Source organism: Plecotus auritus (assembly GCF_963455305.1).
Source record: "Plecotus auritus genome assembly, chromosome: X".
Classification (NCBI taxonomy): domain Eukaryota; kingdom Metazoa; phylum Chordata; class Mammalia; order Chiroptera; family Vespertilionidae; genus Plecotus; species Plecotus auritus.
Genome location: NC_137784.1, coordinates 139,875,878 through 139,977,841, shown reverse-complemented (window position 1 = coordinate 139,977,841; position 101,964 = coordinate 139,875,878). Strand labels below are relative to the sequence as shown.

General features: G+C 49.0%; 4 protein-coding genes and 2 pseudogenes across 11 annotated transcripts; 3 read left to right on the top strand and 3 right to left on the bottom strand.

Annotated features, from left to right (window-relative positions):
• Positions 1 to 14,473: 14,473 nt before the first annotated feature.
• On the bottom strand, positions 14,474 to 26,967 carry LOC308240557 (F-box/WD repeat-containing protein 12-like). The gene is made up of 10 exons (XM_080653735.1): positions 26,310 to 26,967; positions 25,672 to 25,709; positions 24,528 to 24,679; positions 23,333 to 23,448; positions 21,767 to 21,976; positions 19,407 to 19,565; positions 17,672 to 17,882; positions 16,318 to 16,496; positions 16,107 to 16,240; positions 14,474 to 14,644 (listed from the first exon to the last, which is right to left on the bottom strand). Exons 1-10 carry the CDS (start codon positions 26,397 to 26,399, stop codon positions 14,545 to 14,547), a joined length of 1,389 nt encoding a protein of 462 aa, XP_080509861.1. The 5' UTR covers positions 26,400 to 26,967; the 3' UTR covers positions 14,474 to 14,544.
• An 882-nt stretch (positions 26,968 to 27,849) lies between these two features.
• On the top strand, positions 27,850 to 43,057 carry RGN (regucalcin). Of its 2 annotated transcripts, XM_080653736.1 has the most exons (7): positions 27,850 to 28,254; positions 30,932 to 31,107; positions 32,697 to 32,879; positions 37,428 to 37,643; positions 40,574 to 40,705; positions 41,458 to 41,612; positions 42,589 to 43,057. In XM_080653736.1, exons 2-7 carry the CDS (start codon positions 30,939 to 30,941, stop codon positions 42,637 to 42,639), a joined length of 906 nt encoding a protein of 301 aa, XP_080509862.1. In that variant the 5' UTR covers positions 27,850 to 28,254; positions 30,932 to 30,938; the 3' UTR covers positions 42,640 to 43,057. The 2 variants fall into 2 exon arrangements, with proteins under 2 accessions (XP_080509862.1, XP_080509863.1); XM_080653737.1 differs by lacking the exon at positions 41,458 to 41,612 and having other exon boundaries at positions 27,854 to 28,254; positions 42,589 to 43,007.
• Positions 43,058 to 57,562: 14,505 nt separating this feature from the next.
• LOC308240342 lies at positions 57,563 to 58,288 on the bottom strand (annotated as a pseudogene). Its single transcript has 2 exons — positions 58,261 to 58,288; positions 57,563 to 57,920 (listed from the first exon to the last, which is right to left on the bottom strand). The product of its transcript is annotated as an uncharacterized misc_RNA (transcript).
• A 671-nt stretch (positions 58,289 to 58,959) lies between these two features.
• On the top strand, positions 58,960 to 59,445 carry LOC308239613 (transcription initiation factor IIA subunit 2-like; annotated as a pseudogene). The gene has a single exon. The product of its transcript is annotated as a transcription initiation factor IIA subunit 2-like (transcript).
• A 252-nt stretch (positions 59,446 to 59,697) lies between these two features.
• Positions 59,698 to 62,922, bottom strand: NDUFB11 (NADH:ubiquinone oxidoreductase subunit B11; the record flags this gene model as incomplete). The annotated part of the gene is made up of 3 exons (XM_080653546.1): positions 59,698 to 60,672; positions 60,847 to 60,977; positions 62,716 to 62,922. 3 exons carry the CDS (start codon positions 62,920 to 62,922, stop codon positions 60,549 to 60,551), a joined length of 462 nt encoding a protein of 153 aa, XP_080509672.1. The 3' UTR covers positions 59,698 to 60,548.
• Positions 62,921 to 97,762, top strand: RBM10 (RNA binding motif protein 10). 5 transcript variants are annotated; one of them, XM_080653540.1, is made up of 25 exons: positions 62,921 to 63,060; positions 65,607 to 65,748; positions 81,965 to 82,148; positions 83,595 to 83,825; positions 85,909 to 85,978; positions 87,838 to 87,911; positions 89,335 to 89,421; positions 90,945 to 91,076; positions 91,825 to 91,885; positions 91,997 to 92,173; positions 92,558 to 92,715; positions 92,888 to 92,985; positions 93,071 to 93,158; positions 93,769 to 93,955; positions 94,059 to 94,201; positions 94,293 to 94,410; positions 94,491 to 94,582; positions 94,672 to 94,836; positions 95,909 to 96,058; positions 96,152 to 96,217; positions 96,311 to 96,499; positions 96,599 to 96,673; positions 96,969 to 97,075; positions 97,151 to 97,280; positions 97,431 to 97,762. In XM_080653540.1, exons 1-25 carry the CDS (start codon positions 63,048 to 63,050, stop codon positions 97,554 to 97,556), a joined length of 3,063 nt encoding a protein of 1,020 aa, XP_080509666.1. In that variant the 5' UTR covers positions 62,921 to 63,047; the 3' UTR covers positions 97,557 to 97,762. The 5 variants fall into 5 exon arrangements, with proteins under 5 accessions (XP_080509666.1, XP_080509665.1, XP_080509667.1 ...); XM_080653539.1 differs by having other exon boundaries at positions 92,558 to 92,718; XM_080653541.1 differs by lacking the exon at positions 90,945 to 91,076 and adding an exon at positions 89,798 to 89,893 and having other exon boundaries at positions 92,558 to 92,718.
• Positions 97,763 to 101,964: the final 4,202 nt, after the last annotated feature.

The following is a 101,964-nucleotide window of genomic DNA, read 5'->3' as shown; positions in this document are numbered from 1 at the left end:
AACTTAATATTCTCTTTCTTCTAGTTTGGGGAAGTATAGTGGGAATTTTCAGACAAAAGAGGCCGCTTTAGAGTTTCAACAGTCAAGGAGTCCAGCTGTAGTAGGTGCCGGTCAGTAAGGCAGGTCCCCTCAATGTGGGAAATTTGTCAGTTTCCTCTCCCCACCCTTGTTCTTGTAGCCTTGTTAATGGATTTCTTTGCATTTGTTTTTGCCTCATTTTCTGAAAACTTCTGTATTTTGCCCAATCTTTGGTCATACCTTCAGCATGTTTCTTTTATGCCTGTGTACATGTACGAACATGCCCTAGCATGTATGGGAGGTGTCCTGTATTTTGTTTGAATGGAAAGAGCTACGAATTATCCAAAGGAGGAATAGAATTTCTCCTATTTATGCACTCGGTTTCTGCGCGCCTTTTTTCTTCAGTCCTCCTGGATAGATAATAATTTGACCCTTTCAGGGCAATGACATGACAATGGAGCTGTGTCATAAACTCCTTCTGTTAGAGGCCAGTACAGCAGCCTGTATCTCATCATACCTCTTAATTATGAGAGAGTGGAAGGAAAGCAAACATTGAAAAAGTGCTTCAGCCAAAATTCCATACATAATGCCATTGGGAGAGTATTAACTAAAATCATTTCAGTCAGGGAAATATAGTTGTAATATTTTTACAGGATTTTCCTAAACAAATGAAGGAGCCTTCAGTTGTATAAATTTCAATTGCCCCAAAATGTATTTGCTACATTTTGCTGTTGTTTGAAGTATTACCTCTTAACCTTCTTTGTTAATTTTTTTCATTTTGTCTTATATAGTCCAGCTTCCCAAGATAAACTCAGTCTTTTTTCAAGTGTCACCTTTTTACCAATACTTTTTCATTAAATTATGAAAACTGCTAACTGCTGTCAGTGTGGTAATTTTTTATGTTCGTTGTATGCGTTCTAGAAAATCTTACATATGTGCTTGTTACATTTAAAGAATCTTATTAAATAAAACAGATGGTGGGGGGAAGGAAGGAGGAGGGATTTAATGTTTAGAAGTACAAATTCATGATTCGTGTCAATACCAGGGGCCAATGAGAATTCTGAGGACTTAGCCAGCCGTGGGCAAACTACGGCCTGCGGGCCGGATCCGGCTGTTCTATCCGGTTCTCTTGCTCTCCCCTCCGCTCCTTTACTTTGAATTTATATCAGTTCACACAAACACTCCATCCATGCTTTTGTTCCGGCCCTCCGGTCCAGTTTAAGAACCCATTGTGGCCCTCGAGTCAAAAAGTTTGCCCACCCCTGCCTTAGACTCTACCAGAAATCATGGGTTCATTAGACTGATAAGACAAAACCTTAGGATTATCATTTAAAAATCACCAGGGAGTGGGTGGAGATGGAAGAGGGCATAGAAGGGATAAATGGTGATGGAAAAAATAAAATAAATTTTTTAAAAATAAAATTAAAATAAAAAGCACCAGGGAAATGGATCCTGTCTACAGTCACAAAGTTCAGAAGGCTTAGATCAGGCATCACTTGAATATGCACCTTTACAATATTCATTCTATTTGGAGTCATGTGAGTATATTAATGTTACAGGGGTTGTGTAATACCATGGGACTTCAAGGCCATCAAACATTTTCATTATGTTTAAAAACTGTACTTGCTAAAGATCATTTGATAAATCACTAATGAGAATAAAAAAAGTGTTTCTCTCCCCCTTTCTCCCTCACTCCCTCGTCCTTCCATTAATAGATAGCTTTTGATTCAATAAATCATTAGGTAAAATGTTGGACAACTGAATCTACGAATACACCCTGTCATAGCCAACAAGAGCTTTGGGTTTATACTGATGTCTATTTTTCCAGTGGGAGGTTGAAGTTGTGCTAAGAGGGGCATGAGTCAAAGAATGCACATGGCTTCTAGAAACTAAACAAGTCAAGAAAACGAATTCTCTAAAGTATCCAGAAGGAACCCAGCCCTGCCTACACCATGATTTTACACTTCTGACTTCTAGGATTATAAGGGAATATATTTGTGTTGTTTTAAGCCACTAAATTTGCAGTGATTTGTTATAGCAGAAATAGGAAACTTATGTAACTAGGCATAGAGCAAATTACCAATATTAAAAATGAGAGAAATGACATTGCTACAGATTCTACAAATATTAAAAAGATATGAGAGCCCTAGTCGGTTTGGCTCGGTGGACGGAGCTTCAGCCTGTGGACTGAGGGGTCCCTGGTTTGTTTCTGGTCCAGGGCTCGATCCCCAGTGGGGGGCGTGCAGGAGGCAGCCAATCAATGATTCTCATCACTGATGTTTCTATCTCTCCTCCCTCTCTGAAATCAATAAAATATGTTTAAAATATATATATGGGAATAGGAATATTATGAACAAACTAGAGGCTTCATGCACAGGTGGGGGTCCCTTGGCCTGGCCAGCAATCGGGGCCGATCAGGGCAGCGGGCTCGGGATAGGGACCGCAGGAGGTTGGCCAGCCGGCCGGCAGGGAGGGTCCGCGGGAGGTTGGCCAGCCACGGGAGGTTGGCTGTGGGAGCGCACTGACCACCAGGGGGCAGCTCCTGCATTGAGCATCTGCCCCCTGGTGGTCAGTGAGTGACAGCAACTGGTCGTTCGGTCGACTGGTCATAACACTTAGGCTTTTATATACATAGACTATGCCAGTGAATTTGACAATAAAGATGAAATGGGTAAGTTTCTCAGAGACACAAACTACCAAAGCACATTCAGGAAGAAATAGATAGCCCGGCCAATGTGGCTCAGTGATTGTCAACCCATGAACCAGGAGGTCATGGTTCTATTCCAGGTCAGGACATATGCTCGGGTTTTGGGCTTGGTCCCCAGTGTGGGACATGCAGAAGGCAACTGATCAATGAATATCATCCATGTTCCTATCTCTCCCTCTCCCTTCCTCTCTGAAATCAATACAAATATTATTTTAAAAAAGCATTTGACACAATTCAATATCCATTCCTGGTAACAATGCTCAGCAAACTTAGAAGAGAACTTCCTGAACTCAATAAAGGACGTCTATGGAAAACCTGCAGCTAACATTATATTTAAGGGTCAAAGACAATACTTTCCCCCTAAGGTCAGGAATAAGGCAAGAATGTCTGCACTCACTACTCTTCGACGTTGTACTGGCATTTCTAGCCAGTCTAATAGGCAAAAAAAAAAGCATCCTGATTAGAAAAGAATAAAACTTACTTTATTATCAGATGACATGGTTGTCAATGTAGAAAATCAAATGGAGTCCACAAGAAAAGCTACCAGAACTAATAAATGAGTCTAGCAAGGCTCAGGATAAAAGGTCAATTTACAACAGTCTGTTGTATTTTTATACTGGAAAGTAGCAATCAAACTGAAATTTTAAAAATAATACCATTTATTAAAGTACCAAAACATGTGAGATTCTTAGGAGAGATGTGAAAGACCTGTACAGTGACATCTTTAAAACATTGCTGAGAGAAATGGAAGACCTAAATAAGTGGGGGAATATACCATGTCCATGGATCATAAGACTCAGTATTATTAAGAAGTCAATTATCCCCAGATTGGTCTATAGCAGCCTTGGGCAAACTACGGCCCGCGGGCCGGATCCGACTGTTCTGTCCGGTTCTCTTGCTCTCCCCTCATCTCCTTTACTTTGAATTTATATTAGTTCACACAAACACTCCATCCATGCTTTTGTTCCGGCCCTCTGGTCCAGTTTAAGAACCCATTGTGGCCCTCGAGTCAAAAAGTTTGCCCACCCCTGGTAGATTCAATGCAATTCCAATCATACCAGATTTATGGAGGGTTTGGGGGGAGGAGGTTGATTGGCAAACATTTTAAAATTCATGACCTAATGTAGGCAAAGGACTTAAGGTAGGCAAACGTGTTTAGAATGAGGAGAATGAATCCAAGACTTACTATAGAGCTATAATCAGTAATCAAAACTGTTGAATTGTAGTGATAGACATACAGATCAATGGAACAGAATGAATTCAGTAGATTCATACATACATGGGCAACTGATTTTCAACAAAAGTGCACAGCAATTTAGTGAAAAGAGGGTTGTCTTCCAAAAACGTGGAACAATTGGATACCCATGTATAAAAAATAACTTCAATTCATACCTCACACCATATATAAAATTAAAATGGATCAAAGATTTAAATTTAAAACCTAAAACTATATAAAAATTCTAGACAGAAGAAAACCTTTAGGACCTTGGTTAGGCAAACATTTCTTACATATGACACCAAAAGCACTTTCCATAACAGCACATATTGGTAAATGGAACTTCATCAAAATTAAAAACTGCTACTTTTTAAAAGACATTGCAAATGGGATGAAAGAGGAGTCACAGAATGGGGGAAAAGATTTGCGAGTCATTTATCTGATAAAGGACTGGTATCCAGGATATGTCAAGACTCACAATTTAAGAAAATAACTTTTAAAATGAGCAATTTCAATAGGCACGTTGGTGAAGACATACAAATGGCAAATACATGAAAAGATGCTTGCCCTAACCGGTTTGGCTCAGTAAATAGAGCATCGGCCTGTGGACTGAAAGGTCCCAGGTTCGATTCCGGTCAATGGCATGTACCTTGGTTGTGGGCACATTCCCAGTAGGAGGTGTGCAGGAGGCAGCTGATCATTGTTTCTCTCTCATTGGTATTTCTAACTCTCTATCCCTCTCCCTTCCTCTCTGTAAAAAATCAATAAAATATATTTTAAAAAAGAAAAAAAAAGATGCTCAATAACATTAATCATTAGGGAAATGCAAATTAAAACCACAGTGAGACACCACTAGACACCTATTAGAATAGCTGAAATTAAAAGACCATACCATAACTTGTTTATCACATCTAAGTGTTAGGCATTTGAGCTGTTTTCAGTTTCAGCTATCACAAACAAAGCTATTATGAATATTCATGTGCTACTCTTTATATAAGCATTTGCTTCCAAGATGTGGTATTTACATACCACAAGTGGAATACCTCTTAGTAATAAAAAGGAATGAGCCCTAACCGGTTTGGCTCAGTGGATAGAGCGTCGGCCTGCGGACTGAAGGGTCCCAGGTTCGATTCCGGTCAAGGGCATGTACCTTGGTTGCGTGCACATCCCCAGTAGGGAGTGTGCAGGAGGCAGCTGATTGATGTTTCTCTCTCATCGATGTTTCTAACTCTCTGTCCCTCTCCCTTCCTCTCTGTAAAAAATTAATAAAATATATTTTTAAAAAAAGGAATGAACTACACACAGCAACATAAATGAATCTCAAAATAATTATGCTGAGTGAAAGGCAGACAAAACAGCATACTGTATAATTCCATGTGTATAAAAATCTAGGAAATGAAAATCTAGAGTGACAGATCAGTGGCTGCCTCAAAGTTAGCATGGAAGAGCTGAAAAAAGGGATAAAAAAAGGTCAAGAATGCCCGGCCTGTGTGACTCGGTGGTTGAGCGCCGACCTATGAACCAGGAGGTCATGGTAAATTCCTGGTCAAGGCACATGCCTGGGTTGCAGGCTTGATCCCCAGTAGGGGGTATGCAGGAGGCAGCCAACCAATGATTCTTTCTCATCGTTGTTGTTTTTCTCTCCCCCTTTCCCTTCCTCTCTGAAATCAATAAAAATTTTTTTTAAAAAAAAGTCAGAAGAAAACTTTGGGATACATTCATTATCTTGATGGTGGTAATGGTTTCAGGAATGTGTGCATATGTCAAAACTATTATTACTCTATGTATGTCAGTTTATTGTATGTCTATTATGAATCAAAGCTATTAAAATAAAACCTTAAAATGACTTCTTCAGTTATGTCTTTGTGTCCTTAAGAACTTTGTTCATGCCGAAACCGGTTTGGCTCAGTGGATAGAGTGTCGGCCTGCGGACTGAAAGGTCCCGGGTTCAATTCCGGTCAAGGGCATGTACCTTGGTTGCGGGCACATCCCCAGTGGGAGGTGTGCAGGAGGCAGCTGATCGATGTTTCTCTCTCATCGTTGTTTCTAGCTCTCTATCTCTCTCCCTTCCTCTCTGTGAAATATCAATAAAATATGTTTAAAAAAAAAAAAAAGAACTTTGTTCATACCGAACACCTGCTTCCTTCACATTTTCCCGTTCTCATGTTCTCCACCTGGCATAATTTCTCTAGGGTCACTTTGAAGTTACCATGAACACACTGGAGAATGTTGGACATGAATGAGATTGTTACTTTAAGAGGTACCTTAGAATGGAAAGGGAAGAAACCCACATGAAGATATTGGTTTTGTCTAAAACAGAAGTCCTGCCCTAGGTGCTTTGGCTCAGTGGATAGACTGAAGGGTCTCAGGTTTGATTCCTGGTCAAGGGCTGGTACCTGGGTTGCAGGCTCGGCTCGATCCCCATTTAAAAATACTGTCAGCACAATATTTTGGTTTGTACAAAACCAGGGTTAAATTATTTAAACTGAATTTCCCACACTGGTTTTATGAGGTTAAGTTACCATTGTTTCCATAATTTCATGTGTGTGTATGAATATATATGACTACATATACATATGAACAGCTAAATGGAATGATAACATCTTTTTTTAAGTGTTTAATTTTATGAAATTTTTAAATTGCTACAAATCACACGGATTCACATGTTAGCTAAAATTGAAATTTCAAGGTCCTAATGGTAAACTAATTTTTTTAAATATATTTTATTGATTTTTTACAGAGAGGAAAGGAGAAAGAGAGGGATAGAGTTAGAAACATCAATCGTTTGCCTCCTTTGCCTTCTGCACACTCCCTACTGGGGATGTGCCCACAACCAAGGTACATGCCCTTGACCGGCATCGAACCTGGGACCCTTGAGTCCACAGGCCGACGCTCTATCCACTGAACCAAACTGGTTAGGGCAATTTTTAAAGATTCTCAGTCATAGCAAAAGTTCTTTATCTTGGAATTAAGCTCTTTTCTTCTTTTCTCATAACAAGAATAACTTTAAGACCTTACATAAATGATTAGGTTAGTTAATAAGTAATCTTTGGATGCCTGGACAGTTTCTAAATAAGAAAGAGCCCAGCTCAGTGGTTGAGCATTGACCTATGAACCAGGAAGTCACGGTTCGATACCCGATCAGGGCACATGCGCAGTTTCGGGCTCAGTCCCCAGTGTGGGGTATACAGGAGGCAGCTTATCAATGATTCCCTCTCATCATTGATGTTTCTCTCTCTCTCCTTCTCCTTTCCTCTCTGAAATCAATAAAATATATTTTTAAAATAAATAAGAGAGAAGATACAAAACACCATCACAACATAATTTTTAATTCTTATCTCTTAGAATGGCGCCATCCTTGTCATCCATAAATTTAGGAAAGTACAGATAACTAATAGAATTCTAAAACCAAAATTGTCAAAGCTCTCAGAAACCCCTTCAACATCCGTGGCCTAAAGTATTTTCCTTGATGGCAATAAGATCTGTCCCATCTAGAATCCACAAGTTACCTCCTTCTGAGTTGATAATGAGTTACCTGACACATTTGGAAAGTACTTCCAATGCTAGACTCTACCCTATTACAAGCTAATACGACTAATTACCACAGGGAACTCATACAATGCCTCCAGCCTTATCACCAACAGGTATAAGCTGCATTTTTCAAACACTGACCCAAGCTGCCTCTGTATTATCTCAAACCATGGAAAAGACATCAGGTACTGCTAACAGCTGACACAGCAATTAAAACTCCAAGGTACTGATACACGTGGTCATGTTTCCCAGCTCAAAAGATACACACTGAACCCTAACCGGTTTGGCTCAGTGGCTAGAGCGTTGGCCTGCGGACTGAAGGGTCCCAGGTTCGATTCCGGTCAAGGGCATGTACCTTGGTTGCGGACACATCCCCAGTAGGAGGTGTGCAGGAGGCAGCTGATCAATGTCTCTCTCTCATCGATGTTTCTAACTCTCTATCCCTCTCCCTTCCTCTCTGTAAAAAAATCAATAAAATATATTTTTTTAAAAAAAGATACACACTGAGTGGCCAGATGATGATGATCTCTGAACGCATAATAATCTGACCACTCAGTGTATATCCTATATAATAAAAGGCTAATATGCAAATGGTCCCCTCTACCAGGAGTTCGACCAGCAGGCAGGCCGGCCAACCGCCCATGTCCCCTCCCCCTGGCCAGGCTGGCCGGACCCCACCCATGCACGAATTCATGCACTGGGCCTCTAATATATTTATTTATTTATTTATTTACTTACTTACTTACTTATTTACTTATTGAGTGGCCAGATTATTATTATGCATTCAGAGATCATAATAAATAATAATCTGGCCACTTAGTGTACATCACTTTACCCTGATTCCTGCACAGCCATCCTATTGGGACACTAAACAGGATTCGTAGGAACCCTCCGGAAACTGCTGACTGCCTAAAGAAAGCCTTGTGCCTTTGTATACTGGTTTCTGGCCCTCCCTCTTTGGGAAATTAAAGGGGAATTAGGATGCCATAATGACTGTGATTTGCATGTGCTAAGGTGTACTAAGGGGTTTTAGGAGAGTGCGGATGGCAAGGAATGGGACACTAGATTGAGAGGTATAAAGAATGAGGAACACTGACCTTGGATTCAATACATTCAATAAAATGCACAAATCTTGCCCAGCTCGTGTGGCTCAGGAGTTGAGCTTTGACCTATGAACCAGGAGGTCACAGTTGGATTCCCGGTCAGGGCACATGCCTAGGTTGCAGGCTCGATCCCCAGTAGGGGGTGTGCAGGAGGCAGCCAATCCATGACTCTCTCTCATCACTGATGTTTCTATCTCTCTCCCCCTCTCCCTTCCGCTCTGAAATCAATAAACATATATTCTTTTAAAAGAAGAAGAAAGAAAATGGCTCAACTGGCTCTCTTCAGTCACTATGGATACTTTTATTTTTTTATTTTTTAAAATATGTTTTCATTGATTTTTTGTTAATATATTTTATTGATATGTTACAGAGAGGAAGGGAGAGGGATAGAGAGCTAGAAACATCGATGAGAGTGAAACATCGATAAGCTGCCTCCTGCACACCTCCCACTGGGGATGTGCCCGCAACCAAGGTACATGCCCTTGACCGGAATCGAACCTGGGACCCTTCAGTCCGCAGGCCGACGCTCTATCCACTGAGCCAAACCGGTTTCGGCTGTTTTCATTGATTTTAGAGAGAGGAAGGAAGAGGGAGAGAGAAACATCCATCGGCTGCCTACCACACACACCCTGACCAACAACGGAGCCCACAACGCAGGCATGCGCCCTGACTGGGAATTGCACCGGCGACCTTTCAGTGCGTGGGACAACACTCAACAAACCCAGCCACACAGGCCAGGGCTCTGGACTCCTCTTAAATCCGTTTTCTAAATAGCAATGAAAAGAACTTCTTCAAAAAGCAGGTCTAAAAAATATAGGTCTTTTTTCTCCGTTGCTACAAAACAAAACAAAAAATCTTACCTTGGCGTCTTGGTGTGGGCGCTGGGCTGGTCGGGAAGGGTGTCTGGGGCCCGCGGAGAGGACTGTGTGGCGGGAGGCCCCGGGCGCCGCGGGCCGGGAGAAGGGAGGCGGCGGGATGGTGAAGCTGACGGCGCAGTACACCCACGCCCCGAGCGGACGGAGAGCTGGACCTGCCGGGATATAAAATCCCTGTCATCGCCCTGGCCGGTGTGGCTCAGTGGATAGAGCGTCGGCCTGCGGACTGAAGGGTCCCGGGTTCGATTCCGGTCAAGGGCATGTACCCTGGTTGCGGGCACATCCCCAGTAGGGGGTGTGCAGGAGGCGGCTGACTGATGTTTCTCTCTCATCGATGTTTCTAACTCTCTATCCCTCTCCCTTCCTCTCTGTAAAATATCAATAAAATATAAAAATAAAATAAAATAAAATCCCTGTCATCGCCCTGACCGGTTTGGCTCAGTGGATAGAGCGTCGGCCTGCGGACTGAAAGGTCCCTGGTTCGATTCCGGTCAAGGGCACGTACCTTGGTTGCGGGCACATCCCCAGTAGGGAGTGTGCAGGAGGCAGCTGATCGATGTTTCTCTCTCATCGATGTTTCTAACTCTATCCCTCTCCCTTCCTTTCTGTAAAAAAATAAAATATATTTTAAAATAAAATAAAATAAAATAAAATCCCTGTCATCGAGAATCTGGGGGCCTTAGACCAGTTCGATGCGATTGGTTTTTCTGACAATGAAATCCGGGAACTGGACGGCTTCCCTCTGCTGAGCAGCCTGACGGCCCTCCTGGTGAACAACAGGGTGTGGGTGACCTGGAGCCGCTGGCGTCGCTCAGGTCGCTGAGGTAGGAGATGACGCGGTGACAGTGAGTCCCTTACAGCAGCGCCCTGCCGGCCAGCGGGCACAAAGGAACGCTGGGTGGGAAGCGGCCGGGAAAAGCCTGGCGCGAGGCCGCTGCACCCCCGGCGGTGAGCCGGCACCTGCTTCCACCCGGAGCCGAGCCGATGCGGCGGTGCCACCGCACCTGCAAGACCTGCGTGGGCCCCCGCACGGAGGAATGCAGCCACTGCGCCCGCAACCTGCGCTTCGGGGACTGGACGTGTGTGTGTGTGTGTGTGTGTGTGTGTGTGTGTGTGTGTGTGTGTGTGTGTGTGTGTGTGTGCGCCCGCCTGTGGCGAGGGCTGCCACCCCGAGGCGATGCCCGGCCTGCCCCACAGAGTCTGCGGGGGCTCCAGCCGGGACTGCGGCCGCCGCGAGGCGGGCCTCACGCAGCTGGGGGCCAGGGGCGTCGCCATCCGCACCCGCAGCGACGCGGCCGAGACCTTCTGCGAGCTGGTGCCGTCCGACCGGCTGTGTGAGCGCAAGCTGTTCATCCAGTTCTCCGGCCGCACGGGCCTCCGGGCCGGGGAGGGGCGAGGCCAGGCCGCTCCTGTCCGTCCCTTCGTCCGTCCGTCCGTCCGTCCGTCCATCTATCCGCCCGTCTCCAGACTGAGGGCCAGAGCCCGTTTCCGGGGCAGCACCCCGCCTCTGACAGCTGTACCTCCCGCGGGGCCAGGGCCTGTGGCCGCAGCCGCTGTGGGCACCCGGCCCGATGGGTGGCGGCCCCAGGGGTGTCCCTACGGCGACGTCCCCTCGAACTCCGCCCCGCCAGCCGCATCCCTCCAGCGGACCCCAATGGGCACCCCCACGTTTACCGAATCTTCAGACCAAAGCAAACGGCAAGCAGGTGGCCTCGCCCCTCACTTCTCGCTGGGCTTTGAGCACCTCCAAGGGCAACCTTGAGCACCTCCAAGGTCAACCTCGAGCACCTCCAAGGTCAACCTCGAGCACCTCCAAGGGCAACCTTGAGCACCTCCAAGGGCAACCTCGAGCACCTCCAAGGTCAACCTCGAGCACCTCCAAGGGCAACCTTGAGCACCTCCAAGGGCAACCTTGAGCACCTCCAAGGTCAACCTCGAGCACCTCCAAGGTCAACCTCGAGCACCTCCAAGGGCAACCTCGAGCACCTCCAAGGGCAACCTCGAGCACCTCCAAGGTCAACCTCGAGCACCTCCAAGGTCAACCTCGAGCACCTCCAAGGGCAACCTCGAGCACCTCCAAGGGCAACCTCGAGCACCTCCAAGGTCAACCTCGAGCACCTCAAAGGTCAACCTTGAGCACCTCCAAGGTCAACCTCGAGCACCTCCAAGGTCAACCTCGAGCACCTCCAAGGGCAACCTTGAGCACCTCCAAGGGCAACCTTGAGCACCTCCAAGGGCAACCTTGAGCATCTCCAAGGTCAACCTTGAGCATCTCTAAGGTCAACCTTGAGCACCTCCAAGGTCAACCTTGAGCACCTCCAAGGTCAACCTTGAGCATCTCCAAGGTCAACCTTGAGCATCTCTAAGGTCAACCTTGAGCATATCCAAGGTCAACCTCAGCCGCCACCTGTCCGACCGGCGGGCCGGGTCGTCCCCACGCGTGACGCAGGGCCCAGCCGCGCAGCTGCTCCTCCGTTGGGGCGCAGACAACTCGGTCCGGTTTGGGGGCGTGAACTGTGTGACCTGGGCCAGGCAGGGGGGTGTCTGTGTCTGCATTGTCTGTGGCGTTTGAAATGGCCGCGACGCCCGAGAAAGTTAGAGCCTACGGCCCCGAGGGGAAGGGGCTGCCGGTCCCGGACCCCCCCCCCCTCTAAGGAGTGCGCCGCCAGCGGCACCACGTTCGTCCTTGTCTCGGGGTGTCCCCGCCCCAATGCCCGCCGCCGAGCAGGGTCCCCGGGGCGTCCCCGCAGCCAGCCAGCAGGTGCCTGTCCCAGGGACCCGGCCATCCCCCGCCGCGCGTGAGCCCGGCCCGTGGACGGTGCGTCCCACCGCGTGGAATGGCCTCGGGGACAGGTCCTCCGGCCGGACTGTGCGCCAGACGGCACGCGGGACCTCCTGCTGCCAACCTGCGTGGGGCGTGTCGGTCAGCTGCCTGCTCCGGTTCTCACCGAGGGGGGTCCTGTGGACAGAGCCCCGATATTTCCCCGGAAATGCACCGATCGGCTCCCGGGACCGGGAGCGGCCTTTGCCTTAAACTTCCTCTCCAGCTTGTACGTCTCCGTGTGTCCCGACGTGTCCCTGGAAGTTGGGGGCCCCCCCACAGGGGTGGATGGAACCCATGACACCCTCAGAGCAAATGCAGTGTTAACCCTAAGTTAATAAAAGCGTTAACAGCCCACAGCCAAGGAGTCTTCCTTTCCTGGGCACAGCAATTACACGTGGGTGCTGGCCGGCTGGTGTGGCTCAGTGGTTGAGCTTCGACCTATGAACCAGGAGGTCACAGTCCGATTCCTGGTCAGGGCACATGCCCAGGTTGGGGGACTTGCAGGAGGCAGCCGATCCATGATTCTCTCTCATCATGGATGTTTCTCTCTCTCTCCCTCTCCCTTCCTCTCTGAAATCAATCAATATATATATATATATATAAAATCTTACATTGAACTTAATATGTATTAAATATTTGAGTTACATCCTGCAAATTTCTGAGTTGACACTTTGACTTTCCACCTTGTCTTTTTTTAAAAATATATTTTATTGATTTTTTACAGCGAGGAAGGGAGAGGGATAGAGAGTTAGAAACATCGATGAGAGAGAGACATCGATCAGCTGCCTCCTGCACACCTCCTACTGGGGATGTGCCTGCAACCAAGGTACATGCCCTTGACCGGAATCGAACCCGGGACCCCTCAGTCCGCAGGCCGACGCTCTAACCACTGAGCCAAACCGGTTAGGGCTCCACCTTGTCTCAGTGTCTATTCCCCATCACTGACTCCAGCCACATAGACTTCCTTTGATTCTGAATCAATCAGACAGGGGACTGATTATAATGCATCTCAGGTCTTCTCCGCCCAGCCTGGCCCTTCTGCGTAGACCAGGGGTGGGCAAACTTTGTGACTCGAGGGCCACAATGGGTTCTTAAACTGGACCGGAGGGCCGGAACAAAAGCATGGATGGAGTGTTTGTGTGAACTAATATAAATTCAAAGTAAAGGAGCGGAGGGGAGAGCAAGAGAACCGGATAGAACAGCCGGATCCGGCCCGCAGGCCGTAGTTTGCCCAAGGCTGGCGTAGACCCTTCAGTGGGCTTTCCGTCCCCTACCCTCCTGGTCACAGCTTCAAATTTGTTTCTACAGAGAGGGGACGGTAGGCACTTAACTTAGACACCCACACGGCTCTTTGGAGCAATCTCCCGTGGAGATTACATTTCCATTCGACTACTGTCTAGAACCCCTCAGATCATCTTTCTCCCAACCCTCCCCTCCCCACAAAGTCAGGAGAGTAGGCCCTTGTGTTTTAGGCTTGATTTGTTAGGACTTGCTCTCAGAACTCGGGATCCCGAACTAGCGATACAAGGATGGGGGCAGTTCTTCACCATACCCGTTACAAGGGCTCTGGGGATATGCACATTCGTGTGATTGAGCCTTTGATGTATTTTCCATTTCTCAGTCCTTTTGAGCATTTTTATTACCGGGTATATCCTGAGTCTCTTCTAGCTATGTTTCAATAGGAACCTCTATATTTTTCTAATACATCTCCTTTGGCTTAAGTTTTACAGGATTTAGTTTAATCCATTTACATTTATTTATTTTTTAAAATATATTTTATTGATTTTTTTTACAGAAAGGAAGGGAGAGGGATAGAGAGCTAGAAACATCGATGAGAGAGAAACATCGATCAGCTGCCTCCTGCACACCTCCTACTGGGGATGTGCCCGCAACCAAGGTACATGCCCCTGATCGGAATCGAACCTGGGACCTGCAGAACCTTTTCAGTCTGCAGGCCAACGCTCCAAACTGGTTAGGGCATGCCTTCCCCTTTAAACCAGCCTCAACCTAAACCCACGCTTTCCCCTATAAGATGCTTCTGTGGAATTGTCTGGAATTGTATATGTGTGTGACCATTCACATTCTGCTACCTTAGTATTTTACTCTCTCCCTGATTGCACGAGCAAAGGATGTTTCTCCACCCCCTGATTCGTTATAAATTACTGCTGGGTTTTTTAATATCACTAAAAGAATCATTCTGGGTTTGCAAATAGAATTCTCTTTATTATAACGAGGAAGTTGATGCCAGGTGAACTGCATTTGTTTCCGTATCACACGTTCAAAGAATACATCACCAGGATGCTGGCTTCGCCGGTCTTGGACATCACACACACTATGCTTGTGTTGTCGCAGATCGCCATGGGGTGATAGCTGCCGAAGACAAAACAACACCCTCAAGTGGACAACAGGGAAAGGAGGTCTGTTGTTGATGATACTAAATCTGAATCTGATAAAGACATAAATATTCTCTTCAAATCAACTGCCCCTTAGATCAGAGAAATTACTTTTCGATTTGGTTTTGAGTAACTGTAGACCTGGCAAACTTATGCCGATTATTGCCCAGATGGTGGTTAGAGTGTCAGCCCACACACTAAAGGGTCATGGGTTTGATTCCCAGTCAAGGGTATGTACTGGGGTTGCAGGTTCCATCCCTGGCCTGGATCGGAGCACCTCCAAGTGGCTACCAAAGAAGACCTAATAAATTGAGAGACATATAGACATGATGTGTGTCTTTCATATTGATATTTCTTTCTCTTTTTCTTTCTCTCTCTCTCTCCCATCCCACCTCCCTCCATCCCTTACACTCTCTCTAAAAAGGAAAAAAGAAAAACAATGTAGATGAAGGCAAGCAATCTAGAAAAAATAAGTAAAATAAAGATAAAGGCAGTTCATGAAAGAAGCAACTCAAATGACTAATGAACTAATACACATAAGAACTTTACAAGTAAAGATGGGACATCAAGGCTGAGTCTTCACACAGCACTTGCAGGAACATAAACTGAGAGCCATTTTGGAAAGCCCTTCGAAATCTATTGCAAAAGCTGTGGACTCCAAGAAGAAGCAATTCTCTTTGGGGGCTTAAGTCTAGTCATATACACTGAGTGGCCAGATTATTATGATCTCTGAATGCATAATAATCTGGCCACTCAGTGTATATCCTATATAATAAAAGGTTAATATGCAAATTGTCCCCTCGACCAGGAGTTCGACCAGCAGGCTGGCCAGCCAACTACCCATATCCCCTCTCCCTGGCCAGGCTGGCCGGACCCCACCCATGCACAAATTCATGCACTGGGCCTCTAATATCTATATCTATATCTATATCTATATATCTATATCTATATCTATATCTATATCTATATCTATGTGTATGTGTATGTATGTGTGCGTGTGTGTGTGTATGTGTGTGTGTGTGTGTGTGTGTGTATATATATATACTGACTGGCCAGATTATTATGTGTTCAGAGATCATAATAATTTGGCCACTGAGTGTGTATCCCCAAAGAATCTTTTTTAAAAATATATATTTTTATTGACTTCAGAGAGGAAGGGAGAGGGAGAGAGAGATAGAAACATCCATGATGAGAGAGAATCACTGATCGGCTGCCTCCTGCACACCGCACATTGGGATCGAGCCTGCAACCTGGCCTTGTGCCCTTGACCAGAAATCAAATCCGGGACCCTTCAGTCCCCAGGCTGATGCTCTATCCACTGAGCCAACTGGTCAGGGCAAAGCATCTTTTTTTTTCAATCCTAGTAACCCTTTATTGATCTGTTTCATGTAGACATTTAAAATTGTTAGGAAGAGTTTAAGTTACAAAGCAGGGCTTACCAGCTTGGCCTCTGGTCATCCTTTCTGTGCTCCAGGTGACAGCAGCTCTGAAGGCGCGGATGCCAGTCTCCCTCGTCCCACATGTACAGGTGCAGGTAGTTATCCTTGGATGTGGTGAGGACGTGGAGAGAGTCCTGCAAAGGAGACCCAGGGTGAGTGGCCCAGCATCCACATTGGACTCTCAGTACTGGGAGGAGAAGGCCATACGTACCATCCATAAGTAGCAGATGACATCCTGGTGGTGGGCAAATTGTTGCAGCAGGAGGCCATGGATGGTGAAGAGAAACAGGTGTGACCCGCTTTCAAAGACAATTGTGGTTCCGTCACGGACTCCCATCCAAATAGGAACATCCATATTATCTGGCAGCATGAAGCTTGCAATCTGATGGGCTGTTTTCATGTAAAACATACGCACACACGACCAGCCAGATTTGGGGTCATGTAGTCAGAACCACGTCCTTACCCTGAACGAAAAATTAGACTCTCGTCCGGCCTACGTGGCTCAGGGTTGAGTGTCAGCCTATGAACCAGGAGGTCATGGTTTGATTCCCAATCAGGGCACACGCCCAGGTTGTAGGCTCCATCCCCAGTAGGGGGTGTGCAGGAGGCAGCCGATCCATGATTCTCTCTCATCATTGATGTTTCTCTCTCTCCCTCTCCCTTCCTCTCTGAAATCAATAAAAAAAATTTAAAAAGAAAAAATATACTCCCTACTTCCAGGGGACTTCAGTCCAGGGAGGAAAGTGAAGGGTTGGCCAGTGGCCCAAAAATATGTGCCACTGACTGAGGTAGATTCAATCACACGGGAAGGGAGGGCTGTGCACAATAAATGATAGTTCAGGCCTGGAGAGAAGGGGCAGTGGAATTTAGGTCCTAAAGCATGATGGGAATCAAAGCATGTTTGTCCAAGAGGGCACGGGGGGAGGATAGAGGTCAGAAGCATGGGCATTAAGAGTCAAACAGGCGCCAGCCGGCCTGGCTCAGGGATTGAGCATCAACCTATGAACCAGGAGGTCACGGTTCAATTCCCAGTCATGGCACATGCCCAGGTTGGATCGCCAGTAGGGGGCGTGCAGGAGGCAGCCGATCCATGATTCTCTCTCATCATTGCTGTTTCTATCTCTCCCTTCCTCTCTAAAATCACTAAAAATGTGGGTTGTTGTGTTTTGTTTTTTTGTTTGTTTGTTTGTTTGGTTTTAAATATATTTTTATTGATTTTATATAGAGAGGAAGGGAAAGGGATAGAGAGTTAGAAACATCGATGAGAGAGAAACATCGATCAGCTGCCTCCTGCACACCCCCTACTGGGGTTGTGCCCGCAACCAAGGTACGTGCCCTTGACCGGAATCGAACCTGGGACCTTTCAGTCCGCAAGCCGACGCTCTATCCACTGAGCCACACCGGTTTTGGCTGTTGTGTTTTTTTTTAACAGTCAGACAGGTACGGGGTAGTCTCCGGTTAAGAAAGCCCCTGCCCCTGCACAGAGACTGGCCTATTCACAGATGTCGATAGCTTAACAGGAGTGTGCGTGTGATTGGCAGGAGAGACAAGGCAGCTTAGCCTACCTGCGATGGCTGTGCTGCCCCCAAGGCTCTCGGCTGTCAGATCAAAGGTGGTGAACCCTGTCCTTCGGAAAAAGGCTCTTCGGAACATGATTGTCAGCCTGTTTGCGCACTTCAGGGCCCAGCAGGCTTGGCTGCAAAACGTAAACAGGAGAGAGACGAACAGAGGGTCCCTGTCTACGGATGGTCTCAGTAAGCACTCCGCGAAAAACACCTGTGGAGAGACCAGTGCACGTGTATTCAGGAGAAGGGGGAGGTTACAGCTTCTCAGTACAGGAGCAACACCAGGAAATCCTCCTTAAAGATCCTCCACTGGGGCCCTAGCAGGTTTGGCTCAGTGGATAGAGCATCAGCCTGCAGACTGAAGGGTCCCTGGTTTGATTCTGATCAAGGACACATACTAGGGCTGCGGGCTCGATCCCCACTAGGGGGCGTGCAGGAGGCAGCTGATCCATGATTCTCTCTCATCAGTGATGTTTCTCTCTCTCTCCCCCTCTCCCTTCCTCTCTGAAATCAATTTTTTTTTAAATCCTCCACTGTGGCCAAAGCTTTATTCTGAATCTCAGGAAGCCTTGCATAGTCACTGCTTGTCACTCACTGTCTTCCTATCCTGCCCGTCATGGTCACACACAGAGCAGAGTCCCCAAAGCTTCCCTTGAGTTCCAAAAGCATGCGGCCACACTGGACCCCGAACCCCCAATCAGGTTGCAGTTGGCCAAGTAGGATCTCCCTTCTTGGAGGACTTGCCAAGGGCTGATCCGCCTCTGCTGCTGCCTCCCCGAGTTCCTTGCCCTCTGGTGCCCATGCACATGCGCCATGTAAAAGGGCCTGCTCGCCCTGGTTGGTTTGGCTCAGTGGATAGAGCATTGGCCTGCGCACTGAAGGGTCCCGGGTTCGATTCTTGTCAAGAGCCCGTACCTCGGTTGTGGGCTCCTCCCTGGCCCGGGCCCTGGTGGGGGCTCATGCAGGAGGCAACCAATCGATGTGTTTCTCTCACATCGATATTTCTCTCTGTCTCTCCCTCTCTCTAAAAATCAATGGAAAAATATCCTCGGGTGAGGATTAAAACATAAAATAAAAACAAGGCCTGCTCACATACCACTTTCTTTCTTTTTTTTTTTTTATAAAATATATTTTATTGATTTTATACAGAGAGGAAGGGAAAGGGATAGAGAGTTAGAAACATCGATGAGAGAGAAACATCGATCAGCCGCCTCCTGCACACCCCACACTGGGGTTGTGCCCGCAACCAAGGTACGTGCCCCTGACCGGAATGGAACCTGGGACCCTTCAGTCCGCAGGCCGACGCTCTATCCACTGAGCCGAACCGGTCTTGGCACATACCACTTTCTAACAGTGACATTCAGAGGCTGGTGCACTTCTCTTTCCTCCTGGGCTGTCCAGCCAAGGCAGCTAACCGTCATGTGAGGAGAGCCAAAGCGAACCGGATCCTACTTCTTGGTCTCTCTCTCACCCTCTTCCATCTCCTTGGCTGGCCCGGGCCCCATGCGCAAATTTCCACCCACAATCATATGCCTCTGTGAATGGACGTTGTTGCCCCCAAGGACAGTGTGTCTTGGCTCCAGGAATGGATGCCGCATGTTCTGTGGCCTTGAGAGGAGGGGGTGGTCCGACCGGTCCCCGCTGAGCCCTGCCTGGTGGCCAATGCTTCCTGCCTGCAGCCTCCTAACCCTGGCCCCCTCCCTCCTGAGGCTGAGGCACACCGGGCAGCCCCTACCTTTGGCAATATGAATTGGTGGGTCCCGGAGGCAAAGATCCACTTTCTGTTGGGAGAGCAGTGCAGATGGTCCACTCGGTACTGAAGCGCATTCACGTGAGAAACGCTCTTTAACTCGGGCACCGTCAGTGTGTGGATGTCCCCTTCAGAGTCACCGATCTGAAACCAAAGCACCGCCCACCACCATGTCAATGGAAGGAGACGTGAAACCCTAGGGCAAACGGGCGGCAGCCCTGGCAGCTACGGGAGGTGCCACAATTTCTTTCTTTCTGTTTTTAAATGTATTTTTATTGATTTCAGAGAGGAAGGGAGAGTGAGAGAGAGAGAGAAACATCAATGATGAGAGAGAATCATGGATCGGCTGCCTCCTGCATGCCCTACACTGGGGATCGAGCCAGCAACCAGGCATGTGCCCTTGACCAGAATCGAACCTGGGACCCTTTAGTTCACAGGCCCATGCTCTATCCACTGAGCCAAACCGGCTAGGGCAGTGCCACCATTTCTTCAATTACAGAGTGGAGATGAACTCCTCTGACCAGCCTGCCCCACAAGGTCACTGGGGTCACAAATGTTCTAAGCCCTGAAGCACCCCAGGCTAGTGACTCATTTGCACATCAACACTCTTACTTTTTCCCTATGTCTCCCCAAACCCACGTCTCTCCCTACATGACGTTCATGTCCTCTACAATAAGACACACTTGAAAGAAGAAACTAGATATAAAATAATTCAAGAAGGTTGGTGTTTTTCTTTTAGAAGAATCACTGAGGGAATGCACCTGAGGTATAACAAAGGCCAAGATACTCTAAAGATTTCTATGGCCAATATTCACTGGTGTATTGTGACTCTCAGAGGATGTGATAATAGAGAGGCTTCAAGAAGACAGGTTGAGCCCTAGCTGGTTTGGCTCAGTGGATAGAGCATCAGCCTGAGGACTGAAAGCTCCTGGGTTCAATTCTGGTCAAAGGCATGCACTTCAGTTGCAGGTTCCCTGGCCCTGGTTGGGGTGCATGCAGGCAGCAACCAATCGATGTGTCTCTCTCACATCGATGTTTCCCTCTCACTCTCTCTAAAAATCAATGGAAACATATCCTCAGGTGAGGATTAACAACACAAACAAACAACAACAAAAAAGGCCCGACCAGTGTGGCTCAGCAGTTGAGCATCGACCTATGAACCAGGAGGTCACGGTTTGATTCCCAGTCAGGGCACATGCCCAGGTTGTGGGCTCGATCCCTAGTGTGGGGCATGCAGGAGGCAGCCAATCCATGATTCGCTCTCATCATTGACGTTTCTACCTTTCTCCCTCTCCCTTCTTCTCTGAAATCAATAAAAATATTTTTTTTAAAAAAGAAGAGGGCAGTCATACAACTTAACAAAAGGAAGATAAACAACCCAATAAAAAAATGGGCAAAGGACCTAAATAGACACTTTTCGAAAGAGGACATAAGGAAGGCCAAGAGACATATGAAAACATGCTCAAAGTCACTAATCATCCGAGAGATGCAAATCAAAACGACAACGAGGTACCATCTCACACCTGTCAGAATGGTGATCATCAACAAATCAACAAATGACAAGTGCTGGCGAGGATGCGGAGAAAAAGGAACCCTCGTGCACTGCTGGTGGGAATGCAGACTGGTGCAGCCACTGTGGAGAACAGTATGGCGTTTCCTCAAAAAACTGAAAATGGAACTCCCATTTGACCCAGTGATCCCACTTCTAGGAATACATCCCGAGAAACTAGAAACACGAATCAGAAATGATATATGCACCTCTATGTTCATAGCAGCACAATTCACCATAGCTAAGATTTGGAAACAGCCTAAGTGCCCATCAGCATATGAGTGGATTAAAAAACTGTGGTACTTCTACACAATGGAATACTAAGCTGCGGTAAAAAAGAAGGAATTACTACCATTTGCAGCAGCACGGATGGACCTGGAGAGCATTATGCTAAGTGAAATAAGCCAGTCGGAGAAAGATAAATATCACATGATCTCACTCATATGTGGGATATAATGCTCAACATAATTTGATGAACAAGAATAGATCGATCCAGAGACAAATGGTAGGGGAGAGGGTCAGAGAGCAACCAAAGGACTTGCATGCATGCATATTAGCATAACCAATGGACACAGACACTGGGGCGGTGGGGGCTTGCCCGGGCTGGGAATGGCAGGGGGGGATGGGTCAATGGGGGAAAAAGGAGACATATGTCAAACTTTAGATAATAAATAAAGAAAAAAAAAGAAGAGGGCAGGTTGAGAGGTGACCATCATGGGGCCCAATACCTGCCAAGGGAGTGGGCGCTGTGGGCACTGTGGGCACTGTGGCCCCTCCAGACGCAGGGCTCACTCACCATCAGGACAGGGCCGTCATCCGTGAGGAAGACTTCCATTGAAATGCAGCATGTGCGCATGGTGAGCGTCGCCAGAGGGTTCGCATCCCGACAGTTCCACACGTTGATGGTTTCCCGTGCATCCACGGTGAATGCAAGAGATCTCTGCGGCAGGGTCGCCAGACACTTGATGTTGGATGGCTGGACGGGGCTGGACCAGATCATAATGCCCTGGAAACGAGAGTAATGTTGTCTGTGTTCAGGGGACTCTCCACACGTGTGGGGCATGCATCCTGCCAGTGCTTATTTGGAAGCTTCCTCCAAACCAGGTGTATTTTTTTCTGGGAATAGAATTAAGAAAATTCTGCTACAGCCGAAACCGGTTTGGCTCAGTGGATAGAGCGTCGGCCTGCGGACTGAAAGGTCCCGGGTTCGATTCCAGTCAAGGGCATGTACCTTGGTTGCGGGCACATCCCCAGTGGGAGGTGTGCAGGAGGCAGCTGATCGATGTTTCTCTCTCATCGATGTTTCTAGCTCTCTATCCCTCTCCCTTCCTCTCTGTGAAATATCAATAAAATATATTTAAAAAAAAAAAAAAGAAAATTCTGCTACACATCTCAGCTCTTTGAGGGATGGTGAACATAAAAAAGGAATTATGAATCCCTAGCCAGTTTGGCTCAATGGATAGAGTGTCGGCCTGCAGACTGAAGGGTCCCAGGTTCGATTCTGGTTGAGGGCACGTACCTCGGTTGCAGGCTCCTTCCCGCCCAGGCCCTGGTCAGGGCCCTTGCATGGGACAAACAACTGATGTGTCTCTCTCACATCGATATTTTTCTCTCTCTCTCCTCTTCTCTTCCCTCCCTTCCATGCTCTCTTAAAAAAAAATCAATGGAAAAAATATCTTTGGGTGAGGATAAAAAATTTAAAAAGTGAATTCTCTACATGCTATAGACTAAATCAGGGGTCCTCAAACTTTTTAAACAGGGGGCCAGTTCACTGTCCCTCAGACTGTTGGAGGGCCGGACTATAGTTTAAAAAAAAAAAAAACAACTATGAACAAATTCCTATGCGCACTGCGGGCCCAGGACGAGTCGGCTGCTAAGCAGGACAGGCAGTGGAACCCGGCGGGCCGGATAAATGTCCTCGGCGGGCCGCATGTGGCCCGCGGGCAGTAGTTTGAGGATGCCTGGTCTAAATGAAAAGGTAGCAGGTGCCCTGACCGGTTTGGCTCAGTGGATAGAGCGTCAGCTTGTGAACTGAAGGGTCCCAGGTTCGATTCCGGTCAAGGGCATGTAGCTTGGTTGCAGACACATCCCCAGTGGGGGGTGTGCAGGAGGCAGCTGATCGATGTTTCTCTCTCATCGATGTTTCTGACTCTCTATCTCTCTACCTTCCTCTCTGTAAAAAATCAATAAAATATATTTTTTAAAAAAAGAAAAGAAAAGGTAGCAGGTTACCAGTTAGAAGACCTAATTGGAAACTGTTGCTGTTACCAATTGAGTAGCATCTTCCTCCCAGCACTTGCTTCGCCTGTGGGACAGGGTGGCCATAGGTAGGCTTTACCTGTGTGCTCAAAGCCAGACTCACCTCCTGCACATCCCAGGCATAGAGCATGCGCCTTGAAGACACCGTGCAAACGATTGACTTCTGTCCACCCATGGAGGGGTCACTTCCTGAGAAATAAGCCAAAGGCCCCAAGATTCCTGGAAGGCAACGCAGACAATACTTGGTCACCAGATGCTTGAGGAAGGATCCAATTGCATAAAGAGAATTCTGGAACAATAATTTTAAGTTTTTTGCAACCTTAATGGAGGATAGGATGGAAATTAGGCTTCAGATTCATTCAAACCGGGCCACTGGGGAGATGTTGGCTGATTTGTTTCTCCTGGTTAATCTCAGTTTCCACAGATATAAAATGGGGATAAAAATCACTCCATCAGATGCCCGGCTGGCGTGGCTCAGTGTTTGGGCATTGACCTATGAACCAGGAGATTACAGTTTAATTCCCAGTCAAGGGCACATGCCCAGGGTGGGGGCTCGATCCCCATTGTGGGGAGCAGGAAGCAGCTGATCAATGATTCTCATCATTGATGTTTTTATTTTCTCTCTCCCTCTCCCTTCCACTCTGAGATTAATTTTAAAATATTTTTTAAAAAAACGACTCCATCAGAGAACTGTTCTGAATTTTAAAAGAGGTACCAAAAATAAAGTGAGCATTTGAACTATTATTTAAATGTTTCCTTTTCCTTTAGCCCTGGCTGGTTTGGCTCAGTGGATAGAGCATTGGCCTGCAGACTGAAGGGTCCTGGGTTCAATTCTGGTCAAGGGTACATGCCCAGGTTGTGGGCTCCATCCCCAGTAGGGGACATGCAGGAGGCAGCTGACCAATGATTCCCTCATCATTGATGTTTCTATCTCTTTCTCCCTCTCCCTTCCTTTCTGAAATCAATGAAAAATAAATAAATGTTTCCTTTTCCTTTAAACTGTGTATTCTAGGAGGGCTGGGAAGCCTTTGGGAAAAGGGAGTCACGGGCTCAGTTTTATGTTGTGCAAAGATCACCCTGGCTTCTCCAAGCAGCATAGGTCACAGGGGACACGGCTGGAAGCAGGGACTAGTGCTTGTCATCACAGCAGCCCAGTCCTATTACATCTTCATTCCCTTTCTCTTCACTGAATGAGTGCGCGCGCGCACACACACACACACACACACACACACACACACACACACAACCAAACCAGTGCATTTCCTCCAACAAGTGCCCTGTGTTGCCCATGCTCGTACCAAGGCTGCCCGTGGCCTCCTTGTAGGCAAAGTCCTGCGGCTGGGCCCGCATCATGCAGCGCTCGCGCCTGGCCTGGGTGAGGAAGAGCTGCTTCCATGAGGGCACCTGCAGGCCCTCCCAGGAGATGCTCCATCTCCTCCGACACAGGTTTCTGGAAAGAGTCACCCACCAGTGCCACCTTGACCCGCTGCAGCCTCCTCTCAGGCCTCTCATCGCCCACCCACCCGCCCCCAGGCCTCCGCTCAGACCCCAGGGACACCTGTCCGCCCCCCCTCCCCTGCCTGCCCTCCATCCTTCCCTGCCTGCCCTCCATCCTCCCCCGCCTGCCCGCACCTCCATCCTCCCCTGCCTGCCCTCCATCCTCCCCTGCCTGCCCTCCATCCTCCCCTGCCCGCCCTCCATCCTCCCCCGCCCGCACCTCCATCCTCCCCCGCCTGCCCTCCATCCTCCCCCGCCTGCCCTCCACCCTCCCCTGCCTGCCCTCCACCCTCCCCTGCCTGCCCTCCATCCTCCCCTGCCCGCACCTCCATCCTCCCCTGCCCGCACCTCCATCCTCCCCCGCCTGCCCTCCATCCTCCCCTGCCTGCCCTCCACCCTCCCCTGCCTTCCCTCCACCCTCCCCTGCCTGCCCTCCACCCTCCCCTGCCCGCACCTCCATCCTCCCCTGCCCGCCCTCCATCCTCCCCTGCCCGCCCTCCATCCTCCCCTGCCCGCCCTCCATCCTCCCCTGTCCGCACCTCCATCCTCCCCTGCCCGCCCTCCATCCTCCCCTGCCCGCCCTCCATCCTCCCCTGCCCGCCCTCCACCCTCCCCTGCCTGCCCTCCACCCTCCCCTGCCTGCCCTCCATCCTCCCCTGCCTGCCCTCCATCCTCCCCTGCCCGCACCTCCATCCTCCCCTGCCCGCACCTCCATCCTCCCCTGCCTGCCCTCCATCCTCCCCTGCCTGCCCTCCACCCTCCCCTGCCTGCCCTCCACCCTCCCCTGCCTGCCCTCCATCCTCCCCCGCCCGCACCTCCATCCTCTCCTGCTTGCCCTCCATCCTCCCCCGCCCGCACCTCCATCCTCCCCTGCTTGCCCTCCATCCTCCCCCGCCCGCACCTCCATCCTCCCCTGCCCGCACCTCCACCCTCCCCTGCCCGCACCTCCACAGGTGCTCCTCATCTGCTATCTTCTTCCAGTACTTGAGAGAGAGAAGGGGGAGAGAAGCAGTCAGTTGGTACCCAAATGTTGGCCCCTCCTTCGCTATCATTTGTCCCGGGAGCAAGGCCCATGGGGGGAGGGGGAGTAATGAGCCACCATCCAGGCTCTCAAAGCTTCCCAGGCAGGGCCCATGGGACATGGTGGCAGCAGAGGCTGTCAGTACCGGGACAGGGCCCTCCTGGGAGGTTCAGAGGGAATTCCTGGGCTGGACATGGGGCTTCGAGAACCATCCGTCAGCACAAGGATTCCCGTGCATCCCGTTGTCGTTTTCATTGAACAAAATAGGAGGCTGTCAGAGTGAAGGATGCTAACCCTCCCCCCCCCCAACACTCCATGTGCCGCTCTGTTCTTTTGCTAATTGGCACTCAAAGTGGCCAAGAGACTCAACTGGCTCCCAAGGCCACGGACGGGCATGCCAGGCCTGAATGAGGTCAAGTTAAGAAATGAAGGAAGGCCTTTTGTGTGATGCTGGGGGAGCCAAGATCCCGAGGCCCGGGGAGCGAGGGGAGGGGGTCTTAGTGTGGTCATTTCAGACAGAGCCACGGAGGGGGCAGGGGGAGGGGAGATGGGGAGCACTCACCTTGCTCACCTGGCCCGCCTGCAGCAAGCTGGCAGCATCCAGGAAGGAGAAGATGTGCCGCATCGGCACTTCAGGCAACTGCATCTCCATCTCCTGGGGCCGAGCCCACGGCCAGGCTCCTTTCTCCTCTGCAGGCTGCTCTGCATTTAACGGCGTGGCCACCTGCCGCCCTGGGAGGATTCCTACCCACAGCCCATGGGGCTTGGAGAGGAACAGGCTGCAGGTGCGCCGGCCTGCAGCGGCCTGCAGCGGCCTCCACTTCCACCTTCTGATGAGCAGACGCTCTTACTTCAAGGAAGTCCAACTTACCCGTTTGTTCTTTAGTGGCCGCGACTTTCCCAGCTATGTTGGCCTACCACAAAGTCACTTTTTTGCCTGACTCGTTCTTTTTGACCTTTCCTGTTTAAAGCTGTGAATTACCTTTTCGGGATGGATTTCCAGCTGACATAGCAGCACATATTGAAAAGGTTGTTAGGGACTGAGAAGTACAGACGGGTAGTTACAAAACAGTCATTGGGATGTACAGCACAGCAGAGGGAATACAGTCAATGATATTGTAGTAACTGTATGGTGCCAGGTGGGTACTGGGAATATCAGGGGGAACACTCTGTAGGGTCCTCAAACTTTTTAAACAGGGGGCCAGTTCACTGTCCCTCAGACCGTTGGAGGGCCGGACTATAGTTTAAAAAAAAAAACTATGAACAAATTCCTATGCGCACTGCGGGCCCGGGACGAGTCGGCTGCTAAGCAGGACAGGCAGTGGCACCCGGCGGGCCGGATCAATGTCCTCGGCGGGCCGTGTGTGGCCCGCGGGCCGTAGTTTGAGGACCCCTGCAAGTATATGATTGTCTAACCACTATGTTGTATACCTGAAACCAATATAAAATAATACTGAATGTAGATTTAATTGAAAAAAATTAAAATAAATACAAGCTAGTTATTTCTTTACTGGATTTCACTGATACCTTTGTCAAAAATCAGGTAATGGCCCTAGCCAGCTTGCTCAGTGGATAGAGCCTTGGCCTGCGGACTGAAGGGTCCCAAGTTGATTCCCATCAGGGGCACCAGCGGGGTTGCGGGCTTGATGCCCAGTAGGGGGCGTGTAGGATCCGTGATTCTCTCTCATCTTTGATGTTTCTCTTTCTCTCCCTTCCTCTCTGAAATCAATAAAAATATATTTTAAAATATATTTTAAAAAAAGAGTTGGCCTTAGCATGGCTCAGTGGTTGAGTGTTAACCTATGAACCAGGAGGTCACGGTTTGACTTCTGGTCAGGGCACATGCCCAGGTTGCAGCTCAATCCCTAGTTGGGGTGAGCAGGAGGCAGCCAATCAGTGATTCTCTCTCATCATTGATGTTTCTATCTCTCCTTCTCCTTTCCTCTCTGAAATCAATAAAAACATATTTTAAAAATATTTTTTAAAAAAAGAGTTGGCCTTCAGCCATCATTCTCCATTAGGAAGAGAGGATTTAACTGCTTCGTTCTTTCCTTACTAACCTGTTCGTTGGACCTGACCGTCCACCCAGTCTCCGTCAGGCATTTTAACAACGTTTTGTCTACGAGAGAAACGAGCTTTCCTCCAAACTCCAAAGCTTCGGTTCCCTGGGCTCCACGCCTCTGCCCACCTCCCTGCCCCCGGCGGCTCCGTAGGACTCTCTTCTTCCCCCTCCCCTCACCCCCCACACCCCCTCCCACCCCCGCGATGGCGCAGGAGGACAGCTCTGGGTCCTGCAGGTCCCATCTCCTCCCCTCCACCCTCTGAGTCGCAGCTCCCCACCCCTCCACGGCCTGACCTTTGAGCCACCCAGAAGTCACCCGCCCGCCTCCCCACCCCCTCGCTGCAGAAGAAAGGTTGCGCGACAGCCGAGCTGGTCTCCCACCAGGGCGGCAGGAAGGGCACCGACTGGATCGTTCCGACCACAGGGGCCTGCACGGAGACACCAGGTGGGCTCGACCTTCAGCTCCCAGGCCTCGCTGCCACCTGCGGCCGCAGGGCGCCAGGGCCCCTCCCTGCGCGGGACCCGGGACCCGAGTGCAACGGAGCCGCTTCCCAGCTCCCCGCCCCCCGCCCTGCGGGCCACCCGCTTTCAGCCACGACCCCTTCCTGGGGCCGAGCTCTCCGGAGCCAGGGCAGAAAGAGGACACGTGCCAGCACCCCCCGCCCTCCCCGGTTTGCAGGAGCGAGTGTGGGGTTAAAAGCTGCTGTTGTGCAAGCCCCGTGTCTGATCGCGGGCTTTATCTCAGACACACAGCAGGCGGCCTTGGGGGCCGGGCCAGCTCCAACCGTCAAGGAGGATTGCAAATGCTGAGAGCCGGCAGGTGGTATTGAGGCCTATTTGAGCTGCGCTGTTTCTTTAAAAAAAAAAAAAATGCAGTTTTTCCTGGCCGGTTTGGTTCAGTGGATAGAGTGTCAGCCCAAGGACTGAAGGGCCCTGGGTTCAATTCCGGTCAAGGTCATGTACCTCAGTTGCAGGCTCAATCCCCCTGGGGAAGCGGCCAATCAATGTGTCTCTCACATTGATGTTTCTCTCTCTGTCTCTCCCCTCTCCCTTCCACTCTAAGAATCAATGGAAAAATATCCTTGGGCCCTAGCCGGTGTGGCTCAATGGATAGAGCGTTGGTCTGCAGACTGAAGGGTCCCAGGTTTGATTCTGGTCAAGGGCATGTAGCTTGGTTGCGGGCACATCCCCAGTAGGGGGTGTGCAGGAGGCAGCTGATCGATGTTTCTCTCTCATCGATGTTTCTAACTATCTCTCTCCCTTCCTCTCTGTAAAAAATCAATAAAATATATATTTTTAAAAATATCCTTGGGTGAGGATTAACAACAACAACAATGTTTTTAATGCAGCTTACTGAAGGAAATATTAAACCAAAGATAATTTCCCTCCCCCCATCATTAATGTGCCCATCCATGTGTGAGACCACTTACTTCAAAGCAGATAGATACCCAGGAGAAGAATGAAGAGCAGGCAATTTGGGCATCAGGGCAGAGTTTGGGAGAGAGAAGGCTTTTTTTTAAAAATACATTTTATTGATTTTCTTTACAGAGAGGAAGGGAGAGAGAAAGAGAGTTAGAAACATCGATGAGAGAGAAACATCCATCAGCTGCCTCCTGCACACCTCCCACTGGGGATGTACCCGCAACCAAGGTACATGCCCTTGACCGGAATCGAACCCGGGACCCTTTAGTCCGCAGGCTGACGCTCTATCCACTGAGCCAAACCGGTCAGGGCGAGAGAAGGCTCTCGAAAGTTGCCTGTTTTTCCTCTCCCTTATGGGTTTCTTAGGTCATGTTTTTACTTTTCTGATTTTCCTTCTCCCTGATCGTCGGTCAAAGTCTCTGGCCTGAAGTCCCAGCATAGACTGTCCCTGCCCGCGGACTTCAAAACTCCTTGCCCAGATGGCAGGGTGCCTTTCTAGGTGGCAAGAAATAGCCGAGGGCTGCCAGTTCCCACAAGGGTGCCCACATGGTGTCCCCTTTCCCACCCCTTCCATTGCCTGCATCTGGAAATGGATGTTAGTTCTGATGGAGAGTACCATCAGCCATGAACATATTTTAAAATGCAGCTCAGAAAAAATGCGAAGTGGGAAGGCTCTGGCCTTTGAGTGGTCAGGGAAGTGAATCGACATCAACCCATGGGAAGGCAGCAGGAGAAGGTGACCTGCAGACTCCCAGAGGAGCCAGCAGTGAGGGCGCTCCCCCCTCCCCCCGCCCCCCGTCCGCCTTATCGGCTGGGTTTGGCATGAAGAGCAACCTTGCCACCTCTGAGCTGGCTCTCTGAGGGTCACCAATACCTAGGTGTGGATGTTGGAGTGTCTCTCTCTCTCTAAAAGATAGCTTGGCCTGGCCAGTATTGCTCAGTGGTTGAGCGTTAACCTATGAACTGAGGTCATGATTCAATTCCTGGTCAGGCCACATGCCCAGGTGTGGGCTCGATCCCCAGTGGGAGGTGTGCAGGAGGCAGCCAATTGGTGATTCTCTCTCTTCATGGATGTTTCTCTCTGTCCCTCTCTCTTCCTCTCTGAAATCAATAAAAATATACTCTGAGTGGCCAGATTATTATGATCTCTGAACACATAATAACCTAGCCACTCAGTGTATGTGTGTGTGTGTGTGTGTATATAAATATATATATTAGAGGCCCAGTGCATGAATTCGTGCATGGCTGAGGTCTGGCCCACCTGGCCAGGGGGAGGGGACATAGGCGGTTGGCCGGCCTGCCTGCTGATCAAACTCCTGGTTGAGGGGACAATTTGCATATTAGCCTTTTATTATATAGGATATACACTGAGTGGCCAGATTATTATGATCTCTGAACGCAAAATAATCTAGCCACTCAGTGTATTTAAAAAAATAAAAGATCGCTTGAAAAAAAGCCCTGGTAAGTTGAATGAAGATGTCTCATGCTATCACCTATCAGCTCTTAGTTCTTTTTCAGACACATCTCCTTCGGCCACGTTACATATTTTGTTCTGATTTTGGGCAAGTGCGCCCAGCCTTTCTAGCTCTAATAAAAACAACTCAGTCTGTATTGGGAGCTTACCAGGGTCTCAAGCCAGATGCTGCACTGAATTCACTCCGTGAGATCACATTCCATTTTGTCTCTGTCATCTTCAATAGATCCCCCATGACCATGTGTTCCGTTAAGATTGAGTGTGTCCTGCCGGAGAACTGCCGGTGCGGTGAGTCTCCAGTGTGGGAGGAAGCGTCCAGCTCTCTGCTCTTCGTAGATATTCCTTCAAAGAAGGTTTGCCGGTGGGATTCGCTCAGCAAGCAAGTTCATCGAGTGACTTTGGGTAAGGATGAAGGCCGGGCTCAGATCCACCCAGCCAGCCATCTGTTCTTTGGGGAGGGGAGGTCACTTCGAGTGTCATATCCCCGGGACCTTCATGTTAAAGCCGAATATGCTTTACAACTTTTGGATTGTCAAGCTGTCTGTGTCCTCCACTTTTGTTAATCCTCACCATTGATTTGTAGAGAGAGAGGAAGGAAGGAAGGAAAGAGGAAGGAAAGGAAGGGAGGGAGGGAGGGAGGGAAGGAGGGAGGGGGGGAAAAGAGAGAATGAAACATCAATGTGAGACACATCGATTGGTTGCCTCCTGCACAGACCCTGACCAGAGCTAGGGATCAAACCTGCAACCCAGGTTCATGCCCTAGACCAGGAATCAAACCTGTGACCCTTCAGTGAGAGGGGAGATGCTCTACCCACTGGGAAATATCAGCCAGGGCTGTCGTTCTCCCACTTTGACCCAGGAGTACATTCTGGATGGTCAATACTTCCCTCTTCCTCTGTGAATGAGGGCCCGCGTTCCCCATTTTGTTCCAATAATGAGGTGCTATAGGATCTTTCCTTAACGCCTTCATATAAGAAGCTGGAGACTACTATCTAAATTATTTAATTTAAATAAAGTTTAAATTTTTAAAAATATATTTTATTGATATTTTACAGAGAGGAAGGGAGAGGGATAGAGAGTTAGAAACATCAATGAGCCAAAACCGGTTTGGCTCAGTGGATAGAGCGTCAGCCTGCGGACTGAAAGGTCCCAGGTTCGATTCCGGTCAAGGGCATGTAACTTGGTTGCGGGCACATCCCCAGTGGGAGGTGTGCAGGAGGCAGCTGGTCGATGTTTCTCTCTCATCAATGTTTCTGACTATCTATCACTCTTCCTTCCTCTCTGTAAAAAATCAATAAAATATATTTTTTAGAAACATCAATGAGAGAGAAACATCCATCAGAGGCCTCCTGCACACTCCCTACTGGGGATGTGCCTGCAACCAAGGTACATGCCCTTGACCTGGGACCCTTCAGTCCACAGGCCGACGCTCTATCCACTGAGCCAAACTGGTCAGGGCAAAGTTTAAATTTTTATGTAATTTTTAATGAAATAGGGCCCCTATAAAAGGACAGTCCTGTACTGGAGGGAGAGAAGAATGTCACAAAGCCTCGTTGCTGAAACTACACAGTGTGTCTCTGCATTTCCTGGAGAGCAGACAAATTTAGCATCTCTTGTTCTGTGACTCCCCCCGCCTCCCCCCACCACCACCACCCACAGTTAGCAATCCCTCCTCTGACCTTGATGTGGCGCCTGCCCCAATGTGTGGTGGCTGCTGTGGTTCAACTTCTCTGCTAGACCGGGAGCTTCCAATAGATTGGATTTCACTCACCTTTCTGTGCCTGCTGTCCAGAACGGTGCCTGGAGTTTATTATCGACAAGTATCCCGGGGTTCTGTAGCCTTCATTCCTCAACAGAAGGAAGAGAGCGCACCCTTGTCGAAAGAGCTGCAATTCCTCTTGCAGGCGGCAGGTGTCAGGATAGGCTCACGCGCTGGCTGCTCGGCCCCTGGGCTGCCTGCTGCATCCTGACGGCTGCTTTTGCCTCTGCAGATGCCCCGGTCAGCTCCGTGGCCCTCCGCCAGTCGGGAGGCTATGTCGCCACAGTTGGAACGAAGTTCTGTGCTTTGGACTGGGAAGATCAGTCAGCCATTGTCCTGGCCACCATAGATAAAGACAAAAAAAACAATCGATTCAATGATGGGAAGGTGGATCCCGCTGGGAGATACTTTGCTGGTATGGTTTATCTTTAGCACCTTCTTACTGAGCTTGGCAAAAAACACACAACACTGATAAAAGTCTCACTGCTGTAGTGGTAAAAGTGTCTTGGGTTCTTCTTTAACCTAAAAAAAAAAAAAATCCCATGAGAAAAACTTCAGATAGTCTTTCAGCTCTGTCTCTAACAGAGACTAAAATTTGTATGGTAGTTTTATGGCTTAAATGTTTTAAATAAGCTTTGTTGTTGATGTTTAAATGAGAAATAATTTCAAATTTACAGAAAAAAGTAAGAATTGTAAAAAAAAAAAAAAAGAATTGTACAAACACCTATGTACCCTTTATGTGAATGTACCTATTGTCAACATTGTGTTCCATTTACTCTCTACATCTAAACATTTTTCTCCAGAATCATTTGCAAGTAAGTTGCACATATCACGTGCTTTTACTACTAAAATACTTCTTGTGTTTCATGCTTCCTTTTGGTATCATTTCCCTTCTGTCTAAAGGAGTTCCTTTAGCAAGTATTTTAAAGTAAGTCTACTAGCTATGAATTCTCCTCGTTTCACTTTATATGGGAATGTCTTTATTTCACCCTCATTCTTAAAGGATATTTTCAGTGAAGATAGAATTCCAGGTTGACACTTTATTTTTCTTTCAGCAAATTTAAAATGTCACTTCATTCCGACCTCCATGGCTTCTCATGAAAAATGTATGGTTGCCCTAGCCGGCTTGGCTCAGTGGATAGAGTGTTAGCCTGCGGACTGAAGGGTCCCAGGTTTGATTCCGGCCAAGGGCACATGCCTGGGTTGCAGGCTCAATCCCCAGTGGGGGGCATGCAGGAGGCAGCCGATCAATGATTCTCTCTCATCATTGATGTTTCTATCTCTCTCTCCTTCTCCCTTCCTCTCTGAAATCAATAAAGAAATACATTTAATAAAAAAGAAAAAGAAAAATGCATGGTTATTGAAATCATTTCCCCCCATATTTACTATGTGATTTTTCTTTCATTAATCTCAAGAATTTCTATTTTACTTTAGTCTTCAGAAATTTGACCATGATGTATCTAGGTATAGGTTTCTTTGGGTTTATCCTGTTTTGGGTTTGCTCAGCTTCTTGGATCTATAGTTTTGTGCTTTTCACCAAATTTGAGGAGTTTTGAGCCATTACTTCTTAATTTTTTGGCTTTGTATTCTTTTTCCTCTTCTCTAGGAATCCAGTATGTCAGCTCTTTGGTTGTTGTCCTACAGGTCCCTAAAGCTCTGTTCATTTTTTTCAATCTTTATTATCTCTGTTGGTCAGATTCAAGTAAATTTCTGTTGACTTAACATAATGTACGCCGACCCTTTCCTCTGTCATCTCTTTTCTTCCGTCAAGTCCATCCAGTGAAATTTTTTTAGTTCCGTTGTTTTATTTTTTCACTTCTAAAATTTTCATTTGATTATCCTTTATGTCGTCTATTTCTTTGCTGATAGTTTCTATTTTGAGTTTTATTTCAAGACTGTTTACAAATTGCTCGTAAGAGCTGTTTTAATCTTTGTCAAGTAATTCCAACATCTGTGCCATTTTGCTTTCTGCGTCTGTTGCTTCTTTTCCTATACAAGTTGAGATTTTCATGCTTCTTTGTGTTGCTAAGTAATTTTGGACAGTATCCTGGCCATTTTTACTATTTTTTAAAAATATATTTTATTGCCGAAACCGGTTTGGCTCAGTGGATAGAGCGTCGGCCTGCGGACTGAAAGGTCCCGGGTTCGATTCCGGTCAAGGGCATGTACCTTGGTTGCGGGCACATCCTCAGTGGGAGGTGTGCAGGAGGCAGCTGATCGATGTTTCTCTCTCATCGATGTTTCTAGCTCTCTATCCCTCTCCCTTCCTCTCTGTGAAATATCAATAAAATATATTAAAAAATATATATATATATATATATATTTTATTGATTTTTACAGAGAGGAAGGGAGAGGGATAGAGAGCTAGAAACATCGATGAGAGAGAAACATCAATCATCTGCCTCCTGCACACCTCCTACTGGGGATGTGCCCGCAACCAAGGTACATGCCCTTGACCGGAATCAAACCTGAGACCCTTCAGTCCGCAGGCCGACGCTCTATCCACTGAGCCAAACCGGTTTCGGCCATTTTTACTATTATGTTATGAGACCCTGAGTCTTGTTTAAATCCTGTAAAGAATGTTTATATCTTTGTTTTAGTAAGTAATCTGTATGTTTAGGCTCAGACCTCAGACCACAAGTTCCAACCTGCTTTCTCTTAGGTGCCATTAGGTTTGGTCCCACATGCATGCCACTCGGTGGTCAGTCTGAGACTTAGAATGAATTCTATCCACAGCACCACTCTCAGTGTTTGGTATGCTCATTGGAATCATACCCATGCCTGTACAAGTAGAATATGAGTCCAGATCACAGGCAGTTTTGTGGGGTTGCATTCCTGTGCAACATCCCTCTTCACTCTCTCTGGGTACGTTCCAGCTTGCTGGAGCTCTCCTTTCATTCCTCCAGCCTGAAACCACCCATATCTGTGATTGTGCTCCCTCCAAGGTCAAATGGCAGGAGGACAGAGAGAGAGCGAACATAAAAGCAACCATGTTGGGCTCTGCCCTTTTGGAGCTGTGACTTCACCAAATGGAGCAGAATATTCCCTTCCCTCAGAGATTTGATTCCTGTAGTTTTCTGTTGCTGGACACACTCTACTGTTGCTACCCTTGCTGCAGAATTGCCTGGGGACCGATGTGTGAGAGAATGGAGAGGAGTGGAAACTGCCAGAAGGAGAGGAGTAGGGGGAGCTAGAAGAAGGGAAAGTGGGGATGAATGGTAATGGAAGGAGACTTGACTTGGGGTGGTGAACACACAGTACCATATACACATGATGTGTTGCAGAGTTGTATACATGAAACCTGTATGATTTTATTGGCCAACGTCACCCCAATAAATTCAATTTGAAAAATAACCAGGGTATTTCTCCTACTCCTCTGAACCTCAGGAGTTTTCTTTTCTGATCCTGGAGCCACTGGAGGGTTTCTCTTGGATCTCTGTCTGCACACAGTGCTCCAAGTTCCAGGCTGTACTGAATTCAGTTGCAGGATGCTGGGGCATCCTGGAGGATAAAATGGAGAACTCAACACCAACTAAGTGGTACTTCAAGTTCTGCTGCTCTTCTCTGAGCTTCCTGACATTTACTTCTCTGAGTTCTCAGACAGCTATGACTTGCATTTTTTTAAAATATATTTTATTGATTTTTTACAGAGAGGAAGGGAGAGGGACAGAGAGTTAGAAACATCGATGAGAGAGAAACACCGATCAGCTGCCTCCTGCACACCCCCCACTGGGTATGTGCCCGCAACCAAGGTACATGCCCTTGACCGGAACCGAACCCGGGACCCTTCAGTCCGCAGGCCAACGCTCTATCCACTGAGCCAAACCGGTCAGGGCTATGACTTGCATTTTTTTTTAATATATTTTATTGATATTTTACAGAGAGGAAGGGAGAGGGATAGAGAGTTAGAAACATCGATGAGAGAGAAACATCAATCAGCTGCCTCCTGCACATCTCCCACTGGGGATGTGCCCGCAACCAAGGTACATGCCCTTGACCAGAATCGAACCTGGGACCCTTCAGTCCGCAGGCCGACGCTCTATCCACTGAGCCAAACCGGTTTCGGCATGACTTGCATTTTGACCAAGGTGTATAGTTGTGCTCATTGGGAGAAAATGAGGTTGGTGCGGATGGACTCCTTCTTATCTGGAACTAGAACCTGTGTAGTTTTTTTAAAAATTTCTTTATTGATTAGGGTATCACATATTTGTCCTCATTCCCCCATTCCCATCCCAAACCCCTCCCCACGCATGCCCCCACCCCCCCTGTTGTCCGTGACCACTGGTTAGGCTTATATGCATGCATACAAGTCCTTTGGTTGATCTCTCTCCCCGAACCTGTGTAGTTTTTTTTAATGTATTTTATTGATTTTTTACAGAGAGGAAGGGAGAGGGATAGAGAGCTAGAAACATCGATGAGAGAGAAACATCGATCAGCTGCCTCCTGCACACCTCCCAATGGGGATGTGCCCGCAACCAAGGTACATGCCCTTGACCGGAATCGAACCCGGGACCCTTCAGTCCGCAGGCCGATGCTCTATCCACTGAGCCAAACCGGTTTCGGCGAACCTGTGTAGTTTTGATCTCCACTACAAGCAAGGTAGTTGTCATTTTTCATTATCATATTTTTTTTTATCGATTTCATAGAGGAAGGGAGAGGGAGACAGAGAAACATCAATGATGAGAATCACTGTTCAGCTGCTTTCTGCACACCCCCTACTGGGGATTGAGCCTGCAGCCGGGCGTGTGCCCTGACCGTGACCTTCTGGTTCATAGGTCAACGCTCAACCACTGAGCCACGCCAGCTGGGCGGTAGTTGTCATTTAAAAAAAATATATAGGACCCAGATTGGGATTGTATAAATTCCTTGATTTAATCATGAGAAGGAACCCTGGTAAGAAAAGATAGTGCCGCCATGGGCAAGATGCTGTGGGGCTGAGCTCAGCGGTCTTTGGTTTTTGTAGGCACCATGGCTGAAGAAACGGCCCCAGGAGTTCTGGAGCGGCACCAAGGGTCCCTGTACTGCCTCTTTCCTGACCACCATGTGGAAAAGTACTTCGACCAGGTGGACATCTCCAATGGCTTGGATTGGTCGCTGGACCACAAAATCTTCTATTACATAGACAGCCTGTCCTACTCCGTGGATGCTTTTGACTATGACTTGCAGACAGGAAAGATCTGTATGTACTTTTTCTTTATTTTTCTTAATACTGCTCATATTTTTTCATCTGTATATCATTAGTAAGCTGCCTGTCCCTCCACCCATGGGTAAAGATCCTTACTTTGTCAAATAGAGAGCTGTCTAATGATATTATTCCAGTATGGTAATGATTACACAGACTTGACTATGATGCAGTCAAGCCACAGTTGGCATAATATGGATAGTTCTTTAATCCTCTTTCTTGCCACCATCACTAGAAAGAGGTTTACTGTAGGATGTATTCTCTTCTACCAGGAGGTGCCTAAAGGCAAATAACATACAGTGGAATGATGAAAAGAACAGAAAATTAGAGCTTGGGGTTAATATTTCTTTTTTTTTATATTTATTTGTACTTTAGTTAACAATAGGCAAGGGCTCAGAGACTAACAACCTTTCAAAATGGAAAAGTAACCCTGTCTGGGTGGCTCGGGTGGTTGGAGTGTCATCTCATACACCAAAAGGTTTCAGGTTTAATTCCCAGTCAGGGCACATACCTAGTTTGTGGGTTCGATCCCGGATTAGGAACATATGGGAACAACTGATCAATATTTCTCTCTTGCATCAATGTTTGTATCTCTATCTCTATCTCTATCTCTATCTCTATCTCTATCTCTATCTCTATCTCTATCTCTATCTCTATCTCTATCTCTATCTCTACCTCTACCTCTACCTCTACCTCTACCTCTACCTCTACCTCTACCTCTACCGCTACCTCTATCTCTATCTCTATCTCTATCTCTCCCTCCCTCTCTCTCTAAAAATCAATACATATATATCCTTGGGTGAGGATTTTTTTTAAATGGAAAAGTTTTTTTAAAAAGTAGTTACAGATTGTTCAAGTCCATCAATGGGCTCTAAATGAGCCATAGTTGGAAACGGGGAGGAAGGAATTCTTGAGAAGAATTTAGAAGGGATTACTTGAAACTGTTTCATGAAAGGTGCCAAACCACAAGAGCAAAACCAATAATTAAAAAATTACTTGAAAAATATCACAAGATTCTTGCACAGATCTAATCGGAGGCGAAGCATTCCAGTACAAATGTGTTGTCTTCATTTATTTAGTGCTCTTTTTATGACTGTTTTTACCCATCTTACTTATGCATGGTTTTGCTATTTTTTCCATTGTACCTCACTTTTATCACTGTAATGTCCTGCATTTTGGAGTGTCAAGTTTCTCTGGATTTTGATGTTTTTTGGATACTCTGATTCCCCCCCTTTAAGGCCAGCTAGTTGATTTCAGAATACCCCTCCTTTCAGAAAGAAACTCTTCTAATATTTCATTTTGATAAGGTGATTATGAAGCATTAGTCAGGCAGAAACAGAACTCATACATTGTACTAGTTTTTGTGAATGGTCACGTGGCACCTTTGAGTTGCCTTCTAGATCTTGGGGTTAATCAAAGTAGGCATTTTTGTAAGTAAAACTACAAAGGTCTAACCACAGGCTGAAGCACAGGGTGTCCCAAAAAATGTATACACACTTTAACAGCTGATAGCTCAATTTTGTAAATGCAATGTATTTTATTTTTTATATATATTTTATTGATTTTTTTACAGAGAGGAAGGGAGAGGTATAGAGAGTTAGAAACATCGATCAGCTGCCAAGGTACATGCCCTTGACCGGAATCGAACCTGGGACCCTTCAGTCTGCAGGCCGACGCTCTATCCACTGAGCCAAACCAGTTAGGGCAATGAAATGTATTTTAATAAACACTGCCTTTATAATTATTCAAAGTGCGTGTATACATTTTTTGGGGCACCCTATATATCTGAGGTGGTCATGCAGGGGTTCAATTCAGGTCAGCCTCAAAAATATCTATTGGTATTATATATATATATATATATATATATATATTTATTATATAAATATATATATATATATTTATTATATAAATATATAAAAATATATATATATGTATATATATATATTTCAAAGAGGAAGGGAGAGGGAGAGAGAGATAGAAACATCAATGATGAGAGAGAATCATTGATTGGCTGCCTCCTGCAAGCCTCCTGCTGGGGATCAAGCTGGCAACCTGGGCATGTGCCCTTGACCGGAATCAAACCCGGGACCCTTCAGTCCGCAGGCCAATGCCCTGTCCATTGAGCCAAACTTCTAGGGCATATTGGTATTTTATTAAGAATTCTATTTCCTGCCAAAACCGGTTTGGCTCAGTGGATAGAGCGTCGGCCTGCGGACTGAAGGGTCCCGGGTTCGATTCCGGTCAAGGGCATGTACCTTGGTTGCGGGCACATCCCCAGTGGGGGGTGTGCAGGAGGCAGCTGATCGATGTTTCTCTCTCATCGATGTTTCTAGCTCTCTATCCCTCTCCCTTCCTCTCTGTAAAAAATCAATAAAATATATTTTAAAAAAATCACAATTAGGTTTAAAAAAAAAAAAAAGAATTCTATTTCCTGCCTGGCCGGTGTGGCTCAGTGGTTGTTTGATTCCCAGTCAAGGACAGATGCCTGGGTTGCAGGCTCAATCCCCAGTAGGGGCTGTGCAGGAGGCAGCTGATCAATGAATGATTCTCTCTCATCATTGATGTTTCTATCTCTCTCTCCATCTCCCTTCCTCTCTGAAATCAATTTTTAAAAAAGAATTCTGCTTTCTTTTTTCTCTCCTCTGAAAGCTTCTACAGACATGCCTGTACCCAAACTAGAGGATGAATCCACCCCAAATCATGTGGTCAAAATCCTTTGTTGAGGGGTACCCATCACATTTGTGGTCATTGTTTAGAGTTAGGAATCCTTTTGAACCATCCCACCTGTGGTTCCCACACACCAGAACCCAGATAAGCCGAAGTGATCAGTATCTATAATCACTTGATTGCTCATTGTTTGATGCTTAGTATTGAGTAGCTTGTTGTTTTGGGGTGTGTGTGTGTGTGTGCTTTTTTTCAAACCGTAGCCAACCGCAGAAGTGTTTACAAGCTGGAGAAGGACGAACAAATCCCAGATGGAATGTGTATTGATGCTGAGGGGAAGCTCTGGGTGGCCTGTTACAATGGAGGAAGAGTGATTCGTTTAGATCCTGAGACAGGTAGGTTCACAGCACAATGGAAAATCCCCGTCATGTCTAGAAAACACCAGACACTAGGGACTGGAGAAAATTCATTATTAATGAAGTTAGACAGCAATATACAGGGTATCCCCCAAACTGAATACACACTATAACAGCTGATAGCTCAATTTTTTAAAATATATTTTTTATTCATTTCAGAAAGGGAGTGAGAGAGAAATAGAAACATCAATGATGAGAGAGAATCATGGATTGGCTGCCTCCTGCACACCCCTACTGGGGATCAAGCCTGCAACCCGGGTATGTGCCCTGACTGGAATCGAACCTGGGACCCTTCAGTCCGCAGGCCAACGCTCTATCCACTGAGCCAAACCGGCTAGGGCCTGATAGCTCAATTTTGAAAATAAAATATGTTTTAATAAACACTGCCTTGATAATTATTCAAAGTGTGTGTATACATTTGGGGGGGACACCGTATATCCACTACCCCAAGACTTTTCCTGTATCCCTTTGTAAAATCAAGTGGATGATTTTAGAAATAAAGTCCAAATATATAGCCCCAGATTTATAGTCAGAACTTCTTTTCCTGTGCAGATAAGTCCTTTTGCTCAAAACAAATAAATCGTCAAGGAAGGTAGGTGCAATACATGGTTGAAATGTGACCTCCACCATCTTCTTTAAACTCTTCCATTACTCTGTAAAGGGTCCTGAAAGCTTTTGCAGGTTGGAAATTTGCTAGAAGTAGACTTTAAATAAAATATTTGGTGCTCTAGGGAAAAGACTCCAAACTGTGAAGTTGCCTGTCGATAAAACAACCTCATGTTGCTTTGGAGGGAAGGATTACTCTGAAATGTACGTGACCTGTGCCCGGGATGGAATAGGCCCTGAGGGTCTTTTGCGGCAACCTAAAGCTGGTGGAATTTTCAAGGTGATCTGGCTATTTCTTTTCGTTAAGGATGAGGTGGGAGATCCCCAGTTAAGTATAATCAAGTGATCGGTGCTTTTTCATACTTCCAAGACACAATTCCATTTAGCATTTTAAGCTCATCATGCTACACTGAAAAACATTTTCCTTAGGTTTTATAGACTGAAAGTTATCTGAAGTCCAGGACAATATTTTTAGACTCCTTTCACAGTCCTTAAAAATAAATTTTACTTCAGTAGTGTTTGCTGAAATTCTATAAATCAATAGAATGAGCTTGGAAAACCAGTATTTGAAACATGTTTATAAGATCAGTTGATTATCCCGGCCAGTGTGGCTCAATGGTTGAGCATCAGCCTATGAACCAGGAGGTCACGGTTGGATTCCCAGTTTGATTCAGGATTTGATTCCCAGTCAGGGCACAGGCCCTCAGGGCACATACCCAGGTTATGGGCTCAATCCCCAGTGTGGGGGGGGGTCGTGCAGGAGACAGCCAATCAATAATTCTCTCCCATCATTGATGTTTCTATCTCTCCCTCTCCCTTCCTCTCTGAAATCAATAAAAATATATAATGAATAAATAAATAAATAAGATTAGTTGATTGTTTTGATGTCACAAGAATATTTTCAGGTTTTTAACTTTTTTGCAACAAAACAAATACTGATAAAAAGTATAGACCTTTTGAGCTGAAAAGAAATTTAGAAATCATTTGGTTCAAATCCCTTTCTTAATAGCTGTGGAAGTTATAGAAATAAATTCAGCTTTAAATCCCAGTTAGTTGTAAATGGTTGCTAGTTAGATTATTATCTGTGTGAAAAATTGGGTTAGGTCATAAATACCTAATCAAGTAATTCCTTTTTGTGATAGGGAATAAAATAAGAATAATAGGTGGTTAAATATATAATGTGAATCATAAAAGTGCTTTTGAAAAATACCTGTGGATTACTTTTTATCACAGTTTCTCTTTTCTTTTTTTAACAGATAACTGGCCTGGGGGTCAAAGGAATTCCTCCCTATCCTTATGTAGGCTAAGTGACAGGCCTTCTTTCCTACTGGAGGAAACTTTGCAGATAGCAAGAAAATTCTGGAGCTGACATTTCAATCTAGTTACCAAAAAATGAAGCAATGATGTTATAACAGAATTACATTTTTATTTACTCTTTTTTAAATGTAGAGATTTTTAACAAGGAGTGGCAGGTGGGTTTGATAACATACTATAAGGCCTTCTGCAAAGGTACTATAAAAATGTCAAGAATTGTTCAACTATCAACGAGCCTCTTGATTCTTTACAAATTGCTGGTGGACAGCAGCAGAGGGAAGAGACTGTACTTGTTCTTTATTCTGCATTTCATACTTAAAGCTTCAAACTAATAAAAAGCAATCTGGTAAAGATTTACTACAATTATGTTCCTTTATATTTTCATCATCCTATCTAATAAAAGAGTAATATGCAAATTGACCTACCTCAGCTATACCCACCAGCCACGCCCACCAGCCAATCAGGAGGGAATATGCAAATAAACCCAACCAAGATGGCTACCGCCACAGAGAGCAGGAGGGAGGCTTGGGTTTCCCTGGCAATGGAGGAAGCCAAGCTTCTGCAGCCCTGGCCAGCCCAGGCCTCCGCTTAAGGCTACAAAGTTTCAATTATAGAAGATACATAAATCCAAACAGCAAAGGCTGCCGCCACAGAGCAAGCAGAAGGCTTGGCTCCACTCCAGGCTACAAAGTTTCAATTGTAGAAGATAAATAAACTCCAGATACCAGGGCCTCCGCTTGGGTCACCAGGGGGCGTGGCCAGCCTGCAAACCACCACAGGCCCCTCACCCAGGCCGCCCCACGCCCCAAGGGAACCCCCACCCTGATCCAGGACACCCTTCAGGGCAAACCCCCACCCATGCACCAGGCCTCTATCCTATCTAATAAAAGAGTAATATGCAGATTGACCATCACTCCCAACACACAGATGGCTGCTCCATGTGGTCAAAGAGCCTGCCCCCATGTGGACACAAGATGGCCACCACAAGATGGCCAGCAAGGGAGGGCAGTTGTGGGCAATCAGGCCAGCAGGGGAGGGTAGTTGGGAGGGACCAGGCCTGCAAGGGAGGTCAGTTGGGGGCGATCAAGCCTGCAGGGGAGGGCAGTTAGGGGTGACCAAGCCAGCAGAGGAGGGAAGTTGGGGGCAACCAGGCCTGCAGGGGAGGGCAGTTAGGGGTGACCAGGCCTGTAGGGGTGGGCAGTTAGGGGCAAACAGGCTGGCAGTGGAGCAGTTAGGCATCAATCAGGCTGGCAGGGGAGTGGTTAGGGGGTGATCAGGCTGGCAGGCAGAAGTGGTTAGGGGCAATCAGGAAGGCAGGCAGGTGAGCAGTTGGGAGCCAGCAGTCCTGGATTGTGAGAGGGATGTCCGACTGCCTGTTTAGGCCCGATCCCACTGGGCCTAAACGGGCAGTTGGACATCCCTTGAGGGGTCCCAGATTGGAGAGGGTGCAGGCTGGGCTGAGGGACAACCCCCCTGTGCACAAATTTCGTGCACCGGGCCTCTAGTAATCATATAAAATGTGCTGCAATGATAACCTACCTTCATCTTACTCTTCCTATATGTTATTTTAAAAATAAAATATTGCGCCAAAACCGGTTTGGCTCAGTGGATAGAGCGTCAGTCTGCGGACTGAAAGGTCCCAGGTTCGATTCCGGTCAAGGGCACGTAACTTGGTTGCGGGCACATCCCCAGTAGGAGGTGTGCAGGAGGCAGCTGATCGATGTTTCTCTCTCATCGATGTTTCTAACTCTCTATCCCTCTTTCTTCCTCTCTGTAAAAAATCAATAAAATATTTTAAAAAAATAAATAAATAAAATAAAATATTGCAAAAAATAAAATAAAATATTGCTAGAGGATGTGAATTAAACACTTTGGCAACATCCATGGTTCCAACTGCCACATAGTAGATATAAAAGTAACATATTACTTTGGAAAGAATATTTTTAAAATAGCTTTATTGAGTTATAATTGACTTATACATACTTAAAGTACACAATTTGATAAGTTTGTTTCCACAAGCAAGATAATGAATCTATCCACTACCCCAAGACTTTTCCTGTATCCCTTTGTAATCCTTTCCTTTGGTTCCTCTGTATGCCTGCTCCCATCTCCAGGAAATCACTTATCTGATCTATATCACTATACATAAGCCTTAAAATTTCTTTTATTTGTACTTTTAAAAAATATTTTAGATATTTTAGTTCTTTTAGCATTCCATATAAATTTTAGAATCAGCTTGACTATATCTACAAAAAATTCTGCTGCAATTTTAATTAAATTGCTTTAAATCTGTAGAATAATTTGGAGAAATTGACATCTTTACTATTTTGAGTCTTCTAATCCAGGAACACAGCATGTCTTTCTAATGATTTAGTCTTCTTTGATTTTTTCAGTTATAGTTGACATACATTCTTCCATTTCTTTCATCAGCATTTTGTAAGTTTCAGCATGCAGATCTTAGACATGTTTTGTTAGATTTATATCCAAATATTTCATTATTTGGAGCTATTGTAGATATGATTATTTAAAAATTGTTTGTTTCCAATTGTTCATTCCAAGTATGATTGGTGTTTGTAGATTGACCTAGAATCTGACTTTGCTAAACTCATTAGTTCTAAGAGTATTTCTGTAGCTTCTCTGGAATTCTTTGGATCTATAAATATGTCTTCTGTGAATAAAGACAGCTATATTTCTTCCTTTACAATTTGCATATTTGTATTTCTTTTTCTTGCCCTATTGCACTGACTAAGACTGTTAGTACTATGTTGAATAGGAATAGTAAAAGTGGATATCCTTGCCTTGTTCCTAATCTTAGGAGAAAAGCATGCAGTCTTTCTTCATTAAATATGATGTTAGCTGTAGGTCTGTTTGTAGATGCCCTTTCTCAGGTTGAGAAAGTTCTCCTCTAGTTTGCTGAAAGGTTTTTTTAAATTTTTGTTTTGGATGTATTTTAAATGCTTTTTTTTCTTTATTGATAAGGTTATGTGGTTTTCCTTCTTTAGGTATTATTATGATAGATTTTTGCATTCCTGGAATAAACCCCCCTTGGTGATGGTATATTAGTCTTTTTATATATTGCTGGATTCAAACTTCTAACAATTTTTTTGAGGGTTTTTGCATCTATGTTTATCAGAGATATTGGTGTCTAGTTTTCTTTATTTCTACCATCTTTGGTATTGATATCAGTATAATATGAGTTAGGAAGTATTTCCTCCTCTTCTGTTCTATGGAAAAGATAGTGTGTATTTATTGTTATTTATTCTTTAAATAATTGGCAAAATTCACCAGTGAAACCATTTGGACCTGGAGATTTCTTTTTCAGAAAGTTTTAAAACTTTCCTTAGTAATTATAGGGCTACTCAGGTTATATTTTTACTCTAAAGTCTAGTTTGTCCAGTTTTCTTTTAGTTCATGTTTGCATGGTATATCTTTTTCCATACCCTTACTTTTAAAGTACCTATACTAATATATAAAAACCCTGGGTCCATCATGACAGGAGGCTCGACCAACTGGAAGTCAGTCCTGCAGTCAGTGCTGGGTTGCTGTGGTGACCCAGCACTGACTGCTGTGGCTGCAGGTGCAGTGACCCAGCACTGACTGCTGAGGGGGCTGTGAATCAGGCCCAGAGAGAGGCTGAAGGGAGAAGTAGGGTCTGATCCGTAGCCTCTGTGGCAGCTGTTGATCAGCACTTGCCTCTCTCTTTCTCTCTCAGTCTGGCCAGCAGCCATGCCTCCATTTCTCTCCAGGCCTCCACCAAGGCTGCTGATCAGCCCCTCCTTTCTGATAAGGCCCCATTGATAGGCCCAGAGACACTGACTGGCATAGAAACCGACCAATCAGAACCAAATTGGCTGGCAGAGGAGGGCAGTTGGGGGCGAGATCAGGCCTGCAGGGGAAGGCAGTTAGGGGTGATCAGGCAGGCAGAGGCAGTTAGGGGCCTAAGCCAGCAGTCAGACATCCCTCTCACAATCTGGGACCACTGGCTCCTAACCACTCACCTGCCTGCCTGCCTGATCACCCCTAACCCCTCTGCCTGACTGCCTGGTAGCCCCTAACCTCTCTGCCTGCCTGCCCAATTGGAGAGGATGCAGGCTGGGCTGAGGGAACCCCCCTCCATGCACAAATTTTGTGCACCAGGCCACTAGTCTATATATATAAAAGCCTAAGTGATCATTCAACCATTCAACTGGTAGCTATGATGTGCACTGACCACCAGGGGGCAGATGCTCAATGCACAGGCATGGAAACATGGAACAGACTGATGAATCTCAGAGGGAAGGGAGGAGGGGGGAGGGTGGGAAGAGATTAACCAAAGATCTTATATGTATACTAGAGGCCCAGTGCACCAATCTTGTGCACTGGTGGGGTCTCTCCACCTGGCCTGCGGGGATTGAGCCGAAACCAGCAGTCTGACATCCCCCGAGGAGTCCCGGATTGTGAGAGGGTACAAGCCAGGCCTAGGGATCCCATCAGTGCACAAATCTATGCACCAGGCCTCTAGTATCATTATATTTGAAGTGAGTTTCTTTTTAAAAAAATCAGTCTGCTTTTTTAAAAGTCCCACATCTCAGGGAACCCCAATCTTGGATGACAGGTCATCTTATACAGCCTGTATTAGTAATATCATGAATATTTTTTTCACCCAGGGATGCTCTGAAGCACACTATAGGGCACCTCCCCCACAGACACACACACACACACACACACACACACACACACACTCACTCACTCTCACCACTAGGCTAGTCTCTTAACCGTGATCTCCTGATTCATAGGTTGACACTCAACCACTGAGCCATGCTGGTTGGGCAATCCCTTAATTCTTGATTGTCAGGGTCTGTGAAGGGTCTGAGATATTACCCTCTTAGAAGCTAACAAGTGTTATAGATGCTGACAGAAGACACAAGACTCCTGGAGCAGACACCAAGGATGTGTCTCTCATGGCACAGCAAGCAACATGTACAGCATATTGACTCCCATGTCCTTTAAGTCCCACAGGGGTGACACAGAGGGGCCATGATGGATGCTGGATATTCAGTTGGTTTACATCACAGCCAAGAAATGCTAAGCTTGAGAAAGTCAGCCTGCTCTTTGTCCTAGAGGGAAGCATTATCTCATTCCTTAAGGTTGCTTGCTGTCCACACAGCCCTGAGAAATGGCCAAGGTAATGTAGGGTCAGAGCTATGTATTCTTAGCCAGAAAGTAGTCTAAGGCCAGGCTACCATACTGCAACCCACACAAAATAATTTAGACTGACTTGCAGATATTTGGTGTTACTGTCAATAAGACGAGGGGGCAATATGTGGGTCCAAAAGCAAACCCTTCCCCAATGGAGAGACATTTTGTTCATCAGTCTTTCCCCATATACAAATATGTAACCCAAAGTGACATGATTCATTTAATTTCAGAACTTGTTGTTCAACTTGACTAGGATCATCATTACATTGGTTTGATTAAATCCCATGGGTGGTTTCATCCAAGGCTTGTAGCCCAATTGCTAAACATGGTGTAATCTGAGGCGACTCAGGTATCAGGAGAAGCAGATGAGTTTGTATCATTCAGATCTAAACAATATCATGCTGGCCCATGTGTTTGTACAGACATGAGGGATGTCCATGTTCAGGAGTTGACATGATGGCATCAGGCACAGCAGAATTGTTTATGTCTGGCCACGTTCACACGAGTTTTTCTGGGCTTTTTATTTCTAGGAAGTGATGACCAACCTGTAATCAGGTCAGATTGCAGGCCGCACCTGCTGCTTGACTCTGGGAGACCATATGATTCTTTTATCAGGCTGTAGTGCTCAGTCTAGGGGACAAAGAGCATTAACACTCTTCCCATCTTGCACCTCTCAAGGTTTAAGGCGTTCTTTCCCCAAGTACACTCTGTCCACTGCCATGAAATTGGTCTGTTTCATCCCAATGCCTATAACTTCACTTTTATCTGATCATCCCCTACTTGCACCTGACCTTTCATCCAGAAAGGTCAGGTGCAAGAGGATCAAAGATACTTTTATAACATTTACAGATTTTTTAATGTCTTCTATCTTGGTCAGTGTGGACCACTGGAAGGGAACTCAGTGAACAGAGTACTCAGTCAAGTGGTAATTGTCTTTATGATCTAAGACTGTGTCCATCCAACAAGAGAAGTCTTACCCCACGCTTCACTCTACAGTAATCCTATGATCTAGGACCATGTCCATCCAACAAGAGAAGTCTTACCCCACGCTTCACTCTACAGTAATCCTATGATCTAGGACCATGTCCACCCAACAAGAGAAGTCTTACCCCACGCTTCACTCTACAGTAATCCTATGATCTAGGACCATGTCCACCCAACAAGAGAATCTAGGTGACTGAACCATAATTCAATTCAAATCCCCTAGGCCCCTTTTGAGCTGAGCTGTCACCTGGAGGTTATGAACTATGCTGGCCTGGGATTGCTGTGAGAGGAAGGAAAGATACATCATGTCCAAGAATGGGCTGAATCCCGAATTTTCAAAATAGGTCTCTATAATCTACCCCTTTTGTCCTGATCTTTATCCAGGAGGTGACCCCTTTCGGGGGACATCCACATTCTGTGATCAAATTGCCTTACTATGGTATGTGGATCAGGAGGAGGTGAGAGAGGTAGAGTCTGAAATCCTTTTTAGTCCATTTTGTAGGAAGCTGCTTAATGTTCAACAATATTAGATATCTGCTGATGGTAGGGAGCTGGAATGTCTACCAAATACTTTGACTATTGGCCCATTGTTAGATACATCACTGTCAGACTGCAAACCATCTGCATCCTATCTAATAAAGAGGGAATATGCTAATTGACCATCACACCCTCACAAAGATGGTGGCGCCCACAGCCAATAAGGAGGGGATATGCTAATTGACTGCCATGCCTTCAAAGATGGCGGTGCCCAGTCCCCTCAGCCCCGCTGGGGCGGCAGGCGCATGGCACAGCCAGGCCCGCCCCCAGGCAGGTCTGGCCACTCTGTGCACCTGCCTCTGGAGTCCCCCAGTTTCCTCAGCCCCCCAGCCTCCCAGGGCCGGGCCGAAGCACAGGCAAGCCTCGGATGGCGGCTGCCCAGATGCCCAGGGCTGCCCAAGGCTCAGATAACCAGGGCTGGCTGAGGCTTGTGCTGCCGGCAGTGGCAGCAGCAGAGGTGTGATGGGGGCATCACCTTCCCCTGATTGCCGGGTCGCCTCCCACCCCTGAGGGCTCCCGGACTGTGAGAGTGGGCAGGCTGGGCTGAGGTAACCCCCCTCCAGTGCATGAATCTTCATGCACCGGGCCTCTAGTTAGAAACATGAGTCTTTTACAGTGTCCAGTCTTTGATGGTGGATGCATTGCCATGTCCAGGAGGCAAAGGCAGTTGGCTCCACCAGCAGTTTAATTCCAGATGGTCTTATGGGAGAGCAGGCCCTTACTATGGGCGTCTACATGAGTCACCCAAATTGACCTCAACTGCTAACCATCTATTACTGATCCCCACAGGCCCCCATCATTGTCCCCAGAAACCCCATCACTCTAGCCAGAAACCCTCTGTCAAAGTCTCTCAGGCCCCCAAACCTCAAATCAAGTTCCAATTTATTGTCAACTGCTGTGAAGCTGCTTCTGAGAACCCCTTCTATTCCTGGTCCCCACTCCTAAGATCACCTTTCTAAGGGGCTGCTGTTTTTTCAGAGGTGCAGTAAGTTTCTGCCCAGCATGGGAAAGTTAAATTGCACCAAAGTTGTGATTTTCAAACTTTTTAAAGTATCACGAGCCTTTTTAAAAACAGATAAGGTGAGGGTGGGCGGCTACTCATGGAATTTGGTTTTCCTTGCTAAGCAAAACAAGGGTCAGTCAAGGACAAGACTCCTCCTTTCCTGCAACCGGTCGCCCCATCCCCAGCTCAAGCAAACATGCTTATTGGATGATAAGCATGTCAATCAAAGCAAGACCCTACCCTCAACTGCCAAAAGACAAGAGCTACTCCGCAAGGCTCAGATGTTTTCACTGGTTCAAAAGGGTCAAGTCTCCATTCCCGCACCCGGTGCTGGGAGGTGGGTGGGTCCAGACCCCGCGCTCACAGACAGGTCGAGGTGTCAATCAGCCCTCAGCCCAGCCTGGGCTTTAGGAGCAAGAGCTCTTGATTGGCTTGTCTGCTGCCTTTCAGCTGGAGAGCCCACCCTCTAAAGGTGTCAACGCTGCTCTGAGGAACAGCTGATTTACACCAGAGCCCACAGATCTGTCACAACGGGCTCCGCCTCTTCCCGGACGTCTAAGGACACAGAGACAGGCGGGCCTGCAGAGTGGGTCTGAGCCCATCCCCCGCCGCCGCTTTCTGCTGATCCTTTTAAGGTGTTCTGTTCTGTTGCCCAGTCCCACCCAGGCAGGCAACCGAGGCGATGGAGCAATGTTGATTTCCCCGACTGTGAGCAGCGAGGCGGGGCGGGGTGGGGGGGCGGGGCGAGGAGTAGTCTCTGCGCAGCCGCATTAGGGAAAACAAAAACCTGGAGCGGGTCCAAAATACTTTCAAAGATTAAGTCAAAGCGCCCGCTATTTTGTTGTTCACTTGTCGCCTTTAGAGATTGGCTTTCATTCAGACCGCCCAAGTTGAATCTTGGCGTGGGACATTTATCCGCGTATGCGCATGTGTGTGACTTTTTGAAAATATATTTAAATTTTCTGTAGTTGTGTTTTCTGTAAGAGTACGTAATACAACTCTAGTTTAAAATTAAAAAATAAATGTAGTAAAAAGAACCATAACTAATAATCTATTATTGGTTGCACAATATAAAAAATAAGAACTTTATCAATAACCTAGATTGTGATGGGAGTGAGTAAAAGTGTAGAGTTTAGGAATACTATTGAAGTTGTTGTTATCAATTTAAAATAGGATGTTATAATTTAAAATACTTAAAGCTTCATGGTAACCACTACAAAAAAACCCTGTGGCCCTGACTGGTTTGGCTCAGTGGATAGAGCGTCGGCCTGTGGACTGAAGGGTCCCGGGTTCGATTCCAGTCAAGGGCATGTACCTTGGTTGCGGGCACATCCCCGGTGGGAGGTGTGCAGGAGGCAGCTGATCGATGTTTCTAACTCTCTTTCTCTCTCCCTTCCTCTCTGTAAAGAAAATCAATAAAATATATATATTTTTAAAAACCTGTGGTAATTACACAAAAGAACATGAAAAAGATGTCAAAGCATACTGATACCAAAATACCTCAAAACACACCAAAGAAGGCAGCAGCGAAAACAACAACCACACACAAAAACAAACAGCCAAAGACAGCAGCAGAAGAAACAAGGAACAACAGATCTACAAACCAGCCAGAAAACACTCACCAAGATAGCAAGAGTAACTCCTTCCCTACCAATAATTACTTTATACATAGATTAATTCTCCAATTGAAAGACATAGAAGGGCTGAATGAATTTATTTTTTAAAAAATACATTTTATTGATATTTGACAGAGAGGAAGGGAGAGGGATAGAGAGTTAGAAACATCGATGAGAGAGAAACATCGATCAGCCGCCTCCTGCACACTCCCTACTGGGGATGTGCCCGCAACCAAGGTACATGCCCTTGACCGGAATCGAACCTGGGACCCTTCAGTCTGCAGGCTGACGCTCTATCCACTGAGCCAAACTGGTTTCGGTGGGGCTGAATGAATTTAAAAAAAAAAAAAACACCAAGAGCCAACAATATGCTGCCTACAAGAGACTCATTACAGTTGTTTGTATGGAAAACAAATAATAATTCAAGAATAAACTGCTGCACGTATAACTGTAAACCTACTTTTGCCCTACAATGTATAGCCTGAGGGTGAAGGGCTGGAAAAAATATTTCAAGCACATGGTAGTGGGGGAAAGCAAGTGCAGCCATACTTACGTCAGAGAAAATAGACTTTTAACTAAAGATGGTAAATTTTATTAATCAAAACTCTTTTTTCAGGGTCAGATCCCAAACCGATCCATCTGAGCTTGTTTTTCAAAATGAAAGCTTCCCCCAAAGAGGCCACTTTGTAGGGTGAGTGGAATTTTCTGGAAAGGGGAGAAAGTGGATTCCACATAAGAAAAATGGTGGCTCAGAGGCTGGATAGTGTGTGTAGAGAGTATTTTTCTTTAAAATGGAATCTGTTTGGATCTACTCCCCACCCCCACTCCTAACACCAGTCCTGCCCCATCTTTTTTTTAAAATATATTTTATTGATTTTTTACAGAGAGGAAGGGAGAGGGATAGAGAATTAGAAACATCGATGAGAGAGAAACATCGATCAGCTGCCTCCTGCACACCTCCCACTGGGGATGTGCCCGCAACCAAGGTACATGCCCTTGACCGGAATCGAACCTGGGACCCTTCAGTCCGCAGGCCAACGCTCGATCCACTGAGCCAAACCGGTCAGGGCCATGCCCCATCTTGATGGGGTTAGGGTTTCTGAAGAATTCCTTCTTCCTCCCCTTCCTTCCCTCCCTCTCTCCTTTTCTCTCTCTTACTCCTTCTTTCTCCTCCTCCTCCTTCCTCTCCCTGCATCTCTCTCATTAAAATAAAGACCCAGTTTATTTTTTGTTTAATTCCTGTCAGCATGACCACAATTAAAAGGACAGCCCTAACCGGTTTGGCTCAGTGGATAGAGCGTCAGCCTGCGGACTGAAGGGTCCCGGGTTCGATTCCGGTCAAGGGCATGTGCCTGGGTTGCGGGCACATCCCCAGTAGGGGGCGTGCAGGAGGCAGCTCATCGATGTCTCTCTCTCATCGATGTTTCTAAATTTCTATCCCTCTCTCTTTCTCTCTGTGAAAAATCAATAAAATATATTTAAAAAAAAAAAAAAAAAAAAAAAAGGACAACACAGCCCCTGCAGTTTGGGTGTGCTGTGGAGGGGAGAAACTCACCAATCAATGTAGAGAATGAACAGTAAGGGGGTGGAATTTCAAAGAAGGAAGTCCTCTTTGAGAAGCTGATAGTTAGCAAAACCTTGAAGGAGACCAGGGAGGCGAGAATAAAAAGACAAGGCCGGTGTGCCTCTGATTGACACCTCGTGGCATCATCAATGGCTGTTCTTTTCCTAAACTTCCGCTGAGACCCTGCATCCTCATTCCGACCCTGGCAGAGTTCCCCAGACCCTCTCTACATTTGAGACGACGGACTCCCAGAATCCTGCAGCTCTGACGGGTTTGGCTCAGTGGATAGAGCGTTGGCCTGCGGACTGAGGGGTCCCAGGTTCGATTCCGGTCAAGGGCATGTGCCTTGGTTGCGGGCACATCCCCAGTGGGAGGTGTGCAGGAGGCGGCTGATCAATGTTTCTCTCTCATCGATGTTTCTAGCTCTATCCCTCTCCCTTCCTCTCTGTAAAAAATCAATAAAATATATTTAAAAAAAAAAGAATCCTGCAGCTCTTCTGACTACTACTGAAGGCCCCAACTGGCCTAAGTAGGTTTACAAACCTTGTCTCCAGAGCCACCGCTTTCAATACCGGGCCCCAAACCCCTCCGGAGTGACTGTCAGGTTTCCAAAACCACCCTCCACTCCAAGTGCACAATCAGAACATCCACAAAACCATGATTACCATCATTTCATTTTTAGGGCACTTATTTAAGAACTTCCATGGACGCTACATTAATGTTAATGAGGATTCATCCCACCAATGTTTATAAACACCTAATCTGTGACAGGCAATGTTATAAGCACTCTCAGATTAACCTTCTAAATATCCTTAGGAAGTAGTTAGTGTCATTAGTCCCAACTGATAGAGGAGGAAAATGGGAACATAAGGTCACATTTTTAAAAAATATTTTATTGATTTTTTACAGAGAGGAAGGGAGAGGGAGACAGAGTTAGAAACATCGATGAGAGAGAAACATCCATCAGCTGCCTCCTGCACACCCCCTACTGGGGATGTGCCTGCAACCAAGGTACATGCCCTTGACCGGAATCGAACCTGGGACTCTTGAGTCCGCAGGCTGACACTCTATCCACTGAGCCAAACCAGTCAGGGCAAGGTCACATATTTGATACTTCCTGTATGTCTTTCTCAAATGTCATCTAAGTGAGGCCTTTTGCCTGGCCACTCCAGGTAAAATTTACACACACACACACACACACACACACACACACACACACACACTATACCCTTTCCTGTTTCATTTTTCTCCTTAACACTTATCACTATATTATACATTTTACTTATTTTTTGAAATATATTTTTATTGATTTCAGAGAGGAAGGGAGAGGGAGAGAGAGATAGAAACATCAATGATGAGAGAGAATCATGGATCGGCTGCCTCCTGCACACCCCCCACTGTGGATCCAGCCCACAACCCGGGCATGTGCCCTGACCGGGAATCAAACCGTGACCTCCTGGTTCCTAGGTCGATGCTCAACCACTGAGCCATGCCAGTCGGGGTACATTTCACTTATTTACCTCTATATGATCATTACTCAAGATTGTTATTCTTTCATTTATTATCTGTCTCCTCTAGAGAAGTCAGCTCCAAGAGGGGGAGGGAGCTTTTGCCTGTTTTATTCACTGCTTTATCCCGTCACACAATAGGCACTTGGTAAATATTTGTTGGACGAATGAATGAAAAAATGAGTGAGTGACCCTTTTCTGATGACGGTGGATACCTAACTGCTTTGTCTGGATCCTGGATGGCCCTGGCTTCGCCCCTCTGACTCAGATGTATTGGCTCTGCTTACAAATATTAACATTTATAATTGGAATTATGCCACCTCAGGTGAATTTTTGTTGAGAAAGTTTGCCCTCGGCTGAATCCTGAACCAATTTCATTCCTTCTTCAATGCCACACAGTGGCCAATTTTGGCCAGTTTCATTTTTTCTGAAGTTGTTTTCAGTGGGATGAATCATTTTCAGGTTAATTTTTACAGTGATGATTCCATCCAGGCATCAATTTTCTTGTCTGGATTATATTTTAGCAGTAATAACTTTGTCCCAGATAGCTCTTTGGCCTCAGGCTACTCCCTGAACTGCTCAAGCAATTCTTGCTTCAGGGACTATACAGGGTGTTCCCTCTCCCAGAAATGCTCTTCCATCTGTGTCTCATCTCTCACTTTCTTTACAGTTTTTTCCCCTCAAAAAAAAAAAATCACTTTTCAACAAGACCTAAGCTGACTACCCTATTTAAATACAGGTTTCTCCCACCCTACAAGCCTGATCCCCTTTACTGGCTTTAGTTTTCCCTTAATGCAAACAATACGACTGGTTGCCTTGTTTATCAGCTGTCTCCTTCTGCTAGAATATAAGCTCCATGAGGGTGGGAAGTTTTTCATCTTTTTTCCCTGCTGTGTCCCCACTGCCTATGAAAGCACCTGGTTCCGAGCAGGCACTCAATAAATATTTGTCGGGTAGCTTTCCTATCATTCTGAACTTTATTTGTGGCTAGTTGTCATCAAGTCTAATATTTCAGGATCAAAATTTGCAGGTTCACATTTTGTTGGCAACATAGGATCCTTCCATCTGTTCTCCCTCAACGTATTTCCAAGTTCACAGTTTTAGCTGTTGTTGGTTCGTTCTGCGGTGTGTATGTCTATCAGCAAGAGTCGTTGTGAAGCTGGTAAGAGAGTTCGTTTTTCTTTCCTGAGTAATCCATGAGAAAAACTGTGAGCAATCTCCATCTAGGATTGTCTAAGATGAGCTTTGCTAAGTTGGGTTTTCGGTAAGTTTCTGGTCAACTTTGTGTAGTGTGTAAAATATGAACTCCTCCTAACCACAGCCCATGGGGCCTTAGGGGTATGGCCTATGACCACCTCTATAACCTCATCTCTAGCCACTCTTTTCCTGGAAGATTCCAGGAATCATAACATTCCAGCCAGCCAGCCTTCTGGCGGAACTTACCTGTTTCTGTGCCGTGTACTCTCAGTCTTACTCATCACCTTAAGGCAGTGGTCGGCAAAGTGTGGCTTGTGCGCTCTGTTGACTAATGCGTTTGCCGACCACTGCCTTAAGGCAAACTTCCTGAGAACTGAGACTATCAGGTCCCTCCAGAAACAGACCCTGAGATAAGGATTGAAGTCAAGTAGTTTATCTGTCTTGTTCACTGAGCCTTGCACATAATAAAGGCTCTATTCAATTGAAGGATGAAGGTGTATATCTGTTATGTTGCTGGAGCAAAGCTGGGTCTAAAATATCAAGGTTCAATGCACCAAGAGGTTGCCGGTTTGATTCCAGGTCAGGGCATGTGCTGGGGTTTCAGGCTCGATCTTGCTGGGGGCCGTGCAGGAGGCAGCCAACTGATGTTTCTCTCTCATCGATGTTTCTCTCTCCCCTCCTCTCTTTCTAACATTCAATAAAAAACGTATTTTAAAATATCATGGCTCAAATATCCTTGGGGTCAAACAGTAGGGTGAAAACATGTTTTTCTCTGACCACTCCCACTGGCCACCACGCCCACCCTGGGAAATTCCGGTGTCTGTCAGCGCCTGGCGCACGGTCAGGGCTTGACACACAGGAGGAACTCAACTCCCACCTCTTCATCCCAATGTAGCCCTTACAAAGCCAGTTGTTTAGCAAAATGGCTGCTATGAGAAAGACGGAGAATGTTGAGCGATGGTGAGGATGTAGCACTTGCAAAAGGGGGAAGTGTAGTTGGGAAAACTGGCATGCTTTACTAAGGCTCATCACCTGTCTACCCCATGATAGCAATTCTGTTCCCACATATATGCCCAAGAGAAATGAGTGCATATGCCCATCAAAAGATGTTCACAGAATAATTTTTTTACTCAGTCTTTTTATTTTTTAAATATATTTTATTGATTTTTTACAGAGAGGAAGGGAGAGGGATAGAGAGTTAGAAACATGGATGAGAGAGAAATATCAATCAGCTGCCTCCTGCACACCTCCCACTGGGGATGTGCCCACAACCAAGGTATGTGCCCCCAACTGGAATTGAACCTGGGACCCTGCAGTCCGCAGGCTGACGCTCTATCCACTGAGCCAAACCGGTTTTGGCAACTCAGTCTTTTTATTATAGTACATAGGCTGGGACTGATGGGATGGAGTAGATGTGGGCAACCATTGCTGATTAGCATAAATGCCTATCCCGATAGCCATGAATGTGCCAAAGGTGCCACCACTTGACATTGCAGTTTTCCTGAGGCCATCAGCTTCTGACCCCACATTCCGATCCTGAGACAGAAAAAGGTGCCAAAGAGTGCCCCAGCCACCATGCCCATGGTGCAACCCATCACCAAGCCCATCTTTGTGCGGTCAAAGCAGCTTGGCTGGGACTGTCCATCGGGACCCACGGCCACTGGAATCTCGCTTATGGCCTCAGTCACTCCAAGAATTACTTTTTTTTATTATTGATTTTTTACAGAGAGGAAGGGAGAGGGATAGAGAGTTAGAAACATTGATGAGAGAAACATTGATCAGCTGCCTCCTGCACACCCCCTACTGGGGATGTGCCCGCAACCAAGGTACGTGCCTTTGACCAGAATTGAACCTGGGACCCTTGAGTCCGCAGGCCGACGCTCTATCCACTGAGCCAAACTGGTTAGGGCAAGAATTATTCTTAATAGCCCCAGACAGAGAAGTGCCCAAATACCCACTGACACTAGAATGGATGAAGTGTGGTCTATTCACACAATGGAAGAGAGCACAGTAATGTAACTACTGACCATGTAACAACGTGGATCTCACAAACATAGCGCTAAATGAAAGAAGTCAGATGCAAAAATGTCTCCATGCACTTACATGAAGCACTGAACTAGCCCAGTGGTCGGCAAACTCATTAGTCAACAAAGCCAAATATCAACAGTACAACGATTGAAATTTCTTTTGAGAGCCACATTTTTTAAACTTAAACTTCTTCTAATGCCACTTCTTCAAAATAGACTCGCCCAGGCCGTGGTATTTTGTGGAAGAGCATAACACTCAAGGGGCCAAAGAGCCCCATGTGGCTCGCGAGCCGCAGTTTGCCGACCACGGAACTAGACAAATGAATCTGCACTGTTACAAGTTGGGAGAGTGTTTACCCTTGAGGGGGGGAGGGTGGATCTGAAGGAACTTCAGGAGACAGAGGCGCCCTGGAAGAAGATTGAAATGGCAGACATGTGAGTAAAGAAGCCATCTTGGGGTTTCTGCTGTGGCTAAAGAGGTGGTGGGATAGAGCGTCGGCCTGCGGACTCAAGGGTCCCGGGTTCGATTCCAGTCAAGGGCATGTACCTTGGTTGCGGGCACATACCCGGTAGGGAGTGTACAGGAGGCAGCTGATCGATGTTTCTCTCTCATCGATGTTTCTAACCTTCTGTCCCTCTCCCTTCCTCTCTGTAAAATATCAATAAAATATATTAAAAAAAAAAAGAGGTGGTGGGGAAGAGGTGGTAGGAGTCTCCTTCTGGGCTCCTGGCGGTGCTGATTCTGTCTGCTCCGCGGCGGGAAGCGCCTTCCCCACAAGACATCAATGCAAGACTGAATAAGAAAAAGTTCCTTCCTTCTAAGCCATGGCCTATCAATTATATAGAAATACCACTTTGGGAAATAGTCTTCAGGAAAGCCTCGATGAACTCATACAGTCTCAACAGATCACTCCCTAACTTGCCCTTCAAGTTCTACTTCAATTTGATAAGGCTATAAATTCAGCGTTGGCACAAAGGGTCAGGAACAGAGTCAATTTCAGGGGCTCTCTAAATACATACAGATTCTGCGATAATGTGTGGACTTTGGTATTGAATGATGTTGAATTCAGAGAGGTGACAGAACTTATTAAAGTGGATAAAGTGAAAATTGTAGCCTGTGATGGTAAAAATACTGGCTCCAATACTACAGAATGAATAGAAAAATGGTTCTTTTATGCCATCTTCTGTTATTATTCATCACTTTTTTTTTTTTATTTTTGGGTTTTTTTTATGTATTTTATTGATATTTTACAGAGAGGAAGGGAAAGGGATAGAGAGTTAGAAACATCGATGAGAGAGAAACATCGATCAGCTGCCTCCTGCGCACCTCCTACTGGGGATGTGCCCGCAACCAAGGTATGTGCCCTTGACCGGAATCGAACCTGGGACCTTTCAGTCCGCAGGCTGACGCTCTATCCATTGAGCCAAACCGGTTTCGGCTATTCATCACTTTTTATTTATTTATTTTTTATATTTTACCGATATTTTACAGAGAGGAAGGGAGAGGAATAGAGAGCTAGAAACATCGATGAGAGAGAAACATCGATCAGCTGCCTCCTGCACACCTCCCACCGGGGATGTGCCCGCAACCAAGGCACATGCCCTTGACCGGAATCGAACCGGGACCCTTCAGTCCGCAGGCCAACGCTCTATCCACTGAGCCAAACCGGTTTCGGCTCATCACTTTTTAAAGAGAAGCATAGAAGAGACTTTATTTATTCTAGCATTGCAGAAACGACTACACTGTGCTATACTATCAGAGAATCCAGTAGCAAGACGCTTATAACTCTGTAGCCTCTTACATTACCTTTATTCTACAGCATGAAGAAACAGACTTTTTTTTTTTTAATGACAAATCAAACGTCGTTGCCTTCCTAATAATATTCTTTAATAAATTCATTTTAAAACTCAAAAAAAAAAAAGCCATCTTGGATGTCCAGCCCAGTTGAGCTTTCAAATGAATCCAGCCCCAGCCACCATCTGACCCTAAGAACCGCCTAAGTGAGCTCAGTCAAGCATAGGACCATGAAAGACAATACTAAATTGTCATTTAAGCCACTAAGTTTGAGGATGCTTGTTACACAGCAATAGATAACCAGAACACCCAGGAAAGGCTGCAGTGGCCCTCTTAAGGACTGACACCCCCACTCCCACAACCCCCTCACAACAAAATTAACACCAGCCAGTCAGATTTTCAGTCCCTTTAATAAGGTGCTCTGCGGAGAGGGCAGAATGGCAGGCAGGGGGGTAGAAAAGGTGGTGCTTCTTGAGGTCCACTGGGCATCCAATCAGTCCTCATCTGGTAGCCGGATCTTGCTGGGGTCAAAACAGTTGGATTCCATGATGGGAAGACCATTGGCCTCTCGGTATTTTACAAGCTTTTCAGCTTCCCGGCGGGCCCACTCATGCATCCTGGAGGCAGCAGCATGGGGGAAGGGAGACATGAGGAAGCCTCACTGGACATCAATCCCCACCTTAGCTCCCCATTCCTCAACGGCACGGGACAGGACTCCTGGCAGAGTCCCCTTCGACTCCCACCCCTACCTCTGCCCCCACCCATCCCATTCTCTTGGACACCCCATGAACCTGTAGTCAGGCAGATAAGCCACAAAGGTGGTGCCAAAGACCAAGACGATGGAGAAGCCAAAGAAGAAGACGACCCGCATGTTCCAGACATCCAAAGTAGGGTCCCTGTCGTAGCCATGAGTGTCAGGGTTCTGTGGAAGGAGAAGAGGTCAATAGGGCTTCCTGCTGCTCCACAAAGCCGTATGCTCGCCGTGCATAAGCTGTTCTCCAGTTTCACCTCACACCAGTCTCCCCGCACTCCCTAAGTTCCTCTCTTTCTGTTCTTAGGACTTGTCAAGCTCCTTCCCACCACAGGGCCTTTACACTTACTGCTCCCTTTGCCTGGAAAGCCTTTCCCCCAGGTGTAGTCATGGCTGGATCTGCCTCCTTATTCAAAGTTTTGGCTTCTCATCTTCTCTTTTTTTAAAAAAATATATTTTATTTATATTTTACATATTTTACAGAGAGGAAGGGAGAGGGATAGAGAGCTAGAAACATCGATGAGAGAGAAACATCGATCAGATGCCTCCTGCACACCTCCCACTGGGGATGTGCCCGCAATCAAGGTACATGCCCTTGACCGGAATCGAACCCGGGACCCTTCAGTCCGCAGGCCGACGCTCTATCCACTGAGCCAAACCGGTTTCGGCGGCTTCTCATCTTCTCTTAAGAGGCATTCCTAGTCACATTGTCTATTAAGTTGAACTATTGGAAACTGCCATTTTCTTTGGTCAAAATGGTTGAATATTGGCCATTTCCTATGGTTCAACCTAATAAAATTACCCCCAACCCCCAAGTCACTCTCGATCCATTTATCCTGCTTAACATTCTTTCTGGCATGTATTAGTTTACCAAAGTAGCATCCCACAGATCCTGTATATCACATTATCTTATATTACCAATTACATGCTCTATATTACCATTTTCAAGTATTTGACATATTTATCTTATGTGTTTTCCACTATCGTATAAGCTATATAAGAGCAAAGGCTTTATCTGATTTCTACACTGCTGGACCCCCAGGGCCCTGAACTGTGCCTGGAATTCAGTGGGCCCTCAATACATATTTACAGAATGAATGGATGAATGAATGAGCATCATATATATCCAAGCCCCTCAACCAGAGATTAATATTGATGAAGTACCTCCTATGTGTCAGGCCTTTTCGCATACACAGACTTCACAATATCCCAGGGAGTTGGAAAATGGCAATAATAAGTAACACCTTCTACATGCTGAGCACTTACTAAGTGCCAGATGCTGTTCTAGCATTTTGACTCATTTGATTATACGATGCAGGTTTAGTATTTTTAAGAAGGTGTCCTAATACTTTTCCCATTTTACAAAGAAACCGAGGCACTAAGGGGTTAAGTTGCTTCCCAAGGTCACTTAGGTGAGTAACTGTCAGTGCCTGTATTCCAACCCAGGCATTCTAATTTCAGAGCCTCTGCTATCACACAGCACAGGAGACCTGGGGGACCTAAGTTCAAATGTGTCCTGCCGCACATTCAGGTATGTGAACTTGGGCAAGTCACTTGGCATCTCTGTGCTTCAGTTTCATCACCTGTACAGGGAGTATACTAACAGTACCTAAGAGACAGAGTTGTTTGGAGGATCAGATAAGTTAATGTATGTAACATGTTTAGAAGACTGGCACCGCGCAAGCGTCCTATCAGGTTTGATACCTTTCTGCAAAATAAGGTCAGTCTCGCCTCTGGCTCTGAACCTAAGATAACACGGGGAAAATGAGGAGAACAAAACTAAGCAAAATACACAAGTCTTCGAGGATTTACCAGTTGCGCAACCCTCAACCGCCTAAGAAAGTCCTCTACGGCGCCCCGTCCGCTGCCCCCGATTGACCCTACCGGCGTCCCGTTTCCCCTCTCTCACCTTCTCATAGAGGTTTTCGTCCTCGGTTTCTGGGTCCTCCTGCCAGTGCACTGTCGGTTCCCGCGCCCGCCTTCCCACCGCGGCGGGTGGGGCGATCACAGCCCTCGCAGAGCTGGATTCCCAGCGAACCCAGGCAGCCAGGCGCCCTCGCGTCGCCGCTGCTGCCAAAAGGCGGCGAGCGTACAAACCTAACAGTCCGGGCGCCATGACAGACGGTGCTGCAGGCTCTCAGGGGCGGGGACGGAAATGGAACGCTGCGCAGCCGCAGTTGACCCGGGCGCGCTGATTGTCGCTCCGCCCTCTTCGCACGAAATAGGTCCCAGTTCGTCTAGATGGTCTTTTCAAGTGAGTTAAGGCGCTGAGCAGCCCTCTTTCCTCCCTGTGACACAGCCTTAATAGAGCAACCATTTCCTGATTCTCTCGGTTAAGCTATGGGAGTTCTGCCCGAGGGGCCTGCCGGGTCTCCTTTCCTTGGTGAGAAGAAAGCGATGACATTTGGGGTGGGTGGGTGCAGTTCCCAGCCAATCGCACCGGGTTTCCCTTGCCCTCTCCGTGAAAGAGGCAGAGCTTCCGCTTGGCTTTCATCTTTGAAGGAAGCTAAGCGTCTAAAAAGCGGGCCTCGCCCGATTGGCCAATAACTACTCCTTTTCTCCACTAGCAGGCGTTCGCATGGGGCTGGGGGCCGGGGAGGTGGCAGTCGCTTGCCAATCAGAGCGGCCCGGGGCTGGCCGATGGCGGATGGCGACCAATAGACGCGGCCAGCCAGAGCGCGCTCCCTCAGTAGGTGGATGGTGGTCGGAGCGCCGGCTCCCTGCTCCTGGTCGCCATTTTGTGCTGGTGGTTGCGGCTAGCGGGGAGTAGGCGGCGGCGGGTCTCCCGGGGAGGGCAGCGCGCTCGGCGCTTCTCCCCTTCCTTCCTCCGCCTTTCCGCCTCCAGCTTTGAACTTGGTTGTTGCGCGAAGGGGCTCCTGCTGAGCTGGGCGAGTTGGTGGAGGTGGCTGAGGGCCGAGGTGATGTCTGGGAGCCCTCCCTTGACAGCCCGAGCCGAGGTGAGAATCGACCTACGCTGGTCGTGGGGGCGGAGGTAAGGGGCCTGGGGCCGGGGGTGCGTGGACAAGGCGAGAGCGCGGACTGCGGGCCGGGACCGAGGAATGCGTGCGCGGTCTGAGCCTGGGAGGGGTTGTCTTTAATTTTTACTCCTTTTGAGATCAGGGGCGCGTGCGCGATCGGGGCGCAGGATGGGTGCATGCGGGTTGGGGGAAGGGAGAGACGGATGGGAGTGGGCTGCTGGGGTGTGTGCGACACGGAACTTTATCCGTTGGGAGGCAGGTGTCTGCGACTTTGTTTCTTATCTACAGGCGTGAGGATGTGTTGTCTGTTCTGTGTGACTTTGGGACTTACCTGTCCGTGGGAAAGTGTTCTGTGCCTCGGATCCTTAGGAGTTGGAGGAGGAGGAGGAGGAGGAGGAGGAGGGAGAACGTCTCTATGACCCTGGTCTTTATCCTCGCAGTGTGTGTCTAACTCTGGTCCCTCCCTGTTCATGGGAGAGGTCCTTATCCATAGGGAGCCTTCTGGCGACTGGCCCTAACCTGCCTCCTGGGTAGGGAGGGAATGCAAGGAAAGGGTGTATGACTTATTGCCCCTTCTTGGGGGAGGGTTGTCTGTTGACTGTGATGTTCATCCCTTGAAAGGGGGTGCTTATGGCCCCTATTTATTGTGGGTTCCTGTCTGTGATTTTGGCCCATAGTTATTTGGGGCGCGTGTCTGACTAGCCCCTGTCTGTTGTGGATACCGGTGTGTGACTCTGGCCCCTTTGCCAGAGTCTGATGAGGGTTTTGTATGGACACTTCTCCACTGGGGCCCCTGGTTGTGATTCTAGCTCTTACCCGTCTAGGAGCGGGCAACTCTGGTTCCCTGTGGCTTGAGGAGGAAGAGAAAATCGATGTGTGTGTATTCATGGAGGAAAGGTGTGGTGGCAACCTCGTAGGTGCTGTTACTGCCTGGCTTTCCTAATTGCTGTCCAGAGGGCAGGCCCGAAGATTCTGGGATACTGCCTGGTGACCCCTGGCCAGGTCACATGGCTCTCGGGATTTCCTTAGGTCTCAGGCCCCGAGGGTTGGGTGAAATGACCGCCCTTCTGAGGAGAAGAGCACAGTGGTTGGGAACAGCCTCCGAAAGGGCTCCTTTGGCCTCTGAATAACTTGGGCCCAGAACCCCAGGGAGAGAGCTGCCTTGGGACCTGGCTGCACATAAGAGACAGCACTCAGGGCTGAGCCAGTTGCCCCGTGAGGGCCGAAGCTGTGCTGGCCAGGAGCCCAGGGAGGCGGCAGCTGTCTCATTGCCAAGTTAGCCCCCTCACCCCCTAAGCCTTTCTTGCTCTACTGCTGTCTTGTAAGGGGCAGCCAGCATCTTGTTGGGAGGATGAAGTGGCACCTGGGGGGCCATGGCAGGAGCCCGGTGGGCGCCTGGGGCTGCTCCTGTGAAGTCTCGCCTCCATGCCTAATGTGCCTGATCTCTTAACGTCATTCAGCACCAAGAGCTCCCGTGGGCAGGTAGCTCCGGCCTTGAACGTGTCTACCAGTTTCAGATGTCAAAGCTCCGATCACAGAGCGGGTGACACCACCAGGTCCCTCCCTCTGCAGGCTGCTCCGTGTCTGCTGAAGGCCTTGCTCATTCTAAGGCAGTGAGCTCTAGCCTCCCCGTTTGTGGGGGAAAGGAGCAGAGCCGGCCAAGGAGGGGCTGCCTTCCCGCTCTGGGCCACAGGAGCACTGGAGTTGAGAAACACCGTCCCTGGACCAGGAGACAGCAAAGAACCTTGACCACAGGGGTTTCTCAAGGAGGCCCTCTCTGCCCCAGCTGCTTTGACCCCTTTCTTCCTGCTTCTCTCCCCAGAGTCCTTGCAGGAGGCATCACCCAGGCTGGCAGATCATGGTGGCAGCAGCGGGGGTGGCTGGGAAGTGAAACGGAGCCAGCGGCTGAGGCGGGGCCCTAGCAGCCCCCGAAGGTCCTATCAGGACATGGAGTATGAAAGACGGTGAGTTCCCTGCTTCTGCCTTGACCCAACGGCCTCGGCTCGTCCCCATGTGAGAACTGATCCAGGAAGGTGCTAGGCAGGGCTCTCGGGCTGAGGAGACAGTGTGAGCCAGCACTAGGCTCTGGGAATGCCATGGTGAATGAGACAGAAAAGATTGCAGCCTTCTCTTTATTACTCGGGGTCTCCCAACGGAGACCACACCGTTTGCAGGTGATTCCAAAGCAGTTGGAGGGGTGCCACGGTTGGTTGTGAGGGTAGGAAGGGATCAAGAGAAAGGTTTCTAGTTTGGGGGACCCACATAGGTATATGGTGCCATTCGCCAAGGTCTGAAGAGCCACTGTGGGAGGAGAGGCAGAGATGGGTGGGGGTTGTAAGTGCCTGTGGATTCTCGGCAGAGGTGTGAGCGGTAGCTTTGGGTTGAAGGGATGGATGAGAGTGGTGCCTTCCGTGTCAGGAATTTGCCAGGACAAGTATGGGGCAAGCCAGGTCAGATGGTGGGAGATTTCAGGGACAGAGTGGGCTGAAGTTGGCATGATACTTGTCTTGGAATGGGACACTCTCATACAGTTATTTTTAAACTCTGGTAGAACAAGAAACATTCGGAACACTTGATAAAATACAGAGTTCCCAGGCCATTCCCTCACCATCCTGCTGCATCACCCCAGCTTATTCTAATGCAGGTGATCTATTCTTTACGTTTTAGGTTACGTAGGAAAGCAGACCTAACTCTCCCCAAAAGCCTCTATTAAGAGTCAGTAGAGCCGAAACCGGTTTGGCTCAGTGGATAGAGCGTCGGCCTGCGGACTGAAGGGTCCCGGGTTCGATTCCGGTCAAGGGCATGTACCTTGGTTGCGGGCACATCCCCAGTGGGAGGTGTGCAGGAGGCAGCTGATCGATGTTTCTCTCTCATCGATGTTTCTAGCTCTCTATCCCTCTCTCCCTTCCTCTCTCTGTAAAATATCAATAAAATATATTTTTAAAAAAAAGAGTCAGTAGATTTATAAAAAGTCAGGAAAAAATAATTTTTAATGTCCTACAAAGGTCTTCTTCTACCACCAGGCCCTTTTAAACATGTAGAATTAGCCCTGGCCAATTTGGCTCAGTGGATAGAATGTTGGCCCATGGACTGAAGGGTTCTGGGTTTGATTCTGGTCAAGGGTATGTACCTTGGTTGCAGGCTCAATCCCTGGCCTTGGTCGGGGTGCGTGTGGGAGGCAGCCAATCAATGTGTCTCTTTCACATCTCTCTCTCTGTCTCTCCCCCTCCGGTCCACTCTCTCTAAAAATCAATGGAAAAATATCCTCGGGCGAGGATTAACAAACAAAAAAAAGTAGAATTATAATATTTTGTTTTCTAAAAAGTGAGCCCAAATTGAGATGTGGTGTTATTCAGTCTTGACCTTCTTTAAAAACGTCTTTTGAAAGGCATTTGATTTTGGATGGGATTCGCTGGAAGTGCTCTGTGGCAGTTTCTGAGTTTGAGTAGGTGACCTAACTTGCCTGCTTCAGACTTTATTACCAAATAAAGCCACTGGCTTTCTTTTTTGGGCTTTTAAAGGACCTCAAATGCAGAGGTTTGAGTTAATCATGCTTGTCTAGTTCACAGTAGGTTTCTATCATAGGTCAGTACAAAGGCCTTCTCTTGCCTTATCTTTCCCTTTTTATTCCCAATTCCCATAGCTGCAGGCAGCTTCTCTGTCGTGTTTGAAATGTATTCTTTGAAAATATCTAGTGTTGTTTAGAGTTGTCTATGTCTTCACTTTACACAAGTGATACAGTGCTGTAGTCTTCATTTTTCCCCTGAACTTGGTATAACTCAGCACTGCATTTATTTTTATTTTTATTTTTTAATATATTTTATTGATATTTCACAGAGAGGAAGGGAGAGGGACAGAGAGCTAGAAACATCGATGAGAGAGAAACATCGATCAGCTGCCTCCTGCACACCTCCCACCGGGGATGTGCCCGCAACCAAGGTACATGCCCTTGACCGGAATCGAGCCCTTGACCGGAATCGAACCCGGGACCCTTCAGTCCGCAGGCCGACGCTCTATCCACTGAGCCAAACCGGTTTTGGCTGCATTTATTTTTTTAAAGATCTGTCTGTATTGCCATGTGTATATTAGTGCTTTGCTTCTAATTGGTCCCAAAGACACCATGGGATGTGCCTCCTGCATTTTGCTTAATGATTTCCCCAAGGATGGATACCTGCTCTTCATTTGGGGGGCGCTAAAATTCATCACTTTTTTGTCTTACAATCTGTGCTTTCAGAATCTTCTGTGTTCCTACCTCTGGATCGCAACGATTGTTTTCACTGTATAGTCTTACCTTTCTCATTCAGGTCTTTAAATGCAGTTTTGAATATGGTATAAGGTAGATTCTGGTTTTATTTTCCTTCATTTAGTGGGCGGTTTCCCCAGTACCATCTCCCAAACAGTAGTACCTCATCTCATTTCTAGTTACCTCATGTACGTGGGTCTGTCTTGAGCGATCTAATTTGTTTCATTGATTTACTTGTTCTTTCTTGTGCTAGATACAGGGGTGGGCAAACTTTTTGACTCGAGGGCCACAATGGGTTCTTAAACTGGACCGGAGGGCCGGAACAAAAGCATGGATGGAGTGTTTGTGTGAACTAATATAAATTCAAAGGAAAGGAGCGGAGGGGAGAGCAAGAGAACCGGATAGAACAGCCGGATCCGGCCCGCGGGCCGTAGTTTGCCCATGGCTGTCTAGAACCTTACTGTCTTTTTTATTATGGTTTTATAGAATGTCTTAATAGCTCCCACTTTGCTCTTATTTTTCAAAGTTGATTTAGCCAAGTCCCTCAAAAACATTCAAGAATTTTTATTGAGGTTGCATTGAATTGATCTATCAATTCAGGGAGCATTGTCATTTTTGTCACCTTTCTCTTCTCCTCCTCTCCGCCTTCCTTCCTGCTCCCTCTTCCCTCTTACTCCCTCCCCCCATATAAGATTTGCCCCCCCCCCACCAATCATTTGAGTTAGTGGCAGACATGACCCTTAAGTACTACAGCATGTATGTCTTAAGAACAAGGACTTTTTTTCTTCCATAACCACAGTACACTTGTCAATATCAGGAAATTTAACGTTGATGTAATACTTTGTCTTATATAAAGTCCATATTCAGATGTTATCAGTTGTCCCAATAATGCCCTTTATAGCTGTTTCTCCCTAGTCCAGGATCCAGTTCAAGATAATACACATTACATTGAATTTTTAGTCTCCTTTAATCTGGAAGAGTTATTCAGTCTTTCTTTGCCTTTTATGACCTTGATATGTTTCAAAAGTACAGGTCAGTAAAGTACAGAATAAGGAATATAGTAAGTAATATTGTGATAACTATGTAGTGGATATGGTACCAGGTAGGTACTGGAAATATCAGGGGGAACACTTTGTAAAGTACGGAGGAACCTCGGTTCTCGAACTTAATTCCTTCCAGAAGGCTATTTGAGAAGCGATTTGTTCCAAAACCAAATCATTTTTCCTATTAGAAATAATGTAAATTGAATTAATCTGTTCCATACCCCCAAATGATTCCGTTTTAACCTTTCTTACATGCAATACATGTCTAATATGCCGTTTAATCTATAAACAAACACTTCTTTTCTTACATTTATCGAACCATCCCACTAGCCTTACTTCCCTCACTTTCAACACTCGGTCCAGGGGTGTCTTTCAGGTCAGCATGCAGCATCTTTGCTTGCTCATATGTCACTGCCTTCGAAGTGCTGTTACCTGGCTAACTGCTTTTCCCTTATCCAAATCAACAACAGTTTTTCTACCTCTTCAAGTGCCTGTGATCATTGTTTCTTTCACACCCTTAGCAACATTACCAATCTTTCAAAAAAATTTATCTTTATTGCTGCAAGTATTACAGATGTCCCCTTGTTTTTTTTTGGGTTTTTTTCCCCATTGACCCCCTCCACCTCATACCCACCCCTCCTAGGTCTTCACCTCTCTATTGTCTGTGTCCATGGGTTATGATCAGATGGAATTAATTGACATTTTCGGAACATTTCACCCCAAAGCTACAGAATATACATTCTTCTCAAGTGCACATGAGACACTTTCAAAGATAGACCACATGTTAGAACACTGAGTTAGAACACTAAGTACAAGTTCAAGAAGATCGAAATCATATCAAACATCTTCTCAGATCACAATGGCATGAAATTAGAAATCAATTACAGTAAAAACACTCAAAAACATTCAAACATATGGAGGCTAAATAGCACGTTATTAAATAATGAATGGGTTACCAAAGAGATCAAAGAAGAAATAAAAAACATCCTGGAAACAAATGCAAATGAACACACACAACAACCCAAAATTTATAGGACACAGTGAAAGAAGTCCTGAGAGGCAGTTCATAGCATTACAGCCCTACCTCAAAAAACAAACAAACTTTTAATAAGTTATCTAACCCTGCAACTTAAAGAATTAGGAAGAAATCAGGAGAAGCCCAGAGTAAGCAGAAGGAAGGAAATAATAAAGATCAGAGTGGAAATAAGTGACATAGAGACTGAAAAAAAAAACAATCAGTAAAACCAAGAGCTGGTGCCCTGACTGGTTTGGCTCAGTGGATAGAGCGTCGGCCTGTGGGAGGTGTGCAGGAGGCAGCTGATTGATGTTTCTCTCTCATCAATGTTTCTAACTATCTATCCTCTCCCTTTCCTCTCTGTAAGAAATCAATAAAATATATATTTAAAAAAAAAAACAAAAAAAAAAAACCAAGAGCTGGTTCTTCAAAAACATAAACAAGATTGATGAACCTGTAGCCAGACTCATCAAGAAACAAAGAGAAGACCCAAATAAAATCAGAAAAGACGTGAAATAACATTACCACTCTTGGTGGCCTCTTTATGTTTTAAAATTGTGCTAATGGTTGATTTCATCAGCAATGAAAGCATTCTCTTGTCTGTTGCCTGAGACACACTTTTTTTTGTCATGCTACCTCAGCATGAAAGGGTTGTCAGGACGAAAACCAAAGTTTCGTTCGACAACTGAGACATTTTTCTTTGAACAACTTGGTGGAGAACTGAATTGTTCAAGAAATGAGGTTTGACTGTATATGGTTGTCTAATCACTGTGCTGTATTGAAACCAATACAAAATAATGTTGAAAGTAAACTGTAATTGAAAAACTTTTTACTAAATTAATTTAAAATGGTAAAAATAATAATAAATTGGAAAAAAGGTACAAGTCAGTTGCTTTGAAGATGTTTCTCCATTTGGGTTTTTCTAACCTTTACTCATGAATTTTTGGCAGAATTATTATTTAGGAAACTAGAGGCCCAGTGCATGAAATTCGTGCATGGGGGTGTGTGTCCCTCAGCCCAACCTGCACTCTCTCCAATCTGGAACCCTTCGAGGGATGTCTGACTGCCCATTTAGGCCCAATCCCAGTAGGATCAGGCCTAAAGGGGCAGTCGGGCATCCCTCTCACAATCCAGGACTGCTGGCTCCCAACTGCTCACCTGCCTGCCTTCCTCATTGCCCCTAACCGCTTCTGCCTGCCAGCCTGAACACCCCCTAACCACTCCCCTGACAGCCTGATTGATGCCTAACTGCTCCCCTGACAGCCTGATTGCCCCTAACTGCCCTCCCCTGCAGGCCTGGTCACCCCTAGCTGCCCTCCCCTGCAGGCCTGGTTCCCCCCAACTGCCCTCCCTGCAGGCCTGGTCCCCCACAACTGCTCTCCGCTGCAGGCCTGGGTCCCCCACAACTGCCCTTCCCTGCAGGCCCGTCGCCCCCAACTTACCTCCTCTGCCAACCTGATCACCCCTAACTGCCCTCCTCTGCAGGCTTAATCGCCCCCAATTGCCCTCCCTTGCAGGCCTGGTCCCTCCCAACTGCCCTCCCCTACTGGCCTGATCGCCCACAACTGCCCTCCCTTGCAGGCCTGGTCCCTCCCAACTGCTCTCCCCTGCTGGCCATCTTGTGTGTTGGAGTGATGGTCAATTTGCATATTATTCTTTTATTAGATAGGATAGAGGCCTGGTGCATGGGTGGGGGCCAGCTGGTTTGCCCTGAAGGGTGTCCTGGATCAGGGTGGGGGTTCCCTTGGGGCGTGGGGTGGCCTGGGCGAGGGGCCTGTGGTGGTTTGCAGGCTGGCCACGCCCCCTGGCAACCCAAGCAGAGGCCCTGGTATCTGGGTTTTATCTTCTATAATTGAAACTTTGTAGCCTTGAGTGGAGCCAAGCCTCCTGCTTGCTCCGAGGCTGCAGCCATTTTTGTTTGGATTTATGTATCTTCTATAATTGAAACTTTGTAGCCTTAAGTGGAGGCCAGGGCCAGCCAGGGCTGCGGGAGCTTGGATTCCTCCATTGCTGGAGAAACCGAAGCCTCCTGCTTGCTCCGTGGCTGCCGCCATTTCTGTTGGGGTTTATTTATATCTTCTATAATGAAACTTTGTAGCCTTGAGTGGAGGCCTGGGCTGCCAGGGTGTGTGGAAAGCTTGGCTTCCTCCATTGCCGGAGAAACCCACGCCTCCTGCTCGTTCCATGGCCGCAGCCATCTTGGTTGGGTTAATTTGCATACTCGCTCCTGATTGGCTGGTGGGTGTGGCTTGTGGGTGTAGCAGGATGATGGTTAATTTGCATGTTACTCTATTAGATAGGCTGTTTAAATATTTTTAAACACATTTTATTAGATACTGTATTTAGGATATTTGCTTCTGTGTCCATCAGTGAAGTGGTCCTATAATATCCTTTTCTGTTTATGTTGCATTGAAACAAAGCAACCTCATTACATGAATTGGGCAACTTTTGCTATTTCTCTTTTTTGAAGAAATTTATATAAGAACTAGAGGCCCGGTGCACGTAATTCGTGCATGGGGGAGGTCCCCTCAGCCCAGCCTGCATCCGCTCCAATCCGGGACCCCTCAGGGGATGTCCAACTGCCGGTTTAGGCCCGATCCTGTGGGATCAGGCCTAAACCAGCAGTCAGACATCCCTCTTACAATCCAGGACCACTAACTGCTCACCTGCCTGATTGCCCCTAACTGGCCACCCTGCCAGCCTGATCACCCCTAACTGCCTCTGCCTGCCAATCTGATCGCCACTAACTGCCCCCCCCCACCAGCCTGGTTGCTCCCAACAGCCCCCCTCTGCCGGCCTGGTTGCCCCTTACCACCCCCTCTGTCAGCCTGGTCGCCCCCAGCGGCCCCCCTCTGCCGGTCTGGTTGCCCCTAACTACCCCCCCTGCCAGCCTGGTTGCCCCCAAATGCCCCCCCTGCCGGCTTGGTCGCCCCACGCAGCCTGCTTCTCAGTTGTTTGGTCATCCCTCACTAACACCCCTGCTGGCCTGGTCGCCCCATGCAGCCGGGTGTTCAGTTGTTTGGTTGTCCCTTACTAATCCCCCTGCTGGCCTTGTCGCACCACTCAGCCTGTTCGGTCGTCCATTCGGTTGTCTTGGATGCAATGGCCCCTGGCTCTTTATATATGTAGATTATCTGTCCCTTGAAAGCTTTGTAAAACTCACCTTTAAAAGGGCCTGTGCCTGGCCAGTGTGGCTCAGAGGTTGAGTGTTGACCTATGAACCAGGAAGTCACAGTTTGATTCCCGGTCAGGGCACTTGGCCAGGTTGCAGGCTCAATCCCCAGTTGGGGGTGTGCAGGAGGCAGCTGATCCATGATTCTCTCTCATCATTAATGTTTCTATCTCTCTACCCTCTCCCATACTCTCTGAAATCAAAGTATTTTTTAAAAATAAAATAAAAGGGCCTGAGTATTTTATTATTTTGTCTATTTCTACCAATTTTGGAATTTTATGTTTTCTAGAAATATACTCATTTTGTGGAAGTCCTCATATATTATGATTTAGTCCAGCTTCCTAGAAATGGCCTATGAACAGGGTCTGCCTTTCAACAGTGTTTAATCAAAGTGCTCTGTGGCCAATGAAAAGTATCCCTTACTATCTAAATCTATTCCCTTCCTGATTTTTACATATTTTATTAATGGTGGCCTTTTTTAAATTTGAGAGAAAGAAACATGGATCGGCTGCCTCCTGCATGCCACCTACTGGGGATCATGTGCCCTGCGACCTCTCAGTGCATGGGACAGCACTTGGCCAACTGAGCCACACCAGCCAGGGCTATTCTCTTCCTGAATTAGAGAAAGTAAGAGTTTAATATCCAAATTTATTTGGTTTATATTCTCAATGTCAGAGCGTTAGGATTTAACCTAAACATTTATTTAAATCTGTTCAATTCTTAAATTCTGATGACTAGAGTTCAAATATTGAGGGATACCTATAGTAAGCAAATATGAAAAAGCATTGTTCATATAAAAAACCTTAAGAATACTCATACCAGCCACTTCATGCTGAGCCATTTATCATAAAGAAACAATTTGGGTTCCAAGCTGAGCTCACAAGGACAGGAACTTCATTTCATTCACAGTAGTATCTGTAGCACCTAGAACAGTGCCTGACACATAGCAAATGTTATGTTAATATTTGTTAAACTAGAGGCCCAGTGCACAAAATTTGTGCACAGGGGGTGTGTGTCCCTCAGCTCAGCCTGCACCCTCTCCAAATTCGGACCCCTAGAGGGATGTCTGACTGCCCGTTTAGGCCCGATCCTACCTGGATCGGGCCTAAACGGGCAGTCAGACATCCCTCTTACAATCCAGGACTGCTGGCTCCCAACTGCTTGCCTGCTTGCTTTCCTGATTGCCCCTAACCGCTTCTGCCTGCCAGCCTGATCACCCCCTAACCACTCCCCTGTCAGCCTGATTGCCCCTAACTGCCCTCCCCTGCAGGCCTGGTCACTCCTAACTGCCCTCCCCTGCAGGCCTAGTCACCCCTAGCTGCCCTCCCCTGCAGGCCTGGTCACCCCCAACTGCTCTCCCCTGCAGGCCTGGGTTGCCCCCAACTTCCCTCCTCTGCCAGCCTGGTCACCCTTAACTGCCCTCCCCTGCAGGCTTGATCGCCCCCAACTGCCTTCCCTTGCAGGTCTGGTCCCTCCCAACTGCCATCCCCTGCTGGCCATCTTGTGGCGGCCATCTTGTGTCCACATGGGGGAAGGATCTTTGACCTCATGGGGGCAGCCATCTTGTGTGTTGGAGTGATGGTCAATCTGCATATTACTCTTTTATTAGATAGGATAGAGGCCTGGTGCATGGGTGGGGGCCAGCTGGTTTGCCCTAAAGGGTGTCCCGGATCAGGGTGGGGGTTCCCTTGGGGCGTGGGGCGGCCTGGGTGAGGGGTCTGTGGTGGTTTGCAGGCCGGCCATGCCCCCCGGCGACCCAAGTGTAGGCCCTGGTATCTGGGTTTTATTTATCTTCTATAATTGAAACTTTGTAGCCTGGAGCGGAGCCAAGACTTCTGCTTGCTCTGTGGCCGCAGCCATTTCTGTTGGGATTTATGTATCTTCTATAATTGAAACTTTGTAGCCTTGAGCGGAGCCAATCCTCCTGCTCACTTCGTGGCTGCAGCCATTTTTGTTGGGATTTATGTATCTTCTATAATTGAAACTTTGTAGCAGAGGCCAAAGCAGGCCAGGGCTGCGGGAGCTTGGCTTCCTCCATTGCTGGGGAAACCCAGGCCTTCTGCTTGCTGCAGCTCTGTGGCCGCACCATCTTGGTTGGTTAATTTGCATAATCACTCCTGATTGGCTGGTGGTCGTGGCTTGTGGGTGTAGCAGACGCATGGTCAATTTGCATATTACTCTTTTATTAGATAGGATGAATGAACAATTATCAAAAATTGGAAACCAGCCCTAACCGGTTTGGCTCAGTGGATAGAGCGTCGGCCTGTGGACTCACGGTCCCAGGTTCGATTCCAGTCAAGGGCATGTACCTTGGTTGCGGGCACATCCACAGTGGGGAGTGTGCAGGAGGCAGCTGATCAATGTTTCTCTCTCGTCGATGTTTCTAACTCTCCATCTCTCTCCCTTCCTCTCTGTAAAAAAATCAATAAAATATATTTTTAAAAAATTGGAAACCAACCAAAATGTCTGGAGACATTTTATTTTCCTCATTTGTTAATTATCTTTTAGCTTTATAGGTGTGTGTGTGTGTTTATTTTCAGGATTATGTTGTGAAATTTCAAGCATACAGCAAAGTTGAAAGAATTTTACAGTGAACCCATCCACTGGATTCTCTCTATACCCATCCACTGGATTCTCTCATTAACATTTTACCATACTTGCTTTATCACATGTTTATGGTATTTTTTACACTCTAGATATTTTTAAATGTTTATGAAGCCAGATTTTATGTTTTCTTTTTTATGACTTCTGGGTTTTGTCTTGCTTAGAAAGCCTTTTCCAATTTTTAAGGTGATCATTTTTTTTCTTTCTAATTGTTTTATGGTTTCTATTCAAGGATTTAAATTTTTTATCCATGTAGAATTTAGTTGGTGTAAGAAGTGAAGTAGATAAATAACTTTATTTTCTTAAAGGTCAGAATTTTTCTGTGAAGGACCACATAGCAAATATTTTTGGCATTGTAGACCATATGGTCTTTGTCACAGCTATGCACCTGAAATCAGCCACAGACAATATGTAAACTTTATGTAGGTGACTGGATTTGGCCCAGGGGCTGTAGTTTGCCAATTCCTGGACCAGTTATCACAACTAGTATTTATTGACTAATCCATCCCTCTCCCCTCCCCCCTTATTCTAAATTTCCATATGTTGTATTTGTACTGTGGACTCTTTGGTATCACTGATCTGTTCATTTGTGTTTCAATTGTCCCACCTTTGTTGTCCTACAATATGTCTTAATGTTTGATGGGGCTCCTCTCTCCCTGGTTTGCCTTTATTTTAAACAGAATTTTCCTGACCCTGCTGAGTTGTTTCTTGGCCCTTGCTGTTATAAGCAGTGCTGCAGTGAATAATGTTTCTATATGTGTGCAAGCATATCAGTCCATTAAATTCCCAGGAAAACTGGTGGTCAGAGAGTATATAGATTTTTAGTTTTGCCAGCTATTGCCAAATCCTCCATAGGGATTGTTCCATTTTCACTCCTACCAGCAATATTAGAGTTCCTATTCTCCATACAGCCTTGCCAACAGTTTGCTGACAGACATTTGGACTTTTGAAGATCTGTTAAGTTAAAAGCGTTCTATCTTAAACCTTTCTTACAAAAGAATTCCAAGTAATATATATATAGATACTCTTCACTCTAGGAGGTAGAACTTAATCCCCCTTCTCTTGAGGATGGGCTGGTCTTAGAGACTTGCTTCTAAAGAATAGAGAGTAGAAAGGGATAAAGAGAAACTTTACAGCAGAGAAACCTGACAGATCCCACCACACAACCAAGTGATCAAGGTCATCATCACCAGTGATAAGACATGTTGATAACATGTGCACCCTGGTACTATGTGATCAGAAGGGCAGCTCATATCTACTGTTTTCTTCTCCCCAAAACTCTCCATCACTTCAAGTCTAATCACAAATCAGACAAACCCAAGTTGAGGTACATTCTACATACCTAACCAGTACTGTTCAAAACTGTCAAGATCATAAAAACAACAACAGAAAAAAAACACAAGGAAAGACCAAGAAACTTTAACAGACCAGAGGGGGCCATAATGACTAAATGGAATATGGTAGTCTTGATTTGATCTTGGAACAGAACAGAAAGAGGATAGTAGTGGAAATACTGGTGAAATCCTAATATAGTGTATAGCTTAGTTAACTTCTGTTAACGTTAGAGGAAGCTGGGTGAAGGGTATACTAGAATTCTGTTATCTTTGAGCTTTCTGTAAATCTAAAATTATTTCAAAATAAGTTTGACTTCATCAAGATTAGTAACTTGCATATATCAAAGGATACTATTCAGAAAAGTGAAAAGACAATCCACATAAAATCAGAACATATTTCCGAGTTACATATCTGATAAGGGATTAACATCTAGAATATATAAAGAGCTCCTACTACAGCAACAGAAAACCCAATTCAAAAATAGACAACACACTTGCATAGACATTTCTCCAAAGAAGATATACAAACGACCAATAAGCACATGAAAAGATGGAGAATGACGTGTTGGTGAGGATGTGGAGAAATTGGAACCTTTGTGTGTTTCTGGTGGGAATGTAAACTGGTGCAGCCGCTGTGGAACACAGTTTGGCAGTTCCTCAAAAAATTAGAGAGTTACCATGTGATCCAGCAATTCCACTCTTGGATATATACCAAAAGAATTGGGAGCAGCGACTCGGGCAGATACTTGTACACCCGTGTTCGTAGCAGCATTATTCACCATTACCCAAACAACCGGTAGGTGGAAACAATGCAGGTGTCCATTAACAGATGAATGGATAAACAAACTATATACCAGCCCTGGCTGGTGTGGCTTGGTTGGTTGAAGCATTGTCCCGTACACCAGAAGGTGGCGGGTTTAATTCCTGGTCAGGGCACATACCCAGGTTTTGGGTTCGATCCCCAGTCAGACCACGTACTAAAAGAAACTGACCAATGTTTCTCACATCCATCTCTCTCTCTCTCTCTCTCTCTCTCTCTCTCTCTCTCTCTCTCTCTGCCCCTTCCTCTCTCTCAAATCAATTTTTAAAGATACATATCCTCGGGTGAGGATTTTTTTCTATTGATCTTTAGAGAGTGTGGAAGGGAGGGAGTGAGGGGTCGAGAGAGAGAGAGAAGGAAGCATCGATGTGAGAGAGACACATCGACTGGCTGCCTCCCACACTCGCCCTGACTGGGCCAGCGGGGACCGAGCCTGCAAACAAGGTACATGCCCTTGACTGGGAATCAGACTCACGCCCCTTCGGTCTGCTGGCCAACACTCTAACCACTGAGTGACCGGCCAGGACTCAGTGAGGGTTTCAAAAATTTAATGTGGTATATACCATACATACATACATACATACATACATACATACATATTCAGCCATAGAAAGGAATGAAATTCTGATACATTCTACACCATGGATCAACCTTGAAAACATGCTAAGTGGAATAAGTCAAACACAAAGGGACATATGTGATTCTACTTAAAAGAGGTACCTAGCACAGGCAAATTAATAGAGATAGAAAGTAGAATAGAGGTTGTGCAGAGAATTATTGTTCAATGAGCACGGAGTTTCTGTTTGGGATGATGAAGAGGTTCTGGAAATAGTGGTGAAGATTGTACAGGGTTATGATGCACTTTGTGCCGTTGAATTTTTTTTTTTTTAAATATATTTTATTGATATTTTACAGAGAGGAAGGGAGAGGGATAGAGAGCCAGAAACATCGATGAGAGAGAAACATCGATCAGCTGCCTCCTGCACACCCCCCACCGGGGATGTGCCCGCAACCAAGGTACATGCCCTTGACCGGAATCGAACCCGGGACCCTTCAGTCCGCAGGCCGACGCTCTATCCACTGAGCCAAACCGGTTTCGGCTGAATTTTTTTTTTAAATATATTTTATTGATTTTTTACAGAAAGGAAGGAAGAGGGATAGAGAGTTAGAAACATCGATGAGAGAGAAACATCGATCAGCTGCCTCCTGCACACCTCCCACTGGGGATGTGCCCGCAACCAAGGTACATGCCCTTGACCGGAATCGAACCCGGGACCCTTCAGTCCCCAGGCCAACGCTCTATCCACTGAGCCAAACCGGTTTTGGCTGTGCCGTTGAATTGAACACTTACAATGATTAAAATTGTACATTTTTCTTCTGTATATGTTACCACAATAGAAATGATTTAGAAAAACACACAAAACTAAAATTTAAATGTTTATTTTTTAAATGGTATATCCAGTGTAATTTTAATTTTCATCTTTCATATGATTGAGATAGAGCATCTTTTCAAATATAAATTGTTTATATTTCTTTACTGTGAATTCTGTTCCTTTCCTTTTTCCTTTTTTTTTTTTTAAATATATTTTATTGATATTTCACAGAGAGGAAGGGAGAGGGATAGAGTTAGAAACATCGATGAGAGAGAAACATCGATCAGCTGCCTCCTGCACACCTCCCACTGGGGATGTGCCCACAACCAAGGTACATGCCCTTGACCGGAATCGAACCCAGGACCCTTCAGTCCGCAGGCCGACGCTCTATCCACTGAGCCAAACCGGTTTCGGCTTTTTTTTTTTTTTTTTTTTTTTTTTTTGGTATTTTCCCCAGTTTATTGTTTGTCTTGACTTGGCTTATGATGGTTTTTGTTTCTTTCCAAGCAGACATGTTTTATTTTCATGAAGTCAGATTTAGTTATCTTTTCTTCCATGGCTGTTGGATTTGTGTCATAGTTTTCCCCATTTCAAGCTTATCAAGGAATTTATCCCATGTTTTCTTCTACTTTTAATGTTTCATGTTTTCCATCTATATCATTGACCCATTTCAGCCCGGCCAGAGTGACTCAGTTGGTTGAGCATTGTCCTGTGTCCTGAAAGGTTGTGGGTCCGATCACTGGTCAGAGCATGTTTCTCTCACATCAATGTTTCTCTCTCTCCCCCTCTCCTCTCTAAGCATGTTCTCGGGTGAGGATTTAAAAAATCCATCAATTATTGACCCATTTTATTTTTTAAAGATCTTTTATATATTTTTTTTATTGATTGCAGAGAGGAAGGGAGAAAGAGATAGAAACATCAATAATGGGAGAGACTCATTGATTGGCTGCCTCCTGCACGCCCCCTAGTGGGGATCGAGACTGCAACCCAGGCATGTGCCCTTGACTGGAATTGAACCTCGGATCTTTCAGTCCACAGGCCAATGCTCTATCCACTGAGGCAAACCAGCTAGGGCTATTACTGACCCACTTTAAATGTATCCTGGTTTATATGAGTGACGTATAGTCAGTTATAAGGTCTTGCACGTGTCCATTAGTTAATCTTCGTGATGCAGTTATGCTTGGGATCTTCCTGTTTTCTAAACAGTGGCACCCTGAATATAGGCAGGGTATTTATTTCTGCATATTAATTTTGTATCTAGCATCCTTACTGCTTTGTAATCATTTTTCAGTTAATTCTCTTAGACTTTGCAGTCATATCCTCATATCATTGACAAGTACTGGTGATTTTACCTCCTCCTTTCCAGCTTTTAATCTCTTTTCTTCATTCCTTTGTTTAGTTGTTTTAGCTAGTACCTTAGAACAGCGTTAGTAATAGACATGCTAGTGTTGTTCCTGACCGGGATTGGGCTCTGCTAGTGGTAGTGTATATGGTGTCTGTTTTTCCTTGTTAGTTGTTGTTTTGTTAATATATATATTTTTAATATATTTTATTGATTTCTTACAGAGAGGAAGGGAGAGGATAGATAGTTAGAAACATTGATGAGAGAGAAACATCGATCAGCTGCCTCCTGCACACCTCCCACTGGGGATGTGCCTGCAACCCGGGTACATGCCCTTGACCGGAATCGAACCCAGGACCCTTCAGTCCTCAGGCCGACGCTCTATCCACTGAGCCAAACCGGTCAGGGCTGTTAATATATTTTTATTGGTTTCAGAGGGGGAGTGAGAGAGAGAAACAGCAATGATGAGAGAGAATCATTGATCGGCTGCCTCCTGCACACTCCCCCACTGGGGATCGAGCCTGCAACCCAGGCATGTACCCTGACCGGGAATTGAACCGTGACCTCCTGGTTTGTAGGTCGACGTCAACCACTGAGCCACGCTGGCTGGGCCAGTCCAGTACTTTTTTAAGTCATGGAAGAAATGCACATGAAGTCAACTTTGCGATAATTACTTTACAGTTATTGCAGTGGGAGTTTAGTCGAAACAGCTGCTAGTGCTGGCAAGGTGACTGAGACACAGGCAGGGTGCAAAATGCACAGTGAGGCAGAGAGAGGCGGGGGGGGGGGTGGCTGGGACCTGGGCCTGCAGGACCCTGCAGACCTTGTAGGACCTTGGTGAGCATTTTGGTGTTTTATCCTGAGAGTAAGAGGAAGACACTGAAGGGAGGGATAGGACTGGGCTCAGTTGGCTTTGCCTTGGAGAGCACTCACTCACGTTTGGGGTGTAGAGAGTGAACTGGGCTGGAGTCCCGGGTGGAGGTCAGGAGCCCACACCCGCAGCCCAGGGAAGGAAGACGGCATGGACGGGAGAGGCGAGGGAGGGAAGGCGAGGAGTGGATCGTGTTTGTGAGAGAGGTGCCAGCCTGCTCGCCCCACGGGGTCTGGATTGAGGGACCCCTGTTGGGGCGTGGGGCTGAGGGTCTAAAAGGAGTGAGTGGGTGGGGCTCAGCCTCACCTCTCCCACGTTTCAGAAAGGACTGCCCTGTAACCCCGCCCGCTTGCCTTCCCCCAGGGGTGGTCGTGGGGATAGGACGGGCCGCTATGGAGCCGCCGACCGTTCCCAGGACGACAGTGGGGAGAACCGCAGCCGGGACCATGACTACCGAGACATGGACTACCGCTCGTACCCCCGCGAGTATGGCAGCCAGGAGGGCAAGCACGACTATGACGACTCCTCCGAGGAGCAGAGTGCAGAGGTGAGGGCGGCAGGGCCGGCCTGGCCAGGTGGGGGGCAGGGGGTGGCTCCTGCAGGGCCTCGGTCTGGCTGCAGGTAGCTTTCCGCTCCCATGCCTTTGGACTGTGCTCAGTGGCTTTGCCTCACCTGAAGGGTCTGTCCCCACTCCCCCTCGGGGGGCTCCTCTCCCGAGTTGGGGCTCCCTGACTTCCATTTGCTTGGCTCTGTACTTCTGGGGGCCCCTCGCCACCACCTCTCTCCCTCTTCCCCAGGACTCAGCTTGGGCCCACGGTTTGCAAGCCGTGCCTGCCTGCTCCCAGCCAGTACGAGGCTCCGGGGAAACTGGTGGTTCTCACCACGCAGAGCATCTCTGAGAGGCCAGCCGTGGGCATTCCCGGTGCTGCGAGAGCCCCTAGACAGAAGGGAAGGCCCTCCCGAGGCCTGTCCTCTGTGCTCCATGTTGGTAGTCAGCCCTAGCCTTAGTAGGAAGGCACGATGCTCCCCATCAGGGAGCCTTGCCTTAGGGAAACCCCGTGTGAGGGGCAGCCAGGGCGCTGGTCTAAGCCAGCAGGCAACTCTCTTACTCAGCGGGTGGGAAGGATGCTTTTGCAGCCTCAGCCCCGGAAGGGCAGAGTGTGGGCCATTGGCCTTCCTCTGGGGTTGGGGGGCGGGGTGTCTAATGCAGAGACCCCTGTGGTAAGCAGTCCAGCTTTCCCAGTTGGGGAAGGCAGCTGGGGTGAGAAGGATAGGAGTGGAGCACTGAATCATCTGGCCCTCCCGAGGCCGGGAGGGGTGGGCCCCAGCCTGGCCTGCTCAGTCCTGGAAGGATGGGTTGGGCGGCACCCAAGGAGCCAGCACCACACCCTATTAGGAGGGATCCCGGTGGTGACGGGCTGGTCAGGCGGAGGATCAGGGACCAGGAGGCGTGCTGTGGCCCTTGCCCGTTTGCTTGGCTCTGACCAAGATCTCAAGCTGTGCCTACCTAGACCCACAATTTGGCTGCAGGGCCCAGGCCCAGGCTGGGAATCACAAGCCGTGCACGGCCTTCTGTGGCACAAGGAACCGTTGTGCACAGTGCTAGCTGAGCTGCCTGGGGAGGCGCAGGGAGAAACAGAGGGCGGGGCTAGTGGGCCAACCTCGGACCACCTCTTCCCAAGGAGATGTAAGCAGTGTCTGGCCACCAGTCTGTGGGTGTTCCCCCCCCCCCCCCCAGCCACCAGCAGAGCCCCCGGCTTCTCCCCTCTCCCCTCCAAGGCAGCCCACAGAGTCATCACGTCACGGGGAGAATGGCTAACCCCAGGAGGGTTGCAGCACAGGGCCAACCCCCTGCCTGCCCCAAGCCTTTAGCCGGAGCCCGCCCAGCCCTGGCTTTCAGAGCCTGCCTGCCTCAGAGAGCCAGGGGCCAGCCCCCAGGCCCGCCCCAGACTGACTACGCGTCTGGTGTCTGTCATCTCATTCTGTTGGCCAGGATTCCTACGAGGCCTCCCCGGGCTCCGAGACTCAGCGTAGGCGGCGGCGGCGGCACAGGCACAGCCCCACTGGCCCGCCAGGCTTCCCCCGAGACGGCGACTATCGGGACCAGGACTATCGCACGGAGCAAGGGGAGGATGAGGAGGAGGAGGAGGAGGAGGAGGAGGAGGAGAAGGCCAGTAACATCGTCATGCTGAGGATGCTGCCACAGGCAGCCACTGAGGATGACGTACGTGCCCCCCGTGGCCCCCGGCAGGCGGCAGAGCAGGAGGCCAGGCTGGGTTTCCTGCAGGGCCCTCAACTTCTCCCTCACCCTGCCCTCAGCACCTTTTCTCCCTTCTCCCCACCGGCTCCCGGCTCCCCGCACCGACCTGTCCCCGGGCAGGCCTTGTCTCCTGGTCTGGAAGGAGGAGCGGAGTGGCGGGTAGATTGGATGCGGGAGGGATCAGAGCCTTCCTCCTGCACATGCCCCCGGTCCTTCATCCATTCTGCATACGTTGGTTAAGGGCCAGACGTTCGCCAGACCCAATGCCAGGCCAAATGCCGGATATTGCTGGTGGTAGAGGTGATGCCGGTGGAAAGGGTCCCCGTGGGATTTGATTCTCACCCCTCCCCCTGCCCTCTTTTGTCACCTGCATCAGATCCCCTTACTGGCCTGGCCACAAAGCCTTGGGGTTTTTTTCTTTGTTTTTTTTTTTTTTTTTTTAATCCTCATGCTTAGAGGAAGGGAGAGAGAGACAGAGACAGACAGAGGGAGGAGAAAGAATGCTTAGAGGAAGGGGGAGAGAAAGAGAGAAACATTGATCAGTTGCCTTCCGTAAATGCCCCAACTGGGGAGCGAACCCACAACCTGGGTGTGTGCCCTGACGGGAATTGAACCATGCACGGGATGGTGCTCCAACCAACTGAGCCACTCCAGCCAGACAAGCCTTGGGTTTTTCTTTGCCTTCCTTCCTGCGCTGCTCACAGTCTCTCCATACTGTTTTCCGTTGTGGTGTTCCCTTCCATCTTCCTTCTCTCCTGGTCCTTCTCCTGTAGACTTCCCCTAAGGAGCCCCAGTCAAGCCCGAGAGGGCCACTGGCATAGCCTCCTTGGTTCTCTTCCTCCTCCCTGCCACCTCCCTTCCCTGTGAATTCTCTGCTCAGCTCTCTGAGATCTGCCAGCCGCCCTCCAGTCTGACCCGCCTGCCCCCTTCCTGGTCAGACAGTACTGAGTGCTGACCTCTCCTGAGGATTTCTCAGAGTGGGCCATACACCACGCCTGACTTAATCCTCAGCCACCCCTCGGAGAAGGTACTCCTTGTATTTCCATTCTCTGGATGAGGAAGCCAGGCCCCCAGCCGTGAAGTGACTTGTCCCAAGTCCCAGCCCGTGAGTGGCAGGGCAGAGTTGGGGTCTGAAACCGAGCAGGGGGGCCCCAGAGCCCTAATTCTTGCTGTTTCCTGAGCCCTTCCTGAGTGTTTGTGCTCCTGATAATCTCCTGTGTATGTCCTTTTTCATCCTCCTGTGTGTGCGTGTGTGTGTGCATACATGTGCATGGGTGTGCACGCGCGTGTGTGCGTGTGTGCGTGTGTGTGTGTGTGTGTGTGTGTTTAATCTCCTTTCTGTTGTTTTACCTGATAAGGGAACCGAGGCCCAGAGGCGTTAAGGCTGCTGCCTGAGAATGCCCAGCACACACTCCCAGGCTTCTGCGAGAGCCACCGCTGGCCTAGAGACCCTGCCTCACCTGGGCCAGATCCCGAACTGCCTCTGCGGCTTCCCTCTGGCTTACTTCACCCAAACCACACCTCTTTGTCTCTGCCCCAAGTGTTGCTCCGCTCGGGTTCTAGGAGCAAGCATGGCTTGGAGCTCGCTCAGACCCCAGTCCTTCCTCGTTTCGTATGTGTGTCATGGGGTCTCTGGCTGCAAGCCGAGGGCAGCCCCTTTGCCAAGGGCCAGCATCGCATCCCAGCTTTCCTCGCTTTGTGGCTGCACCAAGCCTCTTGTCAGGCTGCCCCCGCCCACCATGCCCCGTGGCCAGGCTCGCTTGCTCTCCTGTTGTTCTCTGCCCCAAGGCTCCTCATGCTGCCATGCTTCACCTTGCGCCAGGCCCGCCCTTCATCTGACTCTTCCCAAGTCCGGGGCCGAACGCTGAGACTGGGTACCGCTGTGGGTCTGGGGCTCTGGTCACTTGGGGGAAAGCCCTGAGAGAGAGAGGAGACGGTGTGTGTGCATCACCGATGGCCCCTCGGGGCCTGGAGGCCTCCAGCTGGCCTCAGCTACCCAGCAGCCCCCCTGTGCTGAGCCGGCCCCCATCTGTATGTCCCCTTACAGATCCGTGGCCAGCTGCAGTCCCATGGCATCCAAGCGCGCGAGGTCCGGCTGATGAGGAACAAATCCTCAGGTGAGCTTTCGTTCCAGTGCCTCCCCCTTCTGCTGGCCAGCCTCCGCCACAAGTCTCCTCCTGCCTCTGCCTCCTCCGCACCCCCCCTCCCCTGCCTTCCTACCACAGCTGGGAATGGGCAGCTTGGGGTCCCCCTCTTGTTCTCTCCCCTTCATCCCGCTCTCCTCACAGCTCTGGCCAGCAGTCTCTTTTGAGGGGCTGCTGGGGAGGAGGTGCAGCTCTGAGCTGAGCTGGGCGCTCCCCAGGGGCAGGGCCAGGGCCAGGCTCCGGGGAACCTCCTCTCCGGGACTCTGAGTATCCGCGATGGTAACCGCCTCCCAATATACCCCTTGCCCTCTCCGTTCTTCTCCTTTCCCTGCCCTCACTCTCCCCCCCACATTTTTCTGGGTAACAGCCTCTGACCAGAAAGGGGGTCTGGCATGGCCCCACCCACGTAACCCAAGAGGGGAGGCAGGGGACGGCTCTCACCCCAGGGCTCGCCCCAAGGAGCAGCCAGAACTTCTGGCCCCACCTGTCCCCTCCCTCCCTCTTGCAGGCTGCTTGGAGGTGGCCTGAGGGTAGTAGGGGGTTTTGGGGGGAACTGTCTCTACAGGATCTCTGACCCAGGCTCCCCAAGGCAGGCACAGTGGGGCCTCACTCTGCCTGGGCTTTACTCTCCATCTCAGTCTCTCTCCTCCCCATGCCTTCATATCTCTCTCTCTCTCTCTCTCTCTCTCTCTCTCTCTCTCTATCTATCTATCTCTCTATCTCTCTATATCTATCTCTCTCTCTATCTATCTCTCTATCTATCAATCAATCAATCAATCATTATATCATTCCACCCTCCCGTGCATCCTAACAATTCTTCTTTTGGAGATAAAGCATGCACCCCCAAGCCCCGCCACATCTCAGCCCGCCCTGTGTACACCTCTGAAGGTAGAGCTGCTTCCCGCAGCCTCAAGCCCCGGGTCCCTTCCCTAGCCCTGGCCAGGCCCGGAGCCTCTCTTGGTAGCATGCAGGTCTTGCTCTACTTCACCCCGGCCCAGCCACATGCTATTAAGATTGTGGTCTCTGCCCACGGTCGTGCCCCAGGTGCAGCCCCCTCTGGCCCTGGGCACGTCTCCCAGACACCCACTGATTCTTCAAGGTCTGCCTGGCCGATCCCGGCCCCCGTTCTCCTGCTGTCTAGGAGGACCTGGGCTGTGGGCGGCTGTACTCTTCCCACTGGGCCGTGAGGTGGCTCCGTCGTGAGGCCCACCTGCCATGCACTGGGGCAAGGCTGCGGTGACATTATCTCCCTAACCCTCCAGGTCCCTGATGGGCCTGGATCCTTCCTAGCCTCACCGAGCAGCTCGGCCCAGCTTTCCTTTTGCTCCTTTGATTAAACACCGATTACAGGGCCCCTCCCGGGCTCCCCTGGCCTCGTGCTGGGCCCTGCCCTTCTGTTATTTATTCTGGCCCCTGTGGAGCCAGCAGCCTGCCCATCTGCCCTCCTTCCTTCTCTGGAGACAGATCTCTACTCATACCCTTTCCCTCCCGGCTCCTTCTCTCCGTCTCTGTCACCCCGGGCTGGCCTGAGCCCCATCTCTGTCTTTCTTCCCAGCTGGCGTGTGTGTATCTTTTCCCACCCACCCACCCACCTCTCTCTGGCTGTTTTCCTCCCGCCTCCTCTCCTCTCTCCTGCTCCTCTCAGTCATCTACCTGGCCTCCCACCCCATGGTCTTTCTCTCTGATTGTTTCTTTCTCTTCCTTTCTTCCTTTCTCCTCTCCCCCTTCCCTCTCTGCCCCCATCCTCTCCCCTCGGGTCCCGCCCCCGGGAACGCCGTGTGTCCAAAGCTGTTGACTAACCCACTGCGTCTGTATCTGAATGCTGTCTCCAGGTCAGAGCCGGGGCTTCGCCTTCGTCGAGTTTAGTCACTTGCAGGACGCTACACGATGGATGGAAGCCAATCAGGTTGCTTTGCCGCACTTGAACCCCCTCCCCAAACAAATACTACTTTGTAATCGAGCGCTCCCCATCGCCTGATTCTTATGGACACAGTTCCCTGCCCTGTGGCCCTGTGTCCCATCCCCCCGTCCCCTCTCTCTCCCCCTTCCTGACCCTCGATATCTCCTCTTTCCATCTCTCGCTACCCACTGGGCAGCCCATCAAGAGCCCACAGTCACCACCTGCCCCTCCCCTGCCAGGCACTAGCTCTGCCCCTCCACCTCTCCGGGCAGAGCTTTCAGAGAAAAGGCTAGAAGGAAGGGTCTTCCACCAAGGTTGCCACTCCCGGGGGGACTGTCCTGCCCCCGGGTTAGGCAGCGCCAGTACTTTGTTCCCCTCTCAGGCATGGCTGGATCCAGCCACGGGGGAACGTAGCTGTTGGCACAGTCATTAGCAAGTCCCATTTCACCAGCTCTCCCCACAAGTGAGTTCAGCCCTTTGGTTCCCACACAAGAGGCCAGCATTGCTCTGTTGATGTAAAGTACCAGTCAAGTGTGTTCGTTTTATTCACCAGGACTCACCTGCGGCCCCATTTCCTCCCACTGCACCTACCCGCACAGGGGTCCCCACCAGCCCTCTGCTGGGGGGCGGGCCTACCCTCCCAGCAAGGAGCCCCGCTGCCTGAATGGAAGGGAGCCTGCTCTCCCAGTGTGGCACGGGCTGCTCCCCCAGCGGCTTTGGGACCTTGAGAGACCCAAGGATCTGCTTGCCCACCCAGAGCCTGGCTCTGTGGTGTGCGGCACTGACACTGGCGGGAAGCATCGGGGCGGGGCGGGGGGAGCAGGTGTGTTGGAAGAGGGCTCCGCAGGGCCGCCCCTGGGACCATCTCTGCCGGTCCCTAGGCTACATGCCGGTCCCTAGGCTAGTGCCGGACCCAGCCAGCCTCAGGGAGACAGCCTCCCAGCAGGAACTTCCATCTTCTCAATATGGCTCTTTCTTTCTCCCCTTCTCCAGCACTAGTGCGCGTGTACTCTCTCTCTCTCTCTCTCTTTCTCTCCCCCCCTCCTCTCCCTCCCTTCCCGCCCCCCCTCATCCCAAGTGTAGCCTGTGTAGTGCTGGCCCCGAGTGTGGCCTGGCAGTGTCAGGGCCGAGTGGGGGTTCCCCCACTGTCAGGCAAGCGTCGCTCCGCCGAGCCCCGTGTGCCCGGTTGGCTTGTGTTCACGTGTGCGTGCGCGCGTGCCCTGCAAAGGCAGCAAACAGCTGCGCCCCAGGGCTGTGGCGCTTTCCCTCCCTCCTTCCCTTCCTTCTTCCCTCGTCAGTTCTCCGACCTCCCTCCGTTCCCTGTCCCTCATCCATCCAGCTGAAGGGCTCGCTCACTCTCTTCTCCTGTGCTGAAGCGGTGCTGGGGCACTGCTGCCTGGGCCTCACTCGGCTCTGCTTCTTCCTGCAGCACTCGCTCAACATCCTGGGCCAGAAGGTGTCCATGCACTACAGCGACCCCAAGCCCAAGATCAATGAGGACTGGCTGTGTAACAAGGTACAGGGGCGGTGGGCAGCGGCGGCCACGGACTGAAACGGCCGCAGCCGTGGTGGCAACATCTCTGTCCCCCTGGGACCTCTGAGGGCTGGCTCAGCTAAGTGGCCACAGTTCCTTGCCACTCACCCACCCACCCGTGTGTACTGAGCTTTTCCTGGGTGCCAGGCTCTGCCCTCATGAAGCGTGATCTTGCTGGAAGTCCCAGTAGATGGTCAACAAATACTTACGTAAATGATGAACTAGTGATAGTGGAGGCCTAACATGATGTGTAAGATGTGGACCTCAGACCAGACTGGCTGGAGTGAGACTCTCCTGGCTCCACCTGGATTCTGATCACGGCCCTTTCCCTCTCTCTACCTCACTTTCCCATCTCTAGCATGCAAATAGTAATGACACCGGTCCCCAAAGGTGCTTGGGAGGATTAAAATGTGGTGATGAGAAGGTCACACTTGGAACAGCAGCTGGCCCGCAGGTAGCACCGTTTGACGTCAGCCGTTATTCTGAAGGAAGGCACAGGGTGCTGGAGAGTCTGTGTCAGGTGACCTGACCTTAAAGGCCACGGTGACAGAGCCATGGCCACCTGAGACTGAGGGCTCAGGCTGTAGGCTTTTGAAGTTCTAGTCCCAAAGAGGAAGCTGAGGTTCCAGAGAGGTGGCACTGTGGGTGAGCCCTGAGCCATGACTTGCTCCTGATTACAGGGGCCCTGGGCGCAGGTCTCCCCCGGGGCCAGCCTCACAAGCAGCCCTAAGCTATAGCCCCACCCCCCGCAGCTGGGTGGCAGTCCTGAGATCGAAGGGGCGGGCCGAAAGCTTGGGGAGTCCCCGGCCCTCGCCTCGAGATGAATTCCGCCTAGGAATGGGGTTGGGGCTTTTGTGTTAAAAAATAATAATAATGCCAGAAGGCAGGTGTCTGCTGTCTCCAGAGAGATAGGGACAAAGCAGCAATGGAACTCCATCTCCCCTTATGTTTTCAGACACTCCTCGAGACCAGGGAATTCTCTCCTTTCCTCTTTTCACCCCCCACATCTTGTTGGTCATCGGGTCCTGTCACTGCCATTATAGAAATACCCTCCCTCCCTGGCTGGTTTGGCTCAGTGGCTAGAGCGTTGACCTGCAGACTAAAGGGTCCTGGGTTTGATCCCGGTCAAGGGCACGTACCTCGGTTGCAGGTTCCTCCCCACCCCGTCCCTGGCCAGGGCGCATGCGGGAGGCAACCAAATGATGTGTCTCTCTCACATCGGTATTTCTCTGTCTCTCCCTCTCTCCCACTCTCCCTAAAAATCAATGGAAAAATATCCTCAGGTGAGGATTAAAAAAAAAGAAAGAAATGCCCTCCCTGCCATTCCCACTGCACAGGCCAGTCCTCCCCTCCCCCCGACAGTCACCATGGCCCCTCTCTGGTGTGCTGGCGTCTTTCCCACCTTCTCACCTGAACCGCCCCTGACCTTCCCTGCTTAAAACCCCCATAACTCTGAGCTTCAGTGGCACCATCCTCCATAACCTAGCATCACCTTTCCTCCCCAGCCTCGGCTTTTGCCTGTCTCCTCGCCCTCCTTCAACAGCTACAGCAAACCTCTGGTTTCCCAGCAAACCCACACCAAACCAGACTTCTGGGTCTCCTCAGATCAGACATCCCTGCTGACCTGCCCAAACCGAGTGAGCGGTGCCCCTCAGGGCCCACTGCCTTCCCCAGGCCCCTGTTGGGTGACTGGCCCCACGCCCTCACCTGCCCCTCTGTGCTGTTGGTAGGCCCTGACGGCAGAGGCCACATCCTGGGCGTGCAGGGCAGAGCCTGGCACAAGAGCGGTGCTCAGTACCTGACCTTGGAGCAGAGAAGTGTGGCAGCTGGCGGGCGGGGGTCTCCAGAGGCAGATTTCTCGGGAGCAGCAGGATCCAACCTAGTCCTTGAGATAAAGAAGGGCTGGGGAGAGCCCTGTTCTCCTGTCTGGCCCCATGAGCAGTCATACACCATCATGTCACCTCTCAGAGCCAAGCTCCGAGAATCTGGCAAGAGAGGGACTCCTGGCTTTTAGGGAGAGAAACGTCAGAGGTTTCTGACCAGGGAAGCAAGTTCGGGGAAGAGGAACCTACTAACGGGACAGTGCAGGGGACGGTCCTGGGAGTTGGTCCCTCGGAGGAGGCAGCCGTGTCCTGGGTGGTAAAGTTGTCGATTCCTGAGCTGGGCTGGCGCCAGGGACAGATTTGAGACCGTGTAAAGGGGAGGAGATTCACAGGCCTGAGAATGACAGCCAAAGCCCTCTGCCCCCTGATTCTGGAGCCTCCCTTCCCCGGGGCGGGCCAGGGTTCCCTGGGGGGGGGCCTATGGATCCAGGTTTGGAGGGCATAACGGGAAACCTCCCCGCCCCGCCCCCCCGCCTCTGACGGCCTGGCCTGTGCCTCACAGTGTGGCGTCCAGAACTTCAAACGCCGTGAGAAGTGCTTCAAATGTGGTGTGCCCAAGTCAGGTGAGGCCCTCACACCTCCCCGCTCCCAGGACGCTGGTGGGAGAGGGCAGAGGGTGGCCAGCCTCGGAACCTCGCCTTCGTCACTACCCCATCTTCTGCCTCCCCTGACAGAGGCAGAGCAGAAGCTGCCCCTGGGTGCCAGGCTGGATCAGCAGACGCTGCCGCTGGGTGGACGGGAGCTGAGCCAGGGCCTGCTCCCCTTGCCGCAGCCTTACCAGGCCCAGGGCGTGCTGGCCTCCCAGTCCCTGTCCCAGGGCTCAGAGCCAAGCTCCGAGAACGCCAACGACAGTGAGTCAGTTGTTTGTTCCTTCTTCCTCCCTGCCCTTGGGCGTCTGCGCTGGGCTCTCCAAGGCCAGAGAGATGCTGGCCAGGACTGAGTTCTCCCAGGGATGTCCAGCTGGTGGGGAGGTAGGCAGGTGATGGAGGGAGAGCAGGGGAGGAGCGGCTGGACTCGACTCGACTCTGGGGGGGTGCTGGGAAGTTCTCGGCAGGTGAGCGACTGAGCTGGGACTTGGAACTGACAGGTGTAGTTTGTCCAGGAGGAAGAAGTGAGAGGAAGCAGCAGGTGCAAAAATGTGGAGGCCAGAGGAGAGGGTGCAGCGGGAGCCAGCGAAGGGGAGGGCTGGAGCAGAGAATCCAGGGCGCCCCCTAATGCTGGGCCCCTTCTCGCAGCCATCATTTTGCGCAACCTGAACCCACACAGCACCATGGACTCCATCCTGGGGGCCCTGGCACCCTACGCAGTGCTATCCTCCTCCAATGTCCGAGTCATCAAGGACAAGCAGACGCAACTGAACCGCGGCTTCGCCTTCATCCAGCTCTCCACCATCGTGGTGAGGGCGGCACAGGGGGGGCCGGGCAGCCAGGGTCCCGGCCCCCGGGTGGGGAGGGGGGACCCTGACCCCAGCCCCCACCGCGGCCCCATGGCTGGCAATGGGGCAATGGAGCCGGGGACTTCCCCGGGCCTGACCCTTCTGCCCCTGCTTCCCCTCCTTCCCCTAGGAGGCAGCTCAGCTGCTACAGATCCTGCAGGCCCTGCACCCGCCGCTCACCATCGATGGCAAGACCATCAACGTTGAGTTTGCAAAGGGTTCTAAGAGGTCAGGGTCCCACCTGTGTCCCTTCCCAGCTTGTCCCCCAGCTGGGGGCCCCCATCTCACTCCCAGTGTCTGACATCCTCCCCAGGGACATGGCCTCCAACGAAGGCAGCCGCATCAATGCTGCCTCTGTGGCCAGCACTGCCATTGCTGCGGCCCAGTGGGCCATCTCACAGGTACTCAAAGACTCTTCTCCGCCCCGGCACCTGGATAGATGGCCACCGCGACCCTCTCGCACCCTCTCTGCGAACAGGAGGGGCTGGCTTGCTATTTTGGTTTTCCGTGGACCCAAAACCCTCTCACAGTGGCTGCCGTGGGCTCTAAAGCCTCCCTCCCTCCTCATCACCTCCCAGGCTTCCATTTTCCATGCCGCTGTGGCTGCTTTTCTCTCCTGTGTGGCGGTTATTGGGTCGTCCTGAACGATTCCAACTTCTTTGCTAAAAAGGAATTGATAAGGGGCTAAACCAAAATTGGGAGCCGAGCCTAAAGAAGGGGAGGATGACACTTCTCTTGGTCTGATGCCCCAGCACACGCACCACACAACAGACGTACCAGCGCCAGCCCCGGGAGCGTTTGGCATGCACCTTTGTTCCTGTCTTGTTTTTGCTGCCTCCCCGTTCCGCTGTGCCTCGCAGCCCTCTCACCTCACTTGTCTTGAGGGCCGCATGCTTTCTGTCGGCAGACACTAGCCTCAGCTGTGGGCAGCGCTTCTTAGCAGGTTAACCCCCCCTCCCCCCACTGTATCCTCTCTCCTGTGCTAATGAGCCCCTCCCACCTGCCCCTCAGGCCTCCCAGGGTGGGGAGGGTGCCTGGGCCACCCCTGAGGAATCATCGGTCGACTACAGCTACTATCAACAGGATGAGGGCTATGGCGGCAGCCAGGGCACAGAGTCCTCCCTCTATGCCCATGGCTACCTCAAGAGCGCCAAGGGCCCTGGCATGACTGGAACCAAAGGGGACCCAGCTGGAGCAGGTGAGCCCCAGCGTCCCTCCTCAATCCCTACGTGGGGGCCGGCAGGCATGGGGTCCTGGGCCCCACCATTCACAGGCGCGTCCCTCCCTGTCCCTCTTCCCAGGTGCCGAGGCCTCCCTAGAGCCTGGAGCAGACTCTGTGTCGCTGCAGGCGTTCTCCCGCGCCCCAGCTGGTGCCACCCCTGGCATCTACCAGCAGTCGGCGGCCGAGGCCAGTGGCAGCCAGAGCGCTGCTGCCAACAGCCAGGTGAGGGAGCTGGAGGGAGACCCCGAGGGGGTGGGCGCCACGGGCATGAGCAGACACTGAGCCCTGTTCCCCTGTCTGGCCCCATGAGCAGTCATACACCATCATGTCACCTGCTGTGCTCAAATCTGAGCTCCAGAGCCCCACCCATCCCAGCTCTGCCCTGCCACCAGCCACCAGCCCCACTGCCCAGGAGTCCTACAGCCAGTACCGTGAGTAGCCCGGCCTGTGCGTGGGTGGTGGGGAGTTCTTAACAAGGCAGGGCGGGGTTTGACCCCCTTTTCATCCCCAGCTGTTCCTGACGTCTCCACCTACCAGTACGATGAGACATCCGGCTACTACTACGATCCTCAGACTGGCCTCTACTATGATCCCAACTCCCAGGTGATGGGGCGGCTCAGGGAGCGAGCGGGTGGGGGCTGCATTTCCCTTCTTGAGTTCCTCCCTCATGCCCCCTCCCCCCCCCCCCCCAGTATTACTACAATGCTCAGAGCCAGCAGTACCTGTACTGGGATGGGGAAAGGCGGACCTATGTTCCTGCCCTGGAGCAGTCAGCCGACGGGCATAAGGAGACAGGGGCGCCCTCCAAGGAGGGCAAAGAGAAGAAGGAGAAGCACAAGACCAAGACGGCCCAGCAGGTGAGCACCCAGGTCCAGCAGTCACTGCTGGCTGTTCATGTCTTCCAATGACTACGTTTCCGTCCCGTTACCCCCGCTGCTGAGGGAGCATGCGTACGTGGGCAGGAATCGTGCTCAGGGGATACCAGGCCCTGGTCTAGCTCTGTTCTTTGCTATGTGACCTTGAGGCAGGGCAGTCTGCTCAGTACGGGACAGGGCCTCACACCTCCCTGAGGTCAGCTTTCCTGTCCCCCAGGGGGAACCCTCACACTGCTGGTGGGAGTGTAGGCCGGTGTGGGCCTGCATACACCTTTGGGCTCACCCCACTCGCAGTACGGGGGTGTCCTTGTCTGCATGTAGATACGGTCCAGAGAACTCAGGCCCAGCAGGGGGTGGGCAGGAACCAGCCACAGCGGTGTTCTGTGTATGAGCCGTTGGCGGGAACCTCACTGTCCATGTGTACAGGGAGAGTATGACAGTCTGAGTGCAGCCCTTAAAAGCAAGAAATGGCGATCTGGCCAGTTCTAAAAATGGTATTGTGTGTGTGGGGCGGGGGAAACAATATAATATGGGATGGGGCAAAAGATCAGATGTAAATAAAAATTACAGACAAGTGCCCTAACCGGTTTGGCTCAGTGGATAGAGCGTCGGCCTGCGGACTGAAAGGTCCCAAGTTCGATTCCGGTCAAGGGCACGTACCTTGGTTGCGGGCACATCCCCAGTAGGGGGCGTGCAGGAGGCAGCTGATCGATGTTTCTCGCTCATTGATGTTTCTAACTCTCTATCCCTCTCTCTTCCTCTCTGCAAAAAATCAATAAAATATATATTTTTTAAAAAAATCACAGACAAGAGAAAGCCATCCTGTGCATTTTAGAATGGTGAAATGAAAAAACACAGGGAACGTAATAATGCGGGTATCTGCCAGGAGAATGGGGGCACGGCTGGAGAGGGGCTTGAGATGACAGTGTGACAGAGAAATGGGAGCTTTCACCACTGCCCGTCGCACCTGCTTGAGGGGCAGGGCAGGGTGGGGCGGGCTGCTGCAGGGTCAGTGGGCAGTGAGTGGAGCTGGGTTTCTGTGCCTCACCCCTAGATCGCCAAGGACATGGAGCGCTGGGCCCGCAGTCTCAACAAGCAGAAAGAAAACTTCAAAAATAGCTTCCAGCCTATCAGCTCCCTGCGGGACGATGAGAGGCGGGAGTCAGCCACCGCAGATGCCGGCTACGCCATCCTGGAGAAGAAGGTATGTTGTGGCCGCCCACCCACACCCCTCACCCCACCTTATCATCCTGCCGGTCCCCGTGGCGTCCCTGAACTTGGCGTCCTTCCACCTCAGGGAGCACTCGCTGAGAGGCAGCACACCAGCATGGACCTCCCGAAACTGGCCAGCGACGACCGCCCAGTGAGTGCCCAGGCCAGAAAGAGGGGTCAGGTGCCTCTGAGCTTGCCAGGCCTGACCTCCCGTGCCCTCCCGTGCCCTCCCGTCCTTCCACAGAGCCCACCCCGAGGGTTGGTGGCAGCCTACAGCGGGGAGAGTGACAGTGAGGAGGAGCAGGAGCGAGGGGGCCCGGAGCGGGAAGAGAAGCTCACAGACTGGCAGAAGCTGGCCTGCCTGCTCTGCCGGCGCCAGTTCCCCAGCAAGGAGGCGCTCATCCGGCACCAGCAGCTCTCCGGGCTCCACAAGGTGACAGAGGGAGGTGTGGCAGGGACACCTGGGTCCGGCCCCGGCCCCGGCCCCGGCCCGGCCCGGCCCGGCCGCTTCACTCCTCCTGTCCTCTTGTAGCAAAACCTTGAGATTCACCGGCGAGCGCACCTGTCAGAAAATGAACTAGAAGCACTTGAGAAGAATGACATGGAGGTGAGGTGTGATCCACTCCTAGACTCCGTCCCCACTGTCCCTTGCCATGTCCATCCCCTCGGGCAGCTGGTGCTCAAGTTCTTAGCTGCGAACAGCCTGGCTGCCATCAGGTATCTGGCATCCTCTCCCTGTGAAGCTTTCTCCCGATCCCCCCATGCCGGCTGCTCACACCCACAATGTACTGCCTGCCTTAACCTGGATCCCCCTCATGGGGACACCCCCCCCCCCATCGATGCCCATATATCCTGCCAGTAGTGACCAGCTGCCCCCTTCTCTCACACACACAAACTTTCAGCAAATGAAGTACCGGGACCGGGCCGCCGAACGCAGAGAGAAGTATGGCATCCCTGAGCCGCCAGAGCCTAAGAGGAGGAAGTACGGTGGCATGTCTGCCGCCTCCGTGTGAGTGCCCAGGGCCAGGTGGGGGGCCTGGGGCCAGCAGGCCAGTCACTCACACTGTACTACTGTCCCCTGCAGAGACTTTGAGCAGCCCACGCGGGATGGTCTGGGCAGTGACAACATCGGCAGTCGCATGCTCCAAGCCATGGGCTGGAAAGAGGGCAGTGGCCTGGGTCGCAAGAAGCAGGGCATTGTGACACCCATTGAGGTGAGTCTCCTGTGATCCCATCCCCCATGCTCCCATTTCTCTCTGCTGCAGCCCCCCCTGCCCCCCAGCCCCCGCCCCCCCGTGGATGACAGTAAGCAATCTGGCACCAGCAGGCCCTGTGCCCTGACACAGTCTGCCTTCCTCACACAGGCCCAGACACGGGTGCGGGGCTCCGGTTTGGGTGCCCGAGGCAGCTCCTACGGGGTCACCTCCACCGAGTCCTACAAGGAGACATTGCACAAGACAATGGTGACCCGCTTTAACGAAGCCCAGTGAGGACCTGTGAGAGCTACTTCTACATCTGCTCCTACCAGCCCGGGACGGGAAGAATGAAATGTCTGCTGTTGTGAGCAGGGCTCTGCGCCTGTCCACCAGCCCACTCCCCAGCCAGACGGGCCCTGACCAAGTCAGACTTTGAGTTGGTGACTTGTTGGAAAACTGGGCTAGGATCAAGTTCTTTTTATAATAAAAGCTGAAAAGTCCACAGCTTGCCTGTCTCTTTCTCATGTCCCAGCATCGTTTGTGGCCCGCACAGACACAGGAGCATATACAAAGATAGAGAAGGGGCTGAGGTGGGTGGCGGTGATGGCATTCAGTGTCTGTACATGGTAACTACCAGCTCAGTGGGGGGGCGGGGGGGCCTGGCCTGTGCCCCAACCCACAAGATTCTGGTCACAGCCCTTCACCATTGCCAGGGCCAGAAGGTCCTGGTGTGCTAGGAAATCTGGCATCACCAGGGCACCGTCAGGCTTGAGGTTCACCTGGGTCAGAGCCAGGATTTTGAATACCCCATCCCCTGGCCTTGCCACCCTGCAGGTGCATTTCTGTAATGGCAAGGCTACACTATATTTGGCCCTCCCTGGGTCTGGGACAATGCCCTAGGGCAGAGGTGGGCAAACTTTTTGACTGGAGGGCCACAATGGGTTCTTAAACTGGACCGGAGGGCCGGAACAAAAGCATGGATGGAGTGTTTGTGTGAACTAATATAAATTCAAAGTAAACATCATTACATAAAAGGGTACGGTCTTTTTTTTCTTTTTTTTTTTTAAATATATTTTATTGATTTCTTACAGAGAGGAAGGGAGAGGGACAGAGAGTTAGAAACGTCGATGAGAGAGAAACATCAACCAGCTGCCTCCTGCACACTCACCACCGGGCATGTGCCCGCAACCAAGGTACATGCCCTTGACCGGAATCGAACCTGGGACCCTTGAGTCCGCAGGCCGACGCTCTATCCACTGAGCCAAACCGGTTAGGGCATTTTTTTTTCTTATTTCAATAGTTTTATTCATTTCAAACATTTTAACAAGAAGAATGTAAACACTAATTATTATAATTTGAAACTTCAAAAAATGGAGGAATCAGAGCACAATAACATACCTTATATTGAAGATGGCAAAGGCAAAATAAAATTGCCTAACAAAGGAAAGGTACAAAAGCCTTTCAAATTAAACTTAAATATAATAAAATAATTTAAAACTAAAACAAATAGAAAAGAACAAAATGTGTAAACAGTAAATTAAACATTTTCTTTAGTGCAACTTCCAAATTATGCCCGGGACGTAGATGTAGATGGCAATGTAGACTGGGTTGAAAGGTTTTTGGTCTTTAAAACATCCACTTCAGTGGGAACAGTGTTGTTGGTCTCCTTTTTAGCTAATGCTCTGATACTGTGCTCTCCAGGGGCGTGTCTCCCTCCATCACCAGGATAACGTGTCTCCGCATTCCCAGGGTGATGTCGGGGGACGCGTCCGCGGGCATTACAAGGAGCCTCTGGAAGATGGAGAGGCTGTTCCTTCTACTGAATGGGGATATAAATCCGCCCACTCAGAAGAAGGAGCTGCGGCTGTGTTTCCCCGACGTTGCCATGTTAACACTGCTGCTGGTGAAGGAGTGGAGGGGAGAGCAAGAGAACCCTCTGCTCTTTCGGCTCCACGGGCCCGGATAAGGCCCGCAGGCCGTAGTTTGCCCACGGCTGTCCTAGGGCAGTGGTCGGCAAACTCATTAGTCAGCAGAGCCAAATATCAACAGTACAACGAGCCCTAGCTGGTTTGGCTCAGTGGATAGAGCGTCGGCCTGGGGACTGAAGGGTCCTGGGTTCGATTCCGGTCAAGGGCACATGCCTGAGTTATGGGCTCAATCCCCAGTAGGGGGCATACAGGAGGCAGCCAATCAATGATTCTCTCTTATTAATATTTCTCTCTCTCTCTCCTTCCTTCCTCTCAATAAAAATATATTTTAAAAAAACAAACCAAAAAAAAAACAGTACAACGATTAAAATTTCTTTTGACAGCCGAAAACCGACTTCTGCGCACGGGTCACGAAGTTTCAATCGCACTGTACGCACGCGCCCGCACGTGGTATTTTGTGGAAGAGCCACACTCAAGGGGCCAAAGAGCCGCATGTGGCCCGCGGGCAACAGTTTGCGACCACTGCCCTAGGGCATCTCCAAGTGGACAACAAGAGCAATCAGGCACCAGTAGGCCCTGTGCCCTTGAAGGGCTGATGACCCCAAGGAGTGGAGAGAGAAGCTTGGCCTGCCAATCCCAGTTCCCAGGAGTCACTCCCAGGACCATTTGGATCTACCCTTATCCCCTTCCTCTCCAGGGCTGTTACCATGGGGCCCCAACAAAGATTTCTCCTATGGCTGGCAGCAGTTAATGGCACAGCCACTCTGGAAAACCTTGGCTGTTTCATACGGAGGTAAGCATATACTTGTCCTATGACTTAACAATTCCATTCTTAGATGTTTACCCCAAATAAATGCAAACGTCAATGAAAGGACTTGTTACATGTGTATTCATAGCAGCTGTATTCGTAAGAGCCCAGGACTGGTAACCCAAAGATGTAACAAGAGGAGCATGGATAAATTATGGTCTATTCATATAATGGGATACAACTCGGCAATAAAAAGAAACAAAGTATTGATAGAAACAACATGACTGAATCTCAAACACATTAAGAGGGAGAGGATACAAAAAGAATACAAAGTATTGGAGTCCACTTTTGTGGAGTTTTCAATCAGAAGGGATACATGGTGACAGCAGACAGAGTAGGATGGAGGTGGAGAGGGTGGTGTTTACTGGAAAGGATTGCAAGGCAGCTTTCTGGAATAATGAAAAGGTTCCATATCTTTTTAATCCTGACGGAAGATATGATTGTATTGATTTTAGAGAGAGGGAGAGAGAGAAACATCAATGTGAGGGAAACCCCCCTCACATCGGTTGTCTAGCGCTCCACCCGGGATTGGACCCTCTGCAACCCAGGTATCTTACTCTGATCCCCTCATCACTTCTTGGACTGGCAGGAGCCTTTCCACGGGTTTTTCTGCCTCCACCTTCCTCGTTAGTTTCTTCTCTCGCCACACAGAGCAGCCAGATCGTTTATATGATGTGACTCCCTCGCTTGAAAACCTTTTACAGCTCTCCACGGATGTCCCATCTCTGTCTGGCTTACAATGGCCTTCATCTTATCTCACGGTGCCCTCGCTTCCTCATGCCTCTCCAGCTGCAGACTTTCGTGCTTGTCCTCAAACCTTACAGCAACTTGCAACCTCGGCGCTTTGCACCTGATGTTCCCTCTACCTGGGGCCTCACTTTCCACATGCTGTCTTCTCTGAGAGGCGTCCTGCGACTGCTGTACATGGGGTACCAGGGCAGGTCTCTGAGGATAAATAAGATGGGAAATAAGGGAACGACCTGATGGAAGAGCGTTCCGCTGCCCTTTCCCACGCCCCAGAGCACGGCTCCCGGAGTTCCACGATTCAGGTTTACTTTTTCCAATACTCTGGTGCGGATGCTCACCACGTGCACCAAGCACCAACTGGGCCGAACTACTATCCCCAGCATGCCCCGTGGTTCTGGGAAGGACCACAACCCGCAGGGGGGGTTGGGTCTGACGCGGGCCGCCGACGGCGCGGGCGCTGCAGCGGACACCCCTCTGGGTTGAGCGTCTGTGGTATGATCCAACCGAGGCACCCAAGGCCCCGCGCTTTCGAGCTCCACGCAAACTCTGGCTTCTCTTGAGCGACGGAGGAGCTGGCTTGGTCTTCCGTTGCCCCGTGGCGTCGGCTCATCTCCAGCAGGAAGGCGAGGCTTCCGCTCGACGCAGGGGGTGAGTTAGAATACGGTGTCCCCCCCCAGCCCCAGCCTGTGGACAGCATCTAAGGGATGAGGTCTCAGTTTCGGGGACCCCCCAATGGGCATGTTTGGAGGCTCCGGGTGGCTTTTAGGAGTGGCTGTTTTAAGAGGGACCCTAAGCAAGTGGTCTTCGGAGACTCGAGGTGAGATGTGGGAGTCTTAGGAGTATCCCTCGGAGGCAGGATGTATTATATCCCCAGGAGACAGGGTATAAGAGGATGTTTGGGGAGACCTTTAGGGTCTATGTATGAGTACTCTCTTCACGGGGCAGAATTTGGGGTGCTCCCTAAGGGGATAGGTGAAATTTGAGGTTCCTGAAGTCAAGGCTGAATTTGGGGATGGCTTGTTTCAGGAGAGGTCCTGATGACTGTGGGAACGTTCGGGACCAACGTGGCATTGTAAGGGTATCCGTGGCCTTTGTGACCTCTGATTCTATGGTGCAGTCCCCCCGTGCTTGGGCACCCGGGGCAGAGAGACTGGAGACGTCGGGGCCCACAAGTGGGTAGGGAGAGGAGCCCCTAGCCCGTACTGTGGAAGGGGCACTG

Coding starts and splice junctions, on each gene's coding strand:
- LOC308240557 (XM_080653735.1), bottom strand. CDS start 26,399: ATGGAGATGCAGTTGCCTGAAGTGCCGATGCGGCACATCTTCTCCTTC. Junction 25,710..26,309: donor AGGCGGGCCAGGTGAGCAAG/GTGAGTGCTCCC, acceptor CTCTCTCTCAAG/TACTGGAAGAAGATAGCAGA. Junction 24,680..25,671: donor GATGAGGAGCACCTGTGGAG/GTGCGGGCAGGG, acceptor GACTCTTTCCAG/AAACCTGTGTCGGAGGAGAT.
- RGN (XM_080653736.1), top strand. CDS start 30,939: ATGACCATGTGTTCCGTTAAGATTGAGTGTGTCCTGCCGGAGAACTGC. Junction 31,108..32,696: donor AGTTCATCGAGTGACTTTGG/GTAAGGATGAAG, acceptor TTGCCTCTGCAG/ATGCCCCGGTCAGCTCCGTG. Junction 41,613..42,588: donor AAGCTGGTGGAATTTTCAAG/GTGATCTGGCTA, acceptor TTTTTTTAACAG/ATAACTGGCCTGGGGGTCAA.
- RBM10 (XM_080653539.1), top strand. Junction 65,749..81,964: donor GACATGGAGTATGAAAGACG/GTGAGTTCCCTG, acceptor GCCTTCCCCCAG/GGGTGGTCGTGGGGATAGGA. Junction 97,076..97,150: donor GGCATGTCTGCCGCCTCCGT/GTGAGTGCCCAG, acceptor TGTCCCCTGCAG/AGACTTTGAGCAGCCCACGC.